This window comes from Nipponia nippon, unplaced genomic scaffold, assembly GCF_047370975.1.
Source record: "Nipponia nippon isolate SJK-2023a ecotype South Korea unplaced genomic scaffold, ASM4737097v1 scaffold_3, whole genome shotgun sequence".
Taxonomy (NCBI): domain Eukaryota; kingdom Metazoa; phylum Chordata; class Aves; order Pelecaniformes; family Threskiornithidae; genus Nipponia; species Nipponia nippon.
In genome coordinates, this window is record NW_028262347.1 from 44,831,794 (window position 1) to 44,973,375 (window position 141,582).

At 41.5% G+C, this 141,582-nt stretch overlaps 4 protein-coding genes and 1 long non-coding RNA gene across 6 annotated transcripts in view; 3 read left to right on the forward strand and 2 right to left on the reverse strand.

Annotated features, from left to right (window-relative positions):
* PTPRQ (protein tyrosine phosphatase receptor type Q) overlaps positions 1-16,198 on the forward strand; it is a 143,572-nt gene extending 127,374 nt beyond the window's left edge. For both annotated transcript variants that reach the window (XM_087765815.1, XM_087765814.1), the window contains 8 exons: positions 3,060-3,150; positions 4,560-4,636; positions 7,123-7,257; positions 7,370-7,495; positions 9,620-9,768; positions 11,606-11,741; positions 15,324-15,447; positions 15,734-16,198. In XM_087765815.1, the coding sequence (XP_087621941.1) occupies positions 3,060-3,150; positions 4,560-4,636; positions 7,123-7,257; positions 7,370-7,495; positions 9,620-9,768; positions 11,606-11,741; positions 15,324-15,447; positions 15,734-15,771 (876 nt within the window). In that variant the 3' untranslated portion in view covers positions 15,772-16,198. The remainder of the gene's footprint in view (positions 1-3,059; positions 3,151-4,559; positions 4,637-7,122; positions 7,258-7,369; positions 7,496-9,619; positions 9,769-11,605; positions 11,742-15,323; positions 15,448-15,733) is intronic.
* An 18,285-nt stretch (positions 16,199-34,483) lies between these two features.
* LOC148054564 (uncharacterized) lies at positions 34,484-43,167 on the reverse strand. Its single transcript, XR_015706490.1, has 3 exons — positions 42,937-43,167; positions 39,807-39,865; positions 34,484-35,208 (listed from the first exon to the last, which is right to left on the reverse strand). It is a non-coding gene; the product is annotated as an uncharacterized LOC148054564 (long non-coding RNA).
* On the forward strand, positions 38,561-43,394 carry MYF6 (myogenic factor 6). Its single transcript, XM_009463162.2, has 4 exons — positions 38,561-38,694; positions 41,694-42,428; positions 42,678-42,768; positions 43,052-43,394. Exons 2-4 carry the CDS (start codon positions 41,910-41,912, stop codon positions 43,168-43,170), a joined length of 729 nt encoding a protein of 242 aa, XP_009461437.1. The 5' UTR covers positions 38,561-38,694; positions 41,694-41,909; the 3' UTR covers positions 43,171-43,394.
* A 6,194-nt stretch (positions 43,395-49,588) lies between these two features.
* Positions 49,589-51,244, forward strand: MYF5 (myogenic factor 5). The gene is made up of 3 exons (XM_087766513.1): positions 49,589-50,215; positions 50,718-50,793; positions 50,951-51,244. Exons 1-3 carry the CDS (start codon positions 49,709-49,711, stop codon positions 51,142-51,144), a joined length of 777 nt encoding a protein of 258 aa, XP_087622639.1. The 5' UTR covers positions 49,589-49,708; the 3' UTR covers positions 51,145-51,244.
* A 22,165-nt stretch (positions 51,245-73,409) lies between these two features.
* Positions 73,410-121,394, reverse strand: LIN7A (lin-7 cell polarity scaffold A). The gene is made up of 6 exons (XM_087765367.1): positions 121,092-121,394; positions 102,178-102,296; positions 85,025-85,096; positions 82,429-82,638; positions 76,753-76,965; positions 73,410-75,145 (listed from the first exon to the last, which is right to left on the reverse strand). Exons 1-5 carry the CDS (start codon positions 121,369-121,371, stop codon positions 76,753-76,755), a joined length of 894 nt encoding a protein of 297 aa, XP_087621493.1. The 5' UTR covers positions 121,372-121,394; the 3' UTR covers positions 73,410-75,145.
* Positions 121,395-141,582: the final 20,188 nt, after the last annotated feature.

Consider the following 141,582-nt stretch of genomic DNA (forward strand, 5'->3'; position numbering starts at 1 on the left):
ATTTACAATAGGCAGTTTGTAGACAACAAACCTGTTTTGGAGTTTTCTAGCATAAATGTGGCTCCTCCCATTTCACTTAGTCTTGGAATCCAGGGACATTGCTGGTCTCATCTAATTTTCTTGACTGACCAAGCTGCTGTGCCTGGAGGTCTCCGGGGTTCAATCTCGGCCCACATGTGAACATGGCCTGTGTGTAAATGTGATGAGAAGAGAATCTGGACCTCGGAATGGATCTGGACCCATGTCTTGTCAGAAAAGACAAGTTTAAAGAAACCATAGGGAGCCACAGTAACTGATGGTGGGCATCACCTAGCTGATATTCAGACTTCCAGCTTTCCAGATGATTCATGTATCTCTCAATAGCTTTGGGAGATCAAGTTTTTCTAGTAACTGGCAAATTACTGAAACAGAAATACTTCTATAAATGTTTTACAATAAGTTCTCTTCATGAGTAAAAAAGTGAAGTACTGCTGAATGTCACCACAGAACCATAAAAGTACTACAGTAAACAAAGAGCAAATTAATTATTTCAAAGTTTTATGAGTGTGCAAAGAAATATGGTTTCTGTGACAAATTGTTATTGAATCTGGGAATCCAAATAGTCCTTCCCCAGTTCTGAAAATAATCATTTAGACTGAAATCCATACTGATGCAGAGAATTAGTAGGAGGCTTTTGAGCACTTGTTCAGATATGGAAGCATCATTACAAAAATAACATAATCTGCTTCTCTATTTCCTCTCTACTGCAAAGTACTGTACAACAGTGCTACTTCCATACTAGTTAACTGACAAGCTAAGACTCAGAGGAGTGAGGCAAATGAGGCAAGTTAAAGTTCACGACGTGCACATGATAAGGAATCCCATGGCCCATAACACCTGCAAAATGCTATGGGCATTTTGTGTATGATGTTCTTCCTTCATGCAAAATTCAATGACAGAAATTTTGTGGGAGAGTTTCAGCTTTCTGAATGAGAGGAATTTTAACATCTCCACCCTTAGCTGTGTTTTACTGTTCTTATCAAATTGTGACAGGAATGTACAGCCCTCTACGCTGAGAACAGGGATCTTTCTCTAGGTTCCGTTATAGGATTGGGGCTTTACTTCTCTAGGGAATTATTAAGACAAAAGGCAGAAGCAACTGAATAGGTAAAAGAAATGTGCCTTGAGTATGGCAGAGGTTGATTCAAAGACAAGATTTTAAAATAATGAGTTCCTTTAAAGATATTTTGCTACAGTATATTACAGTCCTTCATTTAGTTTTGTATTTACTTCATGTTTGTTAACCACGTTTTTTAATTCTTTAACATACAGATATAAATGTAAAGTCAGCCATTCTTTATAAGGTGATTTTAAGTCAGAAACTTTCTTTTTAGAAGGGGCATAATCATAGACTTTTCATCCCTCGGAAACATAGATATTTAGAGAGATTTTGAAGGGCATGGATGGGATCTAGTCCCTTGTTAATTTTCAAAGGGAGATGAGCATCTCTGCAATTCTTCCCCTAATTCTTTCCACAAGGAAATACGTGTCAGAGCTAGGAAAAGAAACCATCTTTCCCCTCCCGTTCAGAACCACCTGCAGTTATATTATCAAGGGTATCATTATAGAAGTGAAGTAGTCCTCATGCTTCAGGCCATAGGATTTTTGTCAGATGGTGACAGAAACAAATTTCTTATAGGATAATATTGCATATAATACAGTTCAAGGGTTTTGAGCTGTCTTTTATATGTCAGACATTATCCGTTGTACAAAATAGGATATCAGATTAGATGAATTATTGACTTGGTTTATTACATCAGTTTTTAAATTATCCCATTTTGTTAAAGCTTATGGTAAATTATTCTTAATATCTGAACCCATCAAATAAGGCTGACAAAATATTTGAATAAGCAATGAAAGAAAACACCAGAATAAAAAACACTCCTGCTTTTTCCACTTTTCATTACCTCTTTCATTTATTTATTTATATATTTGCTAATAGTTGCCCATTAAATTTTATTTATAGAAGACAAACTGTCTCAAATACCTGGGCAAAAGAGCACTTGAAAATAATTAACATTGAATCTGACAGTAGGGCTATCTGCCCCACTTTTGGAGTTAGCCTATGTAGAGAGTAACTGTTAATATTAAAAGACAAATTTGAAGAGATTTCTCAGCACAAGTGGCAAAATTTTGTGTTGTACTCATTCAAAGCAATAGGTAGATCTCTTCATTTGTATCTTAGCTAGATGTTGAAATAGACTTGCATACAACATTTGTCAAACAAAGGGAAAATCTGTTACAGTTAATGTAGTTATTAACTTAGAAATTCTGGCTAAATTCTGGCTTTTCTAAGAGTTTTCTATTCTCCTATCACCGCTACAAGATCATCACATTAATACGTTTTCTCCATTAACAGGTTATGAAGTTGTCTCCACTCTTTTACTCAGCTTTGGAAATGATACCTATTTATGTATATGAACACCCCCATCAAATACGTTCCTCAATATGAATCATTTGTCCATCTCCGCCCTTCAGTAACAGAACTAATGACCAGTTATGAAAATGCAGTACAACCCAAAATAACTCTTCCCACCCCTTTCGCAAACAGTCCTGTGAACAATAGCTAATTGCCAGTTGTCTCAACTTAATTAAATTCTCATCAGTTCTCATGCTGTGGCAAGAACTCTCCCAAGCTACAGGAGTCAGGAAAAGGCATTATTCAAGAATAAGGCTGAGTCAGTAGGGCATGGTAACCAAGCATGTGACTTCAGGAAAACACAGAAAAGAACTACAAAAGGTGATAGGCTGACTTGATCCAGACTTGTAAAGGTGAAAGTTCATGTAAGCTTTAATTGTTCAACTTGACAGCATTGTCTGCAGCGCTGCATCTAATGTTGCTGGTGTAACTGGGGTTGACAGTGAGGTGGAATGCTCTGTAATGCTTCCAGCTGTTCTTAGAAATGCGCTCTGTTGCAGAACTAAAGAATTCTTCCTCTTACTGGAGTGGCTGTGTCATTTTTTGTATTCACTGAAGGTGAAATGCAAAGGTTTGCTGACAAACATTTATTCCTCTACAGGAACTCCCCAAGTTTCTTGAAGACCTTGCTTCAACTGATGCTGATCTGCCTTGGAACAGGTCTAAGAATCGTTTCCCAAACATAAAGCCATGTATGTGTGCTTACCGATTAACTCCTCCGTTTTGCTCTCTACCTTCGATAGTGCAGCATATATTTGGAATGAAACTGTATTTTTGTTTGATCTTTGTAATGGCAGAACAATCATGTCCATGTTATGAAATAATTTTCTGTCAAGTAATCTGTCTTTTCATTGTGTTTTTTTAAAGACAGTTTTATTTGCAAGTAGCTTTCAACTTGGTCTCACAAGCTTTAATATGCAGGTGCAAGAAACTGTAGCCTCAATAGTTTCTTAGCTTTGTAATTCAAGCCACGTAGCGAACTCTTTAACATTCTTCCTTGTTTTTTTTTCCCTTTAGTGAGAAGTAAATTTTTTCTAACATATAAAATCCACATGTTTGTGCATTCAGCTACCTCAGGAGCCTGGGTATGCTTTCTTGTGGATATGTGTACATGTGCTGCGAAGGTTCCACAGAAGATCAGAGTGACTGTATGATAACTTATAAGCCAAGGCTAGATTTTATCACAGGAGACAGGAGTCTGTCTCTCTGTACTCAACACTGCTTCATTTTTCAGTTAATAAGACAAGAAATGTCATTATTATTTTAGGCATTAGCTGTGATGTGAGATGGGGAGCATGGCATTCCTTGGTTAATAATGCTACATTCTGTGCTATTAACTTTTCAGAGCAGCTGTTCCTGCTATCTACTGCCCTGCTCAAGACATACTCTAAGTTACAGTCACTAAGAATTGATATTCATGACACACAATGAAATATGAACAGATGAGTTTCATAAATCTTTAACTTTGTATTCTAATTTTTTTTACTAAGTTGAGGACCAAATATCAAAATTTGGAATGTTTGATTTCGGCATTTACTTATTCACATATGACATCTTTCCTGGGTTTTGTCATTTCTGCATACACAACGTGGGCCCAAATGGGAAACCCTCAATCTTTTTTTTTTTTCTGTAATAATGAGCTTACCTTATGTAAAAGAAGTAAAAGTACATAAAAGTGCCAGGATCTGGCTCAAATCTGTGACCTGGAAAACAAGTATATAGGAAAGACTGTCAGACCCCTGACCCTGCTGTCTGATTCACACGGAGGTTGTCTGTGAAAGAACAACATAGCTTAAAGTACACGGACTACCTTTAAGCAGAGTATTCTCCCATACATACATCAAATTGGAGGTTTTGGCACATTCACCATTTTAATTAAAAAGTATTGTATTAAAATACATCTGGAACATTAAAGGATGACTATACAGTAATGGAAGTTGGTTACATTCCCTTTGTAATTAGTGTTCTAATATGTCAAGTATTGTTAGATTAGCAACAATAACAGTATCTTTGATTTCTTAGCACTCCAGGAACACTTGTTACATGCATCTATGGTTTTTGACCAAATCTTTTAGTTAACTAGACTTTATTTCCATGACAGATAATAACAACAGAGTAAAGCTGATGCCTGATGCTGGTATTCCTGGATCTGACTACATTAATGCCAGCTACGTGTCTGTAAGTAGAAAATGTCTCACATTTTTACTATATTTGTTTTCTGGTAGAAGAGAGAGTCAAAAAATAACTTGCAAGAACAGGATTCTAATTTTTCTTTCATTCACTACAGCTACTGTTGCCATGGAATTATTCAAGTGACTCCTGTGGCATTGAACATGAGAGTTAAAAATATAAATTAACCCATTTTCATTGCTAAGCAATGATTTTCAGTAGTAATCAAAACTGTGTCCAGCAAATTACTTTCTATAAATTGTGTCATACCATTATCATTAAAGACAATAGTGAAACTCCCACTGAGGTCAATTGTTTAGACAGGTGTTATTGGTCTCTTGGTTCAGGAGTTGGAGCTATTGTATATGAACAGGACAATGTAAAGATAACTGAACTGAAACTTTTCATAGAAATGGCTAACAGTTTTGGTGAGTGGGATTGGTATGCCCCTTATTATTTTGTGAAAGTTATGATGGAGGAAAATGCAAATAAGCTTCTTGAAGAAGAAACTAATGTTATATTTCTCATCCTCAGCTTTCTTCCTAGACCTTCCGTTTTCCAATTGTGTTCTCAGTAAATTCTTCGTGTATATTTTTATCTCATTTTTGTCCTGTTGAAGCTCAAAGTGTGACTTACAATTATGCATTTAATTTGTTGTAGCAGTGGCTGGTGGTCTCACAGGAGGTCAAGACTTGATTTGCACTAAGCACTATTCAAACACATAGCAAGACATGCAGACTGTAGTCTAAACGGATGAGACAATGGCAGGTAGAAATAGTTATTTCCAGGTAATTAAGGGACATTCACAGCGAATAAGCAATAGAGCTGAGAGCATCTTCCTCTCTCATTAGCAAAAGCTATTTATTCCCTTTATATGGAATGTCCTGGTTCTGACAGTTAGCAGATAGGAAGAGCCATGCCATGTTGTTACTTGACGCTGGGACTATACACGGAACTACTGAGAAGGAGACCAGACAGCTTGGAGCATGGCCTAGTCTTTACCCGTCCTGTCACTAACTGCCATGCCAAGGCTTAGGCAGGGAGCGCTAACAGCAGCTTCCAAAGAGCTGCGGCAAAAGCCAACTGCAGAGTGTTCCCTGATGAGATTTTGCATGTCTTTACTGCATAGAGGCATCCCACTTTAGGTCACTGTTCATCAGTGAATAGACAACTGTAATGTTATAATTTCTCAGGGCTAAAGCTTTGCTCTTTATATGCCCTCACTTTCCATATTTGTGGATGTGTAAATTTATAAATGCATATAGCTGTAAATATACAATATGTGTGTGTGTGTATTTATATACCTATTTATCTAGGTGTATATACATATGCATACATATAAAGAGAGTGAAGGAGAAATCTTGTGTGTAGTTTTAACAAATGGGAAGTTGGCTGCTGCTTTTATTTCCATTGGTTAAGCAAGAAAAAGTCAGTAAACTGAACTGTGAGCTTTGCATCCCTGAATTGCAGTTTCTCACCTCACTCTTAAACTAGGGAGGATTAACATAGTTTCTCACTGCCACCTGTTCTGTATATTATAGATGGAGTAAGTAACAGGCAGCTGTGAATTATAGGGCTATAATTCCAACCAGGAGCTTCGGTGGTGCTATAAACCACTGTGTCAGTTGTTTTGAGCAGTAAGCAGAACTCCGTGATATTATAGACCGCTAGCTCTACAGCATAAATATATTGCTATTATTTCTATTGTTGTTATTTTAAACTTTCTGTAGTACATAAGAGTTCCTGTAGGGTAAACTTAGTTTCTTTGAGGAAACAGATCCATGAGAACCCATGCACTGACAGCATTTACACAGATTTTTTTTCAACAAGCTTCCTTCTCCCCAAGTTTTACATCAATTTATAAATGAACTAAACAGCAGAAGCCAACACTAAAATAAAAGTCAACCCCTACAGTAGGTTTCTCGAAGACCTTTTATCAGAGATCATTTGTTTGAGTAAGCTCCATCCCTAAGCTACAGCAGATCGCTGACGATCACTGGAAGGACAAGGTCATCGTTGTGGTGTGTAGCTTGCACTAGCTCTCAGACCACTCCTTAGTTGTTTCCCTGGCTCCACTGCTGCTTAGCACTATTTAATTCTACTTTGTTGGCCACCTCCTGACACAGTTCTTGGTGACCTCTGGCTGGATCTGCAGTAAGGCTAATATGAAGGTTTAGATATTTTTAAATGGGAATTACTGACTTGATGTCACTGTAATTTCTCTGCTAAATGCATTTCTATTAGGATGGCATTTCCCAAACTTTATTAGAGCATTCGTTCATAACTGGTCTGCACGGTGGAAAAAATGCCATTACTTCCTTAGGTTTCCCAGGCCATCTGCCATGCGATGGTTAGCCAGGCCTATGCCAATTTGTTTAGTATGTCTGACAAGGTTCTAGCCTTAGGCATGATAGCTACAAGCACAACTATGAAACACATGCAAACTCTTTTTTTCCTTGCCAACCATTATATATTGAATATTTTCTTTTTCTTAGGGTTATTTGTGTCCAAATGAGTTTATTGCAACTCAGGGACCATTACCAGGAACAGTGGGTGATTTCTGGAGAATGGTGTGGGAGACGAGAGCAAAAACACTTGTGATGCTTACACAATGTTTTGAAAAAGGACGGGTAAGTTACCAGTGTACCAATTAAGAGCATTTGATATAATTGGAAATTCTGGATGTAATTTCCGTCAAGATTATAATATGATCATTGTTAATTAGTAATCATCTCCCTGCAGATAAGATGTCATCAGTATTGGCCAGAAGATAATAAACCAGTTACTGTGTTTGGGGATATAGTGATTACTAAATTGATGGAAGATATTCAAATAGACTGGACCATCAGAGATCTAAAAATTGAAAGGGTAAGCCAGAGCTGGAAGCTGATTTAAGAAAACCCATCCAACACCTCAAAGAACATCAGATGTGCTCCATCCCACCCAACTATCCCTCAGTATTATTCTTTTAATCTTTTAATGCATATGCATTGTACCACCTGGTTTTCCTGCATTTTGTTTTCATTCCTGTTTTTTTCTTTCCTGAGAATTTTCTCCAGTTTCTGTCACAAAGAGCTCAGATATGTGGCTGACATGCTATGAAGGGCCTATCAAGGTTACTGAACCTCTGTCTGGTGGGAGGTGAAGTTTCTATTTGGACACCTCAGTTGTCTCTTCTAGAAAGGAGTAATCCTAACCATTCTGGGATCAGACAAATCCCTTTGAATGTATCCCTCTCAGATTAAAGGGCAAGATTCTCTGGTGCAGCGCAGCTGTTTTTCATTGTACCACAGTTGTATTGGCCTCCACCCCCAGGAGATTCACCCAATATAAATGAGAATCATCAGTATTACTCCCACTCTTTGTGCTGGGAAGCGGGGTGGGAGGTACAGCATAGATGTTCATCTTTGTCATGATCCACAACTTTGGAAAAATTAGCACCCAGCGTTAAGTCAGACGAGCAGCTGGGCTCAGAAAGCAATCTGGGCATAATGACCCAAGATGAAGTCAGTCTTCTTTTGCAGTCCCAACATTGACCTGTGTTGTATGCAGTACAGCCAGATCCTAGGACCTGAACTCGACTATCCGAATACATGCGTTAGCATCCTGTGGCACGTGCATGTGACAACAGGAACAGAGCAGTTAGGGGATTGTCTCAGTGGTCACCCCATAAGGCTATGTTAAACACATAGTACAGGACAATTCAACATTTTAAAAAGAGTGAGAGAAGATAAACTTTTTTCAGCTAAAGTAAGACAGATTTTCCAAGACTGGAAAAGGGACTATTTAGAGTAAAAATGCACGCCAGCAAAATGCGAAGTCACCTGTGTTGACCAGGGTGAGGCTGAAAAGAAAAGAAAGCAAAACATGACCTGAATTGACCAAGTGATCCATTTACTATAGCTGAATTACCCTGCACAAGAAGCTGTGTCCTTTATAAGCATGTCATTAAATCAGCCATATTGCTGGCTTTGAGATTGTACTTCATCTACCATTCACAAATGGATGGATTCTTGATGATCTTCCAGTGAAGGTAAAAAGCATATGTGTGGGAAATCATTCACAGTTATTGCCATATTGCATCCAAAGTCACTTCTCTTTTGTTTTTATGTTGATCAGTTTTAAAAATATAGACCCAAAGTAGTTGCTACACATAATTGTTCACAGTTGTTCAGCATTTCTTGCAATATGAAAAGAGCAAGTGGTTGGTTCAAAATAAATTTAAAAAAAAGGAACTGGTTCATTATACAACAGTTGATTAAACTGTGGTACTTCTTGCTGCAAGATATTGTGAATGCTAAAAACTTACAGGGCTTCATAAAATCTGGAGAAATTAGTAGAAAAAAATTCTGACGCTATTAAATTTTGAGATAGCATCTCTGACTGAGGCAGTTCCTAAGTAACAAACTGTTAAGAATGGAAAGGATATTCTGTGGAACTATAGATAGATTGTTGTCTTGTTTTATAATTTTCCCTAAGAGTTTTCCTTGAGTACTGTTGGAAACAGGATATTGTTCTAGGCAGGCCTTTGGCATGATCCTGTGCTTTTATTCTTATGTCCTTTGTAGTTAATTTAGATATCAGATCATAACCAGCTCTTTTCTTTGAGTTACTATTGCTGCTGCTCTGATTGAGATGACATCAAACACTTAGAAAATATATTTGTGTTTACCAACATATGTGTGTTTGCCTTGACTACATTGGATCAATCTTAGAATGGTTGATTTTCCCTAAATAAATTTGTCAGCCCAATTCAATAAACTTTTTAATGAGCTGTAGAAACTTCAACCTGTAATATGCAAATTACATTGATATAGTGACTGAAGTCAAATGGAGAATCACTGCTGAAGTCATTACTACTTCCTGAAAGATGGACTTGATGCCATCTCTCTCAAGAAACCTGCCATAAGCTCTCTGCACAACAAATTATCCCTTGGCACAAGTACATCTTACAATTATTATGCTAAAAATGCCTTACTTTATATTTTTCAGCATGGAGACTGCATGATGGTGCGGCAGTGTAACTTTACTTCTTGGCCAGAACATGGAGTCCCTGAAACTACTGCACCAATTATCCATTTTGTAAAACTTATCCGTGCAAGTCGAGCACATGATAATACACCGATGGTGGTTCACTGCAGGTAAGCATTTTCACCAAATCATTATTTAGTATCTTATAATTTCAAGTGCATATTAATGCTCAGGGAAGTTGCCAGAAGAAGAACAATGAAAACTGAGTGCACAGGTGTGGTTCTAGCATGGACAGCAGTGAAGGTTTCTCTAGCAGTGCTCTAAGGAGCCTTTCTAGGAGGTAAAATGCCAAAGTGTGTCTGTTCTTCCATTCTTGGAAATCCCATCGAGGTGATGTCAGTGAAACAGTTACTTCAACAATTGCAATAAGGTACTGCTGGCTTTATCTCAATTTGCCTCTTTATCATAAGAAGAGGAATAGCAACTGACATGTTGGTTTCAATTACTTCTATTGTAGTTATAGCTCTTCTTAAGAAATAAGTATTAAAAATTGTATTTAAAATGTACATGTCACATATCAAGAGGAAGAAACTACTTGGGAGCCACAGAGAATGACAAAGAGGAATAAGGGTTTGCATATACCAGATTGCAAGCTTGGATGCCTGTAAACAGCTAAAATCTATATTTAGGCTCTTAAATAAATGGTCTGGTGGTCAGAGGTGTTCAGCTGTCATAGTTCCCATTGATTTCATACTCAACACTCTTAAACGGCTATTTCAAAGAGTAGGTGTGGGGGGAAGGCTAAGTCTTCAGGAAGGTGGTGAGTGTGTCTGCATGTTATATGCAGGTTAGTGTTCCCAACAAAGGAGTGGGCATACTTCAAAATCGTGATCTGAACTCAGAGGTCTGCAATTGATTCTTTGCCTCATGCTCACTCAGTGTGAGTCTGGAAATATGTGGAAGGAAAAGCTGGGTTTGCTGCCACAAATCTCTTCCCTAACTGTCCAGTTACCATGGGAGTTCTTTTTATTTGTCCTCAGTGTCCTACAGGTGCCACCCACAATGGGTGATAAACCCTCATTTTATTTGATATCGTCGTCATTCACAGTTTGACAGTTCCCTCAACTGCAGGGGCCAGAGAGACTATTACAGGAAAGAACTTCATGGTCTTCATGTTTTGAGGACACTTCATGCTCTGCGGCCCCTCTGCAATGAATCCTGTCCCCTTTTCACAACACAGATACATAAAGGGGCCAGCAGGGGCCAGATACTCCATCTGTGCTCAAATTCCCAGTGTTATAAAGCAGGAGTCTGTGTCCTCATATCCAGAAAGCTTATTCGTTACTTTCTGCTCACTAGATCTTACAGGTTCAAAAGAGTTTTGCTATACATTTCCTGATTATCTGCAGTGATATACTCTGCATTTATTATACTATTTGCAGAGAAGTCTGATAGTGATTTTGAGAAAATCCTATTTGTTTTCAAACCTTGAAATGAAACACTAGTTACCAGTGTGTCTTGCACACACATCCTCTTTTTAAAAGTATTTTCTTTTAAATGTTTTGCTAGATCCCATGTTGTTTTGTCTCAAATACCAAAAGCATCGCAGAATCCAGGTGTGATTTCACAAAATCTTGTTATTTTTTTTCTTTGATTTAGTGAGCTATAGAAAATTCACAGAAAAGCTGTAGGACCATTTTTCCACTTATACAGGTTTGGTTTAGTTATATCTCATTTGTCTGATGCAACCCCTTGTAAAATCAAAATCAGAATGAGGCTCAAATCCAGATTTCACTCGATTCCATTCGGCAAGGACGGACACACACACACACACACACACACACACACACACACACACACACACAAATACTGAAAAAGATTTAATTTTTTCTGAAGTTTTTTTTTTTCACAATAAACTTAATTTAACCAGAATATTCTAAGAAAATATTTTATACTAAAAAAAATTAACATAAAAACTTTATTTCATCTTGTGTATTATGTTTGCAGTGCTGGTGTTGGAAGAACAGGTGTTTATATTGCACTTGACCATTTAACCCAACATATAAATGACCATGATTTTGTGGATATCTATGGACTTGTAGCTGAGTTAAGAAGTGAAAGAATGTGTATGGTACAGAATCTGGTAAGATTTATATATTTATCTCTTCTGTTTTCCTGTTCTTAAAAAGTTAGTCATCCGGTCATCTGATCTCCTACAAAACAAGACTAGAAAGCTCAGAACAATCAGCCGCTTAATAAATTTTCTATCAAATCCTGATTCTTTTTGGATTTCAAGCATTGTGCAAATGTATTCTTTTTATCTATTTAAGTATATTTGGCCAGCAAAGTCTTGACAAGTGCTGAAAAGAGTGCTGAAAGATTTAGTTTTTAGAACCTAAATCATAATTTCTCAGACTTTGAGAAAGTTCATTTCAAATTTTGGGTGAAGAACAGTTGTTAAATAAAAAATGGATTTGCTCATGCACTATTCAATTTGACTTTATTTATTACTTAACTGTATTTTTGTGTGTATGTATATGTAGAGTATCCTTCAAACTTTTAAATATTCTTTACCTTTGACCTATTAACACTTCCTTGATTTTTTTAAAATTGCTTCAAATAAAATAACACAGATGGATAGAATTAGGCACAGTATTCAGAGTTTGCAAAATCAAGGCAATGATGGGTTTGGGGTCTAAAAAAGTGCATTTCTGGTAGACTTATTGAGTATGGCTATAAGTTAGTGATGACCTGCTGGTAAGGAAGACCTCTGCTGTGTCTGGAGATCTGGGTATATGTAAAGGAGTAACAGCAGAATTTAAAGCTGATCCTAAATGCCTAGTAGAATGGAAATCCAGCTGTATTTACATAAGGCTTCTGGAATAAGCCTCCTGCAGGCCAGAACTAACCCAAAGCTGCTGCCTGAAGCCTTTGAGTCTAGAGCATGACTTCCTAACTTCTCAGTATGGGTGAGCAGTCTCAGGATGAACTTCCACATGACTGGACTGATGGATTGAAACTGATTTTAATGTAAGGAGACTTGTTCCATTAGGAATGCGATTCTCCTGTTCTATATCATATCAGAATATATGAAAAGTATGTCAGAATGTACAAAGAGAGGTTAACCTCTCTTCAGCAACTGCACTTCAGAAGATTTTGTGAGACCTTCTGGTGATACTGTGTCATGCTGTTTCTTGTAAGGTGCTGTCTGATTACCAATTGCTTTCATTTTTTCCTTTTGAAGTCTTGATGCAGCTAAACAATTGCCAGGACTTTCCTGTGATGATGAATTCTGGGAATACTTTTTTTAGTTGTTGTTTTACACTTTTGACTAGAAATACAAGCATCTGAAAATAAGGCAAAGGCTGGGAGACAATTTAATGGGAGGCCCCCCCCAAATAAAATCTTAGAACAGTAAGACATTTGATAAGATCAGTGCCAAAATGCAATGGAGGACAATGGTCTCATAGTTCTGATTTCCAAACAGATCAAGTATTGATCTATATGCTAGCTGCAAAATCCTGAGACAGGTTGTTCTCTGTCTAGGCCATTTCTAGCTCACGTTTGCAAGACTACAAAATGCAGATCAGCACTAAAACTTGACCAAAGAGAACGAAATCTTATAAAGTTTTATGGAGGATTCAGTAGCCAAGCTATTCTGACAGTTCTGTTATAAAATACTGTTTGGTAGTCTGTAATTCAGATTTTATGTGATAAGCACAGAAGATATGAAGAGAGAAGCAATTCCTTCCCAGAACTCAGTTTAGAGATCCCTCAGTCAAAGGGGAGTGAAATAAATAACAACTGGTTGCTGTCAGACGTGTGTTTTGCTTGATTACAGCTTCAAAATAGTTTTCCTTTTGCCAACAGAGTCACTCTCTGTTACTGTAGCCAATGGGCACAGAATGGCCCACATCTGTGCAGTTAAACACCTCTGCAGTTACCACTCTCTTCCCAAGCTCTCCGTAGGGAATGACCCATAGTCTGCAGTAACTCCTCAAACACACCTGGAAATTATTTGCAATAGTGCTGGTTCACGTGGATCAAAACTACGCAAGGGACTATCCAAACAATCTGAAGTAGTTTGGATGATCAAGTTCCACTGGCTGGCAATGTACCCAGACACTGTTTAATGCCCTAATGTAGATATAATTTCAATGTCCTGGTACTCTGCCTGGTGGCCTGTACATTACCAAGGCCTGCCCTTGGACTACAGGTAAAGTGCATAACCTAATATTTAGTTATTCTTTCTCACACTTCCAACCATAAAAAAAAGACTTTAAAATAATTAAGAATGTCATTAATTCTAACTGGGAAAATAACTAGTCACACATACATTCCCCAGGTATCCTGCTTCACTCTCCCCTGGCAAACTGAGAAAGATTTTCATTGCTACATGCTCACAAGTAGCGATGTGAATGCAAGAAATTATGGAGCTTTCAGAGTCTGCCTTCTGAATTGGAATAACCAGTCTAAACTCCACTGAAACTTAAGACCTTCATTCTAGAAATCCATATTTGTCCAGTGGATCCGTTAAAGTTGTACTTGCCAAGTCAAGTACAAAGGCTAGTTTGAAGTAATGCCATGCTATTGCTTCAGTAAGCAAGCTATTGAAAGCGTCCTGGTACTGTGTACTTCAGGCGCCTGTAAAAGTCTGTTTTATGACACGTGGCTCTGGAGCTGTGACCCTAAAACGTATCCATGTAAACAAATTTCTCTTATAAATCTGAGACATGTGAATTGAAAATCGATGGCAGTTCTGAAAAAAAATAGCAATTATTAAGCAGAAAAATTACAGTAATGTATTTACCCATGCAAAAGTCAAGGAAGTTAAAGATATATTGATCATCACCATCTGCAGAGATGTTCAAAACCTATCTGGACAAGGTCCTGGGCAATGTGCTTTAGCTGACCCAGCTTGAGCAGTGGGAGTTGCACTAGGTGATCTCAAGAGGTCCCCTCCAACATAAACGAATCTGTGTTCTGGCTCATTTTCTGCATCTACATACACAGGACTTCTATGTGAAGAGACGCTTAATCCATTTATTTTCTTTCTATCTGTTTTCATTCTTTTGTTTCATTCTTTATTTCATTCTTACATTGCCTTTTTTTAGTTTTCTCTTTTCAGCAATCATTACCCAGAGCTACTTTATGTCCTGGGAAGTGTCAGATTAACTTTAGTTTCCCACTCTTTGCATTATATTCTGTTAAAGATGATGCTACATTCTAAGAAGTGTCACTAAAAATAATGTGTTTTTTTTGCTCTTAGCAATGGTGCATGCTCCTAGAACATGTAGATTTACTTGAACTTTTGCATTTGAGTGCACCCTGCTGGTTTTCTCTATGCTAGAAAGAGGAAAATTTTCTTATCTAAATATTACATTCATGTGGTTCAGTTTCTTCAGTCTGAATCTAGTGGCAAAAAGTAAATGAACATCTTTTTGTAGAAGAAACTTTTACAGAAAATCTCAGTTATGATTAGTCTAATTTCATATATCTTACTGGGCGTAAGAATGAACATGTTTTGACAAATTTTAACACTTTATGCCTCATAATGAACGAAATCAGATCAGGCATATATGATATCATTGAAATACCGAGATTGCTGAGTTAAACTGCAGTTACTTTGAGAACATCTAAATGTTATATAAAAATTGAAAAAGTTTTTCAGTATTAGAAGTACATTTTTCTTCTAATCAAATATCTTTAAATTCACATCTTACAGGCACAATATATATTTTTGCATCAATGTGTATTGGATCTGTTGACAAGCAAGGGAAGTAGTCAGCCCATATGTTTTGTAAATTATTCAGCACTGCAAAAGATGGACTCTCTGGATGCCATGGAAGGTAAGGAGATACAGATTGTCTCAAATATTATTTTTTCATAGCAGGTGCATCAATTTGTCCAGACTAAGAAGCAGTAACAAATACTTAGACATGCATTTTTTGGCTTCAGAAGTGTAATTTTCTAGCAATTTGCTGCCCTTTAATCTCCCTCATGGTAATAGTCAGTGCTCAAGATGTCCACTTTTTTCCCTGCAAGGTCTTTTAAATTCAGCCAAAACAGTTATCTGCCATTAGGTACTATTTGTTTACAAGGTAGGTTAATGTAATGTATCTGTTTCTTTTGTAGGTGATGTGGAGCTTGAATGGGAAGAAACTACCATGTAAATACTAAGACTAAATATTAAAGATATTGAGATTTTGAAAGTCAAAGTCATATTTTTCTAAGCACAGGGGCCAAAGTGAATTCCCCTATTTTGATGATTAAAACAAACACAGATGGCTGAAACAACTTTTCTTCTATCAATGTGCCTTCATAAATATGTTAAAGTATTTTATTCAGATCACTGAGCAATAATGATTTGGAGTACTTTTGCACAGACTGCACTTCTGGTGTTATATGAATACTGCATTCAGTATGCATTTAAATAGAAAGTGTGTTTGAACATATTCCTTTTTTCCAGTTATCTTTGTAAAAGAAGAAAAATGAGCCAAATACGATGTAAAAATTTCATATTCCCAGTGAACTTATTTTGGTGTGTATTTGCTGTGTCCTTTGTGTTTTGATTTTAAGTAAAAGCTACAATTCCTTGAATCATTCGTGCTAGATTGGTTTCAATGTTGTCAGCTCTTGCAGATTAATTCCAATACCATCACGGTGATCTTTACCTAAATGTATGTTCTTGTGTTTTGAATCTTTTTTTTAGAGTGGTAGCATATCAGCTCATGATCCTGAACAGCTGAAGAGTCACCTTCTGACATGGGGAGGATTATTCAGCTTTTACACAACACACAGTAGCTCTTCAGGGACACTTGGGGCTATTTAAGCAATCTTATAATCAGTGGGTTGTTTTTTTTAAATATACAATGGTGATTGCATATGTTCAGTGCTGAAGAAAGTATTTTACATTCCTGCTACTTTTTAAAGCAGATAAAACAAAGTAAAAGTATAAATTTATTGTATATTATAATGGATGTTAGATTGACTTGAGTAATAGAATGTTTATAATTCATTCACATTTCTTGAATATAACACGGCTCAGTATTTTGAAAGGTTACTCAAAATTTAATAACAATATATTTTATAACAGAGTTGTCAACTAAAAAAGTTGTTGCTCCTTTCTCAGGTTTGGTGAAGCACTGTAGACACTGAAAAATATGGGAACTAGTATTTGGAGATTTAATAAAAGAAAACATCTTCCACTCCCACTGATTATCATTATCGGAAATAAATCTGAAACAGGAATGAGAGAAGCAGGAAGGTCTTATCTGAGAAGCAAATCAAAAACTGGTAGAGTAGGAAGACTATAGAGAGATAATTAAACTGTGTGCCCAGGTTTTACATGGAAGTGACAGCATTCAATTGATATTATTGGGGGGAAGGGTTGATTGATTGCTAAGTTTTTCTCTGTGTAAAGAAATGTGTCATTCTGAATAATACTAAAGCTGTGACCTTAATCTGAGAATGCAAAACATAATAGTAAAGAGACTGTGGAGGTACTATCTTATATTCTGTTCAGACAGAAGAAATGCATAGCCTTGTTGAGGCATTAAGCTCAGGAAAGTCAGACAAACCTCTTTAGAACCTTGAAGATGTATGTGTGTGGGTGTGTTTGTGTGCACACACTCCAAACAGAATAATAAATGAACAAACCTTTCCATCTCTTAACTGTAGCTACCAGACAGAAAATACTATACAGTATGTAACCTGATATTTTTTCATAAGTAAATGATGGTAAGTGTTTGATGTCTTTCTAGAAACTGGCAAGGATGGTGCAGTGAGGACCCTTTGTAATTTAGCAGAAAGTGCCAAATATCTAAAATGAAAATCAAAAGACAGCATGTAAGGAGATGGAAAACGGTCGACAGAGATATTTTGGGCAATCTGTCTTTCAGGAAGACTGACGCTATTGTAAACATCACCTGTCAAGCTAAAAGGAAAACAATGCCTTTTAAAGCTGGATAGAGGGAGAGAGAGGTGATGTCCACAGCTGTTCAAGTCTCTGGCAAAGCATTCGGTACAGCTCTAGTTTCATTTGGTTCCTATGAAACATATGTTCTTCATTTATTATACATGTACTTTCAAGTATTCTGACAAATTGCTTGTAGGGACTTACAGATGTTTTTCATGATTTGTATTTGTACTTGGTAGCCGTACATGCAACACTGTGATAAATTGACATTATAGAGTCATAATCTTGTATAATCTTATATCCACAGTGGTGGAATATCTATATGTGTGTCATTCCTCTTTCAGTTGGAGGAAAAAGGTAAGAAGCCTTATGCAACTTACAGATGAACTCCAGAAGTTCCAAACATGCTTAAGTGTTTTCTATTTTATAAAATACTTAATGATGAAGATTCCTACATCCTCCTTTAGGGGACCTGCCTGTCCCCTAAAACACTACATTCAGTAGCATGCTCATGTGACACCTTAGTAAGCTGCTGGAAAATGTGACTCTATTTGCTGCAGAGGCAAAGTGAAAAACTGAAAAGCAATTTAAGTAGTTTATTATACAATTTGATGTAAGCAATCTGATACATGCTACCTTGACACGTTTTGCATTGTCTTTAGGGTAAAAGCCAATATTCAGTGTAAACTGGCCACAACTCGTAAGATACATGGTAGGGAAAAAAATATCTCTGAGTAATTCTCTCCAAGAACTGGTTTTCCGTATAAATACAGCAGTAGTTCACTGACCTTCTCATGTTCCCGCCAATGATTTACAGCAATAGGGGAGCATCTATATAGCAGGAGATCTTCCAGACCTCTGTTCAGTCGTGAAGAAAAAATTTCCACATGGTCTCTTGTCTTCCAGCCCTCCTTCCTTTATGCAATGACACCTATGGTGGTGCTGCTGACAGAACTGGAGAGCTGGAGGCAAGCAGAATTTGTCCGATTGCTATTTTAAGAATATATATGTATATAAAGCAGCACACCATTTTCATTTTTAATTTTGCCACTCAATTTTCTACAGATTCTTGGCGCTCCTAATATAGCAAGCTTATACTCTATCAAAATTAGAAACTGGGTGAATAAAAACTGGAGAAGAATACACAAATTCTATAGGATGATTACAATTGTATTGAAATTAAGTCATACTGTATTAAATTATTGGGGCAATTTCTATAGAAACTGATGTATCTCCATACATAGAAGAAACGGCCTTTATATATAGTTATAGCCAGTTCTGTTGGATATCATGAGAAGAGGCTACTCTCAGTGCCCTCAAAAACTGATCTGTTCTATTTACAAAAGTAGACAAAAGACAGCAGAACAGTTCATGTTGAATTTAAAGCGCTTTTTTGTACTGTTAAAGGAGCTGATAAAAATAATTGTGTATTCAAACTTGTGCTTTTACTGTACACATGGAGATATTCAGTAATTTAATTTCATACCATTATGTGAAAGATTAACAATGTGTATTAATCTGTGTAATACCATCTGTGCACTGCTGCAGTACAAGGTATGCTCATATGCAGTTACTAAGACAAAGCAGCAGAGAGCAATGAATCGATCATATTCCATACTAAGGTAACATGCCAGTGCACTTTCCTGGCTGCATACAGAATTCCAAAGCCTCCTAGATATGGACATGAATTTGCAGAGATTCAGGACACAATGTCCTGTGAAGTCTCTGGGCAGCAGAGATTTTTTCTGAAAATATTTTGACAGCAAGTTAAAATAAAACTTGAAAAATACCTGTTTCAGAATATGCATTACATGTATATTAAGCATTACACAAGATCATTGTCTATCCATGGGAATAAAGAAACAATAAAAATAGACAGATCCAAATTAATTTTTGTTTTAAGAACTATGAAAAGTATCCGATTAGCTCTCTGTTTTAGGGGATATGCATATGGTAATAATGAATTCAGGGTTGTTTTATAATTAAGCTACATGCCCGGTCAGTGCTGCAAAACCTGCAATGCATTGAGTGCAGTAGACTGTAACTGGAAACCATTGACACATAGCATTGGACATATCTTTGTCATTTTTGATCTTAAGGAACTGAGTCAGAGAAAATGTACTGAAAGGTGATCCACTGTTTCACCACTTGTGCATGACTGTTGTGTCACCACGTTCTGTATGGTGCTGAAAAGACAAGTCCTCCCAATATTGTTCTTCATGTTTTCTGTTTTCTAATGCTGTATGTAAGTGACTATATTAGAAGGAATTGTAAACAGTAATATGGATCATCTGAATTCAAATACTGCAGGCACGACCTACAGGCATACATCATTCTCAGGTAAGGTGTGCGGTGGTCTTACTTCAAACCTTCTGTCTATCCCTTTCCCTGTGAGTTGATTTCCAGATGACATCACAGACTATCATCAGCTGCATTTTTGTGCTGGCTCTTGCCCGGAATACACTTTCTGCCCTGCCCTCTATGTGGCTATGGTTATGAGCTATGAGACAAGTGCAAACCTACTTTTGTGCTGATCTCAGAGCTGAACTGCGGTATCAGTTGCATGTCTTTGCAGCATAGGCACTGTATGCAGTTGAAAAGATAAACTGGCTTCCTATCCAGAAGTTCCTCCTACTTCTGTAATAAATCCTGATACAAATTTTAGCCCTGGTCATTGTTCAGCGTCAGTTGAAGACAGCAAGATGGATCCAATGTTTGATATTTTGCATGGTGATTCTCTTTTCCCAATAACTTTTCCCAAATGATGCTGAACTAGTTACTTATTTTAATTATTTATTCTCGCAGCTCCTTTATCACGTAGGCCCTTTCTCACATTCCACTCTGTAAAGAAAACTGAAAATCCATGGCTTTTCAGCACTGGATAACAATGTCTATGATACATTTCTATGATATGCTTCATCAGGCAAAGTTTGGGATGAAGTTGTGCCTCTATATTTCGGTTGAAAGACAACATTTAGGAGGTTTCGGTTATATTTGGATCATCTTACTCTGCTTGTTGATTGGTGTTACCAGGGTGATCTTTTTGTAGGATGACAGCTGCACTCAGCTATCCACTGTAATCATGAATAAACCATTCCAGTACTACTTTACAGTCAATAATGGTCTGAAGGAAGTTTTACAAGGATGTTCCTAAAATATTTTGCAGGAGATGAAGTTCTGGATGATATAAAAAGAATACTTGGATACTGGAAACCTAATATGTGACTAAAGCTCTACCATTCACAGTTGCATTCCGTGAAGCCTGCTGAGCAGGAAGCGTGTCCTAGAACACCCAGAGCATATTTGGGACAACGTAACACAACCTTTGAGCTGGGTACTGCAAGATACAGGGCACTCTTGCCATCCGTGCAGGAACGCACTTAAATACGCTTTACTGTAAAATGTCCCTAGCTCACCTGAAAACCACAAACACAGGAAACACCTGTTATGACGGTGGGTAACCACCGTTGTGATTCAGGTTAGTGCTAGGAACCAAAGGACTCTAGCCAATTCTTTCACTAATCTTAAATACATAAACAAATATTTTGGCACCACAAGAGTAGAACATGGGCAGACAGAGTAGAGTATTTTCTTCCACTAATGGAGGCATAAGCAGAGAAGAAATTAAACCTGTATGTGTCTCTCTCTCTCCCTCAGTCTGCTGTCTGCATGTGCTCACCAGTTGGGGATAACTGCAGATAAATAAAATTTATCCACTTTTAATTTGATTAATATGTTGATAATTCCTTTCTCAGAATCTAGCATAAAACAATTCTGTGCCTTTTTATTTACCAGCCTTCTGTTGGCATTCACGATAGCTCCATTTAACTATTTTTCTGATGGAATTCTACTAATTCTCTGTCGGTACTACAGAGACAATACAAATAATGTGAATCTGGGCTTGCATGTTGTGCAAAGAATTCTTAAACGAGCTGTGATAACTTAATACTCCACTCCAGGCACGGGCACGGAATTGACCTGAGGAGACTGGCTGCCTAGCATGTAATCTTACTCCCTTCTGAGAACAGGACGGTTATCTGACAAGGCACTGTCCCAGGCAGGGAGTCCAGAAAATGTTCCCAAAGCTGACTGACGTTTATATGTAGGTTTTTAATCTAAACTTTTCTCTGCTAAGGATAAATAAGAAAATTCAGAGCTATCATTTTCGCTGAAACCTTTACTTATCATCGTGCAACTAGCTGAAATTCTATTCATAGTGCAATAAGGCAAACAGATACCCTTTTCCAATCTGGACATTATACCTTGAACACTAAAGATCACTGATTATCTGTGATTTGTTTAATGTTTTTCTTTAGTGTAATACCTCGATAAGGCCTAGATCAGCACTCTAAATCTTCCTCTGTGTTACAGTTGAATTAATCTTGCCCAGTTTTAGCTATATAATAGTTGCTCATTCAGTTTAAGCCAACCATCTTCTGTTTTCAATGGGGAGACATGAACATACAGAGAGGACACTTCATGCCAGATCTAGAACAGATGTCTAAGAGAGGCACACCTACACAGAAGTGATCTCCAGGGTCTGGAGAACAAGTCTTACAAGGAGCGGCTGAGGGAACTGGCGTTGTTTAGTCTGGAGAAGAGAAGGCTGAGGGGAGACCTTATTGCTCTCTACAACTACCTGAAAGGAGGTTGTAGCAAGGTGGGGGTCAGTCTCTTCTTCCTAGTAACAAGTGCTAGGACAAGAGGAAACAGCCTCAAGCTGCGCGGGGGGAAGTTTAGGTTGGATATGAGGAAAAACTTCTTCACCAAAAGGGTAGTCAGGCATTGGAACAGGCTGCCCAGGGAAGTGGTTGAGTCTCCATCCCTGGAGGTATTTAAAAGACGGGTAGACGTGGTGCTCGAGGACATGGTTTAGTGGTGGACTTGGCAGTGATAGCTTAACGGTTGGACTCGATGATCTTAAGGGTCTTTTCCAACCTTAACGATTCTATGATTCTATGATACTTTGTGTCTCTCTGCTTTGGCTATAGGAGTTCAGACAACTCAGCTATCTGCCAAATATTGTATTCAGTAAATTCCAGCAGAGGAGAGGTTCTAAACAAAATGTACCCTTTCTACCAAATGTACAATTTAGTTTAACTTCAGTAGGAAATGAAGCATCTATGCAAATACATCATGTAATTCCTTGTCCAAATCCCTATGGAGAGAAGAGTAAGTCACAAGAACTCTGCTGCTTAGGATACTGAGAAGTAAAACCTCTCATTTAATTGGTGTTGATAGTGCCTTAAGCTTACAAAGCCATACTGTCTTCTTCATGGTTCGCATTCAAAGTTTTAATGTGTTTGTCTTTTTTATATCTTTTTTTTCTCTTTCAAAATGGGAATTTTGAAATATTGTCTTTGGAATAGTTACAGGCTGTCTTAGGAAAATACGGAGCTGACTTGATAAAACAGCCATAAGGAGGATGCTTTGATAAAAAATGTTTTATAATAATGGCCATATTATTGCAATTCCTTAAAAATATACCTGCTTCCTGTGGGGCAGCCATTATTGTAAGAACATATCTACTAAATATACTGTACACTAAGAATATGACTGAACACTCAAGAAGGCAGATAAATTTATCACTTCTTGATTTTCCCATTCTTTTTGCCTTTCCAATTCTTCTTATCCTTTACTGGCACTCCTAAGCAGGTTTTAGGGACATATCAGGTTGCTGGTTAACGGAGATTAATTGTGTCAGCTATACTATGTACAAAACTTAATGAGACAAACATTCCTCTCCTGCATACTGGTGTGCTCTCTCTGAAACCAGAAGGGATCCCTGACATCACTCCCAGAGCCAACTGGCAGTCAGAGAAAGATGGTCCTGTGTTAGTGTGGGAGAAAAATCTCTGCTTCGTTCCAAGTTTTCACAAACTTTGCATGTCTGAAACAAATCACTTAATTTCTGTGTATCTATCTCAACTCCCCATTGAGAGCCCCGCCCCCCCCCCCCAAGAGACATTTGTATTAAATCTTTTTTCCTAACATTTCTATGTCCTATCTACTTATATTTGGAAGCTCTGTGGGGAAAACAGTTTCTCCCAAAATGTCTTTACGCTCTTCCTATCACAACTAAGAATACTTCCCAAGTAATAAATTCTTTCTCCTATCAATGTCATCCTAAAAAAAAACAAATGGCCAGAAGATTTTCAATAGCCACTATGGACAGCATCACTGCCACACAATGCTCATGCTTTGCTGTGCCTTCATCTTCCCTTCAGTTCTCACACCTTGACAATAAAGAACTAGTGGTAAGCAGTGGCTCTCAATATGGAGGGTATTAGCTAAGAGAGCATTTGCAGAGCACTAACTTCATCTTTCTGGAAAGGTTCCAGCTGAGCACCACAGCAGGTACTCGCCACAAAAGGCACCTTCCTTCTTATTCACTCTTGGGGCAAAAATCTCTTGGCTCTGTGTCTGGAATAATAGAAATATGACAAGAATTAACTTAAGATGCCAACATTTTTTCTAACTTGTGAGCACTGTATGACATAACACATCCATACAGCCTTTATCATGCCTGTATGCCCAAGCAGATACTCAAGTTCTTGAAAGTAAAGGCACATCTAAATGAGTCAGGTCAGGTGTGACTAGCTTGCTTCAGGTTAGCAAAGGGAAGCATGACTTGGATTAATAGTTGTCATGACCATTAAGTCTTGATCTACAGAAGTAATTGATTGTGATTTTAAAAAAAAAAAAAAGAACTTGCAAGGGATCAGACTGAAGCATTCCTTTTTTGAACGTGCAGTGGAACAAGTGGCAAGTTGCTCTAAAGGAGCTGTGAAACACTTTGGGCTGTCATATTACCTGATTCTCCAAAACCAGGAAAAATGTTCAGCAGGGTCTTGTAAGGAGGCTTTGTGAAATATAAAATTGCTACAACAGCTGAAAGAAGGAGAATGCTTTCATTGAGAGAAAACTAATGAACAAGTGTCAAAATGGACAGTTGGTGCCAGTTCCAGAAGGATTTAAAACTTAGACATGAGCTTGAAGAAACCATGTTAATAGAGCCAATATCTGTATGAAAAGAACCTTGTACTTAACAAAAATCCATTGTAAACAATGTGTTTGACACAGCATATATTAAAATGCTTAGGAGAAAAGAATAGTGTATTAATTAAATATAGAAATACTATATTCCACTGATATTCAGCATCATATGATGTGTTTTCCTTTTTCCTGAGAAAGACATTCCAAACATAAGTCAGAGTTCAGTGTTTTGATGAACTTTGGTAAAAAGTTCATCTTTCCAAAGAAGCAACTCTGTGAGAAAGCCCTTATGGTTTTATTTCTAAGAGATTACAGACCAAATGAAACAAGACTCTCTATTACTATTTTAAAATAATTCTTTATGATCTATATAGAATATTTTCATTCACATTTACGAAGTCAAGAGAGTACATACTGTAGAAGAACTATGTATAATTCTTCTTAGAGAAGGACTGCAAAAATAATTTTAGGTTTTATATTTCAGCAGAGGCTAGCCTTGTGTTGCACACAGCTTACACACAATTCAAATAAAGTTTCCATGCCAAAGAACTATCACATGACTGGCAACAAGGGTCTGCTGGCATTGCTGGGTAATCCAAAGCCCTGACTCTGGGCGGAAGTGAGCCAGTGGAAGCTGTTGAGGCCAACATCATCAAAATAGCCCAGACACGCAGCCCAGTCCCGTTTCACACTGGAGCAGTGAGATCACAGGGCCATCAATGCCATCTCCTGCACGCGAGCCTTTCCAAATCTATGCTCTTCCCTTGCTTGCCTGTCTACCAGAAACGCTTGTGGCTCTTGGGCACAGGAAGTTTTCAGTATACAGACCAGACAGACTACAATCCACTCCGTATTCCATGGAGCTCTTTTGTGGGGGAAGTTCTCTTTTTTTTTGTTTTTTTTTGGCTGAAGGTCAAAGAGAGAGGTATTGAGAAAGGAGTAATGACATCATAAAACAGGAGTTGGCTTGTGCTAGAGAATTTCAAGGACATTTAAGTGTTACAGGGCTTAACTCTTGGACATCCTGCTGTTCAGCAGAATCCTTAGCTGGCAAGTGTGTGCCCAAACTCAAAGCATGCAGAAAAACATCCACTTAAGAAAGGCACTCTCAGAAATTATGCCTGGGACTTAGAAGACAACAAGGACAGGCAATGCAGATAAAAAGTGGCAAAGTGTATGTGCTCACACAGCTCTATGATTGTTGCACCCTCTTGTTAGGGACTCATCATCTAATTGTGATTTAATTGATGACTAATTCAATTAGAATTGCCAATTCTGATTTCTCCTTCTAAAAAGAATCCAGGAGTAAATCTGTAGGCTTGTATGTTAGGCACTCAAATAATGTGTAGGAGACACTGATTTACTTTCATCCTTTGCTTGATTCAGAGCAGGGATCTGTTTATCCTTGTTTATCTCATCTCAGGCAAATATGCTGTTCCCTGGGCTAAGGCTGCCAGGGAATCACATGTGCGCTGTCTCACCCCAGTAGTGCCACTTTCAAGAATATTCAAATATTCATCCAGAAAGGGATGTATCCTGAGGGGGGCAGGCTCTCACATAAAATGTGGAAGGCAGCTGTTCAAACACACAAGTACAGTATTAAAAACAATTACAGAAGCCTGGCTGGATCTTCTCCCTCCCTGCAAGAGCTCTGATGCCTAGACTGCCTTGCTTTTCCCCTCCTTAATTCTCCCCAGTTATGCCCCAAAATGTAGAATTCTTTCTAATAGGGAACAATGACAGCATGGTTCATAGAAAAATAAGGAAAAAAAGGAATCTTAGGAAGTCCCATAGTCTGTCATATTTTGCTTGAAGGCTATGTCACTCCCGGCAGAGGTTTATATAGCTGCTGCTCTGCAGCTAAGCCAGACTGGTGGTTTTTGTTCCATCAGGAGACTTACCTAAATCTGCTTTGTTATAACTAATTGCATATATTTTTTTCTGTCCACATAATTACCAGCATCGGTTTACTCTGTTCCTCTTTGCAGCAATTGTTTACCGTTCACTTGATTACTTGCACTGCCAGCACTTTCTCTTGACTTTTCTATTCTCTAGGCTATACCACCACATTCATTCAACATTTACTCAGACAATGTTTCTAAGCCTCTCATCATTCTTGTTAGCATTCTATGTTTTCTCTAGTTGTACCAGCTGTATCTGTTTTGAGATGCAGTGCAGTGCCTGAAAATGGGCACAGAATTACAGCTGAAGTCTTACCAGCCTAGAGCAGGACAGAAGGCCTGCCTCATGTGCCTCCTTCCTCTTTGTATGTCCTAGTGGGACATGGTTTTTTTTTCTCAACAGCACGATATATGTTCATCTTACAATTCACTGTAACCATCATTTTCCTTCTTTTGCAGAATTACCACCTACCTAGTTACTCAGTCTATATTCCTGCAGTGATCTGGCTTGCCTAAGTGCTTGTTTGTGCCCTTGTCCTCGTCAAATTGAAACCTATTAAAGACCATATTTCTGATTCATCACAATCGGTTTGAAATCTAAGCGTGTCCTTCAATGAGCTGATAATTCATACCATCTCTGTGCTATCTGCAAACTTGATGAACGTATTCTCTATTCCATCATCCAAATTATTAATTAAAACATGAGTTCCCAGAGCAGAACCCTGGGAAGCCCCTCATTTGAGAGTTCTTTGTTGATGAGTTTCCAAGGAGTTGAATACCCATAGGAGTTTCATTTTCCTAGTCTTCATATGGGGATGTCATGTGAAACTGTATAAAAAAACTTCATTAAAATCAAGTAAGTGACTTCCGCTTATCCTATAACCACAAGAATTGTTCTCCTGTTATGGCAGGACAATAAATAGATTTGGCACAGCTTAGTCGTGAAGATTTTTTAACAGGAACAAGACTACTCCATGTTGGCATTATTCACCCCTTTGTGTTCTTCCAGGTGCACACAGATATTGTCTCATTTTCCAGTATTTTCACAGAAACTTAGGTTGAACTCCTCATCTACAAGTCCCCTTTTCCTTCTATTTAAGTATATGCGTTACATTTGCCCATCTATACTCCTCCACAATCTCACTCATCCCCCACAGTTTCTCAAATATATCGGGAAATGGCACCGAGATCAGGTCAGCCAATGTTCTCTAAGTACACTGAGGCCAAACCAGTTTTAACACAGAAGTTAATCTAATTATTTTACCTCTTGGTTTTCCTGTCCTGTCCTGACTCCTTCTCCTTTTGTTACTAGTGCTAATAATTTTATTAACCAGCTAAATGCACTGCATCTTTTAATTGTAATTTGAATTGACAGAGGCATTAAGCACAGCATCATCTGTTAATGGCTTTCTCTCTGTTCAGGTTCCCTTAGTTCTCTTGCTATCACAATACTTAATGAAAGTTTCTTCTTACTTTTTATGTCTTTTGATAGTGATTTCTTGCTTTGTCCTTTGCCTTTCTGATTTTGTCCTAACATGTCCATGCTATCCTTTCTTTCCCAGCCTTAGGTCTGTCTTTTTTTTGTCCTATCTTGTTCATGACTGCTCTTCCTCAGCTTTAGAACAGAATATTAGAATAACTTAGGCTGGGAAGGACCTGTGGATGTCATCTAGCCCCAGGCCAACTTCAAAGGTTGATCAGGTTACTCAGGGTCTTGTTCTGTCAAGATTGCCTTCTACCTTTTGGTTTCACTAAGAGGTAGTTACAGTCTCGTTAAGAAGAATGACATTCTGCTAAGCCCTGAACTGCTACATAAAATGCCCCTGGCTAAGCTGTTCAAGGTCCAATCTAGAAAGTGTGTTCTGAGTCCATCTGTTCCAAGTCCTGTTAATATGCCAGGCAGAAGCACATTAACAATAATGCACCTAGACGCTCTGCTGTGCCAACAGAGAGGGATTTCTGCATACATCCAGAAGATGATGTTTAGATGTACTGGAAATGTACTGAAGAAAAACATGGCACATCATATACTTTTCAGACATCTCTAAGGTTTTGCAGCGAGGCCTGAAAAATCTACATTGTGAATTTAGGCACCCAAAGTGAGGCGCCGGTACATAAGTCCCATGTGGAATCAGGCCCTTGATGGCATTACTGCTAATTGGCATGTGCTAACCTACGCATTTCCTGATGTCCCTTGGCAGCTCTGAGACCCTTCTCATGGTTAGTCCAAGAAGGATTATCTATCTAGGTTTCCCTTGGCTGGCCTGGCCTTTGGGACCTGATCCTGCAAGCACTATCAGACGTAAGTAATTACAAAAAATACTTTGGGAGGTGAGACACTATTGGGATGTTCAGAAAGGGATGAGATAAATTCATGGACAACACGTCTGTAAACAGATACTAACAGAACTAGGCAGGGATGTGCCCTATAATATCCCTGATTAGACAGTTCTTGATAGTGAGGAACTACCAAGGGAATGGATGACCAGAAGTGGCCAGGCTCATATGCACTTTTTAAATAGTCACAGTATTCTGATAGATGGACTACTGGGCTGACCCAGCAGGGAATTTCTCGCATATTATATATTTCTTATATGTGACTTATTTTTTTCCATTGTACTAAAAGTTGGAAGAGTCACACTAATCCATTAACTACTTCTGTAAGTTTACTGTGTCAAAGAACAAGTATGTGGATGATAGACATAGACTATATATGACAGGTCTGACGACTCTGGTAATTGTTGAAGGAAGCCACTTGGTTCAGCTCAATAGTTTCTATCAATCACATATGAATTCTTATGGCAAAAAGGAACGTAAGGATGTCTGAGATTAATCTAGTCTGTTCCTGCTAGTACTGCATTGTCTCAGGTATGACAGAGTTAAAATCATAAAGATCTGAACTAAGATGCCACCTTGATGAACTGATCCTAGTAAACTGGACAAGCAGTGCTATGCAGGACAGCGAGAACTTGACAAGTCTTATCATGCAGCCTCTTTCAAGAATATCTGTAGTGCGTTTCTGGTTGTCTTCACCATAGTTCAGCATGACTGCTTGTTGGGATCAGCAGCGTGCAGTGACAGGTCAGACAAAAAAGCTGTTAGTATAACTCGGACTCATCAGACACAAATCAATTCTACTGTCTGATACTACTAAGTTGCAAACAAATGATGAAGAATTCATGTTAGTACCTCAGATATTTGTGATGAAAATCTCAAGGTATTTCAAACCAAAAGCTATCATGGTCAGAAAGCTAATTCCTTACAAGGTCCTCGTGCAGCTGATAAGACCATTCTACATCATGGCTTACTCAGAAATTTTGGGGCTCTTGAAAAGTCACATTAACTAGTTTGATTAACTTTAGTCTTATTTACAACTGTCTATATTCTGGTGTCTGAGTTACAGGCATGACTGTGGGTCTGTGCATGCATGCATGCAGTTCTCGAATGTGCTGTGCGTAGTAACTAAGATGACTCAGTGACTTTTTTCAGAAATAAAAACATGGTTACAATTTCTTTTTTATTAGATAGTTCATGTTGGTGAGGAAAAAATTGTTTGATCACTTCAGGCGGTTTCTCTATTGATCATCAAATTCTTGCCTGAATTTCAGTTCAGAGACACTGTGAGCACACAGGTATCTTCTGTCAGAGAATGTCATACATCTCAACAAAGTGACAATGCTTTTTTCCAGTCTCATATTTTCTCCTCTTACTTCAGATACATGACTTTACAAGCAGCTTAAAACTTCCCAGAAGCACTAAGCAAGTTCACTGCTAATTGAACCCAGCATCAGGACATAATCACAGTACTGAACAGTTGGAATTCTGGAAAATAATTTATGTGAAGTGTTACAAAATTCCTGGAACCGTGGCAACATCAAATTTGAGATGCTTGACTGAGAAAGCTCCCCAATGAGAAGTGATAATCTGAGCATCTGCAGACTCTTTATTTTTTATAAACTGTTGCTGCTGCCTGTGTCAAATCAACTTCTGCAAAGACACATCCTCTGCTGGAAAGAGAGCTAAATATAAGCAGCCATGAGGCATTGATGCTGCTTGAGTGTGTTCACACACTTTCAGCCAGTATAATGAATAATACAGCTTGTAAAGATGGTGCCAATTGGGTGATCATGTAATAACTCCTTGTTCCATGAAATATTCAGGCCTAGCATCAGCTGAGTCAAGACAAAATATATATATACACATATACACGCACCCCCCCCCCCCCAAGCCTTTCTGTAAATTGACATGACTTCTGGATCCAAATGGAGCAACATGGATGATCCAGAACCCTCTGAGGGCTCTCTTCTCCAAAAGCAATTTCAATTAATTAGTTATTAATTAGTTGGCAATCTTGGTAGTTCTTCACTAATGACACTGCTATCTTAGATGCTGATTTCTAATTCTTTTGTAATAATGAAAAGTTATTTCCTTGGAAAGAACTGTAGAAAATGTTCATCTGAGGCTTCTCATAATGTCAGTTTCTTCACCATAATGTCCTTGAAGGTTAGTAGATTGTGCAGGATGGACTTCACAGCTTGAAAGATGACAAAAGAAAAGATTGAATCTTCAGGGACAATCAGCATCAGAGACAACTTCTCTCTTACCCATGTCACTGCTAATGATCATTCTTGTAAACATTTCAGAGCCTTTATGTTCTTCAATATTTATCTTCCAAATATGACAGTTTCTTTATCCTGTTGTTAAATATGTTTGATACTTGCAGATGAGAAATTTTGTTAGGTGATTCTCTTTCCTACTGTCGAGTGGGCTCAACGGATCTTGTAGAAACACCACTCAGAATTTTTAAATTGATACAAAAACCACTGATGCTGTCCTCCACAGCCAAAGCAGAAATTTGGATGATTTTGTATTGTCCAGTGAATGTTAACGTAGTTGAGTTTTCACTGTTTGCACCAATGACTTTATCAGTGCTAGTCATATTCCTGATTATGACGACCAGTTCAGTTTGATTACTTCTTTTCCAATAGTAGTTTGCAGACCAGTAATCAGTTCTGAAATACAAGTTGTCTTGCATATCTTTTATTTATTTCAACAGATCCTGATGTCTGAAAGCAAGACATGATTTACTGGTGACAGCAATGTGGATGCAAGAAGAAAGCAATCTGCGATTAGACTTGTACCTTGAAGACTGCCTCCCTGCTGCAAGCACAACTGCTCTCATTGCCTCTGCTCGCTATTGAATTTGCAACTTGCTAATTAACATGGCTGCAAGTAACCAGTTCTGGAGGAAAAGAAAGGTAAGGTGCAGTTACATGAACTGGTAAATGCCGTGCTCTGAACTCATCTGGTTTCAACTCCTCCCTTTTCATATACCATCTGGTTTCAGAAACCACCTGCAGACATTACTGAAAAGCTAGTGCTGTTCCACTATAGCTGTGCCAAGCTGAAGGCAGTAGTTCCAGTACAAAGTTTTTACAATTAATTGTATTCCCATAAAATGACATTTATAATCTATAATTAGTCACCTCATTTAAACCCTGAGCTTTTTAGAAGTCCAAAGCACTCAGCAGCTCCCATTGAACAGAACATGACTAGGCTACTATGTATGCACCTATCAAAATAAAATTAATTTATTATTTGTCATTTGGAGTTTATTTAGGAACTGCTGGTACACAATTACTTGTGTCTGTTCTATTTTTCAGCTATTATAGTAATCAATAATACTTCAAAGCAATAATTGTAATGCGTAGCACTTCCAGCCAAACATTTCTATTAGGCTGCTGTAATACACAAATGTTGTTTACAAATAATGACACTGCAGGTCAACAGATTCTGCTATAAGCCAGCTGTTTCGCGCTTCACAACAAAAATATTTTCTCACCATTTTCTCTAAGTCTAAACATAGCTATATGTTGTCCAGTTACCAGTTTCAGAACACAGATCTAAGACTGCTCTTCCAGGGATCCTTTATCTAATCAGAATAGATTGTGTTTCTTTCTTCTAAACTTTTCCTCGATGCTTAATTATCAAATAATTTCTCCCCAAAACATAATCAGTACACTTTCTCCAAGAATCCAAGCACTTACATCAATTCAATTGAAGCCTTATTTTTGATGATTTTTGCAGGCAGAGATGGCATCTGGCAATCTTTTAGTCTACGCAGTTTCTCTGAAATGTTCTCCAGAGTGGTCTGGTGAAAAATGAAATACAGGCATTTTTTGAGCATGCTTTTGTGAAGTCTGGCTAGAATGAGAAGGGTAAGACCCATTTTGTCATGCAGAATTTCTGAATACTATCCCCTTTCCATTCCTGTCTTCTGTCCTATGTGCCAGATGAATTGCATGGGGAAGGAAGAGTGTCAGCTCAGCCAAGGTTCTTTCCATACCTTGAGAAATTTCATGTTCTCTTTTAGGATGACCATAAGACTCCTTTGTACTTTTGGAACACCACAAGGGTGTTCTAACATGGTACAGAACAAGTGGTCAGAGACATTTACTTATTTCAAAAATCTCAAACAACAAATTTGCAGATTTTCTTTGTGCCACATACCCATGGCATGTTCAAGAAACCGTGTTACAACATCTAGATCCCAGTGTACTTTAAAGAGCACATTTTTGAGCCTTCAGGAATCTCAAAGCAAGTGAAATTTTAGTATATAAACATGCAGAAGTTATTAAGTGAAATTATGTGAAATGAACAGAACAGAGAGGTGAAGGAGTACAAGATGGACTGCTGTATTTCTTGCACTGACAGATCACAGGTAACCAACCTTGTTTACAAGAAGGTACCTTAAATGACACAGAGCCGAATAACAGAATGACCTTCACAGCCTAAAACAGTTTTGCAGCTGTGCAACAGGTTCCGATAACAACATGATACAATATATGTTAGATTCAAGGTCATTAGTGCTATTTAATACAGAGCAAATTTCTTTCCGGAAGACTTTATCTCAGTGGCTTCTATTTTCCAAAAGCAGCAGCTATGTTCCTTTTGAAAGCCCATGCAGATAAGATACCTGGGGGTTCTGTATTAACATTTTCTCTAGGCCCAGATGCATTATACAGAATTTATTTTTTAAGTTTGAAGGTGATGGAGGCTGTCATGTTTGAGGGCTCACACAACTGTAACTGAAGGGATTAGGAAGAAGCATCTCTGTTGAAGCCTCTTCAGACCATCCTGTATCTTACACTGAAGTGCCTGATATTGGCCTTTCTCAGAAAATACAGATGACAGATTTGGTGGACAGCAGTGTAGCACCTCGAGCACTTCATCCCTATATTTGATAGGAGATAAAACTCTAAGGACTTCTGAGGTATTTTCCAGGTGGATAACTGACTAGGTTATCACCAGGAAGGGACAGAAGTCCATTTGGCTTTTAATGATTAGAAGAAGCAAGCAGATGCAGGAGACAGTAAGTGAGGCAGAAGGGCCCCAAAATACACCAACTAGTGTACCAGCCCAAACAAAATTGAGATGGTAAGAAGTTAGAATGAATAATGAAAACCTTTGAAGATCAGTGTATTCTTAAGAGATAAAGAAAGGCAGATCTGTGAAAACTTTTTTCTTGCTATAACGCAGAAAGAGAAGGAGAAAATAGGAAATGTTGTTAAGAATGAATATACAAAGCCTTTTTTTTTTTTTTTTTTTTTTTTTTGCATTAAAGCCCAGCAAAGCCCAAGGGTTATGGATACACAGCAATCAAAAGACTTGTGAAAAGCTACACAGAGAAGGGAATCTGACTGATGCTTGGAAAGGGAATGGTCACATATCAGACTACCCAAAGTACATGTTGTGAACATTACATTCAAATCAGTCAGGAACATATTTATGGAAATGAAGATGGTGCATACATGCTTTTCAAAGCTGAGACTGACTCAGCAAAGCTAATCATTGTACCTAAGGAAGAACTTGGAGGAGAACACTTAGGACATAGCAATTATCTCTGCTAAAGCAGAAAATGTGACAGGACAGCAAAACCAACATTCTGTATTTACCATGTACTGTAAAAAGATTGATGGCATGCCACCAAAAGGATCTCAAGCAAGTCATAACAAAGTACATGATACAAGCTTTATTTGTTCAAGTAAGAGCAATGTAGGATGTGGAAAGCAAGAGGTAACAATGACACATGGAGAGCAAAACCTTGAAGTATAGATCATGTAAAATGTACAAATCATGGTGAAATCAATGCTTCTTCAAAATTATGAGCTAAACTGAGTGTCCACAAAGGCAGAAGAATACTGGGGGGGAAAAAATGAACAAATTTTGAAATTATAGACAACAGAGAAAATATATAAAACCTCGTGAGGAACAGGGAATTCTATTGGGCTATGACATGATTGTGTTACTTCCAATATTGTAGCTACATTTTGGCAACAGTAATATCTCAAGAGATTCCCATTTCAGTTGTTTCTGCATTTTAAATCCACATGTGCATGAAATAATTGAGGACTGAATTAATGCAGCACCAGGAAATAAGTCGAGACCAAGTAATGTCTGCATTTGACTACAGTTTATTAACTTTATCTTAACCACCCAATGCTATGTATCTATAATTAAATGGCTCATTAAACTGGCACGCCCATGTGTCAGAGAGCTAACACCAGGAAACCAAAAGAATATTTGGCAATGGATGATGAAACGGTTGCATACAATGTATGTATAAAAAGTGATCATTCAGCATAATCATTTCATGGTTTTGTGATGTGCTGTTTTAAACAATCCGTACGTTATTGCTGAGGAGGGAGTTGTCTATATCCATTACCTTCACTGTATCTTCACAGCTTCCACCTCCAAGCCACTATCGTCCCAGTTTTCCATGAGGATCCACGGCCCTGCAAAAAACCCTTGTGAGCCCCAGAAAAGTAAGCTGTCATTTTTCCCCAGTCTGAGCACTAAGCTCTCTTTCTGTCCACAGACAGCAGGGGTGTGATTCGCCTGAGTGCTGGATGTGGAAACTAGCTCTCCATACACCCTTTCCTTCCTTTCACTTGCAGAATCAAAATGAATATTTATTTGAATTAGTAGTAGCGACTATGGTTTAACTATTGCCCTTTCGACTGAGATTAAGTTTAGATGTCACAGTCATCGTGTTCTGAAACTACGTAGCGTGAAAATGCACTCTATGCTTCCAACAGTTTGTAGTGTAAACAAATAAGTATATGACTGTAAAAATGGCCTTTCATACAATTACAAAAAAATGTGATGGCAAAAATGTGATTGTATAGCACACGATGTGTCTTGTACTTCTGTCACATTTCATGTCCCCTATTTTTTGCCTAACCACAAGTAGAAGTCATCTGTCACTATTACTACCTTTCTTCCTGCAAGGAATGTCTGCTTGGGGGTAGAACCATGGAAAATGCTTGTCCCAGCCAGCAACAGTGCAATGGGCCTCCGGTTTCTGATTGGCACTCCCTCCTCCCCAGGAAAACGTCTTGTAGTAAAATAAATGTGTTTGTGCAGTGGTGACTATTTGTCACTGTAGACCCTGACACAGGCATTAAAGCATCTGCCATTTAGAACTGTGTCTCATAACTGCCCAACATGAGAGCTGTAATGAAATCCTACCTTACCATATTGAACTAGAGAAGTCTGTTTAGTTAGCAAGGTTGCACCTCTCAGATACTAACAGGACTGTAACTGATATGAACACTAAAGTCCATATCCAATCAAAGGAAAACAGCAATAATTTGGAACAGCTATACAGCCAAGGCCTCTGTGAATAAGAATTTTTAAATCTTCCCCTACAAAGACCGTAAAATTATACAAAGTTGTCTTTTCCAGGTTTCTACCTTTCTGGCTTCCCAGCTCCAGAGCATATACTATACCACTCACTACTCCACTTGCCAAACTTGCATTTGAGGGATGGTTGCTCCCACATACTGTTAAATTCTCTGAAATGGCACATATTCATACGCAAGCACCAGCATGCACAGTACACACGCTTCCTCTAGTCAGTTCCTACACCTCCAGTGAGAGAGCATGTGATAACGTGGACATGCAAATAATATCATTTCCTTGGACAAGCAGAATTGGAATAGGGCCAAGTAAACAATAGAGTCTAGGTAAGCAAAAGTCGGCTGATAGTCTAACAACATCTATAAATGAAAATCAAGAGTTAAGGCTGGTCCATGTTACCCCTGCAGATCTCTGTGAAATTCAGACATTTTAAGGCAGGAAGAGATAATGAAGTTCAGCTAAGACATCTCCCTACATACCACAAGCCATGAAGTTCCATATGCTCTGCTCCAGTAGCAGGAATTATGCTTCCACGAATGTCAGTAAAGTTCTTTTGCTTAAATTTCCCATAGGTCATTGTCAGCATAAGAAATGCCGGTCCCCCATAGAGTCTCCACTGCCCAGACTTTCAAGAAAACTCATGGAAAATCCCTAATCTCTGTTCACCAAACTTTCCTGTAGTAAGTTGTAGATTCAGGGGTAGATACATGTTCTTTACTAGATTGCCTATCTTTTGTGCACCAACTTTCCCCTTACAGTTTCCACATCTCTCAACCATTTCAAACGTCTTTAAAAAGTATAGATATCTCAATCCTTCCCATCTGCTTAAAATTTCCTTCTGAAGGGAAAGGAGAGATGAAGTGTCTCATCCTCCTTAGCTTTGGCAATCCTTGGCATAATATACTATTTCAGCAGCAAATCTCATAGGGCAGCAACGTGTCAAGGTTTTTTCTAGTTCTTCCCAATGAACTCTGACTGAATACATTAGCAGATAATACAGGTGCATCAGGAGCAGATCTGTAGAGACTGGCAGTGCTGAAGACCTAGCATCCACTTCACGTTTCAGGGTGCTTTCCAGCTTAGTTTTTCCTCAACAGAACCCAGATGACACACTCTGAAAGAACCCTGTTTCAAAAGTGCAGTAAGCGGGGGCTATTCAGAGATTTGTTCCACAAGGGCATTCCTTACAAATTAAAACGAGAATATAAACACATCCTGGGTGAGCATTTGAGTGCACCTCTTGACACATCAGGAGGAATGGACAGAGAACAGGACAGGAGTAAGAGCCTAGACTTTTTCTGTAGCAAAGAGGTACTCTCAGTGGTTGCCTTCAGCCTATAATGAGGACAGTCTATCATTTTTTTCTGTTGAGAAATTAGATGGAAAATGCTAAAATTTTGAAAGGTGTTATTGTTCCTGTGAAAAAAAGGACATGTTAGAAATGTCAGTAGAAGATACCAAGTCAAATGTTAGAGAGATTTCAGAAACGTGGTGAAACACAAGTTTTCAAGAATACAAACTGTTTGAAAAAGACAGAAATAAAGGCAGAAAACAGCATTGCGTTTTAACAATAAAATATGTTGAAAGGGAAAGTTTCTGCTAAGAAAGATGCTGTTGAACATGAGTATAAAAGGAAAAAAAGGAGAGCGGGAATGTGAACAGAAAAATGTCCATATCTGAAGTGCAAACAAACACCGAGAACTCCAGTATGCTCACAGCTGGGCCTACGCTGATAACCTGCAGTGCAGAAATCTGCAAGAAGCAACTCAAGAATTATTACCTCGTAGCCAAGGTATCTAACCATCTCTCAAATCAAGGGGGATATTGTACGAGTAGAACACGGCTATAACAAAGTGTCCTGGTTTTGGCTGGGATAGAGTTAATTTTTCTTCTAGTGGCTGGTATAGTGCTGGGATTTGGATTTAGTATGAGAATAATATTGATAACACACTGATGTTTTAGTTGTTGCTAAGTAGTGCTTACACTAGTCAAGGACATTTCAGCTTCCCATGCCTTGCCAGTAAGAAGCAGGGAGTGAGCACAGCCAGGACAGTAGACCCAGACTGGCCAAGGGGCTACTCCATACCATGTGATGTCATGCTAAGTATATAAACCGGGGGGAGTTGGCTGGGGGGGAAACACTGCTCGGGAACTGGCTGGGCATCTGTCGGTGGGTGGTGAGCAATTGCATTGTGCATCATTTATTTGGTGTATTTTTTTATCATTATTATTTTCCCTTCCTTTTCTGTCCTATTAAACTGTCTTTATCTCAACCCATGAATTTTACTTTTTTTTTTTTTTTTCCCCTGATTCTCTTCCCCATCCCACTGGGGAGGGGGCGAGTGGGCAAACTACTGTGTGGTGTTTAGCTGCCTGATGGGTTAAACCACAACACAAAGACAGGCTGAAAATTTCACCTTCGCCTAGGTGCCCTTTCAGAGTGCCACATAGGAGTGGATATGCCTGATCCCCACTGATTACCAATGCCACTGCAAAGAAGTGCTGAAGACATCAAAGATCAAAAATACACAATGCCTGTGGCTGGAAGAATCTTGAGGAGAGTGAAGGAGAAAAAGGAGGTATTTGGAGTAGTATGCAGTGCTATGTGGGTCCTAGATGACAAAATATTTCTCTATAATTCTGGACTGAACTTCTGCTTAAACTATGAGGTGTCAAGAGTGACCTGGGCAGTTGCAGGCTCATTATTCAAACACAATTACCCAGAAAAGTTTATGTGGAAAAGTGAATTTGAAGGGATCGAAGTTCTGGAGATCAGCTGTGACTTAAAACGCAGTGTATCTTTCTTGGATTTGGGTCATCCTGACCACTTACTGAATTTACCACTCACTGACTTACTGAAATACTTCTTTGGTAGGATAACAGACCTTGTAGACTGGTGAAATACAGTACATCTCATATTTTACTTGTGTAAATACACTGAAAGTACATTTTCAGTAGAGTACTGCAGTATTCTGGTGGAAGCAGTAACAACTGAATAAAGAACTGGCTTCATGGACTAAGTGAGTTTTTCTGTAAGGGGCTATCAAGCTGACTGAAGTTAAAAGCGGAGTTCAGCAGTGATCCTCCTTCCGATTCTATGTCCAGTTGTTCTTATTCATGTGCTTTTGCTTCCTCTTATGTCTTTGTGCTTATATCTAACATGATCTGGAATGCAAGGCATGAAAAGAAAAAGACCAGCACTGACTTTTGAATCCTCCACTTGATCCATTTTTGCAATGGAGAACATCACTGAGGACATTTTGTTCAAATATGCTAGGGTCGTCTGCTAGCTGTCTTATGTTCACCAAGGAGCTGGAATGGGAGATGCAGTGTGATGGCTACAGCAAAATTCAAGTTGCTTATGTGAGGGGGAAATTGGCCGACTTCATTCAAATTAAAATTCAGTTACAGTTGATAGGAGTTTTGCTCAATAAAGGGCTAACTATGCTGTGCCTACATTACTGTGAGGAACCAAATCTGTTTACTCAAGCACTAAGTGCTGGAAAGAAAGAACTTGTTATTTTGTTTCCTGTTAAAAAAAAAAAAAAATCTGTTGACAGCAGAAGGAGCATCTGGCTCCTAAACTTCCAGTTTCCCAACTCCCTAAGTCCAGTTAAAACTCTTGAAAGGACAATGACGATTTGGTAATGATATTTCTCTTTTAAACTAAGTTTTCATTTGTTCACCTTACCAATAAATTGATCTCATCTCTGTCTTGTTCCAAACGTTCCCAGAACAGTAGTGAAGAAACTAAAGATTAAAAGAAAAAATGACTGTAGTAAATGTAAAAATGTTTTAAATAATCAGCAGACTTAAGATTTTTCTTTTTTTTTCTTATTACTACTGTCACTAATGGTACAGGACAAACATCCCTGTGGGACTTCAAAGTATGTAACACCATGGGGTGGCTCCTCCCTGGATAGTCAGCAAATTAAATGAGAAACACAAGGGATGGGTAAAGGTCAACATTATATCTCTTTTTAAAGGTAGAAAATTAAATCACAGGGAAATTAAGTGACTGGTCAAAGGTCAAACAGAAAGCAAGTGGCAGAGCATGGAAACTGAGAAACTGTGTCTTACGTTCAGCTCCTTAACTGCAAGACTACCCGTTCTTTAATCCGAGGAGGAAAAAACCTCAGTGCTGGAATATTAATATCAAAATTAGTTTCACTGAGAACAGTCTGAATTTCTCAGTCTCATCCCAAACTGGATATTGTTCTGCCTCCTTAAAGCAGAAATGAAATCCATTCCAACAACACTGATTTGATCAAAACAAACTCAGAACTACTCTTTTAGGATTTTTGTACTCTGAAAAATTGGTTTGCAATCCGTTTTGGAGAAACAGTCAAGTCAATGATCAATTTCATTGTAGCTTTTGAGAAATGAACAAAGATGACAACGTTCCCTTCAGAAAGAATGAAGTTAGGAGCTACATTTGAGAGATATTGTGGTATTCCAGGGGCTTCATCCACTCTTCATATATTATTGTTTAGTTTCTATGAAAAAGTGTACACATATATGTATATACACATATATACACACACACAGAAATATACTTACTTATCCACATAAATATACCTACATATGTGTGCGTGTCTATAGATATGGACACGTATATACGCATATACACATATACATTTTTACATAAGCAGAGAGAAATTACGGGAGATTTAAGGGACACAAGGCAGTCCAGGGAAAGAGGCAAACAGGTCATTTTCCCATACCTGCTCTTTCTTGGTGTAAGAGAAGCCTAGACATGATGTGACATTACAGTATACGCTAACAGAGAGTGATCACAAGCACCATTTCTCTCCCAGGGGCTAGGAAGCTCGATGTACCTTGCCAGGCCTAAGGGATTGAACTGCAGTTACACCAGACGTCTGGCCTTTGCTTGCTCTAAACACCGCCAAGGACAGGGGCTGCCTGGAGAGCCCCATCAGACTGTAACCCAGTCACCTGGAGTCACTCCTGTCACCTCACGGGCAACGTGGGAAGGTTCAGATTAAAAGACTTAAGCCGAGGTGTGATACCCATGGGTGCTTCAGCACCGCAGCAAGGCTCTGCCTTGGCAACTTTCCCCCTGTGTGTGGAGGAACAGTGAGCTTGGCTCCTAACCTTGGGCTGGCCCGGGTGGCTTGGGTCACAGGAATGGCATGCTTCAAGGGAGGAGGGGGGCGGGGAATAGCAGGGGCTTCTTCTGAAAATATTAACCCGTCTATTTGCAGAGTGATGGCTGCCTTTGAAATCTCTCCTTATAGATCTATACTTAGCACCGGGGCAAGGAGCGTGCGCCGGGGGGTGTGAGGGGTGGGCTGGGGGAGGGCTCCCTGTGAAGCCCCGCGCCTTTGTCCTCCAGCCGTGCCCCCGCCGGCTCGGCAGCGGGGCCGGGGCCGCCCGCCGCGCCCGGACCCGGCTCCGAGCCCCCACCTCGCCTCCCTTCGCTGCACCCCGACTCACGGGATTTCGGGGGGGGAGGACGGAAAGTTGGGTTGTAATTTTCTTTTTCGTTTATTTCCCCCCCCCCTTTTTTTTTTATTTGCCTCCCTCCCTTCGTGCCCCCCCTCCCCCTTCTAAATAGGAGATGTTCTCAGGACAGCGCCCAGGAGACTGGCTGGAATCAGTTTTGGAGGGTGATGCACCGCGACAGCTAAAAGTTGGATAGGGTTTCAGCAGCTCCTATATAAAGCAGGGGGGACTTATGTCACCGCACTAATTAAATTCCATCCGGGTTGTTCCTCTGGGTGTTTTTGAGCCTGCCACCCAACTCAAGCAGGCAGAGAGGCCAAGGGACAGCATGATGATGGACCTTTTTGAAACTGGCTCCTATTTCTTCTACTTGGACGGGGAGAATGGAGCCCTGCAGCAGCTGGAGATGGCAGAGGGATCCCCACTGTACCCAGGCAGTGATGGCACCTTGTCCCCCTGTCAGGACCAAATGCCGCCAGAGGCCGGCAGCGACAGCAGCGGAGAGGAGCATGTGCTGGCACCCCCGGGACTACAACCCCCTCACTGCCCCGGCCAGTGTTTGATCTGGGCTTGCAAAACTTGCAAGAGAAAGTCGGCCCCCACGGACAGACGGAAAGCAGCCACCCTGAGGGAGAGGAGGAGACTGAAGAAGATCAACGAAGCCTTCGAGGCTCTGAAAAGGCGGACTGTGGCGAACCCCAACCAGAGGCTGCCCAAGGTGGAGATCCTCAGGAGCGCCATCAGCTACATCGAGAGGCTGCAGGACCTCTTGCACAGACTGGATCAGCAGGACAAAATGCAGGAGATCGGGGGGGACCCCTTCAGCTTCAGCCCCAAGCAGGGAAATGTAAGCACGGCCGCTTGATTCCTCCCGCCGCCCCGGCATCCAGCTGCCAAACCGCCGCGCCCGTCCCCTCCCCTCCTCCTCGGCAGGGCCGGGCAGGCTGGCGGGCGCGGAGGGGGCTCCTCGAGGGACCTGCGGGCTCCTCGGGCCTCCAGCGAGCAGCCGGCCCGCCCCGGGGAGCCGCGGTCCGCCTCGCTAACACCCGTCCTCTCCCCGTGTCCCCCCGCTCCCGCCCCCGTGTGTGTGCCGCAGATCCCCAGTTCGGACTTCCTCAGCACCTGCAGCTCCGACTGGCAAAGCGTTTCTGACCATTCCCGAGCCCTAGGAGTCAGCCCCAAGGAAGGTAACTCGCACCGCGGCCGCCGGACTCCCTCTGCGCGGCGGAGCGGCCGCCGCCGGGCCGTGCTCACCCGCCGCCCCCGCTGCCGAGCGCCCTTCCCTTGCCCCAACGGTCGCAGTCGTCCCTAACGGTCGCAGTCCCTAACGGTCGCGGCCCCCAACGGTCTCTCACCCTCCGGCGCCCGGGCTCTCCGCCTTGCTGCGAGCCCTGCGCCGCAGGCCCGGCGAGGAGGAGGAGGAGGAGGAGGCACGGTTTGCTCTTTAATCCCTTTTCTCTCGTTGAGCAGGAGGCTCCATCGTCGAGTCGTCGGCCTCCAGCAGCCTGCGCTGCCTCTCTTCCATAGTGGACAGTATTTCTTCCGACGAGCCCAAACTGCCCAGCGTGGAGGAAGTGGTGGAGAAATAAATCCGGTTGCTCTGGTAGTATATTTAACGGGGATGGAGCCCCCACCCCCTTCCCTCTAAACTAAGTAATGAAGCAAATTAACACAGTGGAAAGCCCAGGCAGGGGCCTTGCTAAGGTCGAGTCAAGGTACACCTACCCCAAAGAAAATGGCTCTCAGTGACCCGAGCCAAACAGACTTTCCCCCTTTTTCTTTCCTCCTTTTTTTTTTTCCTTATTTTTTTTCTTTAAATTGTGTTGCATAGACCACCCCTCCCCTTTTTTTTCTTTTTTTTTTTTTTTTGTTTTGTATTTAAGATACTTACCTGTGTACCGGTGGTCCGCTTTGTCTGAGACTCACCGGAAAGTTCATTCCTGTCTGAGTGAAGCTGTTGGTTGCATTTCGTGTTAGTCGTATTTAAAGAGTTCCCGCCTCGTTTCCTTCCTGTAAATAATTTTAGTACTGTCTTTTCTTTTGTAAACATAACAAATATCTATTTAAATGATGGATCGTGATATTGTATATAAGAACAGACGGATTTCTTGGGTTGTAAAATAAAGCTCTTTGTGTTACAGTGTTCCGCACACACACGCTTCGTAATTAAATAATAACCCGATCCCGGAGCCCAGACCCGCCGCTGACTGCAGCGAGATCCAGCCCTGCAGAGTCAGGCACGTGTAGCCGGGACACGGCCCCTGTGGCTGGAGGCGGCACTCGGGGCAGATTTTTCCTTCCCTTTCCCCTCTAAGGAGCGTCCCCCCTTACCTGGGGCCTCCCCCGCCCGCTCCCGGGACGCCGGGCAGGCACGGGCGGGTGCCCGGCCGGGACCCCGCAGCCTGCCCGGCCGCCCGCGGCGCTCCGCGGCCCCTTTCCTCGCCGTGCTTGCGGGGGAAAAGCCGTGCTGCTTCCCTAAAATGCCCGGCGGCGCCGCCTGCGGAGCTCGCCGGGCAGGGACGCTTCTTGGGCCTTGCCCTGCACACGGTGTGTGAGCTTCGAAAGGGGAAGCGCAAAGAGCCCCCCCAGGCCTGGAGAAGGGGGAGGCTCAGCGCCTCTCACCTTTGCCTCTCGGCACCGGAGGCTTGAGCCCAGGCCTTGTCTGCGGCGAAACCGACGGACCTGCTCCCCTAACGGGGCAGCAACCGGCTGTGGCAGGGGCCCGCTCCCCTGGGGGTGGGGGGCTGTGACTCCTTCCCGGGAAAGGTGGCAACTCCCCTTGCCCGCCTTGAGCCTGAGGGCGAAGAGAACGGGGTCCCTCAGGGAGGAAAGGGTTAAGCGGCCGAAAAGGGGTTGGGGGGAGGTGGGTAACAGCATACGAAGCCTTTCACTCAGTGATGTAAAAAACCACGGCCCCTCTGAGGATGGCGGAGCGGGGCCGCTCGCAGCCGGAGCGTTACGGTTTGTGACAGCTTGTTTACAGCCCGGGAAGGGGCGACCACCGGGCCGCAGCACGCGCTGCCCCGCGCGCGCCCCGGGCCGGCCGGGGAGCTGGCGAAAGCCCTGCCCGCGGGCGCTCTCCTCGTCAGCTCTAACCCCCGATTTATTTTGCGTTTGTGTTTTTCGGAAGGTCACAGCCACGTTTCGGGAAGGTCTCGCCCTTCTCGGCCGGCACGGGCAGGGGCAGGGGCAGGGGCAGGGGCAGGGGCAGGGGCAGGGGCAGGTCCGTCTGAAGGGAGAGGCTGCCCCCAGAGCTGGCTCTCGCCGCCCTGCCGCCTCCCTGCCCGTCTGTCCCACCCTGGCCAGCCCGCGCTTGAGAACGGGGAAGCAGTCGCTGCAGTCGCTCTCCGCCGAGACACCCTGTTGTAAGGAGTAATTGCGGCGGCGCGGTGCGGTGGGCAGGCAGCGGTGGGCAGGTTCCCCCTTGGTCCCGTCTCAGACAAAGCCCTGCGCCTCGGGGAACTCTCGGGCGCTGCAGCCAGCGGCGCTTCGGGGTTTTTGTGTGCAGCCTCTGCGTTTTGGCAAAGAGCGAAGGTGTTACGGTTTGCTTCTGCAGCGCAGGGACCTGATCAGCGATGAAGCATTTCAGCTCGGGTCAGCAGCTCGTCGCCTTCCTTGATAACCTGTCCCGACCCCCGCCGGCTCGGAGAGAAGGGCTACAGCCGGCAGCTCGCTCCGCCCGGGGCAGCCCGGCGGGGCCCGCCTCCCGCGGCGGGGCGGCCCCGGCCCCGCCGTGTCCCGCCGGCCTACGGCCGGGTTTGCCCCGGCCCGGCATTAACCGCAGCCAGCCGGCCCGTCCGCCCGGTAGGACCCCCACGGCAGGGTAACTTGAGCGGTTGTTTGGAGTAAGTTTGCCTAAAGGAAGGGGTTTTTTCATTAAATAAAGAAAATACCTCCCGAAGAGACTCTCCGTGACCCCCGCGGCTGCGGCTGACATGCCGGGCTTCCCAGTGAAGGTCCTCAGTGTGTTTGCAATTAAAATGTTTGTGTTTGATATTAATAACGATAATCTTTACCTAAGTCCCCGGCCAAAGCAAACAGGGCCCTGGAATCACAAATCAAAGGGTAATAACTGGGTAAGGACAAGAGGTTTGTGATTTAATTAAGTCTTTTTTTTTTTTTTTCCGGAGGGGCCACGCACAAACTCATGGAAGTTTTTACACGACCGCAAGAGCCCCCTCCCGCTCCGCCCGCTCCCTCCCTCCCGCTGCAGTTTATTCGCCCGGAGAGAGGCTTTTGCTCCCGCAAAGCCCACGGCGCACCCCAGCCTCCCTCGCCCCTGCCCGCCCCGCCCCGGCAGCCACCTGGCCGCTCCCCGAGGAAAGCGGGGCACCGGCGGCCCCGCCCCGGCCCCGGCCCCGGCCCTGGCCCCGGCCGCACACGGGGAAGCGACGGGTGGGGCGAGACGGGGTGTGTGCAGCGCCGCTGCCCTGTCACCGCTCTCCTCTCTTTACAGCCGATTTTTTTTTTTTTTTTTTTATTGCGCATCTTTATTTTCCTCCGTAAAACCGCCCGCAAGACGAGGGGGAGGCGGGCGGGCGGCCGGGCTTTACTTTCGGAGGTGGAAGGCAGGGCGGGCAGGCGTCCACCCAGCAGCTGTTTCCGCGGGGAAAATTCCTGTTTGGATGGCTGCTGCCTTGGGGAACCCGTATGATTTTTCCAGAGTTTCCACCTTTCCGTGGAGAATGAGCTGGGGAACGGGAGCGGGGGGCAGGGGAGGGAGGAGGTTGAATAATTGAACCATGTGCTCGCTGGGACGTCCCCCCCGATAGCAGGAACTAGCAACTTTTCCCAGTCTCAAGGCTGCTAAAAACCCCCTCGTGTCCCTTTGATCTCTCTTGGGAGTCCCCGAGTGCCAGCAGAGGCCAATGCCTTCTTCAGCTGTCTTCCATACAAATCCCTCTGGCAGGTACTAATGTGTTTACTTAGGTGCGCACGGTTCCCAGCGCTGGGGGGAACCAAACGTTTCTCACACGGCTGGAAGCGCCCGGCCACGACAGCCCAACTGGGAAACAGTTTTGCCGGCGGGGCGGCGCGGAGGAGCCCTCGCCACCGGCACCGGCTCCGGCACCGGCACCGGCAGCGGCAGCCACCGGCGGCGGGGGGCGAAGGCGGCACGGAGCCAGGCGGCCGCGGCTGTCCTGGTGCCGGCCGTCGCCGTCCCCGCACGCACCGTGAAATAAAATAACACCCCTAAATAACGCTCCCGATGCCGGTTGCTGCCCTGCACCGGCGCCCGGGCGTTCGCCCCGGCGAGGCCGGCGGTCTGCGGGGGAACGGCGCAGTGGGGTGAAGCGGTGCGGGCTGCTCGCCGAGGGGGCTCCGCGGGGCCGGGGGCGGCTCGGGTGGGTCCCGAACGCCTCTCACCCCCCGGGCCGCTGAGAAGGGAGGTTTCCTTGGGGATTTCCTTACGGTTTCGCCGGGATTTTCTTTGCTTAAATAGAAAGGCATGGGGCTTGGAAAAGGGGTGCACGCCCTGCAAGCGGTCCCCACATGGGACTGAATCTCTCCAGAAATAGGTGCGGCACGGCAATTGCCGCGGAGCGGGGAGGGCTGGGGTGAGGAAGACCATTTAAAGAGGTCCCGACACGTTCACCGCTTTCTCCCTGCCCGTCCCCAGGAGCAGCCAGTGTCTGGTGCTCAGCCTGTTCCCGCTTCCCGGACCTGAGCCTCCCATCACCTGAAATGCAGCGCTCTCCCCCCCGCCGCCCCCGGCAGCCTCATTAGCCAGCCTTGTAGTTTGTGTTTGCTCTCCCCTTTCCTTAGTTCCACTCGCTTACTGCACTTTTGCAAATTTGTTTTGAGATCACTTTACCAGAGGAGCCGGGGGCTCTTAAGGGATACTAATTACAGATTTTTTTTTTCTTCCCGAGTGACAGGGTCTTCCATCCTTTCTTCCCCTTCCCCCAAAATATTCAAGGAAAAAGGAAACGAATTTTCCTAGCTCCTCAAAGACTTTTGGGGAAAGGCACGTTTCTTAACAACCCCAGCCCCGCTGGATGGGGAGTTAAAGCTGCGAGCTAAAGCTCTGCACGCCGGGAGAGCGGGACCCAGGGGGATGGCACGGGAGATCCACGGTGCATGCGTGGAGATAAACCCCTGAAAGACGATCACAACTGCAACCGGCACTTGAAAGATCCAGTTTATTTGCGGATAAAGCATAATTCTGTAAACAGGACTATTTTAGCTAGCGCAAACGTGGAGTTTGCCCAGTGAAGAGCAGAAGCCAGTGCCGAGCAGAACCCCTCCTGAGGGAGGCTTCTTGGGAAAACAATAGGGAACTGCCGTGTTTCAGATGTGGCCCAACTACCCCAACCTGCACCTCGGAGCGGCAGGAGCCTGCAGTTCTGAGCTTTCCCCTTTCTGTAACTTTACTCCTTTATCAGCTCCCTGCTTTTCCTACAGTATTCATTTCAAAGGGGGCTCCCCCCGTTTATGGCCCCAAATAAACCGAAGCGGTACAGATGTAGCCTTCCCCAGCCTTTAGATAATTACGCATCTGCTCGTAGGAAGAAGGGTGTGTACATGTTAGGGTTGTGGGGGTTTTTTGTTTGTTGGTTTTTTTTTTTTTTTTAGGAAAAGTTTTCGCCTAAGAGTAGAAATCCGCCTTTTGGGGGTGCAAGGAGCCGACGGGGTCTCTGCAGCCCGCTCCCGGCCGCTCTCCGCCTGGCCCGGGCGGCTGGGAAGGCTGTCCAGCCCTCCGCGCTTCTGCAAGACGCCTCTCTAAGGAGGTGTTCCCTTCGGGGAGCCTTGCTCCCTTGAGGAGCGGCCCCTTGAGACAACCGGATCGCCATGCCCTCGCGTTACCTCTTCCTGAAGAGAGGTTAATTGAAGACGCCTTTTCCCTGGGCACACAGACCGGCTCCGTAGCGTTTGAACCGCTGCTGGGTCACTCGCTCTCCGTTTGAGTTAACCTAGGTCACATAATTTTATTCCCAGGTAGGGAAGGTTTCCTTTGCCTTCTCATAATATTTTCCTCAACTACAAAAGCCACCTGGATGAAACCAAAGGATTCCTGCCCGTTAGCAAATGCCTGTTAAATGGCTTCATTACCACTCTAATGACCCTTGCACCGCTCCGCTCAGCTACTGCTGCGGCTGGAGCTCTGCAAAGCTTTTGTCCCCGGCTTGTGTAAAGTTACTTAGGGGTTAGAAACTTTACACTTCCAGGAGGGGTTTGTTGCACTGGCAGCTGGGACGCATCTGTAACGGTACAAGTTTGCCTGAAAGCAGAAAATTAGCAAGCCCAAGGCACTGCTCGACTGTTGTGTCTCTAGCAGCACCAGGTCACACGAGTAGGAGAAAGAACGGGAAGGGGATTTGTCTCGGAGCAAACACGTACATTTTTCTTTTGTGAATACCTTCCCCGACAGCACTAAAATCTGGGCTTCCCCCCCTCCTCGTCTCTCCTGGCCACACGTAGCTATGCATTTTTGTCCTCTGTAAATTTGAACGGTTGGTGACACAGGTTTAATTACAGGACAAGGCTCTCCCCGAGATAAATGAACAAATCTTAGGCCTGAAAAGAGGGATGAATTGTTTCAGGTTAGACCTGGACCACGGGCTGTGGGGAATAAAGATACACAAACAGACACTGTAGGTGCTGGGGTGGGGCTCTACGTTAGTTCCGCCTCGGGGAGAGCCGGTGTCCATCCCGCCGCAGCGTGGGATGGGAGATGGGAACACAGGGACGAGGAACAGCTCTGCAGGAGATGTCAGCGGTTCGTGCGCGTCCACTGCCCCCCTTTCTCTTTCCATCCCCAAACTGCAAATTCCCAGCCTCCGTTTAAAGTTCGGAGATGTCGCAACCAGTTCTGGGGAGGTCGTGCGTTAGAGGAGTGCCCAGCTCACCGCTCTCCAAAGGAGCGGTGCCGAGCAAATTGTCTGCTGGGGGCTGGAGGGGGCTTGCCCAGACGGCCCCCGGCAGGGGATGTGGTGAGATATGCTAATAAAGACCGGCCGCCGCGGACCAGCCTCCCTTTACATGTGTATATAAGGGCCCCCCGCCTCAGCCAAAGGCCACTTCGGCTCAGGTCGCTAATTGCTGAGGGAATTGCCCCAGCGCGCTGCTGAGCGCCTCGCCGAGAGCCGGTGGCTGCCGCCCCGCACTGACGCCTCCGCTGCAGGGATGGAGGTGATAGACAGCTGCCAGTTCTCCCCCTCCGAGCTCTTCTATGACAGCTCCTGCCTCTCCTCCCCGGAGGGCGAGTTCCCCGAGGATTTCGAGCCCAGGGACCTGCCTGCCTTCGGCGCCCACGAGCCCCCCGAGCCCGCCTGCTCCGAGGAAGAGGAGCATGTCCGAGCTCCCACCGGCCACCACCAGGCCGGCCACTGCCTCATGTGGGCTTGCAAAGCCTGCAAGAGAAAATCCACAACGATGGACCGGCGGAAGGCGGCCACCATGAGGGAGAGGAGGAGGCTGAAGAAAGTGAACCAGGCTTTTGAGACCCTGAAGAGATGTACCACTGCCAACCCCAACCAAAGACTCCCCAAAGTAGAGATCCTGAGAAACGCCATCAGATACATCGAGAGCCTCCAGGAGCTCTTGAGGGAACAGGTAGAAAACTACTATCACCTGCCGGGACAGAGCTGCTCCGAACCGACCAGCCCCACTTCCAGCTGCTCCGATGGGATGGTAAGAGAGGGGCAGGAGCGATGGGGCTGTGGGGACCCCAGGAGGGCCCGCGGGCAGGTCCCCCTCGGCCCAGCGTCGTGGAACCGGTCCCATGGGCGTGGGACGGGCCGAAGGCAGCCGGACATCAGGAACAGGCGGGCGGTTCGCGTTAAAACAGGCCCCTTCTCCGATGTAACGCTGAGCATGCACATGGGCGTGCCGGGAACGCATGGGGGGACGGTAGCGCTGCCAAGCAAGCGCCCCAGCCCCCGGGGGCTCGTCTTTGTGTCCCGTCCCCCCCCCCAGCTTAGCGCGGCGCGGCAGAGGGGTAAGGCGCGGGGCGGGGGGAGACGGGGAAGGCGCTGCCCAGCGGCAGCCTGGCCGGGGAGCTGCTGCCCCGCTCCCCCGCGGGCGCCGGGGCTCCCTCCCCGCCGGGTTTGAGGCGCCTTCCCTCCGGGGGGAGCGCCCCGCCGGCCCGGGGTGGGGGCGGCCGGGCCGGCACTCGCCCCTCGCTGTCTTGCAGGCCGACTGCGGCAGCCCCGTCTGGTCGGCGAGAGGCAGCAGCTTCGACGCCGTCTACTGCTCCGAGATGGCCCACGGTAAGCCCGACCCGCCGGCAGCCGCGGGCGCGGGGGGTGGAGGCGGCGGCCGGGGGGGCCGCCCCGCTCCCCGCGGCACCTGGGGAGGGCGGTGCGGGACCTCGCTGTAATGCGCTGCCGTGTCCCTGTCCCCTCCACACCCCCCCCCCCGCCGCAGGGTATGCCGCCGAGCAGAGCAGCGCCCTGTCCAGCCTGGACTGCCTCTCCAGCATCGTGGATCGCCTCTCCCCGGCGGAGGAGCCGGGGCTGCCCCTCCGCGACGCCGACTCCCTCTCGCCCAGCGCCAGCATCGACTCGGGGCCGGGGACGCCCGGGACGCCGCCGCCCCGACGGACCTACCAGGCGCTATGAGGGGCCCGGGGGGGCCGGCACCCCGCGCCCGCCGCCCCCTCCGCGGCCGCTGCCCTCCCCCCGGGGCCGCCCCCCTCGCCCGGCCGCGTCCTGCAAACGCTGCGCCGGTGAGAAGGGCAGCCCCGGCTCCGCTTGGCTCCCCGCCTCCCTCCGCGGCTGGGGGCTCCGGCCCGGGGTCCCCCCGGGGCAGACAGGCCCTGGGGCTCGGGATATACGCGCTACCCTGGAAACCCCGCTGCAAATAAAACGTGCTGTAAGAGAGCTGTCTGGCCTGCTGGTTCTTGAAGTGCATTCCCTGGTATTGGGGAGGGCAGCGAGACCCGGCTGCGGGGTGCCCGCCAGCATCCGTGTTCAGCCCCAGCCCAGGCTCGGTCCCCCCCGTTCCTGCCTGCGTTGGGACCTGCCTCCTCACGGCGGGCCCGGGCCGGGAGATGGAGCGTCGGGCTGGGCTGGGGCCTGGGAGCTTGTTTCTCCCATCCCCAGTGGGTATTATGCTGAGGCGGCTCATGGAGGGACAAAAATGTGGCCGGTCAAATTCTCCCTCCATTCCTGTCCTGCTATGGGCAGAGTTTCTTTTATTTTCTGCAAGGGTAAAAGTAATATTTCCTTTTTTAAAAAGTCATCCTGCTTCCCCCTGCCTCCCCCTGCCCGGCAAAGCCCTTGTTTCTTTCCCTGGGTATGAAGACTGAACACATATTTCAGGATTTGGCCCTAACATTGCATGGTGACTCTCGTCTGTAAAACAACTGTATGATCTAGCTCTGATACCCTGTCGGGGAATTTTACTCTCAGTCACTCTCAGTGCTCTGGCAGAGACAAATTTAGTAAAGTTAGTAAGAACAAACCACAAGTATCTCTTTCACAATCCACAAGGTACATTGCCCAATATTCAGAAAGCAATATAGATCTATTTGTTCCTAATGACTTTGGTCCCACCAGCCAGGATGAAAATTCATTACTCTGTTTACATTGGTCTACAAATAGCCAGGTCAAGTCTTCGTGAGTTTGAAAGTTAACAAGTATTTCCTTCCAGTTAACAGTATTTCCTTCCAGTCTAAGTTTTTGTACCATGAAAAATTTCCAGCCCTTTGCACTGCTCTAGTTCTAATCCAAAACTTTTCTAGCCCCCCCTAAAAAGACAGAGATGAGATGGAGAGATGGGCTCCTTCAGTGCATCCAGAAATGTCCCCTATGCCGAACACTCTGAGTGGGAAGGGATATATACCTCACCAGCGTGGGATAAGAACTTACTTGCCATTTGTGTTTATGTTGTTAGCACCAGGTGGCCAAGTGGCCTGGAAGTGGTATTTCACCTCTGATAAATCTTTCACTTGAACCCAGCCCAGCTTAGTCATGTCACCCAGAGTTACACCTGACTGCTCTTTGGCAGCATCTCTGAACTGAGGATGAAGGAAGCCTAGCTTAGGGATGGCCCCATCCTTGCAGCGCGCCGAGGGGCTGCATCCCCCCCAAAATGCTACAAAGTGAGGTGGCACCTACCTGCCCAAGCCGCTCCACTGCGCAGCAGGCAGCTGCGCTTCTGACACAGGGCCAGGCCAGCCTGCCCCCTCCTGCGCGCCTTCCCTCAAAATCACTCTCTGCCCTTGCTGCGTAACCTTGAGGTAAGTGTTTTCTTTCCCGCACAGTAATTCAGGAGGACCGTTTTCCAGCATGGGCTTTCTGTGTACAGAGATAGGTCCCAAGTAATCACTGAGTAGAAAAAGTGGTTTGAAAACCCTGGATTGAGGTCGTGCAGAGGTACAAACAAGGTATTCGCACACTCTTGTCATTATAGATGCTTCAGGAGTATGGAAGTGCCCTAACTCAAACACAGTCTTTCTTGGTTATGGGCGATCGCTTCCTGAGCCTTCTGTTCATAGAAATCTTTGTGCAAGACTGTGAACACCACTGATTTTATTCATGATTTCTCACCCATTGCTGCAGGGCTGCAGTGCTCACTCCTCTCAACCAAAATACCGTCCCAAGGATGCTGCTTATGGTCAGGATCTAATACAGTGCAGATCATTTTAAATGATGGTTTAAAATGAGCTAAGCTGGAGAACTTTCAGCATTTCATTCTGCACTGTGCTGACCTTGGCAAGCGATTGCCTGTGAAGTATGCAGAGTAACACTAGCAAATCACATGTTGGTAATGTACACCTCTCTTTGGCTGGCAGACATTTTAAGAGTTGCAAAAAGGTCAATACTTCTGAGAAGGAGCTTTTCAGAGAGTGAGGAGAAGTATCCCCTCTGTGGGATGTTTGTCCACAGTCGCCTCAGTCCTACTAGGCTAGATTACAAACTGAGGGTTTTGTTATACACACCAAGAAAACAAACTCTTAATTACAGGACATCTATAAACAAAGATCCTGTAAGCTGAAATGTGCTGTAATCCTCAGAAGGAGTGGAAGTTAGCATTGTGAAACCACCTTTAGCCCGTGGATTGGGAAGAACAAGGTGTAAAAATCTGCTGTCTTGGGATATACGCCGTTGTGGTCAGATTTTGCATATTCAATAATAATAAGTGTAACTGAAAAGAAAGATTTGTATTCTGCGTGAATCACGTTCATTTAAGGAAGCCTGTGCCCAGAAATACATGAGAAGATGATGGTCTAGAAAACCTGAGCTCCGTCTCTCTCAACTCCAACTACCTGGCTGAGCGCTGCAGGCTCTGTCATGGCACGCAGGGATCTCGCAGGCAGGCAGGCAGGTGGAGGGATGCCTCGTAGTGTCAGAATAACGTAACACAGAAGCTGCAAGTTTTCTGACTATCACCCACTGCAATGAAGGGCATAATTCTATGCAATTTTAAAAACAAATTTTCTTTTTATTTTAGTTTTACCTCTGAAAATCATGCTTTCTTGGCTTATATGCTGACCGAGGGAGGCAGCTGTGCTTTTTTTTTGTGTGTGTGTGTGTGAAAAGCTTCTTGTATCTTTTCTCTTTTGTAAAGAAACCAAGCAGAGATCTTCAGTGAAATACATATTTTAATCTCAGATCAGAAGGCCCACTGCATATTACAAAACTAGCATAGGAACCTAGCAAAGATCTCTTAAATACAACATGAAGACAAAAATCCTGCTTGCTCTGTGTTTGTATTTCTGAGTTGCTTGTGTGGAAAAACACTCCTTTTCCCTGTAGGAAAAGATCAACCTCTTTCTTCTCCTGTGGTAAGGCTTAAAAGTGATAAACTTTTATTAATCAGTTCTTGGAGGATGGAGGGGTCTTAATTCATACTGTTTGTCAAAATATGCCTAGGAACACCCCAAATTCATGGCTGCATTTTAGGGGAAATTCAGCATCTTCACCTTCCCAGCTCAGCCTGCTTGTCAGGAGCAGTCAGACTTAACCACAGCAGGCAGCTGACTTCTCCCCACCCCAGACCAGCTCCCTCCCCTCCTCCTCCTCCTCATCCTCCTCCTCTGCAGAGCCCTTGACTCGCTCATCACTTCTCCTTACTCTTCTCAGCTGGACCTTGGGGTCCCGCAGGAGGACCCGCAGCTGGCCAGCTGATGACTGCTGACCTTTGGCAGGCTCTGCATGGGGTATCAGCCTTACAGCTGGCCACAACTGCCTTCCTGGCAACTAAAGAGCTAATGAGCTTGGCCAGCTGGAGACTGGGCTGGGATCCTGCTGGCTAATTTGACCCTGTGTGAGGGATGGAGTTCATCCCCAAATGCGGAGGGGGCAAGCAGTGTATCTGTCCACGTGCTGCCCTGGGGCACCAGGGCCAGGCTCCTCTTGCAGCCAACTGATTAGTGGAATGAGTAAAAAAGAGACTGCAGAGCTGTTGCTCGTGTGCTTTATTTGAGTTTTCTGTTGAGTATTTGCTTAGGCTTCACTAGTGACCTTCTTTACCCTCACTATGTCTCATGCTGTTCTCTCCATCCAGTCCAAGAGATAAACCCATCCACCAGACCAGGGCTGGACTGAGGGAGTTATTCCCCTTCCCAAACACAGTGGGATGCAGTTTCTCTTCATTCGACAGGTGCCCCGCTTGCCCTCCTGCAGGAGGTTATGCATCCTGGATGCTCACGGACCTCACCAAACCCACTGTACTGCAGAGTCCAGCTACTTTCTCAAAGGTCTTCTGCTTTCTGCTCCCCAGACCAGCTGACAGGCACCATCCAGTCCTGGAGTCTGGTTTCATTTTGAGCATTAGTAACATTTACAGACTGCCTGGCAATCTGCTGGAAGATGTTGGTGGCTATGATGCAAAAGGCATTGCTGAGCTGTGCTTGAAGAAGGTGATAGTGGGCATGATATACAAGGGTCAGCAAGCCCAGTGAGAGATCAGAAAGGTAGTTCAGTATCTGCATTAAATCAAGTGCATTTGAATCTGATACTCTCCGAGAGGCCTTCAAAGCTGGAGTAGCAGCAGAGGAATAAATGTGTGGGTTTTCTCTTTATTTCTCTGATCTTCTTCTATGAATATATGCTTTTGGACTGATAATATTTTCTGTTTTAAAAGGCCATATAACACATATGTTAAGCAAAAATTAAATCCTGCAAAGAAACCCTAAAACATTTAGTTCTGATTTGTTTGTTGTTGTTGAAGTGCCAAATCCTACTGCTTGCAGTGGGACTCAGCTACCTAGCAGGGAGGGACTTGGGAACCCAGCAGAGGTCTGACTGGAATATAAAACTCAAACTGGTGTGCCTGCCTATACATTATAGGGAGGCAAAATGTGGATTAAATGAAGTTTGAATTCAGCCCATTGCCTTTGATTATTTGATTCCACAGAATTTCTTAGATTAATAAATCACTAACTCCTTAATTAACGGTGAGCAAACAATGACTATAACTTCAGTTACACCTGTGTATAGATCAGTGCAAAGACCTCATTAGCAAATGCACCACTGCTCCAGCAAGAGGCTCATTATTTTTGTAAATGGAAGTATTTCAATCTGCTGAAAAACAGTTCCGTTCCCCTCATTTCCATGTTTTAAGTAACCATATATGCAAGACGTTGTGTGTTTTTTTTTTTTTAAACTAGTATGAGAAAATACAAGGTTTGGTTTTTTGTACTGCTTTGAAGAAATAGAAAGACAAACACTATTTCTATTTTGAAAAGTATTTATTTCTACAGTTGCTGTTTTGGAGCATCTTCAAATTGAGCTAATAGTGAAAATCTGAAACTTGCTGCCCAAGTGCTTTGAAAAGCAGAGGACGAAATGTCTGTGCTGGCCATGATGAAGATGTACCCGAAGCATGTATCTGAAATCCCTTCCCCAACATTAAGGCTTACATGTAGACTTGTGGTAAACACCTTTATAGATGATAGATATCACAGCAAAAATTCCTTCTGAGATTTAACAGTGTTATCTCAGTGATTTGAAAAAGTAACTTTAAAAACATTAAAACCCCTCAGAGGTGGCTGGAGTAGAGTCAGTCAGGCATCTGGGAGGTGGGTGCCTTTGCTCTGGGCCTCACTGTTGTTATTCACTCTTTGCTGGATAGTATCAACTTGTTATTAGGAGCAGACCACCAGACTCCCTTCTCACCTGTCTGTATGCCCATCAAAGGCTGTCGTTCTGGCCCTGTGACTCCTATATTTCATTAAAGTTGTGTCCAAAATAAGCAGCTGGGACTCCTTTGGGCCCCTTCTTCTCAGGTATATATAGTGCTGTGAGCTCCCAGGTGTGTAGATTAATTGCTTAGCTGCAAAGCTTCTGCAAACAGATGAGCAGCCTCCTCCTGGGCACCTGCAGGACCTCAGTAGTGAAGACTTGAAGAGCACCTAAAATAGTAAGATTTGAGCTCATAATCCCTGCATTAAATGGGGATTTTTTGGGGCCTCACCCTGAATTTAAGCATCTGCTCTCGTCTTCCTTGCAAACTCTATGAGACTGCCTACCTGGTCACAGAGTACTGTAGGAGTTTGTTCCTGTCATGCCACTGGCCAAGGAAGACACATCCCCTGCTGGTGTCTCGTGCAGTGGGAAAGGGGACACCTTGGTAGTCTGAAGCTGTTTGATTGCTGGAAATGTGGGTGGCTTAACACCCAGTGCTGAGAAAAGTGACTTGTCTCATAAATGGGGAATTCCCTTTGGAAGGTGCACCTGGTGACAGGAAAAAGGGCTCTTGCCGAAGCCAGAAAGGTAAGCACTGAAAGCTGGGAGGGCAGTTGCTGTCACACGGTTGTATACATGGCCACTCGGTATGGCGTAAAAGGATGGTGACTCTGGGCAACTGGGAAAAAGTTGAATAACTCTAAAATCCCCCATGCTGAGCATGAAGCAGAGGAGAAACGAAGTAAACAAGGACCGGGACAGCTGTATCCTACCAGTGCCTGAAATGCACATTTTTCACAGGGTACAAATTTCTCACATGTTTATCGCCTGGGTGAAATACAAAAATGACTGAACTTTGAAATGTGAAACTTGTTATTTCTAAACTTCCTAATAAGCAGGACAGTGAAAGCTCCTTTTAGAAAAGTGCTTGTGAAATTAGCCTTCTCAAGCAGAAGTGGTCTGCTCTGAGGGATCTCCTGACCATGTCTGCCTCCCACAACCCATGTCCCTCTCTTTTCTGGGGAAGATAAGGACTATGAGAAAAAAAGTATGTATTTTGGTGTATAGTCTTGCTTTAATACATCATTTCAGCAATACCATACTTCCTTACATTTCTATATATAAAATGAACACTCCTATTTTTATTACCGCTTTTTATTCTCCATTTTTTCCATCTATAAAAAGTTTTATTGTTTATAAACAACGCACTTGGTTACATGAATAAGTTTGAATGCCGTTTTGGTTTAATAGGTATGGAAACAAATCTTTATCTTCATGTAAACTCTCCTTTAATCAGAAATAGTGTATTACAACTACACAGCTAGACAGCTAAATTTATTCTTGCTGCAACTTCACTGAAGCCCCTGGAGTTTCACCAAGAACAGATTTGGGCCAGAAGGCCTAGAATATAGTTACAATATATTCATTTTCTCATGCCTCAGAAATGGACTGTTTATGCGCCAAGCTGTAAAGTGATATTCATGATGACTGAAGCCTGAACAACATTAAAATATTCAGATCCTCTGCTCCAAATCCTCTGGTATCCGAAACTGTTCCTTTCCTTTCAAAAGGAGGGGGCTACCGCTGCTGAGGGTAAACAAGGGCAGGGGCACAGCTTTAGTACTCAAGCTTAAATAAGGACTAGCCTAGCTAATACTGAGGCTTAACTGCAGGGGTCTAAGGTGCTGCCCCAGCCCTGAAGGCTGGCCAGCACCCTCCCCACCGCCAGCTCTGCCTTCCTGCTCCTGCGGCAGAAGCTTCCTGGGTTGACCCTTTCAGCTCAGCAGTCCTTGGGAGATTTGCTCTGCTGCCCCCTAAAAGCTCCTTTGGAGAGCCATTTTTCTTCAAATGAAAAGCGCTGTGGAAAATTGCTTTTTATTGCAATTATAATGGATACAGCGGTTCACACAGCTTGCAGTGTGTTCGAGAGCCAGAGCCCACACTCTGTTCACACACTATGGAATATCAAGTACAATCATGTTTTCTGTTTTATTTGGCCGTGATTTCCAGAAGTAGGAGCTTGAAATTATCCTCACAATAACTGCACTGATTTTTCAATGGTCTTGAATGCCAACCAGCTTTTACTGACTACCAGGAATAGGTAGTAAGTGCAAGGAATTCTTGAAGATCTCTTGCTCTGGAGCCTAATTTTTTTCTTTAAACTTTGCCCATCTGTATATTTAAAAATAGAGTATAGTCAGAGAGAAAAGTTTGCTGAACACATGATAAAAACATTCAGTTTTTAAAAAACAATTTTACAATCATTAAAAAGAAGTGTGTAAGATCTTAGAGTAAGATGGAACCAAGCTGATTTTTACATCCTTTTGAACCAGTGGAAATACCTATGCATAGGTATACTTACATATGCAAGTTTTAGCAAGTTCAAGGGTTAAAATAGAGGCAAGGAGTTCCTTCTTTATGATGACAGTGATTTGTGGGAAGGAAGAGAAACAGCATATAAGTATTACCAGATTATTTATGTAAGCTGACATAGGACAATTTTGTCTGGAGATGGTCATCCTATGCTTGACTGACTCTTCAACCCCAATTAATTTTTATTATAAATAATCCTGGCATGTCAGGTGTAAACGTCCATAATGTCTCTGGCAAAACCTTTCCACAGTAGCTTTATTATCATATTGCTGCAGGCAACTGTTTTGGAAAGCTCAGGCGCTTCACTAGAGAACTTAGAGGCTTGTGGCAGACAGTAGCTCTGCAAGGGTGAGGTTCTACATGTTTTATGGATGTGAAGAGCTCTGTTTGATTCTGATCTTGAAGGTCACTTCGTCAAAAGTTGTGAGCAACACCTACAACTCTTCTTCCTCTAATTCCAGAAAGAAACGTGCCTGGAAAATATTTTGCATTTTATGAATGCTTTTAGGTTCCTGTTTCTTGTTTCCTTTAGAAAAAGAGAAAAGCAGTGCATAACCCAGTTGAAAATATGGGTTATCTGAGAGCTGCCTGCATTGTAAAAATTAGAGCAGCAAACAAGCGTTGCTCCAATGTTGAACAGTCCTGGGGCTTGGCCGAGCCTTCCCTAACACACAACATGAAGTTGCTGAGCTGCTCCACACAACATGGTCTTCGCTGCTGTCGCCCCGCAGTGAATGCACACCTGGGACAGGGATTTCAAACTGTAGCATTTCAGTCTGCTTGGAATACGCCCATGCTGCCTTTTAAAATACCCCAGGAGACCTGCAACACCCAGTACATTGTGTAGAATCATAAAATAGTTTGGGTTGGAAGGGACCTTTAAAGGTCATCTTGTCCACCCCTTCTGCAATGAGCAGGGACATCTTCAACTAGATCAGGTTGCTCAGAGCCCCATCCAACCTGACCTTGAATGTTTCCAGGGATGGGGCATCTACCACCTCTCTGGGCAATCCATTCCTGTATTTCACCACCTGCATTGTAAAAAATTTCTTCCTTAAATCCAATGGGTCAGGGCAGTCCCAAGGTGGTGGGCTTCACTTCAAGGACTACACGCAATGGGGTTTTCTGGCCAAATCATTCAAAATTTTCTGATGACATGCACGCTCAAGCAGGATTCAGCCAGGTACTGAGCTGATGTCGGTGCTGTTCTGCATGGCAGACCAGCAGACCTGGGCTCTAATTTAGAGCTGGAAGCAGGCAGAAGAGCTTCTGGATTAATTTTGACACTTATGTTTCTCCCACTGCAATTAAACAAAATGAAGCAATTGGTAAGAGAATGGAAAAAAACCCCAATCCATGTTGAAAGCATATGCTGTACCTCCCAGGCAAATGTGACTCAAATAGCTGTAGCCTGAAAATTGGAATTTAAAAGCATAACACTGATCCAGCAGAAAGTATAATGCACCAATGCTTAAAAAATTAGAAGTAATTCAGCAGCACTCGGACATAAGGGTACTATGATCTATTTTCTTCTGGTCTGAATAGAAGTGCCTACCTTCAAGTGTCGCCCTACACTTGCGTGAGGTTTCACTCCCTCTGGCTTCCCCAGAGGAGGCTGCTGCAGCTGAGGCCCTTTTGGGTGCAGGAATTCAAAGCCAAAGAATCCTTTTTCCAGCAGGATTATTCTTTTTATAACGCTCTGTGTGTGTGCTGGAAAAGCAATTTATTTTGTCACTAACATGGGCTAAAGCATCATTATGCTACTCAGCTGTCACTGGGGAGTATTTGGAAGTGGTAAATCTATTTTGGGCCCAGTAGTAGTTCTAATCATGGCAAAAATCTTTCTAGTCTGAATAAAAAAATTAGGAAGTGCAGGACGAGGTCTGATTTTTTTTTTTTTTCCCCAAAGTTCTGAAATTTAAGGGACAGATTTGCTAAAGAATGTAGGATTTTTTAAAAAAATCCTGTTTCTCTAAGATGTTGCAGTGCAGAATTTTAAATATATGACTTTTTTAAAAAAAACAACTGTACTATTTAAAGCATTGAAATCTATAGGAGTTAGGCACTTTTCAAAATCCTGTGGCAGGCGAAGGCTCAAATTCTCCAGTGGGATTAGGTGTTTAAATATATTTCAGAGTCAGACTCCGGAGCCACAAGGGGGGGTTAGGGATCCCTGGTGCCAAGTGCGTTGCCTAACTCTACAGAACGCTGTAAATACGGGAAATTCACAACATACAGAGAGGCACCCGCGTCCCGGTGTAATGTCTGGGAATACATTATGCAAAGCAGGGCTCTGCTTAAATAGTGAGAAGAATTTGATGAAGAACATGTCTTACTTAAATGTCTTAATCTGGATTGGAATAGAGTGTCTTCCCCCAGTCAAGATTTTTCTTTCTTTCTCTCATGTGCCTGAGCCCTGCATTTCATGGTCTAAGCAGGAATGAACACTTCCTTTACAAAGTAGAAGGGGGGTGTGAAGTTGTGCCCCTTTTATTAAATAGTTACTACTTACAGCACTCCCTCATGATGAGTGATGTCGAGTCAGTGCTCTTTTCTGCCTATATCGAAGGGAGTGCTTTGATTAGGAGAGAAGAAGGTGTTTTGGGGCGTGGTGTGTTCAGTGCATATTTGAGTTGCTCCACTGTGTGGACTAAAGCAGGTTGTCCATTCTGCAGCTTGCAGGATGACTTTGGCTTCTCAGACATTTAATTTGCCACTAAATCAGCTTCTTCCTTCCCTTTTCCCCAGGTTGTGGGGTGGATGAATTGTGTGGCATATGATCCCCTTTTTCTGAAGGGCTCTGTGGGATCTTTTCAGTTGTGTGGCTGGAAGCACAGCGAGTAAATGGCTAAACTGCTGGTGTTCTCCATCCTGCAATGGGAGCACATTCAGTCCTGTGAAAAGACCACTCGTGTGTGCTTGGGCATGTGATGGGAGCAATCTTCTCATCCTGACTTTCATGTGTGTCCCTTGTGTGATGAGACGTGTATTTTGGTCACAAAGAAGGCATACGTCCCATTGCGCAGAATAGGCAGGATAGGACTTACAGCCCACAAAAGCCTCCTCACCAGGCTGCGTGGATATCCTGGACAAAGAACTTTGCAACCACTGGGCTGCTGCAGAAGGTGGATCTTTGCTCGGACGCTGGGCTGCAAATTGGAGCCCCTGCGGCAGGAATGGCCATTGGCTCTGCTGTGGCCTGGGAGGGAGTACGAGCAGTAGTAACAGGGAGGTCTTAATCCACCACAACTGTTTGCTGAGTGACTCAGGTAAATATTTCTAGACCACCTTGCTTTCTAGAGGAGGTCTCCTTGCCAAACCTGATCATTCTGGGGCAAGCTGGAGCTCTAGGATGATTGCAGCAAGGCTTCTGATAAATATCAAGTGTACATACTGGAATAGCAATGTATAATAGCTTAATTCTCTGCCTTTGTCAAGTATTGGAGGAGGTCTTTTTCCAGTGGCGACCATGTACTTTGAATAGTCATGTCCAAGAAAGATGAACAGGTTTGCTTATTACACATAGTAGCTGCTGCAGCAACCCAGACCACTGAATGAGAAACAGAGAAAAAGAAATCTGTGTTACCTACAGGTGTTTGTAATCTCTGTTGTTGAATTGAATGATGACTATATGGGAAGCACGTTAATGAACTGAGGATGAAATGGCATCAACAGCTAGCTCAGGCACACATGCTGGAACATGTTGTGTTACGTCTGTTATATTACTGAGAAAATTCAGTTGCAAAGCGCAGTGTTGCTGGGACACGCTGTAAGGACGGGGGAGTGCCCTGGGACCCTGCAGCAGAGCACAGCATATAGTGGTCTTTTTTCCAATGCTCAAGTAATTGCTGGCTTGAATACTCTCAGAATCAATGTGTGTGTGGGCAGCCACTCACGGGGTAATGCTGAAGGATACAGCAATGTCCAGGCAGATTTTTTTTTGTCCTCTCTCTGCACCATAGGCAGTATAATTTGGCATGATTCCCTACATGCCTGTACTTTTCTGGCACCAGCTTTTGTCACTTTTTTTTTTTTTTTTTTTTAACCTGTATCCTTCTTTAAAATCCTGTGATGAAGTGATGAAGTGACGTAAAGTGGTAGCAGTCACCCGTGTCAGATTCCTGGGATTTTGAACATTTAAGGATGCTAAAGCAGCAAGGTCCGTCTCACAGTACACTGCATGCTTCTAGCTGCTTGTCCTGCTTATCTCTTCCCCCAAAGGAAAAACTGTTTGAAAAGTGTACACTGCCTTAATATATCCATCTGCTATTACTAATGCATGACAAAGAGCCAGGCTGCTGCTTATACTTTTCAGAAGTTGTTGTGATGTGGAGTGGCAGCAAAATGCACAAAACAATTTTCCACCTGAGTTACTGGGGAAATGGATTCATGAATGTGGATGCTGTCCTCACACATTTAAACGGAGCCCTTTTTTCTGCTGCTTCCCAATCTTTTCAATTATAAATAATGCTGATACACCAAATGGCACCATCTCTCCAAATTATGGTTCCCTCCACAGTCCTACTTTGAAATTTTGGACTTCATAAGATTAAACTGTCCTTTAATGTCGTTCTCACATTTTCCAGGACTTTGTTCTGCAAGTATTAGGAATTATGTTGGAGTAAAGATGGGCAGAACTAAGTTCGTTACATGGCTCCACTCTAGCTAGGAAATGTCTGCATCTGCAAAGAACTTACCAGTCAAAATCAACCCCACAAATGATAGGAATATTTGAAACAAAAAAACCCCAAACCTGGCTGTTTAGATTGTGTTTTAACACAGCAAACAGGAAATAATTTAATAAGGGGCACTTTTCGGGGAACTACAGAAAGGCACAGAAATCTTTTAAAAAGTGGCAAATTAAAGGGCACAGAGTGTCAAACCGTACCCTTGGAGACAACCCAGACCGTCCTGACTCCTTGTCTTGCTGCAGCCCGTTAAATTGTAACTTATCAATTTAAGAATTCATATTTGTAACTTGATTCATGGCATTGATAAAGCTGTGGTCAGCGCTCCTGAAATTGTCATTCCCAACCTCACTTTGCACCCAAACCTTCATCAGCTGCCTGTTCCCATTCCCTTTGCATTTACTGATCACACACCAGGCTATTAAACAGATGTCTTGTAACATGTAGAACAGTTGCCCACAGCAGAAATGTTTAACTAGGAGGAGCTGTTTGATCCAACCATCCATTTTCTGGGCTGTATAATAGTAGCACAGGGTAAACCATGCCACATTTGCAACTCTAGTCACACAAGGGGTAAAGGGCCAGACAAAGTGGGTGTGAACACGGGACTGCAGGGGCCACTTGCCTCTTTTGGGGAAGTGGGGAATGTGGGAGCTTCTCTGGTTGGGCTTCAGGGTCATCAGGGAGGGTGAAACAAGATGAGATGAGAAAGGGTGCTGTCAGGAAGAGCAGGCTTCCAGAAACGTCCTCGTGGAAACTGAGGTGCTGGTAAATGTTGGTACCCTCGGGGTTATCGGTATCTGAGGGATTATCCTGGAGAAATCTCATTTTTGATCTTAAGTGGTTAAAAGGAGCTCTTGTGAGGGCTTTGGGATCTAGTCCTTGGATCCTGGCTCTACTTATAGGCACCTGAGTATCTTAGAAAATCTGTCTGTAAGATCTCAGTTCAATAGGATATTTCTGTGCCTGGCCAGCTTAGGATGGCATGGACTCCCTGGTGAAGCCAGGGGCGTGCATTATAAATCCAGGTGTGTGGCGGTGTACCTTGGGCTACAGATGGCAATCATTTCTTCTATTTTTGAGTACCATACATTGCAATAAAGTTTTGATCTGTGATTGTACCTTTAAGAGATAATCAGTACCTAATAAATAATAGCACTTTAAAAGTGCTAAAAAAGCACAGTTAGTCATATGCTGATTGCATAAGTGTCATTTTGTCACCTTTTTTTATAGTATCTTAAAATCTGTACATGAAAGATTTCTGTGATAATTTGCTATTGTATCTAGTTTTATACTGGTAAACTTTCTGCAGAATGATTTATGATGTTATGTGCCATCTGCTATGAATTTTGGTAAAATTAATTTATCCTGCCTCGATATGGTTAACATTTTCAGTACAAAGTTGGTTTCTTGAGTGTTTTCTTTTAGAAAGAGGCAGGTGGTGCTTCAAACACTCAGGGAATGGATTTCAGACAGAGTTTGGATTCGTCTTTTTAGAGGATTTGGGGATCTAGTTGTAAAATACAGCATTGGATCGCCATTTCATGAGCAAATAGTTCTCCAGACACAGATCCTGTTTACTTGCTTTTGATTTTCTTTGAAGCATCACAAACCCTTTAGCTTAAAGATATAAAATAGAGTGACTGCAGCTCTACTGGAAAACTGGAGGTGTTTGGCTTCAGGGCAAGTATACAGGACAGAAAGGAGGATTAAACATTGTACGGACATTGTAGCCGTATAGGGCAGCACATATATACGTGCAGTAAGGAAGTGTGTGTGTGCAGCAAACAGAGGCAGAGGCAGCAGGACGACTCCTTGGGGAGCGTGGCGTGCCCCGAGGGTGGTCCCAAACCACCAGCTGACAACAGCAACGGGGAAATAATGTGCCTGCTGGGCTGAGGAGCCACCAGGCACAATAGCAGGTTGCTAGCAGTGTGTTATGGTCTTATGTGATAAATGTGGCGGTTGTGGTTTTTTGTCATTCCTATTAGTTCTTCTCAAAGCAATTGTTAGAAGGCGCCAGGCAAGCGGTTAAAGTAAATTAAATTTTCTTTTGGCAACATAAACATTTGTTTTGCTCAAGTTTTAATGAAATAATGTCTTCGTTCTTCTCACTATATGTCTCTTCCAGTCGTTTAGTAAGACTAAGCTCTGCTCGTTGGGGGTTTGTTGTTAGTGTTGCTTTGTAAATAAAAAGAAGAGGGAAATGCCCATTACACAAAGCAAAATGTATGTAAAATACAGGGAGCTATTTTGTTTACTACATGGTTTGCCTTTTTTTTTTTTTTTAAGAACTCTTCATTTCCGTATTGCTTTCTTATATGCATGCCCAGAAGAAACTCAGTCTTGAGAGGTATAAGTAGCAACAGCCTTGAGTAGATCATCTGAACCCCCTCTACCAGCAGCTCTCAGATTTGAGAGAGGATGTGAAACTTCTCTGGGGGAGGGAAGAGGTAAAATAAAAAAACCCAAACAACTTTGTATATAAAACCTCAAATTCTACTACAGTTGGAAATTGCTCTTCAGCAATTTAAGATCATTGAAAAAATAGCTTAAAAATAATAACACTTTTAAGAAGTAATCAAAATTGTATAGGAATCCTGTCATTCCTTTTGTTTGGATACATAATTGGAGAAAAGTTAGAAAAGAGGATGTTGAAGTAAAAGATTAGTTTTCACCATGGAGTCACTAGCTAAGTCCTGCAGGGATTTGCACTGTATAACATATTAGTAAGCGATCTGAAAAAACATGTGACTGGCAAGGAGAAAAAGTTTATTGATGTTAATAAATCAGGGTAGTAAATAATAAGTCAGGACTGTCTGTAAGAACTGCAGAAGGACTTTGTGGAACGCAGTGACTGGCTGTTAAAATGGCAGATGAAAGTCTGACTTCAGTTTTGATAAATATAAAATGATGCACACGGCGAAAAACACTGCTAACTTCATGTATAAAATTGTGGGTTGTCTTACCAATTGCGACTCAGGAAAGAGATGTGAAAGTTATAATAAATGGTATTAGATGTTATAGAGAAAGAGATAATGAGCAATCAGAAAATATCACTATGCTAGTATACAAATCTCAGTGTGGCCTCAGACTACAGAGGCTCCTCTAGTACTCCCATCTGAAGACTCATGTAAGAGAATAGGAAAAGATTCATGGCAAGGCAAATGTGATCAAAGATTCCCAAATGGCTTCTCTACAAGGAATGTAGGTTGCAGAGTAACCTAGGTCTTCTGTTTTATTTTCAATTCTTACCGTTTATCCAACATCAGAAGACTGATGACTCAAGGAAGATGCAGTTCTATATTAAAAGACCTAGAGAAAAGATAAGGGCATGATAAAAGCCCATGAGTGGCACGGGAAGGCAGAGAGGGAATGATTGTTTAATGTCTGTCCCTGTAGAGCAACCAGAAGGCACCGAATTAAAAATAATAATAAAAATGTCAGTTCAAAACAAAAGGCATGGTTCTTTGCACCATGTTTAAAGTAAACTGTGAAATTCTGCTGCAGGATGGGTGGTTGCTGAAAACACTGGCTTCAAAAAGCCCCTAGAAAAATTAATGCCAGAGAAATTAATCAAGGACTACTAAATACAATGACACCCATTTTTGGTTCAAGAAGCTTCCAAGGAAGCTCCACGTTGCTGAAAGCTGGAAGGCTGTTATGGGGGGGGAGCTCACTGCAACTCTTGCTCCACCTTCCTCTTTTTGCAGTTGGATTACCAGGCTCCTAGCCCTGGTTTCAGCCGGTGTGATCCCTCTGATCTTTAACGTTCTGTTCTCTTGAAACCAACACAATACGTATCACCAGATGGTTTTATAGCCAGGTAGCATGCAATTGCCTAGAATTACATCCTAGCTGTTGTTGATTTAATATCGTCTGTATGCTACAGACAACGTGCAGACATAGTTCTTTGTCTCAGTTATGGCCCATTCACTTCATACAGTCAGAGACTTTGCTTGGCTTCTGTGCACTAATCTTTGGCAGTTATTGTCCCGGTGGTAAATGTTTTTGTGTTTGTCAGCTAGATTGTTGCATTATGTAGCGTCTAAAATTTAGGCTTCCTATCTGATCTGTTCATCTAGGATCCCTCTGTAGTGAATGAAGAAAAAGCGGCATTTCTCATTAACAATATTCTGCGATGGGAGAGATGCAGCTACTCAATACATTTTCTTCAGTGACGAATTGGGAATAGGGTGTTCCTACAGACAAACCAAGAAGCTACAGTACTTTCAATGGGGAAAGTGAGAGAAAGGTCTTATGTTGCTTCAACGGATGAAGCAGAAACTTGTTAAAGCTGGGGTGGGAATAAAGACTGGCAATGCAGAGGGGAGAGGGACGTAGGAGGATGATTAGAAAATGCTTCCACTGTCTTCACTGGAAAAAAAAAGTATTATATTGTGTCAGTAACCATTACACAGCTGAGGTGAATCACCCCTTGGAGATAATTGTTCCCTCCATTAACTGCAGAGACTCATGCTTGTCTTAGACCAGAAACCTCTATTTCAGAGAGACATTAGCTGCAATTAATCGCACCTTCACTGACACTGGCCTCTGAAAAAAAATAATGTCAGGTGTTCTGACTGACTCCTGAGTCACTTCAGCCACTTCAACAGTTATTTTTACAGTCAGAGAAATGTGTCAAATCTTCACCTGATTTGACATTTGGAAGTATTCTTTTCTTCCTCCTGTTTTTTCTCCAGCTTTGAAGATTGTCATTCTTTGACTCTTGGCTTGCAGAACAAATTTGCTTTAGGATTGCACTCATCTCCTTAGTAAGCCAGATCAGTATTACTCCTGAGTAGCTGAGCTAAATAATTTAATAAAGCCAAGATGACTGCTTCTAAATCATGCTCTGGAGGTGTACTAATTGTTATGCAGATAGCTGCCAAGGGTTCATTAGTTCAGCAAAGAATCTGGTTGGAAACTCTTCAGTATCTCATGAAAATCACTTGCACTTCCATTAGATGCAGTGACTTGTTTCTCACATCCTTGCTCCATTCAGGTTTAAGCTAATCATCCCAGATTTAGCCAGGGCTACAGGGAAGAAACCAGTCTCAGCTGCACCAGCCTCAGTGGAAGACTTGTTTACAGGTGTCAGGTGATTATTACTTGAAGCTTTGAAGCAATAAACATGTATTTTGTCAAAGTTTGTTTTTGGCCTTATGTAGCCTTAAAGTCTTTGACTTTGAATTTGGCAAACAGTTATGTACTCACACAGGCCAATTCCAGGATGAACATAGGTCTCATTTTACCCCTCTTTGTCCAGGAGTGTAACCCTTATCAGAGTAAGTGGCTTTCTAACAGAACTGGAGAATTTGGGCTGCTGTTAAGCCCCATACTCAGAACATGAAGACTGAACAGGAGATCTGGCCCTTGCCTCCCTCCCAGGTGCTGTCTTTTACCTTACATTTAATGGAAAAAAACGTGAAGGTGGTTGGTGCCTGGAGTTTACCACTGGAGCTTGCTGAAGGTAGGACTGTTTTATCATCTCGGCTGCCTTCCTCTGGCGATGTCCTTTTCTCTTTCAAACACTGGTGCCAGTTTTCTGAGGCTTCCTTGGGTGCTTCTTGGGCATTGCCTTCTCCCAGGTCTTTCAGAGAGGAAGCTGCCTGAGAAGATAAGCTGTGGTGTACAAACTGTAGCTCCTAGTTTGTCTTCCCTACTGAAAAAAAGGAAAATTTTCAAATACCTGCATACTTAAACTAAATATCAAAGCCTTGTTAGAGTCCAGGGGGAAAGAGGAAAAAATTATAAAGTGTCTAGAAGTGGAGAAAGAAAATACCTCTACAGCTAGTCCATGGATACACCTGGATCTAATGATCTGGGACTGTGTTTGGGTGCCACTCTGAGGAAGGTAGCGCCAGGCAGTGGTACAGGCTGTTAGCATCTTCTAGAAAATCACAGCTGCAAGGGAAACCCAGTTTGATGACTATCTTTGGCAAGTTCCCCCCTGAAAGCAGAGCAGCTGCTGCAGTGTGAGATTCATGACTTGCATCAAATTGTTACTGCACCTGGTTCACGTGGCTCCCTTCCGCAAGGCACAAAGACATGTGCTGCTTGTTTCATTTACTTCAATGCAGGCGATACACTTGCCTAAAGGTGCTTTGTGTAATTTTTTCCTCAGCACGTGTATAATCTTCAGCAGCAGCAACAGCAGGTGTAATATGATCAGAGCCTGACTGTGTGCAGTCCGCTAATCATGTTAAGCAATATTTACATTAACCATAGAATTCTTACCCAGGTAAGAATATCGCTTTTATTGCTGTTATCCTGTTGCTATTTGCCATTCTTAGCACACAGAGTATTCACTCCTGTGGTATTATCGCACATGTTAAATGTGTTTTTTGAACTGTTCATTCACCGTGAAAGGTGTGGAAATATGCCGAATGCATGTTGCGTACATCTGTGTGTGTCTACTTTTTAATGCTAGTAGAAAAAGAGCTCTGCAGCGATGATGTTGGAATGAGCAGCTGAAGATGCTGTGGACATCATTTTACACTAGGCGTCTCCCTTAGCGTATTTATTCAACTGAGAGCTGTACAGATCCACTGCCCAGCTGAACATAGTAAAATACAGGTAAGGACAGCTAGACGCATTCATTCAACGGAGCTGTAAACTTGCTATGTATACAGAGGAAACAAATCTAACACGTTTTGGAACAAATTATTGAAATTGTATGTTCGGTGCAATACAAAACAGTGGAGACAAATACTGCTACAAAAGACCTAGTCAGCACGTAGATTTTAGTCTGAGGAAGGAAGGGAAGAGGTATTCATCTACCCTATCAGCTCTTTATGGTTTTGATAAAGTAAGTGCAATTGCTGAATTACATGCTTCTCTTTTGGTCAGCTGAGTTGATAAGACTGAAACTAACTATAAGAAAGTAAATTAAAAGCAGATCAGAGATTAAATCCCTATGGGATTTTTTTCTCTTGGATTTTGGCTGCTCCTTATAGACATCTTCTGCTTTTGTAATCTTTTTCATTAATCCTAGATACCTGCAGGCTTCTAGATTTCAGAACTGGTGAAGTCTTGCTCTAACTCTTGGTATCACAAATTCCCTTTTTGCCTGCAGGTATTGTAAAATGCACACACACTAGCCCAGTGTTACAGGTGGCAGTATTAGCATTCACAGACTGAAGCTTGTAGTCTGGTCCTGTATATACCACAACCAAAGCATTTTGCTAATGATACTGCACCTCTTAAATTTCTTAGAATGTTTCAGAACAGACATCTGTGCAACAGGAACCTCCTTACAAAACAAATCACGTCTAAGGCCTATTAGTCGTCTAAGCTATGCGCGTAGAGGTTTTAGACTAGGGAATTCAAGCACTGGTGGCTGGATATTTATTTATTTATTTATTAAGAAGCTGTGTACGAGTGAAGCAGCAAAAAACCCCAAAAGACATTACTTACTTCAAGCTAGTAATTTAGGCTGTTCAGTCAGTGGCTCTGCTTATAAACCTTTTTATGGGATGCCTTATCCTGTTTCAAGATAGATGTCAGAGACGGGTGGAATGAATCGCATTCGAGGGATGCCTCTAACTCTCTGTTGACCATAGAAACAATCAGCCTAAGCTCTGCAGCTTGCTTTTAGACAGCTGAAGGTAGAGGCAATGAATCCATCAAACATATACCTAAATCTTTTTGCTGGTTCAGAGCACATGACTGCATTCGCTTCATGGACAACCAGGGTGAGCTTGGGTCTGCTTGCAAGACTGTTTGAACACATCCCTAATTTGTCCTGACCTTCTCATGGACAAGCATAATGGGCTGTATTTCCCATCAGACATGTATTGCAGCAGGCAGCACATTCTTGCAAATTGTCCCAGAATACTCTCTGGGTTTGAAACTTGTTTTATTGAGTGCTGGATACGGAAATGGTCTCACTAATGCTTATGCAGGGGCAGTACCACTTCCAGCTGATAATCCTCTGCTTATGTATGGAAGGATCCCCTTAGCTCTTCTAGACACAGTTCTGCATTAGGAGATTGTTTGGTAGGTTTTCTTTCATTATCCCATTTTCAGAAAGATTCAGAAATAATGGCTACTTTCTGAAACAAGTCTCTCATCCCGTAATAAAATACATCTTCTATGAGCATAACAACTATTTTAAAATCTGAAATTATGCTTAAAATCCTGTATTATTTCAAACACAGGCAAACCCATCCTTCTTCTTGCTTAGCATTTTTTTATTCTAGGAACCTGATTTGCTCATGAGATCTTAATTTCATTTAGAACTCTAAAGTCCCTAAAGTCAGTAGATGAATAAAACAGTTTCTTCTCCTGCAAACGTGGCATATAATTTTGTGCCTTCTGCAAGAGTCCCCAAAGGTTCCTAAGTCAGACTGGAAGCTTGGCTGTGATAAATACATAGAAAAGGTACGATGTATAGGACGAAGAGGTCTGCAGTATTATTCACCAGGGAACTGCAGGTAGATTTTTATGTAATTTCTTCCACTCATGGGCATTCATTGACCTTTCATCTATGATTTGTCACTGTAGAAGGAAAAGAGGAAAATGCAACCTGGTGAGCTTTTTGCTTTATCAAGGCCTATGAAATCCTTCAATCCCTTATAAAGTGCCAGTCGGATCAGATGTGACAATCAGAAAAACTACGGCTAGCACAGCAGATCCATCAACTTTAGTAAGTAAACGCCACCAACCCCAAATCTCTATTATTATTGGATCTTACATCTGGATCTTTGGCATAAGTGAACATGATGCAAGAGCTTGTAAAGATCACGTGACACCCCTTTGGTTATTGTAATAAAGAGACGGAAAAGACTTGTTAGATCTCCTACCTCAGTTTGCTGCCAGTGCAGCGAAACATGAGGGAGCCTCAACGGTAAATGTGAGCAATAAAACTCACCAAGTTGACTGAAGGAATATCAATTCAGTGTAGTGAAACAGCAAATGCCAGGAGACCAATCAGTTAAAATACGATGCACAAGTACCTGCAGACCTGCGTGTGGAAAGTGTTCTTCTCGCTGCACTTCTTTTAGGTCCTAATTCAGCAATGTATGTGTGGAAGTGCCTTACTGTGTCAGGACCAAAGACGTTTACATCACAAATGAAAAGACTGTCTAGAACTTAAATGCAGACGATCGATAGGTTTAGGGACACAGATTATTCTGTGATTAAGTGGCTATATGTTTTATTCATCAGTAAGGGGCATGAAAAGTGACCCTTAAAAAGTTATTTCTTCCTGCTTCCACTTCAAATTCATTGACAGTTGTATTTTACTTGTTTTTCTTTCATCTTATTGTTAAATGTTGCCAAAGACTAGAATGTTAATTTTAGTGTGTATAAATAATTTATTGAATAATAATATATGAAAATGAATTTGATATGTTTCTCTATATGAATGACATTCTGTTATTGAAATTTATTAATCAGCACATTCCACTCCATCAAACCTAAATTTTTTGAGGAAGAGGAGGGGAGGAGGTGGAGAGGCCGTTTGGAAAAATGCAGTACAGTGGGCTGACTAAATCTGAATACTTGGTCTCTGGAAATGCAGATATCAGTGTAATTCAAATGATACTGATGAGATACACAACAGTTATATGCAGTCATAATAACAATTTATATACTGTCAATATTAATAGCAGTGCCTGAGAATACAGTTTTAAAATAGGTACGTACAATTTTATTAAGTATAAAAAGACACCGTGCAGAGCACAATACAATATATTTCATCTTTAATTCTGGTAGTTCTCAAACTCCACTGTCTTAATTGATATTGTCACCAACGACCACTGGATAGAATTACTTCTCTGTATAAAATGAGGCTTCTCTGGATGAATTCATGCTGTTTGGTTTTAAAAATACAGTAATTTCCTTTCAATGGCTACTTACACTAATCAAACACTGTCAAGACTGTTGGCTAGCCTGCATTTGGTTTCTAACACATGCTATGATACTGCCAATTTCCCCTGTTTTGCTTTGCCTCTCTCTGTTTGAGAATAGATCCTTCAAAACATTAATTATTTCTGACTTTGTTCCAAGTTCACAACCAGAACACTGGTTCAGACCATTTCTACATTCCTCACGTTACTAAACTTTCACTGACATCGGCTGGAGTTTTCAACATGCAAGGACTGTAGGGTTCTCCCCTGAGCTCCTTTTCTCCCCCAGTCTTTTCTCATGAAGCATAGAAGGCATGCTGAAAATGGTTATTTTTTAGAATCTGGGGGTTCCATTTTCTTATTTTCTTGAAAGTAGATGACATTCATAGCCTTCCAGCTTTGACTATTTTCTTTGGAAAAGCAGACATGTAAACTTAAGAACTTAGTTATATATTTTGTTTGCACATTCCAATTTGGTTTGATTAAAAAAAAAAAGCCAGAACTCTAACTTCAAATTGATTTAAATTATAATGTGAGAGTCTTAAAAGAAACAACTTACACTTCCTCCTCTCTAAAATATATTGACATTAGACTGGAAAATAAATTAAAGAATACAGAAAAGTTGAGATTATGCTATCACAGTAATATCTGCCAAACAAAGCTTGGTCTTTTGCTAACATTAGCTTACTACATTTGCAACACATGCTAAGCAAAGACCCTACTTCTCTAACAGGTACATTCAGACAATATATATTTTATGGAATAAATATATAATATATCCAGTTATAGATTTCTGAATAGTAACTATAATAGATACAAGCAATACTTACGTTTAAAAATACAGTTCTAGGATTCCCTAACTTTACTACTAATAAAATTAAAATTGACCTAAAACTTTCTCACTCTGTTGATGCATAATAAAATATATGGAAACACCAAGAGTAAAAAGCCAATTGCTTCTACAAATGGAATACTTTATAAATATAGTAAATTGCTATTTCCAGAGGGAAAATTGAAAATTATAAACAGGAAGTTAGGTTAAAACAGCTCTACAATATATAGTACAAAGTGGCTATGAAGCGTGATGTATGAGTTTGATGTCTGTGGCAAAATTTTGAACTGATGTAGTTGTTCATTTCTGGAGACAACTGTAAAGAAAGATTCTGTCCCCAAAAGCAGCCAATCTTGATCTCCTTAAAACAAAACTTTCAGTGACTAGAGAAAGCCAACAGACCAATTTGTCAGACTAAGGAGTGCAAGATTAGATCAAACAGAATTATTTGGAAGCCCTGGACTTCTCTGTTTCATAGGGTTTACCTATCATGCTGTTCTCATTAGGAATAGAGTCACAGAAGTACTATGTATCTGTGACTGCGGTGTGCTGAAAAGCCTTATCATGAAGGTACCTTCCCTATGACTGTCTTAACTACATAATTCTTATACTGCACGTTCTCCAGATGAATTCTGTTTTGTGTTCCTGTAGTTGTTTCCTTTTGCTGGAATACTGAAGTACAGCTCTGGTTGCTTGATTACTGAACTCTTGATCGAGGCTTTTTTTTTCTTGAGAATAACCTAGAATTAAAGAAACACATTTCTCAGAGCAAGCACAAGGAATAGAGGAATTAAGTTGATGGCTGTCTCTGTCTGCCTTTCTTCCCTTTCAGTTTAAAGAAAAAATTAAAATCAGTAAAAATACCTTACTTGCTAATCAAAAGATTTAAGTAACTGAAAAAATGAAAAACTTCATGTGAGGCTGTGCCATTGGTATGTTAGTCTCCTGTAATGGCCCTATTTTATGCAGAAACATAAAACTTACTTCAGAAAATACTACTGTTTATACCTCCTGCCTGAGCTGAGGCCCTGAGGTGGGATTCAGATCCCACTTGGAGCCTTTGTTTGCATGAACAAAGCTGGAATTCTGGTGGTCACAAGACAGGGGGTCTACAAGGTGGGCTTTTTTCCCCTAAATATCTACAGAGGCCAGTGTCAACATCAATAACAATGAAACCATCAGTGGGAGCTTCAGTTTCTGACCATTTGGGGGCTTTCTGAGTCACTTGTAGACTCTTACTGGTACAAACATCCTGTTCCGGGAACACCTGGTATGAGATGTGGAGGATTGGGATGGAAGTCATTGGGACATTCTTCCTACTTGATTTCATTTGGGCAAATGGAGCATATCTATAAATGTATTCATGTCACAAACTCACTGATTTCAGAAAAACTGCATATATGGAGAATCTCTGTACCTCACATGCCATGTGTTTTGACTACACTGGGAAACATGCAAGCCTCTCGGAAGCTATTGTAATATTGAATGTCAGTCAAGAGTGAATGAAATACTGCCTATCAAACTGGAGATGGTAAGTAAGCACTTGTGGGTTCCCTGCAGAGGAACCAGAGAGTGAAGTTTGGGTTCCCTGTAGCAGGGAAGGGACTAGGAAGGCTTTTCTTCACGTACCAGCAGCAAATTTCGATCTTCTGTTGCAGAGTGGTAACTATTTGAAAATACATTAAACTGTGTCTAAATGTGGTAGCATATTCTTACTTGTCACAAATGCTCTGGCTTTTAATTAAAAAGTGTTCCCAGGAACTACAGACTTCTTGTGCAGTCTTGCTTGCAGGTAAGCCAGAGCTGCATAGTGGCTGTTGATCTTGGGGTTATTAGTTGGAAATTGGCTCCACAATTTATTAGGGCCTTTCACCTGTTTTCAAAATACTGGGACAGACCACATGGAAATGTACCAAAGAATGAGCTCTGATCACCCTCCCTGCAGTATGTGCTTGCCCGGGCCCCAGGGGCACTGCCAGCCCTGACCCTCCCTCCACCCTGTCCCTGGCCCAGGACCCCATGTCAGTCCCCTGGGCCATCAGCCCCTGCCCCAGTGATGCTCCAGCAGGGCTGGTCTCCAGCTCCCCTGCCCTGCCCAGCCATGGGCCCCACTGAGCTGGGCCCACCCGCAGGCCCAGCCTGGCCTTAGACAGTCGCCATCCCCAGGGAGGTGCCCGACACCTGGGGCTGGGACTGTGCCGGTGCCCCCGGCTGCCCTGCTCCTGGCTGGGGCTGGGATGGGCCCCGGCGTCAGGTCCTGCCCTGACGGACGCCTGGACTCCGTGAGCTGCTGGCCCAGGCGGGGTGCCGTCAGTGGGCTTTAGGGAAGACCAATGAATCCTCTCACCTACGACATATGGTTTTGCTGTGTATTTTGCTGCTGTTGCTGCTGCTGGATGAGCAATTGCTGCTGTTGCCGGCGCCGGGCTGTTCTCAGTTTTTCGAAGCGAGCCTCCATCTCCTCCAGCACCTTGGGAGTGTAGCGTACCACCAGCTTGACGCTGTCCTTAGCCGCCTTCAGCAGCTCCACCGCCTTCTCGTGGTGTTCTCCTTCCACACTCTGGGAGCAGGGAAAACGGATTTAATAACAAAAATACTGCTTTGATCTAGTGCTCTGTCCTCTTTTTTGATACGGAAAGGTTGTTGGGGTTTTAGGAAGTTTCCACACCTTACATTTTTCAAGGGACCATTAAGGGAAAGTGTTGAGTTAAGTGAGATTTATGCACTGCTGGGAATGTATTAATTTTCATATTTTAAATAACCCAAATCTGTTTTAGGTGGCATTACAAACCTAATTTCTGATCCGTGTGAAAAGGAGGGGAAATACTCAACAAGCTTTATGCAAACAAAAATGTTAAAAAACCCCAAACCCTGCAGTAAAAACCCAAACAGTCTGTTTGCAAGGTACAAAAATAAATATTTAAATGTCAGTAAGAAATGAAGAAATTGCAAGTTTGAAATCACAATTCCCTTCTTATACTCTGGCCCTGTTTGGATCCCACAGGGAACAACATGTGGTGATTAAGCAGTCGCTGAGCTGCAGGCGAAGGAGCATGCCTGCTGCTCCCGGGGACAAGCTGCGTCTTAGTTAATGGCATTGCTCACACGTTTAACATTGATGCGATATAGGTTCTCTATTGGAAATAAACTAGTCTTTATCTGGTTAGTTGTAAGCAATCAAACACTAACAACTGAAACATTGCAAATTCTTGCTGAAGTATTTTCCCTTTCTGTCTGGAAAATGGTTTACAGTAAGATGATATCTGCTGTGAAATCAAAAGTAGTCCCAAAGGGGCTCAAGCTCTGATTTCTATGCTAGCATTGTTTAAAACAGTAAATTTCCAAAAGGGGGAGGTGACTCGGCTGTGAAAAGAGTATTTAATTTCTACCATTAAGTGGACTGACCAGAGTGCTTTTCAGGCATGTGGATTGTTCCACACCTTAAGAGAAAGGGAGAAGTTTTCTAATGGTGTATGATTGCCCATGTGTGTTGTAGGATGTATTCCAACAAACAAAAGTATGTCTGCACAGAAAAAAGAAGACCGCACAACTGAGATCTTCACATGGATTTTAGACCACTTAAAAAATAAGTAATTTTCTTCCCACATAAAAGAAATCAAAGTTTTACTACATGCTGTGTCTTAAAACACTTATGTATACCATGCTATTTAAAATGAAACTATACCCATAGGCTTCCAAAGAGAAGCAGCAGCATTCAAAATATTTGAAGTTCAATTCATGCTAAAAGAATAACTTAGCATCGTTATAGCAACTGTCAGAAGAAAATTCTTTCTATTTTCATCTCTCCTATTTGACTAAGTAGCATTGTGCAACAACAGTGAATAAGAATTACTTCTGCTGTGGCACACTATGAGCTAGAAATAACGGTTTAAAAGTTTCAAAAAGCAGACACAATACACTTCTACATAAGTAATATAAACAATACAATTCAAGCTTATTGCCTTGCTATTTGTCTGTCTTCTCCTGTTAAATATCCTTCAACATATTAATACAAATAAATATTTCATGTCTGGGTCAACTGACTGGACTCAAGAGTTTCTACAGAAATGTTAAGATGCTTCAAAAATATTAATGCAACTTAGAGAAATAATGAATGTCATTTCAGGTGCTGAAGTGATTACCAGAAACAGAGAAAACCTTGAAGTAAATAGACATTTGACCATTGAAATAAATGACTTCATGTTTTTGAACTGTATGTTCATTAAATTCCTCCCGTAGGTCTCCTATTCAAAGGTCTTCAAGAAAATTCATGGTCTGTGATGACCAGATTTGTTAGAAATTGTGATTGGGATAAATTTGCTGAGCAAGCACCGCTACCCAAAACTAATATGGAGAAAAATGAGTTTCCTTACAAATATTTGAAAAAGAGGAAATTGTTGTTGCATAAGAAACAGGGAATGTATCGAATGCTCCAAAGAGAGCTAAAATAAAAAGCTATAGATGCACAGGGTGCTTTGTGAAATTGCTTTAATAAACAAGTTACAGATACAAATTAAAACCTCTTCCCCGTGTCCCCTACCCCATAACTGCTCAATGTTAGAAGAGGTGACCATAACTAACACATACTATAACTAGCTATCTTTTATAACTCATTGCTTTGTGACTGGCTTTGATACTGGCTTTTGGAAACACAGTTCTCACCTTAAGAGGAACTGTAAAAAATTTGGCATTGTTTTATATTTCATTTTTTGCGTGTGAATCGTGGTCAGTATGACATGGCATGGACATTCAGAGGAAACAACAGCGTATGAAGTGTTGTTGCGATCAGTTTTGCTGTGGAACAGTATGAGCTTAGAACAGGCTATGAACAAAAATTGTAAGCTCCCAAGCTACACGAAGAAGCTAAAATATTCATTTGCTTTCAAAGAGTTGGATGGTTCTAACTGACATCAATAAGCATTTGTATCTGTTCTATAGGGGAATAACAAGATGGTGTACTTTAATACTTCATACAACTTAGTAGACTGTATTTAATTCATGATTGCCTGTTTTCTTTCCCATTTGCCTCCAGCCTTGTTCTTCCAGTTTACAGCCAGTATTTTCTAATTAGAAATGAAGGGTTTGACTCTGTTGCTATCCAGGTCAATGGAAAACTCCCATTGACTTGAATACTAATGATACAGAATTAAGTCTAAAGCTCTGAACCATAACCAAAGACGGGAAAATAACAAAGGCAAAGTAAAAGATAGTGCTGCTTAATACGAATCTTAGTCTCCAAACGTACCTAACTCAGGTCTTAACAACTACAGTTTTCAGCTGCTGTTAATATGATTGCTATACTTGCTCTTAACGTCTTCATTCCTGCTTGCACTCATATTTCCAAGGCATTACAAGTGCTTCACCTGCATAGCAGTAGCTGCACAACTTAAATAGCAGAGCCCCTTGGAGTAGGGAAAAGAGCTTATACCACCAAAGAACGTTGTTTTGCTGTTTGAATTCTTCCGCCTCTGCAAACCTTGGAGGCTGGGCTGGCGAAGGACTCCTGCTGGTATCGGTCATGCCTGTACAAGGAATTTTGCTGACTGGATTACACCAGCTGGGGACATTGCGAGGATCTGACACTCATGTTACTGTTGAACTGCCTACCAAACATGGGATTTAATAGATTTGTTTTGGAATGTATATCTTTATTTAATATATAATTTTAGATTACATATATTTATATATACTTAATAATATATTAATAATTATTTATATATACTTAATAATATATATTTATGTATTTACTATCTATAAATATATATATATTTCCCTTATTGCATTGACAGATTGCATCAAAAAAAGGGACGCAAAATAATGTAGAAACAAGAACAGATCAAAGGACTGCAGATATGGTGTGGGGAAACACCAACCATTACTGTATCCAGCCTCACAGACTTGTCATAAATGTAAAAGAAAAAAATCCCACTCTCTTGCAGACAAAAAAGAGAATCTGATTGTTACCCCAGAAGCTGAGAAACTGAGAAGAATATTTCTATTAGACATCTGTGAGAAAATGCTTGGGTGAGAAATTAGCCATTATAAATCTATTTTGTATCCCTTTCTGTATCTGACTCACACCAGGTATCTGACAAATGCAGAATCTTTGCCAGATATGAACAGCCACCAGCAAGTGCCTTTGCTGAACCATCTGCAGGGCTTATTGCTTTCAATTTCCTTTACTTTTAGGGGGTGTGGGACAAAAGTATGTAACAAAATCCCCAGCATAATGAGAAAACACTTTTTTTAACATCCGGTGAAACAGCTCAAGGAACAGTCATCCCAGTCATGCTGGGATAACAAATCTGGATTCTGAACACACAGCTCTAATTTTATGTTGATAATTATAAAGTTGGATAACCACCAACTTCTGAGCACAAACAAGTTACAGATATTTTATTTTCATTTCATGTTCCACTGCTGAGCCGTCTGTTGAATTGTACATACTGTATATTATTTGCTTTTCTCCAGCTAAATTGAGAGAAGCACAGAGTGAACTAGTCCCAGTGAACAATGTTAAATTTGGACGTTTTTCCTCTTGTCTCAAGCTGTCTGCAAACAAATTACCACTTCTATAATTTTTGCCTTTTTACGAATTATACTGTATGGGCTTAGTTCAGCCCAAGATTGGTGTATGAACAGTTGCTCATAGGCATTATTTCAAGTATGCAACTGCAATTCAAACTTCAAAGTCTGTTGTTTAGACTCTGAATGCAAAAATATTTCTGTTGCATCTCAGAATCAACTTTCTCATGTGCCTACATGCAATTGGGAATTTTATATTGTGTTTTTTTGCTATGTTAGCTTAATATATATTCTAGAGCACATTCATGAAATTTTCTGAACAGAGTATCATGAAATAGAGGTGCCGACAGTCAAATTCAATATATCTTGACATCTGAAGGTTCATCACTTTCCTCCCCAGTATTTGCCTAGACACTGTTGACAGTAAAAGGATTTTTCAAGAACCATCCATCAATTAGTGAATATGAACTCTTTTTATCTGTCTTTTTATTCACCTGTTGAAAGAAGTTCTGAACAACAACAAAATTATTTGATCTACTTCCAATGAGTGAAGTTCAGGCAATCTACTTATTAAATGTTCACTTGATTTCTTTTTCCCCGAGACTAAATAATCTTTTCAGTGGCTTTTCTTTTTCTGTTTTGTATCTTTTCTTTCTCATTGTGTACAGGAGCAAGTGAGCTTCCAGACCTTCTCTACCCTTTCAGTAGTTTACATTCCCTTGTAAAAGGGAACAAAAAGCAAAATGCAAGGCAGAATTTGACCCATATCATGTAGGCAGAGCCTTATTTTCCTCTCTATTCCAAGAGCCCTTTTATTTTTACCTCCATACTGACACTCACAGTGAAACTACTGCAAAACACTCCACCCTGAAGTATTGACTTGCATGGAAAATGACTATGTAAACAATGCACCTTTTTACTGAAAATACATGCTCCCTGTACGTGTTTGTTTGTACAGCTGATTTCTCTGACAAAGATATCACAGCTGGATGAATGCCACTGAAAGAAATCTGGAATGTACCTTCCATTGCAAATCAGCACCAAATGTGCTTACCAAATTTCTTTTCATTTTATGTGTTCAAATGCTCTGAAGGTCACAAGGCTGCACAAATGCCACTGAGGCATCACTGTGCTTGAAAAGGGCTGTGTGCCTCAGAGGCTACGAAGTGCAAGAACGACAAAGCCTGTTATTACGCTTTTACTACAAAAGGAATTTGCAGAATTATCAATTAAGAAAGACATAGCTTCCTTGTAAACTGAGCATGTGGTGTGGATTTAAAATGAAGCTCTTCAAGCACCCTGCATTACAACAGAAATTGTAGTGGCACAAAGTTGTCGGCGCAGCTTTGCCTCACTGCACCACAAATGCACACTGAAGGTCCCTCACAGAGCTAATTCTTTTTGTTTCATACGGCTGCATTTTAAATCATGGTATTAGAACAGCTGTGAAAAATGAAAATCCAGATGAAAATGAAAGCTCTATCAAATTTCCACATACCACTCCATTAACCGAAAGCAGCTGGTCCCCCCGTTTGAGCCCTCCATGCCTTTCTGCCACTCCTCCAGGAATGATGCGAGAAATATAAATAGGTGAATTTTGTTCCTTTCCTCCCATGACATTAAAGCCCAGGCCTTCATCAGTCTTTGGCAGCTCCACCACTCGCGGGTGTGAATGGCCTTCGCTTGCAGCAAAAGCAGCAACTGTTGCCTGGAAGAAAAAAAGCGAGTGATTTGGCTATGTAGGGAGAACACTGATATACACTCTGTTGTTCATTTGCAGGAAGAATTCATTCCTGTGAAAACATTTCAGTATCTTACTCTGACTTTTTCTGATTATCTGAAAGCATTTTAAAAATATTAAGAAGTTCCATGCCAATGCTTTTGAAATAAAGGAATAAGCAGAGGAATAGAGAGTTTAGGTAACTTGTCAAAGATAACGGAGAAAGTTAGCAGCAGAGCCAGAAGTAGGCACCAGGAAGCCTGACTGCGTGGTGGCGAACGCTTAGGATCACTAGGACATTTCTTCTTTGCCTTTTCACAGGGACAAAATTTATTACTGTGGGATAAGATAATGTGATCTCTACTGTATTCCTAGTTGAAATAAAGTGGATGAACTGAATTGTTAACTCTCTGCTCTGCTTTCAGAGGTACAGAATTATTTATTTTATTCTTCAGGCACCGAAAAATATCCTAAAAGGATACCCTTATTTTAAAAAGTTTAATTTATAATCTTTATGAAATCTTGCAAACTAAATAACTCCTGGAACAGTAATATGAGCTTTTATAATATAATTGGATCAAAACTTTTATTGAAAAATTAAATCTTAAGACAATGGATTTATAAATCAATTAGAAAAATCCTAGATTGTTAATTATACTCTAGCAAAAAAAACCCCATGTAACAAACTGTAAAGCTTGCATCCATAAAAATATTACATCTTATACTTCATTTTTCACTACAAGTATTTTCCCACTTATAGATCTTAGTAAATCATTAAATAAACATTACGAAAAACTTTTATCCTTTTCAACATGTGTTTGTAGTCCAAACTGCTCGAACAGTTCTGCATTACGCTAATGTTTTTTGAGCATCCTAGTAATGCTTATGCTTAATAGAAGCTAGTGGATGATGTGACATAATGGATCATTCTCAGTTACATGTTTTTGCACATGCAGACCTTGTCATCATGCATACATTTCATGTAAGACATGAATGCACTAGGAGAATGCAATGCAGACAGCCCAGAAATAACCAGGAAATATTGCGATATTGAAACATTGCTCTGTAACCCTGCTGTTCTATATGAGTAAGAAATGAGAATGGCAAACACTAATTGGATTTCTCCCCGTTTACTATACAACATAGCAATAATTTCTATGTTTAGCTGCAGTGTAGACAAATCAGGATTTCATATACACATTTCTCTATATAGAACCATAGACCTTACAAATTTACATTGCCTATTAACTTTCTACTAGAAGAAGGTTAAAATCAGAAGAACATCCTACAGAAAAGAACGTTCTTTTTAGTAAGGAAAATACACTGCAACTTAGTGTATATTAGGTTATTTGCTGGTTACTATACAGCTTGCTTCTCTAAAATACTGTAGAAATCATTTTGTAACACACTCCCAACCTTCATCTTCTGATACAGCTTTAAATTAAAACCTCTTCAAGATAAATACATAATGGTAAGATCTTAGGTCCATTAGGATTTCAGGGAGTTTTGTCACTAACTTCACAGGAGTGGGACCATAAAGAAATATCTCTGAAAAAGACTGGCTTTTGCAGATTTACCTATTTTGCATAGTAGCTGCTCTACCACCCAGAAGATAGTGTTGAGTACAAAATGATAATGGGAAAAAGCAAGCCATGGTGGATCTCCCTGTTTGGAAGCACCTGTCTTTGTGCATGTTATGAAAACACAGAGCATATTTCATACTGGCACACAGAATGGGTTCTTTCATGGTTGTGTGAATTCTCTTAGAAAATTATCATTTTTGTAGTAGCAGTAATATAGCTGTCATCGTCTAAGGATATGAGAAAGGCAGGTCCACACGGACAAAGAGACGATACATTTTACTAAAACAGGTCATGCATCAGAAAAAATGGGCTTGCATTTGGCTGTGGAGTCTCTTGATCAGGCCATTTTTGTCACTGTTCACCCTTACCACTTGCTCAGTACCTACAGTTCCATTAGTTAAAAGGGGAATTTTGACTGTTTAGTTTCTATCTCCCAAATCATTGTGTCCTCTCTGGATGAGCTGTATGGGAAAATAGTCCATTAAAATATTGGTTGTTGCAGGCAGACTTCTACAGAATGAACCAGTAGATTTGCTTTTGCAAAGCAACTTTTCAAAAAGCATCAAATTCCATAAAATCATTCTCTTTTCTTAAGCTACAGAAGCAGCATAAAGGTTGAAATTTTCCATTATGATTGTTACCTGGGAAGTAGCACTGGTTCTAGACTCTGGGCTGCCACTGATGTCTAAATTTTCTTACAGTGTACACACGAATACCTGAAACACACACGCGCACAGTCAATTACTAGGTCACTTTGGTAACATGTATTTAAACAGTTGCACGTATCCTACCTTTGCAGTGGCCCTGGCTCGGAATTCGGGGCAGCCATTAACAGTTATGGTTTCATGCATGTATTGATACACCTAAAATGTTTATGAAAATAAAATGAAATTAATTATAGAAGCAAAACAAGGACTTTATATCAACCCAGACAGGACAGTCCCTTTCCCTCATAAGACTATGTTTCATTAATGCTGTATTCATTCAATCACATAGTCAAGTGTCCGCTAAACTTGTGCATGCTTAGGTTTACAGAGGATATCTATCTGTGTTTCTCATGACAGTTTGCAAACTTAACTGTACATCTTCCAACACGATTCCCTTCCCATCTCTAGCATGTCATTTCCCAAAACCAGGACAGTTAGGTTCTATGTTAGCAAAAATTGGTGTCTCCAGGCAACTGATTTGAATGCAAATAATCTGAACTGATTTGAGTGGTGTCTAAGCCTCCAACAATGGCTTCTTTGTTCTCTGAACTTTCCTGTGAACTAAAGATTTAGGAGACTGATGTTAAAAAAATATGTAAGTTGCTCAGCAAAGATGCTGAAGAATGTAAGTGAAAATTAAATTTTGGAGAAAGGTCACAGTACTGGTTTCCATCAACCATAGCTAGGAATGGCAAAAAGGGCTGGTGGTATCGTAGATCGGACATGGACAATGGGCAAGATTATCATTTGGGAAAGAACTGTACATTCACAAAAATGGCATAAAACCAATGTTGCCAATATGTACAACTTTCTGTCTGTTGTTTTTTTCTGGTATACACTCTTGGTCCACTTTCTCTGGTCCTTAACTCTCCCTTTTAAACACCTCCAGTAAGGAGAAAGGAAAAGGTCCTCTCACACTGCCTTTGTTCTCTAGATTTGTCACATTCTTAGGTGAAAAATATTAAAAAATGCCATGATACTAGCCAGTTATTTTGAAAGAAAACTTAAAAAACAGAAATATTTATATATAATATATGGATATTTTTTTGAAAGACAAAGGTGAATGCAAACAAACAAACAAAACATTTTATTTAATTTTCTTATAAAACCATGAAACCTAAAAAAATGTTCCTATATGCCACTGATTTACTCTGGGCATTTTCTTGACCTCCTTCATCAGGAATTTTGTCTTTTCATGTGCTTTATGGCTCAGGCTGCATTCCTCAGAGAGAACCTTTGCTGGTAAGGTATGTTAGCTTTTACAGCAATCTCTTTCTTAGGGTCCCTGAGGAGTGCAGATTCAATCGTACTTTCCAAAATATATTTACCTTTCACCGATTTGGTGATACTTTAGCAGGAGTGCCAAAACTTCCCTCTTTGGTAATGTAAATATTACTTTGGTAGAGAAGGTGTCAGATCCTGTACTTAACTGACCTATAAACAACGGCTTGTCCCATTGGGAGGTAAAACTTGCCCGTCCCCCTGTCCTGCTGACTCGTTATGTAGTATCGTAATGATATATCTCTCTCCACTGAGCCTCCTGTTACAAAACTTACACACCAACGAACATATTGCTACAAACATCTAAACAGAATTAAGATGTGTGGCTCACTTCTGATCTCAGTGGACAGACATAGTGGTAATCAAACACTCTTGAGTGTAAAATGTTTGGGATGACTGATCCGCAAACCTTTTTTGAGGGATATCATACACAAGGGAATGGCAAAAAAGGAAAGGAGATAACAAATGCGATCCATTTAGAGATCTAAAATATGCTAAACACTTTCAAAGTACAGCAAAAAGATCATTTGTCTTGACTATTGTCAGCACATAAGTCATCCTAGGACTTAATTCAGAAAAACTTGGGCCAGTGAAGAAAACTGAGACAAGGGCAGCACGCTGAGAAGTTTCCTCCTTTCTCCATTTGAAATGAAATCTTGCTTCCATTGGTGAAATTGACATTGACCTCAACAGAGGCCAAGATTTTGCCCTTAATTTTAAAACTATGGAAAAAGAAAGCTCTTTTATAGCCTCTAAAGGATCTCTGGTGTGTTCTAGCTTGTACTGTATGATTCCATCATAAAAATGGGTTGAGTCTACATACCCAGCATTATCCTGAACAGATCAGTTCAATGTTTATTGTATTATGGCATAGGACATATTCTTATATAAGAACAACTACTACATTATATAAGAAGAATGCTGTGTAATTGCAGTAATGAATCATTAAATACTTGTTACTTCAAAAACCATACTGTACTGAACCACTGATAATGGTGCATTTTCTTGACATCTGCAGGTTCCCCTTCATCTTAAAGCAGGAGAGCAGATTGTACATACCGTTCTTGCTTGCATAGCTATAAATGCTGTGCCTGGCTATAATGTCTAAAAGCATATATTTGATTACACAACTATTATGACATTAAATTGTTTTTAAAACAGGTCACAATATTTCAGATATAGGAAGAGTTACTAAGAAGTTCTTTAAAATATTCATTACTAAGGTAGAATATCACAAAGGTGAGCTGATAATGATACATTCATCTGATTATTTGCTAGGTTTGATATCTTACAACTCCATATTGTCTGCATCCTACCAGTATCTAGCTGGTAGGCTTCATAATATCCAATATCCTTGTAACTGATTTGTAGACTGTGAAAGAACAAACTCACTAGTGTGTGATTAAACTAGTATTTTAAAAAAGAACCAACCGACTCAAAAACTTGGGAAAAATATGATCAACAATGTCATATAATCCTTGGGTTCATTTGTAAATTCTCAATGATAACAGATTTTAAATGGTGTTCTACAAAGAGTTATCAGTGATCATAATATCTATAGCACAGTTCTTAGGAAAAGAAGTCTTGCATGTCAAAACTCACTCTCTATAAGCAACAGATGTGACCAGTCTTGAATATCTGCTTGAGGCATTTGTAAATCTAATTCTCCTATTTGACTGTTACATAATGTTTAATGTAATTTAAGAAGGATAAAACATACACCTGCATAACTTTCTTATTATTAAGTCAGTTTAATAACCAAACTGTACCTGTTCCACCAAGCCCCTTAAACTCTTAGTACAGTTCAGATCTAATCATTGCTCATTCTAGCAATGCACGAAAAAGCACACTGAAATCCATAAATAATTGTTTGCCTGTAGCCACACTAACCCCTTTATCTACGCTGTTCTCAGCACCACCTTAGCCATGATTTGTGCACAACGAATCCATTCTGCTGCCTCTTCTATGTACACAGAACAGAAAAACTGAAAATCTCTTTGTTCTCAAACTAAATAAGGTGGCATTCAAATCCTCCTGGAGTGGAATATAGCTTCTTGTTCAATCCATTGTATATGACAAGTAATTGAAATGGTTTTATAAAATCTTTCCTTTCAGTGCCTACTATTGTCTGACGTACATCTGATTACATTTTTAACATATAGCGATTCTCCTGAATCTAACGATGTCATTCTTAAGATGTCCTTATAAGATCTTCTGCAGATTTTCTTATTTGGACAAAATATCACTCAGTACAGAAGATGACAAAGGTGCAGAATTTAATTATAAGCATTTGAAAAGCTCCTTTAGGATATTTACTAAAGAAGTCTTTTAAAACAGTGACCACTGTTGACCATGACAGATGAATCATTTTGAAAGACATCATTGTGTAATGATGAATGAGTTGAAGAAAGACCATTAACATATTACAGAATCGCAGACTGGTTGAGGTTGGAAGGGACCTCTGGAGGGCATCTCGTCCAACCCCCTTGCTCAAGCAGGGCCACCTAGAGCCAGTTGCCCAGGACAGTATCTAGACAGTTGCTATATGTTACTAATTTGAAAAAGAGCTGCATATCTATTTTTGTATGTACAGCTATTTCTTTTTACACTGTCTAAAAGACTACATGGGTGTTTAGAAATAGTATTTGCTGACAGACTCCGTACACAGTCTGATGGTCTAGTGCCTAGGGAAAAGAGTTTCCACAATTCATTAATAAATTACAGGTGAAATGTCAATGTTTCAAGACGCAAAGCTGCAGCTGTAAGTTAAATGGTAATGTTTCAGATAATTTTCCCCCACAGCAATTTCTACCAAGATTGTCAGTGTCTGTACGCTGAACGTTCATTGGGCAAAAGCATGCTGCAGACAGGGGGTTGTTCACAGAGCTCTCATTTGTGCTGTGGAGCTAGACGTACTCCGCTTTGTTTTCTCTTTCCTGCGGTGCAGAGAATACAACACTCTCATCAAGAAATACTCCTGAATGAATGAATATAAATCTCAGACTTTTTCAGCTTTTGCAGGCAGTCTCCTCGGACACCATAATCTAAAGTTATTCTCCCACAGTACTCAAAAAATACAAGAAGAGTGAGGGAGGAAAATTACAACTAAAAAATCTGAACTTGGAGGTGAATCCTCCTTGTACTGTGGCAGCTCTTGCTGGCACAGAGAAATGTACATTTTATTACTTCTCCCAGCAGGAGCTGTAGAGTCAGATGCAGGAGGTATTATTGTAATGATGACGGTCCTCATCCCCACACATTCAGCTGGGAGGCAAAGCAGCTGGTTTAGCATTACTGAAGCATGGGAAGGGGGACTGCCTTACAGGTACTTTAGGAGGTAGCTTCTTAACAAAAATTACTCCATACAGACTCATAACAAAGCAGCACGTACTGGGCTGGCCTACTGAAGTCAATGCAAAGCTTTAGGAGGAGGTCCAGGAATAACAGTGCACTTAGCAGCCTGTTTTATAAAGGTGGCTAGAGGCAGCATTCTGTTTACAACCTGAATGATGCAGCATCTTTTCTGCTGAATTCTCAGAGTTACAATGTAATTAAACAGGTTTCGTTCCATTAACATCAATAAGAGGTATTCAATGCTTCATCCCCTGATAAAATATTATGTAATTCTAAGTGCAACTGTACCTACAATAATGATGCTCAACTGACTTTAGGACAACTTGGTCTGAACATCAGAAGGGAAGAGGCATGAGGCAGAAATCATTTTACAGCAATGAACAAGTGTTCAAAAAAACCCACAAACAAAACGCAAGACAGAGTACATTGCTACTCAGACCTGTGAAGTAGCAGGCCCAGCTAAACTTTTCTGAGATTTGTAAGTGAGGAAGTAACCTTTTTGGGGGTTTCTTAGCACATGAGGTAACATATGTAAGAAGCAGTAATCAGCTGTGTTTCCACAGTGCCTGCAGTATGATAACATATAAAAAGACATAAAACTCTTCCTTCAAGAAGTCACAACCTACTTAAGTGCCATAGGCAAGCAGGTTAAAGGGTGGAATGAAGAAGCAACCTGCAAAGAGATTGATAAACAATGTTTAACACATATATTGGCATCATCCGGGTTTAGTTTCTTTAGTTCGTCTGCCATATTTTTTATTGCTTCAATGTAGAAGATAATTGTATATCTATTTTTGGAAGAAATCTTTCAAGGAATGGAAGACAGGAACCTGACAGACAGTACAGAGGGGAGAGGTATTGTGAGAATAACCAGTGCAAGGAAGACATAATTGGTTTCATTGCATTTATGTAGTCCTGTCAATGGAACAGTATACATGTGTGCACCCTTGCAGAACTGAGGCTAAGCTATAAAAGAGAAATTGTTATTTACTTACACGTCAGTATGATGCTTCTGCCATCAACTATGCTGAATCCCTGTCTTCCTAATTGTCTTCATATGTTGGAAAGGATGAAGTAAATATTTCTCCTTTCTAAGATGTCAAGTGGAAAGGAATATCTCAATCAGTCTTTTACCATGGTGAGAAGAGCTCATGTCTGTGTGTATGTGCTTTATTCAGCATAGCTGCTGGCCTCTCTCCTCCCCTCTTCCCAAAATCTGCAGCTGATTCTCAGACCTTCAGCCTCCTTCTGACCTAAGAGGTGAGACCCACCTATCACCTCATTTGGTGTGCGTGGACCAGCCCTTCGGGTAGGAGGATGACAGGGAGAAGTTACAGTGCAAAGGTGCACTGGAGAGCTGCTGACCTCCACTGCGGTGCCTGTGAATGCCTTGTTTCTGAGGGGAAACTTCCACCTGCAGCACAAACCAGTTGTGTCTTTTTTTCCCCGTCTACTTTGTTTTCATCATTTTTACCTCTTCACATTTTGTTTGGCATTTTTTCCTTCCCCTTCTTGCCTGCATTTTCCATTCTTAATCCAATACATTTATGTCTGTGGAGGGGAATGCATTGGTTTGTATGCCTGGACAGGCTCCCCCAGAGCTGTACTTCAGCACTCAATTCAGATCATACCTCTACCACATCAGTGGGTAAGGAAGTTTTAAAGGCTACAAAGATCAGGAGGGACTCTGGTCACCTTTAACCTCTTGTACACCATAAACCATGGAATCCCATCTGATAATTTCTGCACCAATCATAATTTTCACTTGAACTACAGAGTCTTTAGAAAGGTGTGTGAATTTCAAGCCTCCAGCGTGTTTAGGAAATTGGTCAACTGGTTAACAGCATTTCCATTAAAAATGGATTATTTCTAAGCTAAATTTGTCCAATTTCAAGTTATAACTGCTGGATGTAATTGGGTCTTTTTCATTTCTTTCAGTAATCTTTCCTTTTTCTCCACTGGAAGTATTTGTAAGTCTTTGTCTCATTTTGGATATTGACGCCCTTTATGACCGGTTTGTTGAGATTTCAAACAGTATTTACGTTTCTACAAAATAACGCACAAACCGGTCTAATCGTCCATTTAAGGTGACACCTGAACAGATGAGGACATAAAAGAAGGGCAACAAGTCAAACACAACCAAAAGCCTATGTAAGCAGCGTGGAGGTATGCAGCTTACCAGACCACCCTTCCTCTTTCATAATGACTTTTTACCTCTGTAACCTTACTCAAGCTCAAAACCAATGTAGCGGAGTGCTTCCATTTAGCCACAAACCATGGTAGCTCAATGAAAATGGAAAATCTCTAGTGATGGTGTGTTTAGTTTTGTATCTCTTGAATATCAAGTGGAATTTCTGGGTTTGTGCCTGTGTTCCGCTTTTTAAAATCATCTCATGTGATAAGCATGCTCAGGAAAGCATGGCTACATAATAAAAGCATGTTTTTTCCACCAGAGCTACAGCCTCTAGCTAAGATACTGTACTAAACACAGTCATACACCATAGTCTAGAAGACAGTAGTTCCATGGGGAAGTTGAAAGCAGGCTGATTTTCTTTTCTATCTATCAAGTTGACTTAAAAAAAAAGAAGTTAACATTGTTTTTTCATTGTGTTAATAGGTACTTTGATCTTCGGTAGTTAATTAAAAAAATGGGGAAGGGACTATTCTGGATGACTGAAGAGAAAGAGAACTTGAGAAGACTGTCTTTCTAAATCATAGTCCTTGTGAGGGACATTGACAACCTCAGAAAACCACTGGCTGTGGAAGAACACCATGGATGCCATGTATACATGCCACAACTTCAAAGTTACAATAAACTTAGATTCTTCTTAAACAAGATTGATTGAGCAAATGAATCACCAAGGCCCATTTTGTTATAGGCCTACACCACGTGTTTGATTAATCCCGACAGAAGCAGAATTAGGCAGTCTCCCACCCATGTTCACAGTGTATACTGTACATCATCTTCATTCTGTCCCTGAGAGCAAGCTGACAAAAGGTTCTCTTTTGTCAATGTCAAAAGGACAAGCTGATGGATGCCTGTGAGTACAGTGAGGTTGAAATGGTTGAAAAGTACCTTTGAGAGCAAGGCATGTGATCTATTACAGGGCTTACTGGAAGTACCAAAAAGTCTGTATTACATAAGTTATTTCCTGCAGCTACTGAATTTGGACAACTCATAGAAAAAGCTGCTCTGTGACAACTACTCTGTATTAATGAGCTATTTATATCTGACAGAATGTGGTCATTCAAGGTTGCTGGCATTCTGAATATTTTTACATGATAAGCTTTCATTAGCTTGTGAGCAGTTACATGTTTGCACCAGGAAAACTGTTGGTGTCTATTTTTAAAACCAAACATCTGTATCATTTTCACAATTGTCATAACAATCACTTTCCATGAAGTAACACTGCATGGATGTTGCCACATGCACTAGGGATGCTAACCCGTTAAAAAGCTCAAACCTGTAAATGCAACTCATTCTGGTTTAATAACCTGAGGAGATGAGACAGTTTTAATTTCAGAACATGTGGAAGAAATATTATGAATGTTGGCCTTTACATTTTCATAGAGGATATTTTATGTAAAAGTTTCCTTCTTTGTGGGGTGGGGGTTATGGAGGAAACTAGGTCAGTTTTAGCAAAGTGACGATCCAAATCTTGATGCATTATTAAGGTGTCCTTAGGCAGTAGGAAAAAACCAGCACAGGCCTGAAACATTGTTAAAAATAAATTAAGTGTAATCACCGTAAGGGTTTAATATTTTAATTTAGGGTGGAATACTTTATGGAGGCTCCAGTTAAAATGCCAAAGTATTACTTGCTCTGGCATTTTTTGTGTGGAAAAGAGTGGTGCTCACTCTGCTCTGACAGTATCACTGTGGCTGTCTGAAAGCTGAACCAAGTTTTGGTCCCTGAGTTCTTGCCATATGAGGCTGTGCCTGTCCAAGAAACAACCCAACAGGGGTTACAGGCTGGGGCCAGAATCTCCTTCCTCCCTTCTGTGCGAGCAGAAGAACATAGCAGATGTACCAGGAAATGCATGCTGTCACATCCTCTGCACATATTGGATGAGTCAGTTGAAACACTCCTGGTGTTGCTGTTAGGACACACAAGACCTCTGTGTGCCCCCTCTTCTTCCCTCCAATGTTGATTCTGTCTGGAAACATCACTCTGACACTGTAAAGTCAATAGGAAGTTGCTTGGCACCCTCTCAAGAATAATGAAAAATAGACTTTTATTTGCAAATAGATATTACTTACACTAGGAACAATAAAAATATCATTGGGTCATTTAGTTTATTTCATGTCCCTTACACACTGTTCTATACTCTGCTCTAAGTCAATGGCAACTATGATCTGGCATCTTTGAAGACAATATTACAGGCGTCTCAGAAATTGTATGCTTCGCAGTCACGGAACTTAAGCAAAATACTGTCCTGAAAGTCTCTTTTACTGCTTCTACTGCAATATACTGGGATCAAAAGAAATAGCAACATGGTTGATTCAAATCATAGAGTCATAGAATCATAGAATGCTTTGGGATGGAAGGGACCTTTAAAGGTCATCTAGTCCATCCCCCCTGCAACTGGAAGGGACATCTACATCTAGATCAGGTTGCTCAGAGCCCCATCCAGCCTGACCTTGAATGTTTCCAAGGATGGGGCATCTACCACCTCTGTGGTCAACCCATTCCAGTGCTTCACCACCCTCGTTGTAAAAAATTTCTTCCTTATATCTAGTCTAATTAGTTAATTCCCTTAAGACCACTTGGAATTCATAGCTCATAATCTACAACTCCCTCTCTTAGACCTCACTGCCAGTTACTTTTGAGTTCAAATATATGCCAAGCATTAATAAACACTAATTTCCTCCACTTTATCAGTAAGTCTGTATATGCTGTTGGGGGTCTTGTATGCAAGAGCCATATTCCAAACATCAGCAGCTTTGGCAAAACCTTGCGAAAATCAGCACCTGGATGAAACATGACATAACCTGAGCCCGTCATGCAAGTTCATCTCAAGTGTTCCTATTGAGCTGAGAAAGCAAGGAAAAGGAAGGAAACTGCTGATGTTTCTTGTTTGAAATACCAACAAAAATGTAGCTAAAGTGAATTTCTATTCTTTTCTTTTCTGAAGGCACAATTAAAAAATGGAGATCGAACAGCATTTCTCAGGAGTCTCATCAGTGACTTCAGTTACGCAGAAGCAGAGAGATACTGAGGCTCCATCAAGGCAGAAACAGTGGTGCTGTGGCTTCTAACAACCTGTCAGCATAAATATTCCTCAGTAGTTCACCTTGCTGCTGATTTCTCTCAAGAGGAAGAAGCAGGCTTGAGATGAACTGCAGCAGAGGCTATTCTGTTTATCCTTAAGGGTTTTATATAATCAAATATGATACTGCAGCAATAAACTAAAATGATAATGTGAGGAAAACAAAAAGATGCTTAGGTGCATCGCCCATGTTCTACTGGCGTCACCTTCTGCAGCACATGCAACTGCAGCCGTGGGCAGAACTAAGAACATCACCTGAGCACCACTCACAAGAGAATTTTAGTAAATAGGGTACAGCAATCCAGATAAACTGTGATATGAACAAGATATGTCATTGCTTTGATTCTATACATTGCAGGACTCTTGCAGCACTAAAATATTTATCTTCTGTGAAAGGCGCAACTACGCAAGCAGAGCGCAAATGTGAGTAGATATATAGCCATCAGCCGACTCTGAAAATTGATCTTTAATCAAAGCCAATGGGAGAAAGCACTGATTAAAGACCAGTGACATGGTCTGGCCCCCAATTCTGGGGTACTACATCTGTGAAATCAATGTATTTAGCCCTAGGCAGCTAAAAAAAAAGTGACAACAGCAGCTGTTTTAAATCTCCTGCAGTGAAATCATGGAAGTCGTAGGGACTTAGTAATTGCACAGAGGCTTAATAATGCCTTCTCCCAGATAATGCTCGGACAGCTTGGTAAATTCATATAATTCCCATTAATGAAGGCCATCTGCTGAGTGACAAGGTAATCATTCCAAAAGTTCTCATTCATGCCATCCAGGGCTTGCAAGCAACAGAGCAATGTTTCCATCATTTACAGTAAAGTGGTAAATGAAACTTCATTGTTTTTCAAAATCTGCATAATTTCTGGTTACATTCACTCTAAAAAATAGCACATATTTGAACACAGTAGAGTAATTTAAAAAAAAAAATTCTGTGTTTACTGCTAACAAGCCTTTTTGCTGAACTTTCTAAATACCTAATACAGCATGGTGGCAAGACAAAGAGCAGGCAGCCCATCTTCTGAAATTTGATTTTTTTTCTGCCCTAATTTACATACATTACAAATCCTTCTCTCAACTCATCATTATAGATACAGTACTTGTAACCAGAAGAGGGAAAGCAAAACTCTGTAAAACATGAAAATATTACTGCTTTGCCATACCATCATCTTTGAATGAAGCTAAGTAATGCCCTTTCCAAACAGTGATGGAGGTATTGATTAGTGGAAGTTTTTATCATTATTTTATGTGGTATTTCAGTGCTGGGACACTGGTAATGGAAAAGGGATGGAAAGGTACAGCAGAATATTCTTGCAAATGCTACACAGCCCCGGAATTCAGGTAAGCTGTACCGGTTCAACTGACATTATAATCCACTCCAATACCTAAAAAAAGATAAAATACTGAAACTTTACAACTAGCATACAGGAATGCAAATTTTAATGAAAATGTACAAATCAATCAATGCATAAGCATGTGAACATCTAAACGAATTTGGTCAATTTGCACAGTTCTGTATTTGCTGCCTCATGAGTGCTACTGCTAAATCAATGGTGCAATAATTCTGAATAAGCTATCTGGAATAGCAGAACAAGGTATAACAAGGTATCAGATTAGCCTAAGGAGAATTTAGCTTCCAAGCCAGTCTAATGGAACATCATGCTAATATAACCATACTGCTTTTATGACCTGAGCTACAAATCTGAGCTGATAAATCTCGCTTGCTTTACTCATATGAGTTGTCCTATTGCCCTTTTGTTTACTAATTGCCTTATTAGTAAGTCCAACACACCACTTTTGTTTAATCCTGACCAACACCTCCGTTTGCATGGGTAAATGTGACAGTAGGGGACTTCAGATGTCAGGCTTCCTACTGAGCCTTAATCACAGTTCTGTGCTGTGAATTATAGCAGTAAATCTTCTCGATACATATATTTTTTTTTCTGAAGTTGCATCTTGTAATTTAGAAACTTCAAAAGCTGGGCTTGCCCTGTGGAGATGAGAGACTGACTGGAATTGTATTTGTCCTCCTGTTACAAATATTCAACTCCCAGTGCAAAGAAAGAGTAACACAGGGCAGGATTTGAACTCTGGGGTTGCCCTTGGTGCCAACCAAGACAGTTTGGCCTGGTGAACCTCTGTTTTTACAGGGAATGTGATTCATCAGGCAGAAAACAACAGAACTCTGCTTTCAGAGGCTAGGTCTGGGAGATGGAGGAACAGCATTATATTGCAAATTGAACAAACAAATCTTGAGATTCTTGAAACACAACGAAACCAGGACTTTAAATGACTCCTACATTAAAATCCTAAATGAATAATTTTCATAAAAAAATTAATGAGAAGTTTCACCTGAGTCCAGCTAATACCCAGATTGTTATAACTAGTGCAGACCCTTAAAATGGAGTATACCACCGTACTGGGATATCTGAAGTGAACAGCTAAGGGTTCCAGCCAGCCTCCTGCTGTCACACACTGCATCGCAGTAAAGTAATGAGCACAGTATCACCACACTCAGCTTTCACCACCCAGCAGCCTTCTTCTGGTTCCCTAATATTTGCAAAGACATATATCAGGGTTAATAACGAAAAGCGCAGGTAGGCAGCTTGAGGAAATGACCAGATAATAACACATTGCATATCAGCAGCACTGGGATTCCAGGCGTTCAGATCACTAAGGTGCGAAACCGAAAATTATTAATTAAAGAAAATCATTCCAATATACTGACTAGGCTTGCCGAACTATCCTACCTAGCATATAGTGAAACTATGTTTTTAGCGTTATAGAACATAATCAAATATATCTCTAAAGTAACTGGAGGGCATCCAGACCTCATCAGAAATGGGCCACTGTTCTGCCGCTGCTGTTTTTTTGCCTGTAAGTCACCAGTGGTCTTTAAATGTCCAGGATGCTCTGTCCACAAGATAATTTTATAGTAAGTCTAAAAGTTTTAAACCACTGAAGTAGAAACTGAACTATTTTCTAAGACAACATGCTGTTCCATAGACTAATATTCTATTAGTTGGGCCGGGACCAACTGCATGAGATTCAACAAGGCTCAGTGCCGGGTCCTGCACTTCGGTCACAACAACCCCATGCAACACTACAGGCTGGGGGAGGAGTGGCTGGAGAGCTGCCTGGCAGAAAAGGACCTGGGGGTGTTGGTTGACAGCCGCCTGAACATGAGCCAGCAGTGTACTCAGGTGGCCAAGAGGGCCAATGGCATCCTGCCTTGCATCAGGAATAGTGTGACCAGCAGGACCGGGGAGGTGATAGTGCCCCTGTACTCGGCACTGGTGAGGCCGCACCTCGAGTACTGTGTTCAGTTTTGGGCCCCTCACTACAAGAAGGACATCGAGGTGCTGGAGAGTGTCCAAAGAAGGGCAACGAAGTTGGTGAAGGTTCTAGAGCACATGTCTTATGAGGAGCGGCTGAGGGAACTGGCGTTGTTTAGTCTGGAGAAGAGGAGGCTGAGGGGAGACCTTATGGCTCTCTACAACTACCTGAAAGGAGGTTGTAGCGAGGTGGGGGTCAGTCTCTTCTCCCTAGTAACAAGTGATAGGACGAGAGGAAACAGCCTCAAGCTGCGCCAGGGGAGGTTTAGGTTAGATATTAGGAAAAATTTCTTCACCAAAGGGTTGGTCAAGCATTGGAACAGGCTGCCCAGGGAAGTGGTTGAGTCTCCATCCCTAGAGGTATTTAAAGAACGGATAGATACGGTGCTCGAGGACATGGTATAGATGGACTTGGCAGTGATAGGTTAACGGTTGGATTCGATGATCTTAAGGGTCTTTTCCAACCTTGACGATTCTATGATTCTACGATTCTATGATTTCATACAAAACACACAACAGTAGAGTACTTCGTGTTGACTGCTCCTCATTTTAAGAAACGATTGCCAGTGACCTAGTCCTGCAAAAGTGCTCTTCTGTGATGACCTGATATTTTGGTGGGAGTCATAAGATAACAGAATGAAATAATGGTTATTTTTGTGTGTCTGGTTGCCACACCACATTTTTATAAAGACTTTCTGATTTGATTACTTTTGGTATTGATAAATGTTTCACCATTGGTATTTACCAGTCATATTTTCTTTTAAATAATATCCACACAGAAAAACATTAGATTTAATCTTGAAATGAAAAATGGAGTAGTGAAGGAAGGCTGGGAGGAAAGCAAGATACACCTGAATTTTACATATTTAACATACAGAAATAGAAACTTGAGAATCAACCGGAAAGAAAACTTCCACTCATCAGGAGATGCATGGGTTTATCATTACTCTCCTGGCATTTCAGTACCAATTACCAGGTGTTAACAGTAAATGGAATTCCCATAGTCTGCTAAGGTATGCCACATTTTCTTGTTGATGATTTAGTGTGTTTTGCTCAACTGTTTATTCTATCTATCTTCTGTACCTACAGCTCTTTAAGGTTTCTTGCCAGACCAGAAGTTCACCTTATCTTACAGTTCTCCTAACTTCCTTTTTACTGACTTACAACAATTAAAGTTACTTTATCAATTCAGGTTGCCTAGTTTTATGTTCCACGTGAATACACCTTCTCAGTAGTTCAATTACGCATTCACTTTCTCAGCCTTGCCCTTCATCTATTCCAGTAACTCCTCAGGAATCAGAAGACTATAACATAGCAACAGCTTTGAATAAACAGCAAAAACACATGGAAGGGTAAAGGACTTAATGGTATAATAGGCAAGACTCATGCATCTTTTGCCAGGTGACAAGGCTACAGAAGGCTAATTAATCTTCATGTAGCCAGGAAGCTTTTGAAACAAGTCATTTTAAAACACAATTATATTTTTTTTAAAAACTCAATTTTAATGTGACCAGACTGTGGTTAACTTGTTGTCTGGTCTAGGGGTCTTCAGGTGAAAAGGAAATACTGAGGCCATTACATACTTCAATTACTTCTATTATTTTCAGAGCTAATACATATTCTTGCCAAGTGCCAGACAGAATATTTCTGTTGGTGGTACTTATATTTAGCTAAGTGAGAACCATTAATCACCATTTCCTGACATAGCATCCTAGAAAAATGCCAAAGTACTTCTATTTAAATTTCATTCACTCAGTCACTTTAAAAAGATTTTATTTCTATGGGATATTATGGGGGGATTATGGGCATCCCTGATTAACGGCAAGACCCAGCTCACATATCCTCCAAGCCCTTGCTACAGTGCTTGGAGATGCCTAACAATGTAACATGCCCAAAATATTCCATGCTTTTCTTATTAGTTTTTTTAAAAACGGAAGAAATTATTTTCTGCAATTTTCCAACAGCTCTTCAATTGGTGGAAAAAAAGAGTTACAGTCAAAACATTTGCCAAGAGCTTAATGTAAGTAACTGAAAAGAGGAGCCACATGTTGAACAACCTTAAGTACTAGCAATATATATATGTCAATTCTCCCATTCTCCCTAAATGAAAAGATTTGTTACCAAGCCTTTTATAATTGAAGATTTCTTCTAAGAAAAGATTTACATACATAGTGGTGAATAGCATTAATAATTTTTTTGCATATAGAAATTTTGTTCTCTGATCGTGACATATTAGATAGATCGGTTATATATATTATATATTAAATATGTAAAAATAAATAAATGTTTGTGTTTAAGAAGCTGGTAGAACTGAGGCAACTGCTCATTCATCATCATTCTTGTGTAACAACTAGTTCCAGGCTTCTTAAAGCAACTGTTATTTGATTGTAAGAATCAAACAATAATTAGATAGTCTGTCATGTGCAGGTTGTCTTTACACAACACTCTATAAAGACCTTTTGTGTCACTGAGATGATTTTGTCACAATCTGCTTTCAGTTCACTGAACTGGGAGTGCATTTGTCTAAGCCATTTTCCTCCCTCCTAGGGTCTGTACCTGTTTCAACAAGCTTTGTGTTTGCTTCTGCTAAGACTATTTTCCAGAGATGAATATAAATTTGGTAAGATTTCACTGATGATCCTGCAAAGATTGAAAATTGCCTTGAACAATTGGAGTACCAGGCTCTGCTATCTGGAAAAAAAAACAAAAAAACCAAACCCCCCACAACTTTTCAATGCTCTGTGGTCAATTAAAGAAGTATTTAGTTGGTTAAATGAAAGGACTAGTCAGAATCAGCTTTTGAGGGTACATAGTGGCATTATTTATTGTCATGGAACACTATTCCCTTTAAAAAGCATTGAAAACTGCCATTTAATTAAGTGGAAGCCTCTCTCTGTTTCTCACATTGAAGAATATATTCCATAAAACAAAGAGTGTGTTGCATTTTGCTTATTAAACTAATGTCTGTTCCCCTCTTTCTTCCTTCCAGCCACCCAGCAGTCCACTCAATCAATGCGCTGCTGTTGCCTAGTTATCAGGAGTTCAATCCTGCTACCATCGAGGGAACATTAGATTCCCCATTGATTTCAGTGAGGTAGGATTAGTTCCAGGCAGTAGATAGATAAACTGAAACAGAAGTTCTTACAGATTTTCTGCTGAGAAGATGTTCCCTTCATTAGGGCCTTTAGAGCTGCTTCTGTCTGGCAGGCTAACAGCACTCAATTTAGCCGGTAAGAAGTCTGACATAATGTTGTATTAATTCATGGTTTCTGTCTAAGAAACTTCTAACAGAAGTATTTGTAATTTAACTGCTTTAAAGATACTGCCTGTATGCATGTAGGAAGGGGGGTGCTGCTTCTCTAGCTTGACTAGAAGAAAACAATCATCATTTATCTACCTTTGGGCAGAGCTTAGGAAGGCCCTGACCACAGCTGGCAGGGTAATGATCATAGTTCTTAGCAATCTGACAAGGATTTCTGACACGTGGAGCAAGACCCACTGGGACCCGACCACTGACTTCAACAGCAAGATTCCTGTCTGCTTCAGTTAACTTCAGTGCTTGCACCGTTTGTCTCTCACTGCAATCTGATATTGTCAGCACATCCCTAATCACACACCTGAGCTCAAAGGAGAGGCATTTAAGCTTGCACTGACCCAACTTGGCATGTCCCCATATCCCAGCACAGTGCTGTACAGGTTAGCACAGACCCTGAAACAGCATGAGCAGAATACTAAAGTACTAATTAATCACCCTTTCTCCTTAGCAAGGCTAATTGCCTTAGGCTTGATGCCTTGCTGACGCAACTGTTCTGCGTCTGCTTTTCAGTAACTTCAGCATTCTGCAAGGTAGCAGGCAGCTACAGACACATCTCACATCCATCATCCTTTCTACAAGCTACTCCTGCTTCTCCAGCACTGAAAGGCAAATATACTTTTCTTTTCAGGAGAAGGATGTTATTCTGAGAAATAACTAAAAAGCTCAATTTCATACCTCTCTGATAGCTGTACAAAACTCACTCTGCAGCACCTTCTTTAGGGACTGTAGCTTGTGTACTGGTACTTCTCCAGATTCTTGCAGTTTCTCCAGTAACTCAATTGCTCTTGCAACATCTGAGTGGGGGAAAAAAAAGGAATACAGATCAGTATAAAGAGTGACTAGTAAGTGACTAAAAGGGGCAAACTGATGGTAATTTTAAATTTAAAATCAGCTTTAGCAACACATACTGTATTAATCTTGCTTTATACCAGCCTCAGACAGGCAACAACACTGCTGCTCAGGGATCCAAATCCCAAAGTATGGACAAACTGTGCATGTACACATACAACAGACGCACACAACGAGCTACAGACTTAGTTGTAAACATTCTTTGGAACAAAGCTACCAGTTCAAAGCAGCTAAACCATATTAGCAGACCTAAAATATTTCTTACTTTCTGCATAAGAAAAAGTAGCACAGGAACAGTATGGGGCCTACTTTCAGAAAGTCTGAAAGAATGAAGTTGAGTCCTTATGAAAGCACCCTCAGGATGACAACACCTAAGAAAAATGTTTTATCTTTTCTTCTCATAAATCTAAATCTAAATACCAACCACTGATAAAGAAAGTCTTCTAAAGGCAAGTAGAAGTCTGTTAGGGAAGAACAGGAAGTCTGCTAGAGAAGACTAAATGTATAAGGCTCTTGTCTAGGTCTCCAAAGACCTGATCTGCCACACAAAACCCATATGACCCACAGAAATACAGGGAATAATATTTTCGGTGGCCTGAATTCTCCTTAAGCATCTGTATATTGTCAAGGGAAAGACAGAAGTGTCTCTGAAGAGCACTCCAGAGAGCTTAAGTGACTAGCCATATTGAGTGGTGAGCGGGAATCTGGTCCAGTTGAACAGTGCCCATACCCTCACTCTCATAATATTTTTCCTCTTTAACACTGGTTCCTAATTTACACAGTTATTACTAAGATATATAGAAAAAGACCCACCCAACCCATGAAATGCCCAACAATCCTTTATGGCTGGGGACACAGGGGCATCAGAAATAGTGGCCAGTCTCATGGAGGTTAGGCTAGTCAAGCAAGGGACACACTGACTTATACGCAGGAGTGAACTGAGCGATACATATCCTGGTCAGTCTTCAGGATGATAGAGCTTAAATAGAGGGTTTTCTCCTCCTGTGTCATTTAATGCTACCTTGCAGCTTTTCCTGTAAATTTGCTGGTATAGTTGAACCTGGCAATGCTGTTGTTTTGACTCTGTGGTCATTCTCACATCTTCTAGCATCTTTTGCATAGCTACCAGAGCCACTACTGGCCAGTTACACTGCTCTACTAAATATAGGTCTGTATCCTAGTGATGAAACGAATGCATAGTACTAAATGATAAAACAATATTTATGGCATTTTAATTCCGTGCTTTAACTACACAAAAAAAGAAATAAACACCCTCCCCCCAACCGCACAACTCCAAAATGACTACAATGGCTAGAAGCAACCTTATATAATTCTCCTTTCCGATGACAAAGATTGTACAGTTTGTGACTGGGAGATTATGCTAATTGCAACAGTTCTTACAATCCTTGGCTTGTAGCTGAGCTATACTGACCAGATGTCTTATACAACAAAGACATGAGAAGTTTTCTGGAAATAGAAAAGAGATGACAGTAGATGAGCTGCAACAGGAATAAAATCATAATCCTATATTTGCATTTATAAGAAAATAATTATTATCCAGCTGCATCAGTGTTAGGAAAAGAGAAGATGACACCTCAAAAAATTCACAATTTAAATAAGAGGCAGGCAACTGGTCAGCATCGTAGGTTGTGCCATAGTAGATTAACACCCAAATAATTCTCAAGCTTTTTTTTAGGCATCTGCCAGAAGACAGCTCTAAGGAAGCATGGCAGAAAGAGCACACACCGTTTCTTTCAGAAGGATGTTTCCGCTTACTGGGCTGTAGTTTGCATTGCAGAGCAGTCTTGGAGCTCATGAACTTTCAGCTGGAACTAACCCTAACCCCGTGTTCAGAGACTGCACCTCTGCTTTTGCTCCAAGCAGTGCTTCAACTGCTAGTGGGCATCCAGTCCATGTAACTAGATCACAGCTAGTTCAAAATAACCTCTCTGCACAATGCACACAATGTCGGCGTGAGGTCCTCAGCACCACCTCTTTTGCTTTCCTAATCTGCCCCTGTTTCTCCACTCCGTACTATCTGTTGGTAGAGACATAGCCAGCATCATTCAAAAGGGATCATCTGAGAGGCAGAGACCTTGGTGTGATGGGAAAGAGAAGGTCTGGATTAATGAAGCAGGTTTGTGAGCTGCATGTACAGAGACAGCAGTCGAAGCTGTATTTGCAAATAAAAAGGGAAGAGATGATGTGGAGGTGTACCAAGAAAGATCCCTCTAAAGCACTTACTGAAGTGATGATCAGAAAGCTGAGAAGAGATCTGGGAAATAATAAGGCCATGGAAACCAAGAAGAAAATGAGATTCTAGAAAGAAGAATATGACTGATGGCAGCTAATGCATCAAAGAGGATGGTTTTGAGATTTAAGAAGAGTTAACTACACTCTTTAGCAAGAACCATTTCAATGGAGTGCAAAAGAATGGCAATGCATTAAATAAAATATGATGCAACAGACAAAAATGATTTTTAATGTTCTCAGTAATAACAGTGTCACAATGATTTTCTAACAAAACTATCAAATCATTTACCTTGGAATTTCTCTTTTAAAGTCTGTATCTGCCACCCAAGACTTGCAGTTAGCACTCTCCAGTTATTAGTACCAGTTGGTGCAAACCGGTATGTCAGACAGCACAAAGCAATTAGATGATTTATTCTGAAGAAGCTTCAACAGCCTACCATAACAGATCAGATAAGGCCTCTGAAATTCATGTGATACATGATAGCTATTCAGATATTCTAAATCAGATTGGGGTCTTTTCCAGTGCTAGTTCACCCAAGTTTCGAACTGTCTTTCCCTCTCACCAGCTATACTTGTAGAAGGTCAGTGCCACAGATTACAGATTGGTTGCTATTCTGCAGTTGCTTAGAAGTTTCATCACCACACCTGAAAACTCTGTGAATCACCCCACATTTGCTATGGTCCTGAACTAAACGATATGCAATGAAAAGACTTGTACTGATTGAGAAATCTGTTTTGATCCAGAAGAAACATAAATAGCTTTAGGTACATTAATCAATCTAAAAGAGTTAAGTACAGGTCTAAACATTTCCCTAGGGTACGGACCAGACTCTAGACGAAAATTAATCACTTCTAAAGTAATGAGTGTTACAATACAAATCATAAATTCATATTCTGGGTGAAAAGTCTGGCATGGGTGTTTAGTATGTAGTCTCACAGGCAAAACCGCACACTAAATTATCATTTGGCAATACTAGATTACTCAACTCTGTGATTAAGCAGTGGTTTGGGGTAAAGCAGAATATCCCAAGAGCATTCTGATTTTCCACACTTCCAAATTCATCCAACATGCTAAAATGCATGAATGCTGTTGCCCAAGTTCTTGCTTTGATTTATTATTCACCTACCATATCTGTTAACAATAAGCAGTCTTCTTTCTCTTGTCACAATTAGGCCGATAGCTTGCTCAATTTGTCAATGAATTGTGGGATATTGCTCACGGTAAAGAGAATACAGAATAATAAAGAGCTTCATGGGATAAAATTACAGAGTGAAAATGAGGCATGTGTTCAAAGAAGTGACGTGACTGGCAATGAAGAAGATTTCAAAGTTATGTTGAAAAAAAAAAGGCATATAGCAGGGAATCCACTCCCGTGGAAGTCAATTAGAATATTGTCATATGTTTGAAAAGGACTGATATTCCTCTGCGGGGATATTGTTCTTGGCCTCAATGCTCCTTTGATTACAAATGTAACTAGCTTTGCTTGCAAATGTTATCACCAAGGAACAGTTCTTAAATACCCTTTTCTTACATATTTGTGGAAAGTGCAAATTGATGAAGAGTGTGTGTGTATTTATATAGATACATGTAAAAAAAAATTCTGGGATTATGTTAAAAACAGTTAAGTTCTATGTAAATAAAATACCCTTGCTTTTTATTTCTGATTTGTCCTTCCTTTAAGTAAAGATATTTTTTTAAACACAACTTCTGAAAAGGATTGTTTTGAACTCCATTATACTAACATTAAACTCATGCTAATGTCATTGAAATCCATCCTCATTTTCCACATTCATATCCCACAGAAATCAGTGGGAATTTTGAGTAACGATGTGGGTAGAATTATTCCTCTGTATTTTATGATGCATACACTTTAAAAGGAATATGCACTTATTTCCCCCCTTATTATATCCAACTCTAACCACACCTTTTTTTTTTTTTTTTACCATTTTTTTCTGATTTCCTCATACATATGCACAATTCCTTTCTCTCCCATTCTGTGTAACATTCACTTCCCTTTTTGTCTTCTCATCATCACGCTTGCCTACAGCCTTTCAGGAAATAATACTGTTTCAGTGTGGTGGGTCACGTTATCAGTGAAACACAGAGAAGGCAGGGGGCTGTGGGTGGGTGGAACGCATTTTATCAAGTGCACTCATCAAAAGAAAAGCATGACTCTCAGAAAAAAATCTCATTTCAAGTGTTCTTTCCGTATTTTCATTTGAATGAAGTTTCGTTTGCATTGCTAGTAGGACACAAGCAGGTTACTATACAAACCTTAAGAAAGAGAGGAATCACTAGAAAATAGAACTAGCAAGATACCATACTGTGATACAAGTGGAACATTCCCATGCAATACCAAATGAAGTTAAATCATGTATACATAGCCATATAGCACAGTGCAGTTGAAAAAAAAAAAGGTCATCTGGCTTAGTTATCACTTTGTTCTGTTATATATTATTTTCACTTGCTGATTTTTGTTCAAATAGCTAGCAATGCACAACGTAGACCGACCTGTTTAATTTGCTGGATGTTTTGAAAAGTAAACACTTTTTCCAATACTTTGCAATTCAGATTTTACAAACCAAAAGCAAATTATGAATCCACAGAAAGAATCCTGGCTGGTCTGAGCTTGCTGCTCTTTCACAGTATTGTTAAAATTGGGTAGACCAGGCTCCAGCATTCTGTGAAAGTTGTCAAGTCTGTGGTTTCTCTCTGGTAGACTTTGTGCAGGGTTTATCTTTGTTTCAATTTAGTCAGATAGGTTAAAAATTATTAGGAAAAAATGTAGCAAATGATTTTAGCATGCTAAATGCTTCCCATTTAATACCAGAGTGACTCTTGAAGAAGAATGTACTTGCATGCTTTATACTGCAAAATGTGAAAATTGTTTTATATCTACCAGTGTCTAACCTTTCTCTCTTGTGTTAAGTCTATGTGTGAGTTAAATATTGGTCTGCAGTCCTTAAAACAAATATATTATCCTCTGACTTAAAAGACTATTAGGCAATTAAATAGCAGCTACAATGCTGTGTAATACTAGTTTGGGTTCAAACAGTAATTACTCAGAAACATAGTATTTCTGTACTCTGATAACTGCTCTAAAATCATGTTGCTGGTTTGCTCCCAAAGCCAAAATACGGTGATCACTTGTTTATTAACAAGATATTAGAGAACAGGCTTCTCATCTTCTTCAGGTCTTTCTACTGTCCCATTCATGTTAATTCTGGAGACCTTCACTGCATTAGAATGCCAGTTACTAGCAAGAGTAAGTGTGCTACATAAACAACACCCTTTGATACCTCAGAGGTGGGACATCACTACAAATTGACAGCAAGTAAGTCTCTGAAATATTCACTAGTTTCACCACGGCATTACAGAATAATAATCCTGACAATTTTCAAGCTCTGTTCCGTCGTGCTTGAAGACCTTTAATCAGGCTGAAGGCGAAGAATTTGCATGACATAACAGATCCTTGTAATTGCAGTAGTTTTTCATTCCTCCAATACTTTTGTTCAGGTTTAGTTATTCCTTTAAGCTCAGGAGAATACATTCCAGAATTCTTAATGTTATTCTGTCAACTTTTTATTATAACTCCCAAAGCCTGCATGGGATGCTTTATCATATTTAGCAATCTTCTCCAAACACTATCAAATGACAGCAGGTAATCAATGGTTGGGCAATCAGAATTCTATGGGGATTAGCAAAGTTCATTCGTAATTCATAGCCAGTAGCCCTAGTACATTGTATCAAACTATTTATGTGACTTCATGGTTAAAGCACCAGCTTTGGAAAATTTTCAGCATATATCTTTTGAAAATTTTCTGTATTAACAGAGCTCTGTTGTCAGTCGCTGTGTTGTACAACATGGCAATTCTTACTCTGGTGTCAAATACCAGACTGCCCACTATGCTTCCATTCACCTTTTTGGTTCCTTACTACCAGCACAGTGCTCTCCTGAAATACAACAGCCCTTCCATTAATTTAATATATTTATTTAATCTAATCTGGACAGTTCAGAAAAAATGAGGCAAAGAGCAGCCTTTTTTGCTCACTTAAAGTGATATGTTTGTCTTGCCCAAAATTTCATGCTAATCAGTAAGCATAAAGGTGTATTTCACCATGGTAAATCAGACTTGATGTGCAGGGAGCAATGAGCCAAGCTGTTAGAACACAGTAATATTATTCAACACTTTATAGTGTGTATCTGTGAGGTCTATTCAAATTAATTACAACAAGAATAGTAATACCAGTGCTTTCATACTCTAGTTTAGATGATACATGTAGTAGTTATAGATTTACTGCAGTGTCACTTTACACTGCTGTGGTTAAACATCACTATGAAGGCACAAATAAATATAACAAAGCACAATCATACAGAGCTCTCATGATTCATCTTGTGGTGAGGGTTTCAACTCCCCACACTTCTGATGTAGACATCGACTCACCCTACACCGCCGTTACAGTCAATGAGGGAAAACAGACACTTTGAGGCTATAATTCATCTGACCTATTTTAGATGAGATGAATCATACTCTGGGAGTGCCTGTTCCCTTTGTTGACTATAAAGGGAGACTAGATGATTAGCTCAGATGTAAATGCCTGCATCCTACATATTAGGCATCTACATCAGTATGATGAAACCCACTCTTACTGACCAGATATACAGTGAATGACTCATGCAAATTTACCTCCATGTGGTCCAGCAGACACCATAATTCAAAACAGTTACATTTGACAAGAACTGTGTCGTTAGCAAGCAGGCCAATGCATTTTTTAGTCAAAGCTTTTAAAAATGCCTTAACCAATGATTTTATGGATTTTTTTCTTCTTAACGTATGAGAAAAATCAACCATGAAATATGATTGAGTATATCTCTGTCTCATTTTGCCTGATGTGAAACGACTGTTCCCAGTGACATTAGTGGCATATCCCCATAGGTTTCTACATACTTTACCCCACTGCCCGGGGCAGGCTCATTTTCTTTGGCTACTCATTGAACTGTGTTTTGGTCTATATGTTTCTATATGTTTGAGCTGCCCCCAGGTTCTGTCTGGCTCTAGCTTCTCAGGCACACCACGGTTCTCTGCTTCCCTCCGTTTCTCAGACACAGAGCCTGTGACCCAGCTGCTGCACACCCCAAGGCAGCATTATATACCATGAGTTTTCCCAGCAGCTTTGGCAGGAACACCTGAATATGACAGCAAAGGTCTGAGACATCCGGCAAAATTACTTCTAGAAAGGACACAGTTTATTTGCAGGGAAAGCAGGGCCACCCGTGATCCAAATACAGACAGCGAACTGTGTGGAGACCCCTCCATCCAGCATCCTCAACACCACAAAAGCCCTTCAGGGCTCTCTCCAGCAATTTCAGTCACAGACATTCTGCCTGAAATACTGAAATACTGCCATTTCAGGCACACTGCTCCTGAATACTCTGCTTAGCTTAGTCAAATGCAACATCCAAAAGGTTCCCTTAAATGAAAAAAATACGGTCCTCTATGTTCTCTGAACCTCACAATGTCTAGAATGTCTTGAGTAATCTTCCCCCATTCCCACTCTCATAAGTTTTAACTAGTGATTTCTGTTCTTCTCCTCAGTTAGGGATTTTCATAGCCTTAACCTGCCATGAAGGCCCACTGGGAGAATTGGATTTGCTTTACTTTGGTCCATCTTCTTAGCAAATTCATTACTCTACATAGAGCGAGTCCTCAATTTTTTCCTTGATGCCTTCACATGATGCAAGTCACAGGAACATCTCTGTCAGCGGTTTTCAGATTTTGTTTGCTTTCTGTGTTTGTGTATATGAGATTGATCTATATAGTTCCTAAACCTATTAAGAGTTCATCAGATACTTAGAGAAAGTGGCTTGGTACTGTCATGTTTCCACTGTTGTTCTTTAAAGGAATAACAACAAATTGCAAAACAGTAAAGATTGAATTAATGGGTAATTCAGGATCATTTCAATATGATGTGTTTCATTGGCTTAATTTAAGGCCTGAAGAGGAATAATGCAATTCAGAATTTTCAAAGATGGGCATTTAAAATTAACCTTGAAACCTAGTCTTTTTTAAACACTGATATAATTTTTATTCTTCCAAATTATTAGTTTCATTGCAATTTCTAAAGCAATCAGGCTGAGGAGGTGCATAAATATGAGTCTGAAAATTTTCACCAGAAGATTTTGCCACCTGTGAGAAATCAAGAAATTACAGATACACCAACCCTTCACATTTGACAGCACTCACTGCTTTTGTATAGAAGGCATTGAACATAGCATCAGTGTGAAAACAAGGTAATAAGTTATCCTTTAGGAGAAAAGATTAAAATATAAAGCTGAAAATGCAAAGAATAAAAGAGCATTAAAAACTATGGTATTTTCTAACACAGTACTTAAAACAGAATGTCATGATTTTTCCCCTGCATTAGCTGTAGAGAAGAGGGAAGGGAAGGTAAAATTCCTTTTTTTTTCTTTGTATATAGTTTTGACTTTATATTGCTTAATCATACTTGCTCTTTGTAATCACAACTATGATTTATAGTTAGCCACTTACTGCTGAATAGAACAGATGAGACATGATTCTGGTCTTTTTTTGACTAGGGATAGTTGGCTACAAATATGATACAAAAAGACAATAGTTTTTTAAAGTTTATTTTGTATTCAAATAAATATATATTATTATTAAATATATATTATTTTACATATATTATTATATTAAATAAAAAAAATTAACCCTTGTTTCCTGCAGGAAGCAAGATATTTTGTAGTTTCAGCCTGTGTGTTATTTATTTTAATTCTCAGTTCTTCTGTAAGTATTTTTTTAAAAAAAAGAGAGATCTCAGGTGTTTTAAGCAGTTATTTGCCTACACGGGACATGTAAAATGGTGTTCTGTCTGACTCCCTGAAACTATGAAATGACAAAAAGAAAATCCCTTGAAGCAAAGCTGTAACTCCCCGAGGAATTCAGTATGGTGAACAGGCCTGGCCTTAATGAATTAAATTCCTACAAGTTGAACTATGTGAAAGCAATGAAGCTGTCTACTGCTTCTTGTAGCCATAGATATCTTGTAAAGAGATGCCTTGATAACTCTCCACCAGCCTCATCTGTCTCCTCATCACAACATCACTTGATCTTGTAGGATCAGTTCCGCCTCAGCAGACACCGCTCACCATGCTGGAGTGGAGCTGCTTTAAACACTAGACGAAAGCACACTGGACACTTTCCTGAAACTGCAAACGTAAACACTTTAGAGGTTCTGATCCCAGATTAAAAGAAAAAAAGGCTGGTACATTAACATACCCCAAGGACCCTACTTCACAAAATACTTGCTTTTGTGTTTTAAACCACAAGCATATAGAGAAAAACATTAAAATCAGTGAAGGAATTAAAAATTTGACTAAGCTAGAGAAGCAGAAAACAGAAATAATTACAAGGAATAAGCTTGCCTGAACAAAGAAAAAACAGGATGAAAACCAACATATTTTCTTTTAGCTGAAATCCATTCTCTTGCTCCCCTGCCTAAGCAAAAGCAAGTATTTATGCATCCTACGTGCACATCACAAAACAAAAGTATTGGCCATATGGGCAACCTCATGCCTTTCCCACACTGATACTTTCAGCGTGTGTTTTTAGTTTGCATCAGAGAGATTTTTGTTGGCAGGGAAGAAGACAGGAAGAGGGAAAAAAAGGCCCCAACAGGTGCCTCGCAAAGGGAGGTAAGGTTAACTTAGGGATGCTAATTCTCCTGCACAACAGGCACCATGTTTGAGCCAAAGCAGTAACTCTCACTTTCTTCTCTGCTTGTATGTCATTACTAGAGTCTCCTGCTGCCTCTCCTCAGTTCCTATCTCTCCAGCTAATCTTAGTCTTAATCTTTTTCTGTTATTACCAGAAAGATGAGAAAGATGACTGTGGGCTACTGGCAATTGTACATAGTGACAGTACGAATTGTCACTTGAAGATTAGCATCACGATTTTATCTTCTGTTTTTTGAGGTGGTTTGAAACTCCAGTGAGACAACAGTCAAAAGATGGCATTTGTGCAATACAACAGATGCGACGCAGTCATTACGTACACATACCTAACACGACTTTATTTGTAGGCTCAGGTAACAAGAAGAGAATTAATATTCTCTCTTCAATTTTAGTGGATTTAAGGATATTGCTTTTTGCAGATTGAATCCCTCTGGCAGCTGGCTATATACTAGTCATTTCTCAGGAAAGGAAAAAAAACTGTTATTTGAAAGTGTGTATGTGAAAAGCTGCAACAGCAAGAAGAAAGCAATATAAATAAAATCCTTTTTGTTAATAAATCCCTGCAAAACTAGGTGGTACAGATATGCTGCTGGTAGATGTCAACAATTAACCACTCTTAACTTTCAACTTTGAAACAAGTGTGACCTTAGAAGAAAGCCGTGACTATCCTGAATTGCTGCTGCAAGTTAAAAACAAAACCTTGAAACAGAAAACCCCTGTGAGGAACAGAGAGCTCACTGTCACCTTTGCAGTGCTGTTGCTTCGTTTCCTACATGTTGAACGATGCTGAGGAGCAGGAGAACTGGACCTCCTCTCGGGTTGCAGCCTGATTTCACAACGTATCTACCTAAGATACAAGGCACATACCTGGCACACGCAGACATGTTTGCAATGTTACACAGCAAAATGTGCTGTATAAATTAGTGGAAACTCCAGAGCTATTACTATTGGGTTACAAGACTATCAGGCTACAGCAGGGATCAGGCAGACAACCACCTCTTTTTCCAAAGACTGCTTCATAGATTTTAAAGCCATCATGCCCTCTTCAAGTTTCTCTGGTCTGGCTCTGTATAACAAAGAACAGCTATATTATCCTTCTGCTCCTGTGCTGATTCAGTAAATAGCATTTGACAACAACACTGCTGCCAAATCTATTGAAAAGTGAAGAGATGATGGTAAATAAATTTCTGAGCGCTAAGATTGCTGCTGACGGCCACGGTCACCCACCTAATCTATTTCAAGTACATTCTTCCCTGATGCTTAACTGATTGTAGAGGGGTTGATACCTTAAGGTCTAGGAGATTTACTCTTTTTCAGAAAACATGGTTGAAAAAGAAAATTAAAGAGTTAGTGGATGTGAAGGATTAGTGATTAAACAAGGCTTCCATTGAAAAGAACCAGTAAAAATGTAATTTTGGTTCAGAAGAAATAAATTAAGAGCCTATTTTGGGTGACATTCTTCCTTATACAATTATCCATGTTTATACAGAAACAATTAAAATCAATGCTTTGATGCTCTGTGTATTCATGGACACTTCGTTGTTTCATCTTTTAAATAATAAAGAACAATCCTCCTCCAATCTCTTCTGGAAACACAGTCTTCTAATAAAAATTTTTTCTCTCTTTTTTTACAATTATTAGTAAAGTAGCACTAAGATAACAACTCATTACGAGAAGCTGTATGCATTTCCTGGTAACTTAGTGGAATTACATTTGAGAAATGTGGAGTTTATTTAACCACTCTGTTTTGGACCCTGGTGAAACAAGTTCTCAAATATGTACATACACCTCCCTCTGTATTTAACATATCTAAGATCTGAGCTTGTGGTTTAAATACTTGGGAAAACATTGTTAGTATGTAAATGTGCATTTCTGAATCAAATCTCATCTGAATAGAGAATTAACAGATGAATGTTTCTCATTCAGAGGCTGACTCTCCAACAAATATCTCAAAAGGAGATTAAGCTGACTGAGATTAACTTTGAAAAGGCCTGGATTTACACATACACGTACAGTTTACAGCACATTACTAAGTATTATTTTTAAAATGTCAAAAATGCATCATGTGAAACAAATTAATGATGTGTGATAGAAGGCAGACTCACAAATTTACAGTTATGTGCTTCTCAAAACACTATCTACCTGCCTTTGCTCGGTTTCCTCTTAAATCCTCAACTTCTCATTATTTGTGCTTCTAATCTAAGAGTAACTAAAATCAATAGTTTTACATAATTCATATTTCAAATTCTGTTGCATTACCTACAAGAACATTATTTTGTATCTGAGTAACACAGGTCAGCCAAAAGCTTGTATTTATCTTTTTGCACTTGCGTAAGTGTCATCTGTGTTAAGGAGAGATGTGCATGTACGTGTCCTGAAACAGGGAACTCAAAGTACAAATTATCCCCTGTGCAAAGCCGATGACTTCAGAAATTTGTCACATTTTTAAAGAAGTTTCTGTCGGATAACATCATCAGAGGGGTCCAACTCAAGCGATAGGATGGAATTAAGCAAATTGTTTACTTACAATTACATTAAGAGGTTAATCCTTTTTTCTGTAGTTACACAAATGCCTCTCAAGACATCAGTGTGAAACTGAAGTCTGTAGGATCCAGCACAGGGATGTTATTTATAAAACAAATCCTTCTTTTTCAACATTATCTGTAGATAGAGAGTATGCATTTACTACATACAAAAATAGCATCCCTTGTGTTTTCTAATCATTAACGCTCTTGCAACTTGTTGCAAATGGTGAATCCTGCACCTGTGCAGGGGCTTGTCAAAGCCTCCGTCCACTTCACCCAGCTGCAGGAGCAGGTCCCCTTTGAAGGATCAGAAGCAGGACACATGCAGGCGAGCTCATCTTACCACTTTGCTCTACACAGGATAAATTCAGATAGGCTAAAACGATTACTTCACTGCTACCATGTCTAAAGAATATTTCCAGCCTGACAGAGCAGGAGGAACACAAGGTCCCTGCACAGGCTAAGGAGTGTGCTCCTGCGGCCACCTGGCCCACCTCAGACACATCCAGCCTGGCACAGAGCTCCTGTGCCGCCATGTACCCCAGCACCTCTTTCGATCAGGCCCGTACTGCCAAAGACATTTAAGCTGGATATGTGCATTTACTTTTCAAACCATGTATTTTTACACCGCTCACGAAAACCAAAGATGACATTTAAGGTAGGTACTTGCTCCTACTCCAGCTCTAGAGCTGCAGGAGGCACGGCTGAACTGCACACTTAACTAACCAACACCTCAACTGCACGGTTCCTCACAAAACATCCCCAGTCATCACCAATAAATCAGCAGCTCAATCCGCTTACCTTAATCCATCCCTTCATAAAAATACATTAAAAGAAAAAAAACAAATAAATGTTGACACACTGATGTAAAAAAAAAAATCCAAACATTTCAGTCTGTGACCAGAATTATCCCTTTTTTTTCTATTCCTACAAACAATAGGCCTTTTTTTTTTTCTTGGAAGAACGAATTTGGTTATTTATATGTCCTCAGTTGGCATACCAAACAGAGAAATGTTAGACTTAAAACGTGTGGCACTTGCAGAAGTATTTTTCAATTTTAGCACATTAGGCTGAAGAGCAAGAGAAGACATCCCCGTGACAGACAGGGAGCCAGGCGGGGAGCAGCACATCGCTTAGCACTGCTCCACAGGGCTTCACCCCATGCGAGAGAGATCTGGCCTTATGCTGCACCTCTGTCAAGAACTGTATTTCACACTTCATGAATCTGATTTTCTCTTCCTGATGAGTATGTTATATATTTTTTCCCAACATCATATACATTATACTAATATATGCACAGTCTACTGCAACTTGTGTTCAATACAGTTTGTTATCTACATATATATGGGCACAGAGAGGGAAAAATCCCTGTTTATGTAAGCTATGAGAATGTAATGAGAAGAAAAATGACAAGGAGAGGAGAGGAGGAAGGAAGGAGTACTCCTCCAGCAAATAGCCATGTATATTGATGGTCAGGTGCCATCCAGCACCACATCTGATAGTCTGCCTACCACCTCTAACAGCCAATGGCGATTCCAAGCCCGTTCGTATTCTTATTTGTTGTCACTGAACATCATGCTTTATAAAGGATTTTCAGGAAGTTTTGGGACATCCACTCCACAAAATATTTGTTTGAATTCATAAAGGACCAACAGAGCTCAGTAACGTGTTACAGCTCAACAGCAAGAAGTCTTTCCAGTTTCCAAGGATATATTTGAAAGCAAGAGAAATTTGGTTGTCAATAGCCAATAGCTATGACCTTGTTATGAAACTTCACAGGGATTAAAATATCAGCACTGTATATTCAGTCTATTCAAATGTCTTCTTTTATCCTCACATGAAGAAGTGAAACCATCAGTGACATGAATAGTAACTATATAAGGAAAAACATAATAGGACATGGATTATTAACAAAAGAGAGTTGAAAGCCCCCCTTCACATGAAAAGATATTCCCTTGCTCTTAATCATGAGATGGTCTTTGCACAGGCTAATTGTATAATATCTTCAAAAACAAGAACTTTTGAAAAGCGCCCTTTTAAAGCTGCCACTTTCATCATCCTATGCAGAGAGGAATAGGGACTGAGGTTTTGCAGCACTCTGAGCAAATACACAGTCAGTTTTCCTTCAGAGCAGATTTTCATCGTGGAAGGAAGAGCACAAGTCAAATTTTAAGTAAGATAAGCTTTATGAAAAATTTTCCAGACATTTAGCAAAATAAAGAAGTTCAGATAAGAGTGGAACATCTATTATGCATAGCTAGAAAGACGTCTGCTTCAATTTGCAGGCCTCCATATGTGACCACTCCTAAAATGAGTGCCAGGAGAAGCACAGAAGTCTATTCTCTCCCAACATATTTCTGGGAATGTAATGGTACTTGCAGAAAATGCTTCCATCAGACTGTGCTAACGCACCCTTTAAGCAATCCCACCCACAACAAGCTTCCTTTAATCTCTGATTGCTCATAATGTGTACCCGTGGCACACAGGAGGTCCTCAGAGAACCGTGAGGAGGCTAAGCTGGCTGGGGGAGATGACACTGCACTTGGAGAAAAGCAGAACATTGCCGCTGGATGTGTATGCAGCATTTGAGACGTCAAGCTGGTGAGGTGCCGACAGTCACGGGACAGCAGAAGAACAGAGGATTAGAGGCGGAAATTGGCTTGCTGAACAGTGAAAATGGATAAGGGTTACAGGCAATGCACAGAGCAATGGAGTCAACTGCACTGAGGCTTTGAGAAGAGCAAGGCAACGGAAGACGGCACGCGAGGGAGACATGGGGCTCTGGATAATAAAGGGGAAGGCAGCAACTGCTGGTCATGGAGTAGGCTGAGGCACCGCCCCTGTGGAAGACAAAGGACATTGAGAGGAGAGGCAAAGGCAGCACTGCCCATCCCCATAGAGAGAAGGACGACATGCAAGATGTGACGAGTGGTATGCCAATACAAATAAACACTGTTGGAAAATGCCAACGAACTGCAACCAGAGCTCTCTGTAACCAAAATCAGCGTCAACCAAGTTCTTACTAAAGACATACCTGTGGAAGAAGTAAAAAATAATTGTATAGGTGTTTTTAAACATTTCCCTTTTGGTTTGGTGTGACGGCTTTGTTTTTTTTAATGGAGGTAAACTAAGTTGGAAACATACTTAAAGATCCATAACCTTGAACATAAAATGAAAAAAGAAAAAAAAGCCTATATTTTTTTTTGCTTGTCATTTTATGAAAGACAGCACTGTAAGTTTCCATCTCAACCTGGAACAAGGTATAGTTCCCTTCAGGGTTTAAGCTTTCAGTCAGCCTAAAAAATTCTCCCGGTTAGCTCTGATGGACACGGGGGATTACTGATGGGGTAGTATCAATTCGGGATGTAAGACGTTCCCAGTAATGATAGGAAGGGTGCGCTTTTTTACAGAGAAGACCTACTTGGCTGTTGGAAGATGCCCAGCAGACAGGCTCTTCCCCTTCCCAAAGCTCCCAAACACCGGGGCCACCCTCCTTAAGCTCCCTAAGCGGTACCCACATGTAGCCCCGCTGCTTTACATTTCCTCCCTGAAACAGTTGCCGATTCCTTCCCCTCCTCCCAGCAGAGCACCACGCAAAGGTCAGGCAAAAGCCTTTGAGATTAAATTGTAAGTGATTAAAATTTCCATTATTTTGTGAACTTGTTCCACATATTAAAGAGCCCTAATGGAACTTGCACACATTTTGTGCAGGTAGAAAGGCACATGATGACAGGAATTAAGGAAATTAATTCCTGTGCTTTGGACTGAAGTAATCTTCCAGAATGTAATTGGCTTTCAATCATTCACACACAACATGCCCTTCACCTTTAAATGGTAATTCATTTTACCATACAGGTTTTGAATTCCATTTACGTCAGGCTTTAAGAAAGCTCACATCTCCATACTAGAATACAGTGTATATGTTTTGTCCAGGAGACGACCATTGTGAGAGTGTAATTCAGATTTCTGATGTATGTATTTATACCATGTTTTACCGTTTCAGTGAGCCTTAGCGGGGGGAAATGCAGAACGCTTCCTGGCCAGAGATCAAGCAGCAATTCCCTCAGCAATGCAAGGTTATTAATGCCACCTCTCCTGAAATGCTTGCTATTTTCTTGCTGCGCTGAGCCCTCCGTGGGACATGGCAAAGTGGATGTCAGTGTACAAGACTTTTCAGGCCCGCGCCTAGATCACAGCAGAGCTGTGCAAAACATAGTGACAGTAAACATAGCTGCATCTGCTTTAATAAAAGTGACAGAAATCTGGAAAATCTCACCATGTAGCACTTTTCTTCTTCCGTGGCTGTGAAAGAAAGAGTACAGAGGAAATATCTGGAAGCACTGGGCTTGGTCTAGTTTCTTCTGGGGTTGCTTCAGCCCACCCTCTTCAGTTGATGTAGCAGCAACATGTTACAGGTGATGAAATGTATCCCTCTGACGGAATGGCCATCTGCAGGCCAGGTGCAGCATTTAAATCTATTTCTTCTTGTTTGTATTTTCCTTTTGCACGTCACATCCTATCATTCTGTGATGTTTTATCTCCCTCACACTAATATCAGCCCTGGCTGACAACCAGGGAGACTGTAATGTTGGCACTGCTGCCAAATGGTTAGGCATATCCTGGACACAGACAACAGATGCTTATATTTAAATTGGGACTAATTTGCATTTTTGTGTATTGTGGATTTTTTAAAGCATAGTTTTACTAATGAAAAGAAATGTGTAATTCTGAAATAGTAATACTTTCCTTTGAAAAGCCAGGTTTGCTAACGGATTGCCATCTGTTCAACCCTTTGCCAGGAAATAGATTTGTCCTGCTTACTGAAAACAGTATTAGGGTGAAACTGTAGATTACACAGTGGATTTCTGAGCAGTTTAATTTAAAGTGCACGCTAGCACTTTGTTATTTCAGTAAAAATAACTTTAGATTCTCCTTTCCTACTAATGTTGGTATTTAAGCCATCCAGCAAACTGTATTTAGAGTACTTTGTGGGCTGTTTTGCTCTAAGTTGGGTTCCAGAAAAGGTGCCTACCTCTCCTTTATCATTTTGCAACTGAGTTCATCAGGTTTCTTTTTCATAGGATTTACAGCAAGAAACTCTTTATCTTGCTTCGAAAGCCCATCTTAATCCTCTGGAAAAAAACATTCAAAAAACCAAGGCACTGACCCCAATCATGCTTTCAAGCGTACAAGATTTATACGTGCTGGGAGCCTCTCAGGGCCTCTGGATGCAAGTTAGAGGAAGCAATTCAGGATGCTGTACCGGGCGCTGTTGGACCTCTGTAACAGATGGAGCCGAAGGAGCAAACCGTACCAGAACGGTAAGTTACTCTCCTCTGTAACCCACAGACATCTAGTAACACTTCTGCTGAGCCCTATTAGGGGCACAAATGCACTGCGAGGGAGAGGTCCAATTTTTACAGCCTGGAGGCAAAAGCTGAATTTTAACATAACTTCAAGATTTCAGCACCCTCTTACACTGCCTCGGTGAGGCTACTGACACAGTTTCAAGGCTAGCAAAACACCAACCGCTCTCCCTACCCAGACCCAGTAGCTGTCCACAGGAATACGCAGACGCGCTGTTTTGTAGGGTAACATCATTAACGCCAGCGAACAGAGAAGTTGCAGTCACTGATCCCTTCCCCGCATATCCCCCTCCCGCCAGCCCCCCCAAAACGCCGCATTTTGCCAGCAAACGACTGCCTCCGCGGGAGGTGCGAGCTCCCAACTCGCTGCCGGGAACGGCCGGCCGGAGCCGCGGCCGCCACCACGGGGCACCCCGCGCCGAGCCACCTGCGGGGGCGGCGGAGCCAGGGCCCGAGCCGCCGAGCCGCGGGGGCGGGCGCCCACGGGGGAGCCCCGCGGGGCGGGGGCGGCGGAGCGGCACCGAGGAGCTTCCCCGCCGCCCGGCGCGGAGCGGAGCGCTGGCCGCGGAGCCGCATCCCGCGCCTGCGGCACCGCCGCGCTGCCGCCGGCGGGATGCCAGCCCTGCCCCCGCCCCCCTGCCCGGGCAAAGTTTTATTTCCTCCATTGCAGCCCTTCTCCTGCCTCCCACCTGAGCCCCGCGGGAAGGCGCCTCCCCACCGCCCGCCGCGCTAGGGGCTGCGGGGGCAGACCCCGCGCTCCCCCGCCACCGCCCCCCGGGCAGGGCGCGGGAGCTGGGGCGGCCGGGGCGGCGCGGGCGGGGAGCGGCGGCAGCCGCGCTTACCTCTGTCCAGCGTGAGCGGCTGGACCGCTGTCAGTGTCGCCATGTCTGCGGCGGGGCTGGAGCCCGAGTGACGCGCGGCTCCGGCACCGGCGTGGAGTGCGGGGAAGGGCGGGGAGGAGGCTGGCAAGGAGAGGGGGCGGAGGAGGAGGGTGGCTCCGTGGGAGGAGGAGGCGAGCGGGGCGGAGAAGGTGCCCAGGGGAGGGCGGCTCGCCACAGACGGGGCGCCGCGATGCTGCGGGCGCAGGGCGGCCCGGCGCGGCCCGGCGCGGGCTGCCGGCATCGCTGCGCCGCCGAGGTCGGGCCCGGCCGGCGGCCCTCACCTCACCGCGCTCGCCTCAGGGCGGAGTCCCGGGGCCCGCAGCGGCCGGGGCGGCCCGGGCCGTGCGCGGGGGTGGGGGGCGGGCCGCCGCCGGTCCCGCCGCCCCGGGGATGCCGCAGCGGCCGCCGGAGGGAGAGAGAGGGTTGAGGGCGGGGAGCTCCGCAGCGCCGCGGGGCGGGGAGAACGGGCGGGGGCCAGATCCGGCGGCCCGGCCTCGCCGGGGCCGGGGGCGGCGGGGCGGGGCCGGCCGTGCCGCGCCGTCGCCGGGCTGGGCGGCTGGTGAGCGGCGAGGGTGGACGGCGAGTGCGGACGAGGCACGGCTCCGAGGGCTGGCCGCCGGGGCTGGACGTCCGCGGGCGAAGCAGGGAGAGGAGGCACCTGGCCGCCGTGCAGGGCCTCGGCCGAAGGGACGTGTCCCGCAGCGGCCCTTGTGGACGGACCAAGCTGTCGGCCTCACCATCAGTCCGGCCGTCGCCTCTTTTCTAGCTGCGGGGTGCGGCCCGGCCATCCTCAAGAAACCCATTGTCCTCTCATGAAGCACACCCAGCCCGTCTCCACAGCGCGGGGCTGAGTCCTCACGTTTGCAGGGCGAGAGGTTGGTCGCAGACATGTGGCGGCCGCCTCTCACGGATCAGCTGCAGCTTGTGTGAGCTTGGAGGCCTGCGCAGAAGTCCAGCCATGAAGGTGGTGTTTCACACTGGAGCTCTGCGAGGTTTGCTGGCAGCGCGCTGGTTGTCTACCCTCGTCGTTCACATGAAGTCAAAGGAACCTGGTCAGCTGCTGTCCGAGAAAGGTGTGGCAGCGTGGCAGAGTCCCACAGAGTTTCTGCTGCCTTCCCTATGGTGGACAACGGTGTAGAGGAATGACTGAGTGAAGAATGGTGTCCTCTTTAGCTATGGCCCTCTGTAGTACCTGCCGTCTTGTGTTTGCCCAAGGAGCGCTGGGACGGGGTGGAGCGTCACTCCGAAGGGGAAGGTAGCACTGTTCTCCTCACTCACCGGGATCTGACAAACCATGGGGGACTTGAAAGTACAGCAGTTCAAGGTTGCACATCAATAAAAGCTTTCAACTGCAAGGGTATTTAAGCACTAGTATAGTTAATTAGGGAAGCTGTGGGAATTTTGCCGTTAAAAGTTTTCAGAGCAGATTAAAAATATGTTCGGCCGTTCTAAAATTAGAGAAGTTTAAATAATATATATGAGCCACCCACTTCTTCTGATAAATGAATTCAGCACAATTTTGTCTAATTAATAAACAATAAACAGTAGCCCATTTGGGTATCTTGACAAGAAAATGTTTCAATTGGCTAAAACATCAAAGTCAAGAAATCAGTTCCTGGCAAGCAGTCAGTTTTAAAAATCAAAATTAACATAAGGATTTTTATTATGCAGATTTTATGTACTTGCATAGCAGCTGGATTGACATAAAGTGTAACAGCTCCTCTTAAGTAGTCACTTTACTGTATATTGGATTCATAGTCCTGAACAGAGAAGAAGTACACATTTGGAGCTATAACAGCCTAATGAGACAACTCTCAAACTGTTATGACACTTGAAAAAATTCTATTACAAATCTAAAAGTGTGTTTAAATAATATTAAAAGCAAGGCGCCAAGTTAATTAGCCAACCAAGTTGCTTTCCATACAGAACTTCATAACCCTCAGACTTGCTCTTTTAAATGGCCATCTTGCAAACAGATGTTTTGAAGCAAAATACAGTTATAACAGTAACTTTTCCACCAATAAATATGTAGCGTTAATGCCAAATACATAACTTTTTAAAACATACAACTTTAGAAAAATCAATGTTTGGGCTTGAGCAGGGTGCCTGTGGAAAGCAATAAGCTTATTCTGGGCTTATCCTTTTTTATCTACCGCTGGTCAGATTTCGTGTGCTCTGCCACAGGGGCTAATTGCCACTTGGATGAGAGACTTGAATGGGAGTATTAGCTGCAGTCAAGGAAGATGAAAAGCAGCATTTGCTGAAATTAAACATTTCCTAATCAGCATAGCTGCATAGTTAATGCTCAAGAACGTTAAAGACCTAGCTGAGGAATACTTTAAACGGCTGAACTGGGAAAACTGCAGAAGTTGTCCAGCTGAATTCAGCAGCTGGAGAAAGGGGGTGGAATGGGGCAGGGAGCTGTGCAGTAGCTCTCACTTTGCCAACTCCCAGGAGAAACAGTGGACTCTAATAGCAAAAGTTAGCAGTCAAAAAGAATGAGTGCCAGCTAGCCTGGCGTCTTGGAAGGTGGATCTTTTTAGACAGAAGCAACTGGTCTGACTCTCAGTCTTCTTGTTGATTCCCTGGGCTGTATCGGAGCTTTTAATTCAATATCACATGATGTTTACTAAACCAATGAAACTAGACTGAATTAACAGATTCTATATCGTATGGACTGGAAACTGGCTTACTGACACATCTTTGACATGTAGTCAGTGGTCAGGTGCCAGTGAACAAGGCTATTGGTAATAATATGCCTGTAGACTTTTTCTGGCTAAATATTTACACAAAATCTAGTATTTTTTTCAAAGATCTAAAATGTCGATATAAAGGCTTCAGTGGCTATGCTTTTAGAGTACACAGGTTATAAAAAAAAAATCACCATGAAAGTGGGTAAACCTTGAAAGATGTTGTCCAGAGACGCTGTGAAATCTCCATCCTTCAAGATTTTCAAACCTGACTGTAAAGGACCTGGGCAACCTGCTCTTACTGTGAAGTTAGCCCGGCTTTGAGCAAGAGGTTGGACTGGATATTTTTCAGGTCCTTTTCAATCTGAATTATTCTATGGTTCTGGAGTAAACTGTCCAAATTACTGGTACGAATTATCTGAATAGCTGGATTAAATTGTTACATTTAAAAAATAATGTGTTTTAATAGTGCTGCAAGCAAGCGACGAAGAACGCAATGGTTACTTCCAGGTCTGGAGATTGTTTTGGGGAGGGGTGTTCTTATATAGCAGGCTCAGCCTAAGTTCTTGGTGTGATGTTGCCCAAAGGGCTAATGCAATCCTTGAATATATAGAGAAGGAATAGCAAATACTACTAGGGAAATGATCTTTCTTGTGTACTTAGCATCCATAAAACAACTGGCTGGAATACTGTGTCCAGACCTGGTGTTTACCTTTCAAGATGGGAGATTAGCTTTGACGTGAGGTTTAAGGACCTCCGTCAAAGCTTATCAAAGAAAAGGGTAAGAAGGAACTGAATCACGGTGTGTAACGTGTATGGAAGAGGCGTAATAGTGGAGGGATTTATAGTCTTTATAGTCTTATGACATAAGGTGATCCTGTGACTGGAAGTTTAACACATTCAGCCTTGAATAAGGTGTACTATAACAATAAGGATAACATAGGGACCAATTACTGTTGCTTGAAAACTTAACAAAAATTAGAGGTCTTTCTAAAAGGCTTGCTTTGATGTAACTTCTGAAGAAAAATAGAATGGCTGAGATATTCAGGAGGTCAGATGAGATAATGATTGTGATCCGTTACTCTCATGACTTTTATGACCCTTTGGCTTCCCTCAAGAACTGGCGTTACAAGGGCCAGAGAATTATTTCTACACAGCACGGTCTGGTGCAATGTGGGAAAACCCAGCACCACTCTGAATGCACTCATCGGCTGCCAGAGTAGCACATCTCCCCTTGTCCTAAGCTTTGCATGGGATAATTAACTAAGATGCTGCCCCACAACTGGAATACTGTGGTAAATGCAGCTATTCGCTTCAGTAACAGAGCCACCCCTACCACAGGTGGAAGCCCTGTTTATGGTGGCTACAGAGGTGTGTGGCAAGAGGCCATGCCACAGTGGCGCAGCTAAATCTGTGTTTCAGTTACACAGCACTATTTTATGCCTTTTAACCATATTTTGGATATTAGTCATTGGACTAAATGTCTTGTCAGGGCTAAATTTCACCTTGGGTACTTACATTTGGGTTCCTACCTACGTTTCCCATGAAATTTCAGTTTGCTGCAGGAATTTTCACATGCAGCTTTACATTGGAAGCTTTGTTGGGCAGCTGCTTTATTTCACCCTGAGGCTACAAAACAGATGATTTTTATTATACGATATAGTTATATCTTGTTTATGCTCCTTTTTGTTAAATGCAACATGTTATTCCACTGTTCTTGTATTGACTTGACAGCTCTGGGGAATGCCACGCACTCAGTTTGAAGGATGACCAGCTGTATCAGTCATTTTCCCATTAAACACAGTTTGGTTATGTTTGCACATTGCGTGAAACTCCAGGTTATTTCAGAGAAGATTCCAGGTATAGAGAACTTTCAAGACCCTGGATCACCTCTTAGGACTGATTCAGAACATGCATTCAGCCTTTTGTCTTTCTTGTGCTTCAGTTGTACCTTGCACTTCAGCACAACTAAAAGCAGAGATTGCAGTAGTGTTGTAATATGGGCTGTGAATACTCAGAAGACTGAGGATTTTTGTCATCATTCAGATTTGCTTTTTGAGTGGCATTTTGCATCTACAGGGGAAAGAATCATTCCTTTTTTAAAATCCGTCGGTTATTTCCATGCAGTTTCCATGGCAGAACTTGCTATTTGAGAAGTCTAATGGTGGAACAGCAGTTTGTTTATTGGGCAAAGAACTGCATCAGTTACCCATAAGAAATGTGATTTAGTGCTTTCTGAGAACTGTATGCATTACTCATAAGTACAGTTCATTTTGTCCCAGGAGAGCCATGCCATCTCAAATAATATTTCAGGTGAGCTGGAAAGTCCTACTATGGGTGCATAGCTGTGTATCGTTCAGTATTTTTCCACTGTATTCCCCTGTACCACAGGACCGTACTTTCCTACAGCACTCATTTTACATTGTAATATCATTGTAATATGGATTACTTTTTGTAGGTAGTGCAATTACTGTTTTCCCAACACTGAAACCAATCTGGCCTTTAAAAATACTTTCTTTTTTCTGGTTTTGTTAAAGATTCAACTGCAGTTGACAACAGGGAGAACAGGATCGAGCTTTGCCAAAATTCTCCTTGGACTACATGGAAATTCAGGTGGAGGGTCTACTCAGTCCAGTGAGTTTCTACCTATAGTCTATAGAAGCCTGTAAGTCTCTTTCTTTAAAAATAACTACTGCAAAAGCTAAGAAAAGCAAACCTGTTGCTGGTAGGCTTGCGTTTGCTGTTTGGGGACGTGGGCTGTGCCTTGGTGGGCAGGGTCCACCCTTTCTTTTAGGCAGGGAGGCAGTTTAAAATCAGTTACAAATCAGACCTCCAATCCATGATCACCTTTGGATACTCTTGAACTCTGAAACTTGAATCTATTTCCCTTTGTTACCGTGACTTACTTATTTTGACTGTTATAAGGATTGGATCTTGACTTAAAGTTTGTAAGTACTGAGGACCTTTGAGAAGAATGTAAATTATCCTCTGAGGCCACAGACATCTTCAGTTAGCTAGTTTAATGCCAGTTCAGGCTTCACCTGCAAGCACTGTACCTGTAGTCTTAACATACCCATAATGCATGAATTCACACAGTGTTTTTAGTTATTTGAATAACTGAACAAAAGCATTGATTTGCTCTTGTCATAGACCAGCATAATGAGCTATCCACCTACCTTCTTTGTCCAGTCTATGAATATACATTTTGGATAGAATTTTTGGATTTCTTAACAAGAACCCTTTGAGTGGAAAATAATAAAAAAAAAAAGTAGACTTGTCCGTGGGAATATGTTTATTGATTGTGCTTCACTGGTTTTCTCGTTGTTTCCATCAAAACATTGCTATACAGAACGATGACAGAGAAGGGATATGTGGTTGTGAAATAGATACTTACCTTTAAAGGAAGTTAAAACAGCAGAACATATAATTTTAAATAGTTTTAGAATAATCAGTGGTGAACTAATAGTGGTAGTTACAAGGAGGTGCATATTCAAGTATGCAGGCATAGAGAAAAAACAGAAGGGGAAGGACAAACCACAATTCCATAAAATTGCCACAGCTAATTAGTTTGGGAGTGTGAACAGTGCAACAGATAACACTGGCTAACAGCCTTGTATTTCCTGAAACTGTATGGTGCTGTGTTAATTTTCATGTGAGATCAGTGACATTATGATATGCATCTGAAAATGAGTGGGACCTTGATTGCAAGGAGTTATTGTAATTAACTCTGATTTTAGTACACTCTGTAAGTACCTTTTTGAGCCATAAAAATTAAAATATGATTAAAAAGCCCTTTTGGGATCTAGAGCGCATTTTCAGATTTTAGTTGGGAAGTGAAGAAAAGCAAGCTGCTTGCAAAGCTGATGTGTTTATAGACATATGAGGTTTAAGTTAAGCTCAAATATTATCTGAAATCATCGATTATCTGATTAAGCTACACAGATAACCAGGTTTGTCAATCTGAGGATTAAAAAGCACCAACAAACCAGTGAAGAATAAAAAACTGACACCTTGGAGAAAAAGTTTTGTGACTGAAATGAAACTCAGCAGTATTTCTGTTTGAGTCCTGCTTTGTATTAAAAAAAGGGAAAAGATTAATTTTATTTTAGCTTTCAGAAGACAGATAATGATTGTACTGAAGCTTTCCTCTGCTTTTTTAGTGACGTGCTCACAAGGGATCACAGTATTTAAGTACTGCTGGGGACCAGAATGTCAGGGCTACTGATGATTATTGCTGAGAATAATACTTTGTCTTCAGAAGGAAAGAGAGCCAAGGGGAAATAGGAATAAGTTGTCTTGGTCTAAGAAGCAGTTTAATGGTCATCTCTGCATCTCCAATCAACATCACTTCAGAGCTGATCTGTGTGACATTGTGAACGATTAAATCACATCTGGTCAGTGCAATGCAGTCAAGCTCACTTGCCAAGGTATTCTATTTCCTTGTGCATCCCAGAGGCAAAACTAGCTTCAGGGCATGTGTGGGTTTTAGATGCATACAGATGCTGATACGATTGTGTGTAGTCCCAGTACTTTAGTAAACTTATTTGTACAGAAGCAGTTTGAAGTCTTAGTTCCTGAGCCAGAAAGTCTGCAAGACTAATCCTGCAAACATCTGGGCATACTCTATCTTTGCTCTCATGGCAAACTTACTTGCTTCAGTGCAGTTCACTAATGTGAGAACACATGCTTGAGTCAGTTCAGAATCTAATTAAATGATATATACAGTATTTTCCTCATGGAAGGCCTTCAGAGAAGCCTGAAATGTACAGATTTAAGGATCTTGGCTGATTTTTTGGATAACTTATTTTTAATATTCAGAAGAACATTTCCTCTTGGCACTATACTAAGAGTATTCTCCAACACATGCTGTTGTCCATCTGCTCAGAGCCCTCAGATGACACCATTCTGGTAAATTTGCACTTCATTCACATTCAAAGCCACCAACTTTGCCTTCAAGTTGACCCATGTTCCATTCCAGGCCAGAGAACAAATTCTCAATTTTTTCCACTCGAATGGCTGCAGCGCTGTCAACAGTTTATATCTACCTTTTTAAAGAAAAACTATTTAAAGAAATAGGCAAATACTTCTGGGATTAACACCAGGTCACAGGGGTCTTCTGCCCTGCTTTCTCCACAGTCGCTGATGATGAACAAGGCCCACTGTAGCAGCACTCCTGTCACATCAACAGCTATCATCAAACAGTGAGCCTCCAGTTTTTCTGCAGGTCGTCTTAGTCGCTGCAGCAACGGTCAGAACTATCTTACCTACTCAGTGGCTGCAATGAGCCTGTAAGTGCTTCATACTGAAGCTCTGTTTGATGGTACCATCTCCCTGCATTGGCACAAGAAGCCACCTTTTGTTGCATCTCTTTGCCTAGTCAAGCAAATTCCCCTCACAGATGTGTAGTTAGTTGTGCCCTACGAGCAGCCCTTGGAGGCAGTGGCCCTGAGCATAGTGACCACTGGTCAGTTGGCAGCTTGTTCCTGATGATAATTCATGTGAGGGCATCCCAGGCTGCACACTGCTTGTGTCTCCCCCAAGAACACACTCAGTCTGGCAGTGATTCACAGGCCTCCTTAGCATCTTTCCAGTGATGTCCTTCTGCTGTGAGCTACTGTGAAACTCTAGATTCCTGACACTACCTATATTGAGACATAGGAGACAAGGCAGTCACTCCTAACTAAGTTGGTGAGTGTTGTGTGAGTTGAGGGATTGTACTAGACTCAAGCATGGGCATAGGAACCGACATAGCTTTACCTTGTGGTCTGTTCCCTGCAGTAGCACGGGAAAGTGCTACTTTCCTAACCAAGGCCTTCAGCTCTGCCAGAGAGTGAGGTGGCAGGGTGGGGGGAGAGAAATTATCAGAGAGAAATCATGTCTTGGCTTGATTCTCCTCTGCGTATTTTTTCTGAATCCAACTTTGTCCTTTGACTGAAGTAATACTTTTTTTTTTTTTTTTTTTTTTTTGTACAATGCCCTCCTGTACCTTTACTCTGGCCAGTATATGTACTTCATGTACTGAATTGCCTTAGATGCATTGAAGATCTGCCCTAAGTGTTTGATTACATATTACATTATGCAAAGATAGCTGAGTCTACTTCTGCTGGTCCAGCCATGAAGCTAATAAAATTAGTTAATAAAATCAGTAAAGGAACAGCACTGATTATATGGTAGGGGAATGAATCCTCACAATCTTTGAAAGCATTCATCTGCGGAAAAGCAGAAGTGCTGCTGATCTTTATTGTCACCTTTTCTTTACATGGAAAATTTCATACTCTGAGAGCAAGCCTTTCATATCTAGCTCTTGTCCAGCACCCTTCCTGCAGTTACACTTGCATTTCACTCATCTGCATCAGTGGAATACATTTAGTTTCCCTGTCCAGGATCCTCTCCACTATATACACCCATTGGCCTCATCTGCTATCTGCCAGTGAGTTCTGGAGGTGCACCGCTGAAAACGTGGCAGGATGAGGCCCCATATGCAATGACATGCAGCTACAGGACACCTGGACCAGCCTAATACTCCTACTATAGCCTATTACTGCAGTTCCTCCTATTGTCAAGTGAGCTGCTTTGTTGTATCACTTGATGATATCTCACATGCTAGGAGAGAGGGGAAGAACTTGATAGGCCTGGGTGATCAGAATAAGTTTGGGTCCAGCAGCTCTACCTCCTGTCTCTGGATCCAGTTTGGCTGTGCCAGCTGGGGAATGTCCCCTGACCTTCCCTACCGTTCTGAGTTACTAACCAGAATGGAACATGAGACCTGTACAGTGTCTGCCATTTACTAAGACTGAACTAAATAACCTTTGCTGAACCCAAGAGGACTTCATAGAGTTGAACATCTCTGTGTTGTGCTCTCCAGTGCTGTGTGTGAAACCTGCATGGGCAGTCAGGGTTTGACTTGGTTATGCATCACTAAGGCAATGTCAGGGGATTTCAGACAGGGAGAACTGGGTATGAGAACACCGGACAGCCCAGAAACCAAGCGAGGACAATAGCAAGAGAAGGGCACTGCTGTCAGCAGGCTGTGGGATAGGAATTTGCTAGACTTGTCATTTTTTCTTTTGCTCTTCGCCTGCAAAAGGTCTCAGTTTTGCAGTTTATTCATTTTTTTTCTCCCCCTGAAGTGAGACTGAACAGACTATTTTGAGCTTGAGTTCTCTGGCAGCAAGAAGGGAAACTCTTTATCTCACAGATGGGCCAGTGAGGGATTTAAAGTCTGTTTTCTTTTTTCCCTCCAGAGATACCTGAGGGTTCTTAGTATCCATGCAAAAGAAAAGTTGTGTCTGTTTTCCTAGCTTGTGAGGGATTTCAGAACTGTCTTTATGTAAAACTGCTGAACCTGGCTGTACTCCAGGGTCTTTCCAAGAGAACAGGACTGTTATTATGAACAGATAACAATTTCAGAAGAGCAGGGGATTTCAGGATCTTGATTGAGATTCATCTTCTGCTGCGGGATTAGAACCATAAGGTGTGGAGCTGGAAGGATTTTCCCCTCTATATCCAGACCTTGCAACACCATCCTCCATCAATTGTGTGTGCTTTACATTTTGACTCTGTGTAGCTGTTGATGGAGAAGCTTTTCCCACAACACACTGCTCATCTTCCAGGCTGATAATGTAGAAGAAGGGCTGCCTTCAAGCATAACCAACTTGGGCAACAAAATAAAGAGAGCAGCACAGTGTATTCCTGCCCTATGGCTGCCTTCCTGAACCCCACGGTCATGCCAGAGGCGAGCCCTCCCTGCTTGCGGGGAACACCGCCGTGCAGTGAGAGACAGCAGTCCTGACAGGTCTGTGTTATATGATGAAATGTTCTCTGCTGGCAGGGTAGATCCTGGCTTCATTTAGTAGGAAAAGAAAGCATGGGACCTCATCACCTACCCACAGGTCTGGCCACTTGGACCTGCACTGGCCCCCTCCGCTTCTGTGGCTGCTGCTCTGCTAGTGCTGTAAAACTGAATACTATTGCAGTGCTGAGGGCTTGGAGATACCAAAATTGATGTTTTTCAGCTGTGAGCAGCTCTGTATTGAAGGAAAAGGCTTGATATAGCATAACATGGTAGCCAGTATATGGCCATACCATAAGGCTGTATGCACAAGGGGGCAGAGCTGAGCTGCGGTGGGACCCCTTGCTTTTGGTTCTCATTAGGAACATCCTAAAATTAAAGGAGAATGTCCCTAAACAATTTGGGAAAGCCTGGAGGACTAATGAAGCAAGCTAAATTGTTGTGTCACAGATCACAGAAGCTCCTCAGCTGGTCCTGGCTGAGGAGCCCAAAAAGCAGTAATATCCTCTTTGGTCTACGAGATGATACCTTTCCACTTCCTGAGACCATGCTGCTCAAAATTCATGCGTTGACTGGCCTTCCCCTTTGAAGGGGTTTCCCACCAGGAAGGAAGAGGGCTATTAGCTATCTCCTTCTCTTTCTGCTGAACCACCTTTCTGGGCTGAGGAGTAGGATGGTCTACAGCTGGTCTGGGCATTTAATACAACGTTTGATAAAACAGGTACATGTTAAACCTTGAAACATTTTGGAGGTTGGAAAGTGGCTATGGTTCAAAAGGTCTGGCAGCCACAAGTGATCTTAAAAACAAACACTTTCTTATAAAGAAGTCAATTTTTAATCTTTGTGTCACAACAAATGTCCCTTGTCTAGCTGTGTCAGGTCTGACGACTTGATGCAGTAAGAGTGTCTCTCTGGAGACAGACTGTGAAAGTTTGATTCCCACCTCCCAGTTTCTTTGATAGTCATGCTATTATTCCTTGCTCTCCCCACTTCAGTTAAAATACTGTGTTTGATATACCCAGAGGTCCCAACACTATCATTCGTGCCTGTGTTGGTATTTCTGATAAAAGCTAAAGCCTATTTACATCCACAAATCTACTACAGTGTATTCAATAGAGTATTTAAGTGGATTTTGTGCTGTGAGACTGGCCTGCTAAGGGACTTTGTTAATAATAAGTGCAGAAAATGCTTTTTAACTGTGTTTCTATGGCATTCAACCCCTGAGAAATGAAGTCTAAAACCACTTCCAGTGATACATGCAGAAACTGAGTTTCTGTGTACATGTATACTCAACAAATGAATTGCAGTGAGGCGTGAAAGATATTTTAGGATCCAGTGCTGCAAGATATTGAGCTGTGCTAATTCCCTGGAAAGTTGAGTAGTGGAATGCTTCCATGGAGTACTCTTGGGCTTTTGAACTTGCATTATTCAAAGCCACTCCTCCTGTTCCCCCATGCAAATACAAATTACATGGAGTCCAGCTAAAGAAAATACAACGGGCATTATTTTACAGGCTAGCTAAACAAAACAGCATTGTGGACAAGCAAGAAAAACAGTTAGCCTTTATGCTGCACATAGCAAGTACTATTTGAGAGACAATTTATCAATTGCATTCATTAGTTTATAGGGTTGATGTTATTAGGAATGGATTAGATTATTAGCATCCACAAGGACAGAAGAAGAACTGAAGAAATCCGAGAGACTAGGCAAAGCAAAGATGTGTTTTGCCCGTCAGTGGGTTGGTAAATATTTCAATACAGAGATGGTCAAATACTCTAAGGCAAAGCAGAACTGCAGGTGTTGAGAATCTCCTGGACGAGGCCTCCATCACCAGCTGTTAGGCAGTTTAAAGGCATTACTTCATTTTTCACTAACCCCAAAACAAAATGTAGCTGGCACTGGAAGGCATTTTAGCTTTGCATCATTGAGAATTAAAAAAAGAGAAAAATGATTGTTTTGTTCAGACCAAAATGAATGTTGTGGAGCCCGTTTAAGCCAAGCTTCAATTATCTCAAAAATGGGAATTTAAATATTTCTACCAGTGCAATGTCAGGACACTGCAGGCATTAAATGATATTCATTAGGGACTTGGTTTCAGTCATATAGAACAGCATAAACAAAGATGGGCACATTCCAGATGTCAGATGAAGCAATTTAAAAAGGAAAGGGTTCCCCCCCCCCATTTTTATTAAGACTACTTTTCTAATATAATGAATTTCAGGGAATGAGATTATGAGTCAGCTACAAAGCTGGCCTTGTTGCTTAGACATGTGCAGAATATAAATATTGTAAAGCTTTAAAGAACAGATGGCCAGAGATTTCAGAAATGATAAACATCAGCTTTCTGCTTTGGACTGGCCAGTGTTAGGCCTAGAGGTCACATTCAAGCTGCTCTGAGTTCTCCTGCAATATTTGGATCTAGCATGATTCTTCAGTCTCATAAGGCTTCCTTTAAGGATCCATCCTTGGTCATTCAGCAATCCAATGGAGTGCCATGACTATCTAGTTACAGGAAGGCGTTTCTGCAGAGGCCTCCAGCACATCACTAGCAAAGGAATGAGACAGCTGTATTGAGATGAATTTTGCTTACTTTGGGCCTTTGTTTCTATCTGGGTTGCAGGGATGAGGCTTGGTTAACTTGACTGTTGGCATCACTGTGTCAATGATAGATCACACTTGATTACGATCTTTGGATTACTCATACTTTTTTTTTTTTTTTTCCTTGACTGATATTTGGGGATCAAGAAACAATGAATGAATACAAAAGGATTTTTTGGGTGCAGACAGACTTAAAATATGACAGGAGAGATCATCAATAGTGGAGGATGTTTGAAAGGAAGCAAATTCTTCAGAACTGTTTCCTCTTCTTTTACTCCTCTCCGAACACAGTGGAACTTCGGCTTTAGCCAACTGCTGTAACATTTGAGACTGTCAGACTTTGGGATGTATCAAGAAACATGAATTATACTGCTGTCTTCACAAAGCTTATGGGAAGCAAGGAATGTCTACGTGAACTGCTATGTATTTCATCCTGTCAGCAGTCTGACAAGGTTCCAAAAATGTGGGACTGGTTGGGGAAAAGTGGAGCAAAGACTTAAGAAACTGCATGGATGAGAGCTTTGGAAGTGAAGGGATCATTCAGGGTTCATTCTGAAAGGATCTGAGTAATTTCTGAAATCTCCCAGAGGAAAAAAGAGAAGCATCTTGTGACCTGTTACAGCAAAAATTGCAAGGAAATGCTTGTGGGGCTTTCTCTATTTATCTTCGGAGTGTCTATTAGCAACACACATATGTTCACAATCTCGGGCAGTAGCAGACTGATTGGGTATACACACCTTTAAAGCATATTTCGTGTTTGTAGCCTTTTAGCACTGGATGATGTCATTTTACTTGTGGCTTGTGACAGCAGCTACCTGAATTGGTGTGTTTTCTTTCATGCTCTGATCTGTTTTCCACAGGCAAGAGAGATTCATCATAATTAGAAATTTAAGTCATTGCTCCCACTAACCACTCACAGGATTAGAAAAGACAGCAACAAAGACATCAATTATTTAACCATAATTTACCATATTGTGTCCAGAATAAGAAAATGCCATTTATTTTTCAGTAACACACAGAATAATTTATGCATTGCATTTGAAGTATGTGAACTGCAGTGAGAAGTTAACATAAATATTCAGCATTTGAGGAGCCAGGAATCCCAGCAAAGGAACAAACTCTTTGTCCTTACCTCTCACTGTCTGTAATCAGTTCTCCTTGCTGGGTGACTGCAGCTATTCTTGGTGATTGGCAGAGCAGGCTGTGAGGCTGACTGTCAGCAAAATGACATGAATTATATTATCACCTCTCCCTTTCTTACAGACCCCTTCGTCATTTATATCTTGGTTTTGAATGTTGTTATTAGGCCTGATGTTTTTCTCTTCTCCAGATCTTGAAGAAAAGGGTACTTGTTACTTTGGCACACTGTATAACAATGTATTCCCCCTTAATATAGGGATATATATATAAACATTTCTTTAAAATGTATTTATGTAAGTAATAAAAGTTATTTCCTTAAGTTTGAAAATGGCAGCTATGATTTTCTTCCTTTTAATCTGTGACGGTGCATTGATGCAATTTATCTTTCTTCCAGCCATTCACCCCTTTGCAATCTCGAACTGTCTCAGTCTGTTCCCAATCTGTTGTCTCTGAGTTACAGAATAGGTGCTTGAAGTCCCACCAACTTGTTACACCCAAAATCTTGTCATGGGAAAAAGGGAGGACCTCATAGGCAAAGCCAAGAAGAACTTAATGTTAATCTAATTGAAGTCTTAGCAGTGTAATCAGCAAGGTATCAGTGTTCCAGGTCTTTTCATAGGATGAATATGATGCTGATGTTAATGGCTTCTTTCTCCTCACTCCTGGGCTCATTTTCATGTTTGCTAATACATGCTACGCCTTGCTTTTTCTTCATTAATCTGCAATGTGGCATTATATCTGGGTTTGCAATATATGTTGTGGTTTACACATGCTGCATATGCATAAGTTTTTTTAAGCCTAACACTCGTTTTGCACAGCTCCCAAGGTTGCATTCCTTCAATAACCAGTAGTTGACTGCTGGTGAGTTGTTTATAGCTCTGGGGCCTCCAGTATCATCCAGTGCCCACACTTTCAAGGTCATCTCATGCTTGTACTCCTCCATTTTATTTTAGTATAAAAAGTAGTTCAGCCCCTACAGTAACTATTTGTTATTATCATCTATTAGTTACAGAAATATATGAGAAATAATATGGGGGTATTTCAACACACAATTGCACAATTGTTGTGCCAGGGGAGGTTTAGTTTGAATATTAGGAAAAATTTCTTCACCAAAAGGGTAGTCAGGCATTGGAACAGGCTGTCCTGGGAAGTGGTTGAGTCACCATCCCTGGAGGTATTTAAAAGACATGCAGATGTGGTGCTTAGGGCCATGGTTTATTGGCGGACTTAACAGTGCTAGGTTAACAGTTGCACTCATTGATCTTAAGGGTCTTTTCCAACCTAAATGATTCTATGATTCTATGATATCTTAGCAAAAACTAAAAGAATAGTAGTCACCTGGTTGTTCAATAATTGCTGTTAGAGCTAAACAAAGTAAAACATGGCTCCAGACGGTCCAGGACAAGACCAAAGTGTCACAAGACCTGAGGTCTATGTCGGTAGCTTAGCATGATGACTGTGGTCTACAAGCAGGGGGAATCCCATATTTCATGGACTACAAGACTGCAGATCTTCTCCCAGAAATTGAGAATAGAGCCACAAGGAAATCATGCTATTCCAGGAAGGTAAAAGCGGTATTTGGGCATCATGAAATGCTTAAAGTCCCAGCTCCATTGAACCTTTCAGGTGCCCAAGCCTCTGCTAGTTATCCTGAACATGGCTATATGTGTGCTGGTGCTGCCTCGCTGCTCAGAACATGTCTGAGACCTCAGAGGGATCTCAGATTAGGTGTGGGTAGACCTCTTGCCTTCCCAGGTCCAGTTCTGGATGTGTGTTTTGAGAATATCTACCAGATTGGGTGTCAAGCCAAAGATGGGTGAGAAAAGCCAGTTTAAGATGTGGGGAGCACTGACTCAATAGCTCTCTCTTTATGTTACAGGATTGCATATGTGTACCTGATTCCTGCATGGTTTTAAGTCTCATTTAATCTGCCATTTGTAAACATCTTCCCTGATTGTAGAAGTCTTTTATAACAAGGATCACAGCTATTCTAAAATGCCTGGATCATAAAGTAACTGGATCTCTTGCACAGTGTATTGGGATATTATTTCATAGTGTAAGTTGGATCTTGCATGAGGTTTAAACTAGCAGTTCAATGTGTGGTTGTGCAGGTTAATGTGGTCTTTCTCAAGTGGTAAAGCAAAGTACAAATGACTGGAGTTGGTTCTAATTTTCTTTCAAATGTCATTCTTTCATTAATATATATTTATTAAAATTAATAACATATTTAATTTTTACTGCTTGCTAACTTTTGCTCGGCTTTCAACATGACTTACTTTTAGGATCAAAGTTACTGTTTTTCCTTTTATTGTCAATTCTGGAAATAGAAGTTTGGTAGCTTTACCTTTTCTGTATTCATTGAGTATAGGTCCCTCTAAGTCATAGAATCATAGAATCATAGAATAGTTTGGGTTGGAAGGGACCTTTAAAGGTCATCTAGTCCAACCCCCCTGCAATGAGCAGGGACATCTACAACTAGATCAGGTTGCTCAGAGCCCTGTCCAACCTGTCCTTTAATGTTTCCAGGGATGGGGCATCTACCACCTCTCTGGGCAACCTGTTCCAGTGTTTCACCACCCTCATTGTAAAAAATTTCTTCATTATATGTAGTCTAAATCTACCCTCTTTTCAGTTCCTGTTATGAGGGAACAAAATGTCATCTCCTTATTGGTCCTATTTATATTATTTCCTCATAACAAGTAGTTGTATTAATTATTGTGGTGTTTTTAATCTTGGGTATTTCAGATGAATGCTTCGTTGAACTATTCCATTACCAAAGTATTTAATTTTTAAAAGTAAAGAAACTTGTAATATAAAACCTCTGTATACTGTCTCTGCTTAACATTCAGATCCTGCCTGATCATTTCCTGGCAGAATTTATTACAATATTAAAAATGAGTGGTTTTTAAAAGTTATTTTATTAATATAATCAAAGCAAAGTAGCAAACATCTGAAGAAAACCTTCTGACAACAGGGAATTTTCTGATAAGAGGATGAGTCCTATGTATGTTTGCATGGCCCTGAAATCAATATGAATAAATTGCTAGTAAGCTTGTCTCTTCAATATATCCAAATTTTGTGTTTCATCAAACATTTATCTCATATAGAACTGATGTAATAAAGAACATCAGTTCACCACAGACAGGTTGATGCAGTATCTATTTAAACATAAAACATTGACAGATGTAATCTGAAATATATAAAATTCCAGTTTTACTCATTGCTATATTTACTGACACATCGCTGATAAAGTTTTACCTTGGTGATCTAAATGTGATAAAAATCAGCCAAGCATTTTTGAGAGTTCTGAAGGTACCTGTCAGCTTAAGTGTTTGCAGATGGCAGGAGCATATTGAAACCCTGATTCATCATTTGAGGATGGTTACATTTTTAGTGCATATCATAACCATTTGCCTGGGCACTTATTAAATGACATAGATACCCGACAGCAGTCCTCAAAGAAAGAAGTCCCAGTGTTGTTTGTTTTTCAGATCACTTACTTCCTGAGAACTGCATTACACTCCCAGGGATTCCTTTGGTGGTAGTTTGTGGAAAGGGTTAAGCTTTCTTTGTACACAAGACATATATTATTTTACTTGTTTGTTTACATGTTAATCTTGCAGCCCTTTTTAAATTGTGTCCAAAAATTACTAAGCGACCTCTGCTGGGCTATGCAAGTGTGAAAGAGAAGATATTAAAACTCAAGTAAGTACATGATTTTAGGGATCAGCAGAAAAAAATCTTACTGGTCTCTCATAGACCATTCCTTGAAGTTCAAGAAGCATGGTTAAACAGAAACAGCTGCTGGAGAATGTACATACCTGAAGATGATTTAAGTAGTTACTGCCATTAATCTTCTCTAAAACTAAGAAATCCAAGAGGTATATGTCAGGAAAAATGTCTTTACAGAAGGAGAGACAAGGGAAATGGTATGCATGGTTGGTGTGAGCACTGGGTAAGAAAATAAAACTACTTCTCCAGATAAGAAGAGAGTTACAAGGACCATAGCTGTCTGTGAGATGAGAACCTAATACCAGCATAAACGGAAGTTCCAACAGTGAAAAATCTAGTGCTGAATTATTCAACAAAGACTTAAACCCTATGGTAACACAGAGCAAGCTGAGACTCTGCATAAAATGATACTAAATTCGCATAACTGGAGTCTTCTGAATATCTCTTTCCTGTATGAAATATAGATGTGTACGTACACACAGTTACACTTAATAGGTGAATATACCACACAATCTGTTTTATTAAAACAATTGCTGTCAGTGTATCTAGTACAATAATTGAAAAAGAAATTTAGAAATACTGATCCTGAGACCTGGAAGTACCAAAACAACTTTAGAAAGTGCTGGTATATGTTTGAAGTGTGAAGTACTGTATAGTGGCACATTTCTCCTCTACTCAGTACTGGTGAGGCTGCACTTGAAGTACTGTGTCCAGTTCTGGGCTTCCCAGTACAAAAGAGACATGGACATACTGGAGAGAGTCCAGTGAAGCGCCACTAAGATGGTTAAGGGACTGGAGCATCTCTCCTATAAGGGAAAGGCTGAAGCTGTTCAGCCTGGAGAAAAGGTGTCTCTAGGGGATCTCATCACAATGGGAGGGTGTAAAGAAGATGGAGCCAAGCTCTTTTCAGTGATGCCTGGTGGCAAGGCCAGAGGCAAACTGAAACACAGGAGGCTCCCTCTGAACATGAGGAAACACTCTTTTACTGTGGGGGTGATGGATCACTGGCACAGGCTGCCCAGAGAGGTTGTGGAGTCTCCATCCTTGGAGATACTCAAAGACCATCTGGAGATGGTCCTGGGCAACCGGCTCTAGGTGGCCCTGCTTGAGCAGGGGGGTTGGACCACATCCCTTCCAGAGGTCCCTTCCAGCCTCAACCAGTCTGTGATTCTACCAGTTAAGCATAGCTATAGGTGCATATCTGTGTGTGAATTTGCATATACTCCCCTGCAGAGTGTGTTAATAGTACTGCTAATGCCAATTTGACTAGTTTTGCCCTGTTAAAGACACAAAGAGCATTCCTAGGAAAACTTCACAACTGGTAGTCATGAATTATGAAGAGGATGCAGTGTGATTTAATACAGACACTAGGAGTGTTTTGAAGGACGTTTATATGGGATTACATGAGAGAACAAGTAAGAGGAGAGATGTCTGATGTTTTTTAACTTTCTAAACAAGGCAAAACAAGAAATTATATTAGAAGATTATAATAAAATCATTGCATTAGACGACATCCGTTTGAAAAAAATATATTCTTCATACAGCCAACTGTCTCACTGATTTGTCATCTAACCTTTAAATAACTAGATTATGGTATATTCAGCAACAGGCTTCTGAAGTCCATAAGGCCCTCGGAAACCATGGTAATTTTCCTGAAGTGTGAAAGAGACACACCTACCTGTCTTTATTATTAATCGGCATTTGGATGTCTAATCTTGCATTGTGCTGAGATTTCACTCTACTGGAGTGGCAAAGTGTAAAAATTAACTGTATTTTGGAAGAAAGATTCTAAGGTTGGTCTGGCAACTCAACTAAATTCTTTCAGCTTCTGAGTAATAGGCTCAGCCTGATCCCAAAGGCTGCATTTCAATCTTTTGATTAGCAGAGCTTGAGAGCACTTCTTGGCTGGCAAATTAAGCCACCATGGAGCAAACTTTACATTCTGACTCATAAAGGCTCTTTGCAAATATCATTAACAGGCTTTGGAATAAATCCTGTCTTTGTTTCTTTGTTGCATTTTTTTAACCCCAAAAAGGATTTAACATAGCAAGACATTTGTACACATTATCAGTTGTCTGATGTGGATAATTTCTTATGGGACACAACTATCATGCTATATCTGGTCATCTTTTTTGAATAAATTTCTAAATTTAGAAAAATGGTGTGCACTAGAAAGGTTAGATTTCAATGTTTTGGTTTCATTTATGGTAGAGAACAACTGCAAATCTGCTGACCTGAGTATTGCACAGGAGACTTGTGCCATAGGCAACACTATTTACGGCACATACTAAGTTTAGAAACGTAACAGTATCAGACACAATCAAACTATATAATGAACACAATTAAAGGTGAGTGCTGTAGGACTGACAGATTGGTAGACTTAATTAAATACATACAGATGCCTGCCTGCTTCATTATGTTCTATACAACTGTTAAGTCATATGGAAAAAAACAATTCTGCTAAAAGCACTCCTCTTCATTGCAAATCCAAGGATAACTT

What these genes read in the sequence shown, in the direction of transcription:
- MYF6 (XM_009463162.2), top strand. Translation starts at nt 41,910, where the DNA reads ATGATGATGGACCTTTTTGAAACTGGCTCCTATTTCTTCTACTTGGAC. An exon ending in TCAGCCCCAAGCAGGGAAAT is followed by an intron (nt 42,429 to 42,677) that starts GTAAGCACGGCC and finishes TGTGTGCCGCAG; the next exon opens with ATCCCCAGTTCGGACTTCCT. An exon ending in AGGAGTCAGCCCCAAGGAAG is followed by an intron (nt 42,769 to 43,051) that starts GTAACTCGCACC and finishes CTCGTTGAGCAG; the next exon opens with GAGGCTCCATCGTCGAGTCG.
- MYF5 (XM_087766513.1), top strand. Translation starts at nt 49,709, where the DNA reads ATGGAGGTGATAGACAGCTGCCAGTTCTCCCCCTCCGAGCTCTTCTAT. An exon ending in CCAGCTGCTCCGATGGGATG is followed by an intron (nt 50,216 to 50,717) that starts GTAAGAGAGGGG and finishes GCTGTCTTGCAG; the next exon opens with GCCGACTGCGGCAGCCCCGT. An exon ending in CTGCTCCGAGATGGCCCACG is followed by an intron (nt 50,794 to 50,950) that starts GTAAGCCCGACC and finishes CCCCCGCCGCAG; the next exon opens with GGTATGCCGCCGAGCAGAGC.
- LIN7A (XM_087765367.1), bottom strand. Translation starts at nt 121,371, where the DNA reads ATGCCGGCAGCCCGCGCCGGGCCGCGCCGGGCCGCCCTGCGCCCGCAG. An exon ending in GAGCCAGGGCCACTGCAAAG is followed by an intron (nt 82,639 to 85,024) that starts GTAGGATACGTG and finishes TTTTTCTTCCAG; the next exon opens with GCAACAGTTGCTGCTTTTGC. An exon ending in TGCTTTCGGTTAATGGAGTG is followed by an intron (nt 76,966 to 82,428) that starts GTATGTGGAAAT and finishes CCCTGCTCCCAG; the next exon opens with AGTGTGGAAGGAGAACACCA.